At 45.4% G+C, this 117,343-nt stretch overlaps 2 protein-coding genes across 4 annotated transcripts; one reads left to right on the top strand and one right to left on the bottom strand.

The window, feature by feature from the left end:
- The first annotated feature begins 9,965 nt into the window (after positions 1-9,965).
- vps8 (VPS8 subunit of CORVET complex) lies at positions 9,966-99,100 on the top strand. Of its 3 annotated transcripts, XM_075482297.1 has the most exons (43): positions 9,966-10,074; positions 14,023-14,091; positions 15,509-15,639; positions 18,253-18,349; positions 18,488-18,520; positions 19,026-19,080; positions 24,619-24,743; positions 26,249-26,335; positions 28,057-28,124; positions 28,274-28,427; positions 31,774-31,833; positions 36,029-36,136; positions 36,368-36,448; positions 38,189-38,359; positions 38,712-38,786; positions 39,492-39,527; positions 40,257-40,347; positions 40,882-40,928; positions 41,132-41,221; positions 42,241-42,287; positions 42,438-42,660; positions 43,827-43,916; positions 64,815-64,866; positions 64,951-64,993; positions 65,162-65,234; positions 67,762-67,881; positions 68,770-68,841; positions 70,936-71,055; positions 71,539-71,595; positions 71,954-72,036; positions 82,374-82,458; positions 82,613-82,711; positions 85,118-85,207; positions 85,297-85,343; positions 85,432-85,576; positions 87,235-87,324; positions 87,621-87,794; positions 87,888-87,969; positions 90,206-90,288; positions 92,619-92,699; positions 93,397-93,566; positions 95,925-96,093; positions 97,133-99,100. In XM_075482297.1, exons 1-43 carry the CDS (start codon positions 10,003-10,005, stop codon positions 97,256-97,258), a joined length of 4,071 nt encoding a protein of 1,356 aa, XP_075338412.1. In that variant the 5' UTR covers positions 9,966-10,002; the 3' UTR covers positions 97,259-99,100. The 3 variants fall into 3 exon arrangements, with proteins under 3 accessions (XP_075338412.1, XP_075338420.1, XP_075338428.1); XM_075482305.1 differs by lacking the exon at positions 14,023-14,091; XM_075482313.1 differs by lacking the exons at positions 9,966-10,074; positions 14,023-14,091; positions 15,509-15,639 and adding an exon at positions 15,669-15,833.
- Positions 99,101-102,018: 2,918 nt separating this feature from the next.
- chchd1 (coiled-coil-helix-coiled-coil-helix domain containing 1) lies at positions 102,019-112,986 on the bottom strand. The gene is made up of 3 exons (XM_075482288.1): positions 112,522-112,986; positions 107,194-107,312; positions 102,019-102,255 (listed from the first exon to the last, which is right to left on the bottom strand). The coding sequence occupies exons 1-3, from the start codon at positions 112,658-112,660 to the stop codon at positions 102,145-102,147; spliced, it is 369 nt and encodes a 122-aa protein (XP_075338403.1). The 5' UTR covers positions 112,661-112,986; the 3' UTR covers positions 102,019-102,144.
- Positions 112,987-117,343: the final 4,357 nt, after the last annotated feature.

The following is a 117,343-nucleotide window of genomic DNA, read 5'->3' as shown; positions in this document are numbered from 1 at the left end:
CAATGGACATATCAGTGATCAGTTTTGATTGATAATAAACATAGAATGAATACACGACCATCAAACCGATTAATCACAGTTTCGTCTCAAGTACAATACATAAAATTATGGATTATCACACAACAAAAGTAATAAAAAGCAATGTAATGCAGCTCTTCCAGTCCCGTCCCATCACCTGTACTCTGGTGTCGTCTGCTCCTGGCCGAACATCCGTCCGGCTGGGTCTGGAACTGCTAAGCTAACTCTGGGAGGAGAGGTCGCCAGTACGTCACTCCCAATCAAAGAGATCTTCAGCATCTCTTCTCCCTATCATACTAACCGTGGTTCCACCCTCGAGGAAAGAATCATGTGAACCGTCCGTTGGTAACCTTCATTCGTTGGCCCGCTCTCCCATGCGTTGGTCCTCAGACCTGGTCTCGCATGGTCATCTGTCTCCTGGTCTGTTCCATACTCCGTTTGAACATCACTTGCAGCAACCACCTCCTCAGAATGGGTATAATGCAACACACCAATAGGGCAACCATTATGAATATTGACAATATAGCTAATCCCGCCTTCACTGCCATCGCTCCCCACTCTCCCAAAATCCCATCCAGACCAGCCCACCACCCGTCACTACCACCAGCATTACCCTTCAGCTCCTCTTTCAGCTCCCTGATCTTCTTCATGGCCGTTGTAAACGTACCATCAGCTGCAGTGTTCCCGGGTATAAATGTACAACATTTTTCCCCAACCATCTGGCAAACGCCACCTTTCTCCGCTAATATCCAATCCAAAGCCTGTCTGTTCTGCCAAGCCATCCTACTCGTCTCATGTAGTTGTTCTCCAAAGGCTCCAAGCCCTTCACTCGTGTAGTTAAGAATTCTCTGTTGGTTGTAGTATATGTAATTAATCCACTCCACATTTTTGTTAATTGTGATCCACGGCAAAATAGACTCAAATCCAGCTGCAACCTCACTGCGTGCTTTGAACTCAAAAGGAATCCCTCTCGGCTGCCCTATTGCATCCAAGTAAACGTGCTTATCCATGATGTAGTCACCACTAGATCTTTTAATTCTCCCTTTTTCCACATCCAACCCCAGTAACTCGTTTACCTTGTCATACACTAACACAACCGAAGTCTTCATCCTCACAAGTGCACACAGGCCTACCCACCTGTTGGGTAACACGTTTAACAAAACGTCCTCTCCACACATCCAATAACTATCCGCTATTGGGTGTGTCTGATCCCCAAACAGGTAGAGAGTCGGAATTGTCATTTCTATATCCTCACATTTTTGATCCAAAGGAACTGGATTTTCATACCACACAGGTTTCCTGATAAATATCGGTTTCATATTTGCGTGTGGAAACCAAGATAAAACCCATGTGACGTTGCATTTAACGGTAGTGTTACCTACGTGAGTTCCACTGTCATTAGTAAATCCACCACTCGTGAAGCATTCAAACTCACCATCGTAATCTACTCTATAATCAGTCGGAGGCCCATCCTGTGTTGTACTAAGATTAAATTCAGCACAGGACGACTCCAATTTGTGGCCCCTCCCTTTTTTGAAAAAGTCCTGTAATTTATTTGCCCCAAACATCAATCTGCACTTAATCCCACACATAGGAAGCTCAAACAATAACCATTTATCCTTCTGAGGTGTAAACCTACCTTCTCTGCATTCCCGTTGCTGGACCACTGCACAGTCCCTGAAGGTGTGTGGCTCTGCAACAACAACAGGCAATGCCCCCGGAGCGTCTGCGCATATGAGGCACTCCGTCGCCGTTAGTTCTCTCGTAGTGTACCATGCCCATCTATACCACATATTCTGTGCTGCCTTCCCCCACAAACCATCTTCCACACTTACACTGTTTTCCTGTCTCTTCCTGTGCATGTACCCTCCATATGTTCTTGGATTAACATGATTCTTCCGTCCTGTAGTGCTAATGGTATCAAGTCCCCCTAGATTTTCCCGTGAAATCTTTCTATTCTTACCACCATAGTGAACAACTCCTTTCTGGCCCGAGGACACCCTGCTCTTCCCAGATTGTCCCTTCGTTGTAGCGTCCGGAGGCGGTGATTTGGTCGTCTCCTCCACCGGACCCATGATCCACACTTCCTCACCATCCTTTATTCCAACGTACTTAAATTCAAGCTTAACATCTGCCTTTTCATGAGTAGCTCTAGTGTGTAATGCTGGCAAAGTTTGTGGCGTGGCATGGCCTGAGTGGGTGTGTATTGTTGCATCATACTCATCTGACCCAGGCTGGCTACTTCCCCTGCGCGGTGTCTTCCTCACTGGACCCCTTCCCACCTCTCTTGGATGCGGGATCCCGTCCCACACCTCCAGGCCTTGCTCTCCTGAGCCCATGCCGTCGGCCCACACCCACACCTGGATGCTCATCAGTGTCAGAAATCTTAACATCTTCCTTTTGTTCATTCTTCCCCTCGGACTTAACTCCGTCTGTGCCTTTAACCCGAACCTTAGTGCAGTGATTCAAATGGTACCATGTGTTGCTACCTTCCACTTGAACTGCTGTTGGCGTTGCTCGCACCACTGCGTACGGTCCTTCTCGTCTTGGCTCATGCCACTTCCTTCGGAATACTTTGATGTACACCTGGTCGCCCGGCACCACTGGTCTCTCAACCGGCTGTTCGAGACTCACGCCTCTGGACTTTTCCCGTAGATAGATTGTTCTGTGGATTGCAGTCAGCTGCCTCATGTAAGCTTTCAACTCTGTTTGCAGCTGCTCAAGTGGGGGCCCTTTAAATGGCCCTCTCAACTGAGGCGCCGGCATGGGTCGACCCGTTAGCATTTCATGCGGTGTTAGGTGCGTGACTCTATGAGTCTGCATACGATAGCTCATTAGTGCAAGCGGCAAAGCATCTACCCAGTTTAGTTTAGTTGAAGCACAGATTTTATTCAATTTCACTTTCAAAGTTCCATTGATTCTCTCAACCATCCCTTGACTTTGTGGGTGATAAACGGCCCCACAGCGCTGCTTGATTCGCAGCTGCTGCAGAATGCCTTTCGCAACCTTCTGAACAAACGCTGAGCCGTTATCTGAGCTAATCTCTGCTGGAATGCCAAACCGAGGAATCACCTCTCTTACCAAAAACTTCACGACCGTCTCTGCTCCCAAATCCTTGGATGGAGTTGCTTCGACCCACCGGCTGAAACGGTCAATCACCACTAGCATGTACCTTTTCCCTTGTACTGTTTTAATCATGTCCACATAGTCTATGACCAATGACTTAAAGGGTCCTTCTGGCACCGGAATGTGTCCCACTGGTGTCTTCACACCCTTTCGCACATTGTTCTGTGCACAGATTTCACATTGACCCAACACTTCATCAACCATTGCATGCATGTATGGTGACCAATAACCTTGTTGTTTTACCTTTTTCACTACCTCTGCCCTGGCACAGTGATACACACTGTGAACATCAGAGATCAGCATTGTCAGCAGAGCCACTGGTGCCACCAGGAGACCATCATGTGATCTCCACAATCCCTTCTCGTTCTTCGTGGCGCCTCTCCGCGTCCAGACATTGTGCTCCCCCACCCCTGCTTCCTGTTGCATTAGAATGATGTCCTCTGGCGTAACATCTGGCTCCAGTGACACCATTGGTGCCAAAACAGCCACCTGGCAACCTGATGCTACTTTCGCTGCTTCATCAGCCGCGTTATTACCTTTACTGACCATTTCGTTACCTTTCCGATGTGCCTGGCACTTTATCACTGCCAGTTTCGAGGGGAGCATCATGGCTGCAATCAGCTCCCTCACTTGGACCTCGTGCCGCACTGGACTCCCGTCTGCCCTTCTGAACCCTCTCTGCTTCCAAACTGCTCCAAACAAATAGCAAATACCATGAGCATATGCAGAATCTGTGTACACATTTGCAACCTTACCCTTCGCCAGTCGACATGCTTCCGTTAATGCCTTCAGTTCAGCCAACTGTGCCGAACATGGCTGTTCACACTTCTCAGCCTTCACCGTCACAAAGTCTCCGCCTTCCTGCTTCACAACTGCAAAACCTGCATGATTACCCAAATGATCTCTGAAACATGAACCATCCACAAAGTAGGTGACATCAGCCCGCCCAAGCGGAGTTGCTTCTAAATCAGGTCTCAATTTGGTATATCTCATAGTTTCTGCTACACACTCATGTGGTTCTCCTTCAAACTCGAGTGGAATGACATCCGCCGGATTCAATGTAGTACACTTCTGTATTCTCACATCCGGATATGTCAACAGATGCATAAACTGCAAACACCTTGCCTGAGTCACAACATACTTTCCCTGATTTATTAGTTCTGAGATGTTATGGTGTGTCATGATGTTGACTGGATACCCCATTGTTATTGTGGATGCTTTCTCATAAGCATACTGCACTGCGGCCAACCCTTGATAACACGGTGGCCAGCCTTGTACAACATTATCCAACTTTGTACTGTAATAAGCAATGGCTTGTTTTCTGCGACCACTACACGTTTCCTGCATCAGCACTGCAGAAGCGTACATGTTGTGTCTGTTCGAGACATATAAGAAAAATGGCTTCTCATAGTCTGGTATTGCCAGTGTTGGTGCTTTTTGCAAATCCTGTTTCAAACTTTCGAAGGCTAACTTAGCCTCGCTGGTCCACTCCAGTGGTGCTTTCAACCTTTGGTCTTTGGATTGTTTCATGATCCCTCTCAAGGGAGCGCATTTAATTGCATAATCTTCTATCCAATCTGCACTGAAACCTGTCATCCCCAAAAAGATCATCATTTCCTCAATTGTTTTTGGACATGGTGCCTTACTTACTCCCTCCAAGTGTGTTGGGGAAATAGCAATCGTTCCCTGCGAGATTACCCTCCCCAGATAATCTACTTTAGGTTGACAATACTGCAGTTTTGATTTAGAAACTTTGTACCCTCCCTCTGCCAGCCTCTCAAGGATCTTCATAGAGTCCTGATGACACGCCTCAAGTGTTGGTGAGCATAGCAAGAGATCATCGACATAGCGTAGTAGGGTACCGTTCAATGCGAGGCCCTCTAGGTCCTGTCCAAGGACCTGGTTAAACACATGAGGGCTGTGTTTAAACCCTTGAGGAAGTCTGGTGTAAGTGTACTTCTTACCTCTGTATGTGAATGCGAACAAATACTGGGATTCCTCGGATAGAGGAATGCTGAAAAATGCAGAACATAAATCGATTACTGTGAAAGATTTTGCATCAGGAGGCACGTTGGTGAGGAGTGTGTATGGATTTGGCACCTCTGCTGGCCAATCTTCCACAATCGCGTTTATCATGCGCAAGTCATGTGCTAACCTGTATTTAGATTTGTCTGCCTTCAGTACTGGAAATATTGGAGTATTACACGCACTGACTGTCTCAACCAACACTCCTTTTCCTACAAAACCTTCTACTGTCCCACTTACCCCCTCCTCTGCTTCTGGCTTGAGTGGATACTGAGGACGATTAGGAAGTTTGACATTAGGTCTTAACTCTACTTTCACTGGGTTAGCAGATTTCACCAAACCAACATCGGCCTCATTCTTAGACCACACTTGGTTTGGGACATGAGCTATCATTTCTTTCAACAGATCACTCTCAACCCTTTCTGTCTCACTTTGCTTTGCTGTCTGGACTGATTGGTTCACCAATGCCATAACAGCCTGCGGTTTCGCCAATGCTGATACGCTGCATAGGATTTTAATCATCGTGGCATCCTGTGATTGGAAAATTAACGGATTCTCTGTTCGCTCCCACTTTACTCCTAACGCTGTTTTCATCATGGGCCCCACATCCTTTGCTTTGTAATTCTCATTCACCAACAAAGTAACATGTGGAGCAGATTCTGGCACATTGTACCATTTTGAAATAAATGCATTTGATTCCACATTCATGGCTGCCCCTTGTTTTCCAATGATAATGTATTGAGTTGTCAAATTTATCTCAGAGTGTTCCGTTTGTTTGTCCCACGGCTCTTCGAACTCTCCACTTTTTGAAACATCATAATACATTGTACAATGATAATCGAGCGTGGGTTTCCTTGCTTTAGGGCACTGGACTTGAATGTATTTTTCCCATTTGTTCCAAGCCACTGTTACTGGCTCAGAAATGTCTCCCAACCAATAGATTCTTGCTGTGTCTGCCTGTGTCGACTCTGGAAACTCCAGACCTCTTTTATCCAAGATTATGCCTTGCGGTGAACACCAAATCTTAATTTTTAGTTTGCATAGGGCATCCCTCCCCAACAAGTTAAGGGGAGTCTGATGAGATACCCCGATTGGCATCCTGATTTCATTTTCCCCTGTGGAGATACGCACGGGGGCGGTCATTTGTACTAGCTGCTTAATTCCCGAGAATCCTATTGTCTCAATAAATTTATTTGACATGGGGAGGTGTGTGGCATAATGTTGACTTACACAAGTGTAGGTGGCTCCAGTGTCCACCAACATTGTAGTTGGCTCATCCTCAATTAGAACCTGCAGCATCGGTTCTTCATCAGCTCCCACCATTACGACTGGAAACTGACCCTCCCCTCTAGGACTCTGTGGGCACCCCTAATAACCAAAGTTTGGACTCACCCATGGGCCTGCCGGGCCACTTGATCCACCCCGCGGGGACTGGCCGTGGTCCTGCCGCACATTCTGGTTTCCTGGTGCTCGCGGACATCTGTCAGCAAAGTGTCCCAACTCGCCGCAGGCCCAACATGCCCCCGAGGATCTTCGTCTTACGGCTGTGCCTCTCCTGTACCCTCGGTAAGGTCGAGGCTGGCTTTGTCCTCCTGCACGTGGTGTGTATGGTGGTTGCGTGTAGGCCTGAGGTGTGACGGGTTGAAAGGGTGCAGAGGGTGCAGAGGGTGCAGAGGGTGCAAAGGGTGGAGGTACCTGTTCAGTGGTCCCCGGTGTCATCAGGGCCTGGCCTCCCACCTTTGGTCCTTCCAGCTGCATCTGTGTGAGTTTCCTCTGCAAGTTCTCATCCTGCTCCTTCCGTTTCCGTTCACTTTGCCTGTATTTGTCAATAGCATGCACAACATTATCCCGGAATGCCGCATGTGTCATTGATTTCAACTCTACCACATCCTCCAGCCTCGCTCGCACTGAGTCGGGCATGGCTTCTAGGATAGAAGATCACGTCGGGGTCACCATTATGTTGTGGAGAAAATAGGGCCGAGTACACTGTCGGTCAGCCGTCCATTGGGGAATTTATTGAACAAACCGTCACAGCAAATATGCATACAGAATGTACAAAATGTCCACCGTCTTCATACTGTGAACCAACTTTATACTGGTTTAATCATAACATGCATGCGTCATCCGGACTCAATCTCTTTCTGCGACGCCGAGCGTCTGCCCTAAATGTAAACAGCCCATACTACCTTTTACCCATATTCATATGAGCCGAGCACAAGATGTAACTAGGCCAGATGTCATGAGGATGTCATGACATCCTTCTCCCACAAACCCGGGCCTGAACCTTTGACCTCGACTCATCTACCGTCCCGGAAAACCTGACCTGTCTTCTGTCTGAAACCCACCCTGATCTCCAGCCACGGTAATTCTGACCTGCCTTCTGCCTTGCGACTAAGAATTTGGATTTACCTGAACTGTGCTGCTGCCCTGCCTGTTCTTTCCTGTTGTGTGTGTGACACCCCCCCCCCCCCCCCCCCCCCCCCCCCCGACCCAGAGGGCTCGGACCCTCCACCACCGGCGCCACAGGACTCTTCTCAGCCACTGGGGAACGCACACACACAGGCCCCGGATTCAACCTCCCAACTTCCTCTCCCCCTGAACCCTAAAATAAACTGTGATGAGTGACGCATCTGGGTCTCTCGTCTGTCTTTCTGACAGTTACATGACATGCAGACACTTGGAACTTTTGCTCAGAATACAGGTAAGACACAGATCCCTTTGTGCACATGTGTGTAAGACACACACGTGTCATTTAGATGGCAGTGGAATGCTTTCCTGGGTCCATGCCTGTGATTGTCTGCCAGAAGTCCTCTACAGGGACTGGTTCAGTCCTCCTCTTGTGGCAGGAAAGAACGTTACACTGAAAAAGGAGTCGGACTTTTCTGGTGGAGGGTATTATGGGCTGCTGGTGAAGAGAGTCAGCAGTTATGAAACCACCTCCTGCCATGCCTTCAGAGAGGTGGGGACAGGAGAAGACCCCAGGGAGAAGACCCCAGGGAGAAGACCCCAGAGAGAAGACCCCGGGAGAAAAAGGCCTGACCCCAACACTCTATGAATGAATGAATGGCGATTAATAAGAGAGCTGCTAAACTATTTCCATTGTTTTTAGAACAAGGACAAAAATCTACTGTTTAATGACCTTAATGCAACACTGTGGCTTCTTCCACATTTACAGCATGTTAGCTGCTCCCCTTTCCCCCAGTGGTCATACTCATGGTCTTTCCCGCACACCTTTTTCTCCGTGTGTGCAAAGCTCTCACCGCAGAAACAATAGGTTTCAGAGTGTGTCATGTAATGCAGCATAGCTCTCTTAGAAAGACTAGGTCAAGGTCACGTTTATTTCTATGGCACATTAAAACAACCGGAGTATACCAAAGTGCTCTACACAAATATACAGAAAAGTACCAACAAAAAAAAGATCATAAAATAAGAATAAAATTACCAGAACATAAGAACAGTCATATAAATACATAGTATGCAAAACCATCATCCATAACACAACACAGGAATCAGCAGGAAAGATCGAGTCTGGCTCACAGCAGGACCAAGAGGACCAAAGGCCAAGAGGACCAAAGGCCAAGAGGACCAAAGGCCAAGAGGACCAAAGGCCAAGAGGACCAAAGGCCAAGAGGACCAAAGGCCAAGAGGACCAGTTTCTAAGGACGACTTGAATGACCTGGCAGGACAATCCTCCTCATCCAGTACACTTTCTCCTGTGTCTCTAGGGACGTTTATCTTTCTGAAGAACTTGGGCATGACAGTTTTCATGATGATGACTAAAGTTTGTGGCCTTATGTGGCATTCATGGAACACGGTAGTTGCCCAAGGCTAGCTTAGCATCGTCATGCTTGGCTGTGTTGTTGCTTTGGGCAGGTTTCCTGGGAGCCGGGCCGGAGTCCGTAGTCCGGAGTCTGTCACACCTGCTTCATCTGGCCTCATCAGGAAGCCTCTGTGGGACCTGCAGGAGCAACCGGTCTTTGTGGGAGTTGGGCTGACTCCAGTGCCCCCTCATGTTCTCTCACCTTGCCTTCGCTTCTCCGGTGCTCCTCTCCATGGTCCTGGTTTTTTTCTCCTGGTTTTATTCTCCTGGTTTTATTCTCCGGTTTTATATTCTCCTGGTTTTATTCTCCTGGTTTTATTCTCCTGTTTTTATTGTCCTGTTTTTTATTGTCCTGTTTTTTATTCTCCTGTTTTTATTCTCCTGGTTTTATTCTCCTGGTTTTTATTCTCCTGTTTTTATTCTCTTGGTTTTTTTCTCCTGTTTTTATTCTCCTGGTTTTTTTTCTACTGGTTTTATTCTCCTGGTTTTATTCTCCTGGTTTTTATTCTCTTGGTTTTTATTCTCCTGTTTTTTATTCTCCTGTTTTTATTCTCTTGGTTTTTTTCTCCTGTTTTTATTCTCCTGGTTTTATTCTCCTGGTTTTATTCTCCTGGTTTTATTCTCCGGTTTTATATTCTCCTGGTTTTATTCTCTTGGTTTTATTCTCCTGGTTTTATTCTCCTGGTTTTTATTCTCCTGGTTTTTATTCTCCTGGTTTTATTCTCCTGGTTTTATTCTCCTGTTTTTTATTCTCTTGGTTTTATTCTCTTGGTTTTATTCTCCTGGTTTTATTCTCCTGGTTCCGGAGCAGAGGACGGGGTTTCATGGAATATAAACTAAAGTGGGAGAGGTGAGAGCAGAACTGACTGATCCACCGTGTTGACGGTCCACACTCCACACCAGCTGGTGGCGCTAAAACACCAATTCGCTGCTTGCCAACGGCTAATAAAACTCAAGAAGAAGAATTCTCCGCAGAAGAAGAAGAACCGGATTCTGTCCATGTAAACAGAGAAATGTCGCAGTCTCCTGATACCCGGAGTCTTCTCTCTGCTTCTTCCCAGCTCAACCTGATGGAAGTGGAGTCGGTAAGCCCACCCGCAGCCGTGCCCGCGCGTGTGTGTGTGTGTGTGTGTGTGTGTGTGTGTGAGAGAGAGAGAGAGTGTGAGAGGGGGGTTATCAACTGAATAATGCAGGTAATCCAGTTCAGAAATACACCATCTGAACTCGATGGAAAGTAGAATTAATAACGACAGGACACGTGGTGGAGAGATTCGGACTGCTCATGTACCCCGAACGACCACACGCGCGGGTCAGGGTTAAGCCTGATTCTTAAAGGGGAACTCCGGGGCATTTGAAGCGTGTTTCCATTGCTAGAGGTTGTCAAATACTGCTAGTAGGACACAGAGAGGTCCAGATCTGTGCTCCCTGTGTGGAGATCGCTCTGTCCGCACAGCATGTCATGCGAGGCTAATACGTGGTGGCTAAGGGGCAAGCGCTAACCCTTCCACGTAAAACAACAACTTGCACACTGCAGAAACGTCACACCACTTTATAAACCATCCGACAATAAAGTCACAAGCCTTACCATCAAAACCATATGCATGGTTCTCACATTACTGGCATGGGGACGTTACAAAACAACTTTATAAACAGCATGTCACTCACCGGCTGGTTGTAGGCTCGCGCATGTGAAAGCCCAAAAGAGTCGATGGACGATAATCACATATACAAAGCAATTATCTTCTCTAGAAAAACTGCGTTCAAGTATTTAAAACATTACAACAATATTACTGGGCATGTATTGTTGTAACGTTTTAAATACTTGAACGCAGTTTTTCTAGAGAAGATAATTGTTTTGTATATGGGATTATTCTCCATCGACTCTTTTGGGCTTTCACATGCGCGAGCCTACAACCAGCCGGTGAGTTATATGCTGTTTATAAAGTTGTTTTGTAACGTCCCCATGCCAGTAATGTGAGAACCATGCATATGGTTTTGATGGTAAGGCTTGTGACTTTATTGTCGGATGGGTTATAAAGTGGTGTGACGTTTCTGCAGTGTGCAAGTTGTTGTTTTACTTGGAAGGGTTAGCGCTTGCCCCTTAGCCACCACGTATTAGCCTCGCATGACAGGGTGTGCGGACAGAGCGATCTCCACACAGGGAGCGCAGATACGCATCTCTCTGTGTCCTACTGGCAGTATTTGACAACCTCTAGCAATGGAAACACGCTTCAAATGCCCCGGAGTTCCGCTTTAAGGCTGATTCTTACTCGGCGCAACCTCGCTCATACTAGCTGGTCGCAAATGGCGCAAACGGTCACGTGTCCCAAAATTCCGCCACGCCCCCCGTCGCAAGCTAGAAAATCCTCGCTCGGCGCAAGGGCGCGCACACAACTTTTTTTCTGACTTCGCGCGCGCTCAACCGGAAACAGCTGACCAAGAGAAAGGAAAAATGAACACTGCAGAGACCGCGGTGACCGAGAGGGTGCGCCTCTACAAACATCTGTACGACACGTCTATGAAGTTACACTGGGACAACGTTTGACAAAGTTCGTCTTGTTGCAAAGGACGAACATTCCACCTTCTCTTCTGTTTTTGCCGCAGCCGCTTAGCTCTGAGATACATATACAGTTCTACACCCAGAGTAAATTCATTCCGCATCAGATGTGCCAGCCTCTGCTGACGGGACACCACAGGTGGCATTGTGTATGCTTTCTTCGTATGCTTTTCAGCTTGTTTCCTCAACAGTGACGCCCGCTGGTCTGGAGAGAACTGCAAATGTGACGCATACTCGGCGCAAACTGCGCTTATGAGCTGAAGGAACTGTGAAGGGGCTGGCGCTTTCGATGACGTCATTAATGGTTCTCGAGCCAGAACAGTTGCGCGTTTGCGCCGAGTAAGAATCAGCCTTTAAGCCTTACTCGGCGCAACCGCGCAACTGTTCTGGCTCGAGAACCATTAATGACGTCATCGAAAGCGCCAGCCCCTTCACAGTTCCTTCAGCTCATAAGCGCAGTTTGCGCCGAGTAAAGGCGGTAGCATGGTTGCCGCGTCTGTCACGGCGGTGTCGCACCGTGACGTCAAAATGACGTTTCAGGCCTGGCGCTTCCCTTGAACAGACGGCGCAGCGCGTTGTCGTGCACCAGTCGATTTTTGTAACTTGGCGGCGCCGAGCACAACGAACCGGATGGACCAATGTGAGACCAGGCTCAGTCAGGAGGTGCGTTTGTACAGACAGCTGTAAGAAACTGCAGTGAAACAGCACAGGGAGCACGTAAACTCCCCAAACTGATGCACAGAGATTGGCAGAACTTTGGGGAAAGAGGGAGAGTTCTGTAAGAATGTGTGGAAGAAGCTACGGGACAGATACGTGAAGGCAAAGAAGAGGGCAGAGACTCTGTTGATGCCGGGGGCTTCAAACCTTCACCTCTTTTAACTGAATTAAAAAATTAAAATGATCCGAAAACTGCAGCAGTATCATTAATTACAGTATTCTTGCTCTTGACAGCGGCATTGTTTTCTTCTCCACTTTCCTGGTTGTAGAGTAGCGGTAACCTTCACCTGGCAGCGCCACCTCTGTGACGGAGAAAATTGCAACTACTGGCGCGCAACGACTTGCGCCACTATAAAGGGTCCTATGGCGGGCACGAACTCGTGACGTCATCAACACCGCTCGCGCGAGCAGACGCGGCAACCATGCTAGAGCCTTAAAACCATCGCAATATGATAAAAAATGCTCCAGAAAACATCTCATACCCCACCTTTAAACAAAGACAAAACAGAGGGCACCGTCTTTGGAGGCAAAGAAGAACAGTTCAAATCTGAGCTCAGCTTCAGTCTGTGGCGTTAAAAACTACAAACCAAGCTGGAAGTCTCCGCGTGACACGCCGCCGGGCCACGCAAACGGCTGACTCTGAAAACTTGAGTCCTGAGCATCTCATGTCATAAAATGAGTTTTTTTTAAACTTGTTATCTTCACAGGGTTTGTGTCAGGTGTTTCAGTTTTATCTCGAAGTTATTTCATGTGTTTGTGTCATTTCTTCCTTTGGCTCTTTTCTGATGCAGCTGCTTAACAGATGACACAGACTGTAGTTTTTTCTGTATCCTGGGAGATTCTTAGCCTTTCATTTTCACGTGTACTGGTGAAAAAGGTTTTTAGAAATGGAACAATCTGATGATCAGTGTTAAAAAGGCAGATTAGGAGTGTGATTTAACTGGCCATAAAAGCAACATCCTGATATAGGTTCATCTGAAATATTAGGAGTATATGATTAAAATGAGTGGGCGCCATGGTGGTGTGGCAGTTAGCGCCGTCGCCTCACAGCAGAGGGTTCCTGCTTTAAATCCCAGCCGGGGCCTTTTGCATGTTCTCCCCGGGCATGCGTGGGTTCTCCCCGGGTCCTCCGGCTTCCTCCCACCGTCCAAAAACATGCATGTTTGTGTGATTGGTGTCTCTAGATTGTCCTTGGGAGTGAGTGTGAGCATGTGTCTCTGTGTGGCCCTGTGATGTACGGGTGACCCGTTCAGGGTGACCCCGCCTCTCACCCAATGACCGCTGGGATGGGCTCCAGCCCCCCGCAGCCCTGAGTTGGAATACGCGGGTATAGAAGATGGATGTTTAAAGCAAAGTAACGTTCTGTACAAATGTAATGTCTGCTGCACATCTAACCCTCATCCTAAATGCAGACCAAAAGCAGCACTGCTCCACCTTATTTCCACCAAATGTAAAATGATTGCCGTTCCACAGATTATAAATGCTATAGAGTTGATCTGTTTGATAGAATGTTGAAGCCTATACTAATGATTTCCACTAAAAAGCCAAGGTCTCAGCCACACCAGTGTTCACCTTTCTAAGCCTGGATTCCACTTTGTAAGTTTGGGAAAATAGAACTTCCCTCTCAGTCTGTTGGTGCACTAGGTTGCACAGCAGCTCTTCACAACTTTTCAACAGTGATCACAAGCAGCCCATCAGACATGACACAACAAATGCTGCTCCCTAATCCTGTGTGTTTCTGTTCCACATCTGTTCTTAGATTGACGATAAGGAGTTTGACATTCCTCAAGTGGATACACCTCCCACGCTGGAAAGCATCCTTAGTCAGGTCAAGCACAAAGTTTTCATCTTTTCCAACTTGTACTTTGAATCAGACACTGTTGCATTAAATGGGGTGTTAAAGGGATATTCTGTGACAGCCAGCACAAATCAACTGTCTCAATTCTTTTTCTGAAGTGGGGTTGTGTGAAGTTCTTGTGAGCAGTCCGTGTTAACTGCAGTAAGCGGCGCTCCGAGCGCTCAGAACAGGGCCACAGAGGAGCAGAAATTCAGCATCTGAAACAGCCCGAACCTCAAAACCTTCATGGCACTTAAAGCAAATGCTCCTTTGGATTTGACATTGTTTACCTTTGCATCAGATGGAGTTAAGATCCACAATATGGTGTCTGCTTGAACTACACTGAACTAACCAAGATGCTCTCTGACTGCCGTCTGCTGCAGCTGAGACTCTGACCACTCACAAGTTCTTCACACAGGACCACGTAGAGAACAAAATGAAGGCAAGCAGGACAGAAAGCCTGTGCACAATGCCAGGTGACAGCAGAGGAAGGGTTAGAATTGTAGTGATTCTGAAGCTGTGATGATACTGGGATGCCACCATGTGTGGACACACATATGTACCAACATGAAAGTCCCCTGACCATCCCATGGCCTACAGAGACACTGCTAACTGTGCATGCTCACATCAAAGATTCACAATTCTGAATCCCAGCGAAGCAAGCGTGCATGCCTTCTGTCTGTGGGAGGAAGCTGTAGGAGCCAGAGACCATCCTGCTGAGAGGCAACAGCTAATCCCCACATCACTGTGCTGGCCTGAGTTTCCAGCTGTAAATATGAAGCTTTCATTTAGATTAAAGGCCTTATTTGATTATTGCATAGTTTATTAAAGCTGCGGTCGGCAACTTTTTTTTAGTCATATTAGCTTGAACTGTCATGGGATTCTGGAAGTAGAATATTAAATAGGCTGTTTAGGAAAAATAACGAAATCTGTAGCTCCCTCTGAAGCCTGTAATCATGCTTACAAAAACCGAGCGCTCCCGGCTGTTTTTAACCAATCAAGTTAGGGTGGAGGAATCCTACCTGTCAATCACAGCTTGTGCACACGCTGCTGAGCGTGATTCTGCCCCAGCTTGTGTGCGCTCACACTGGTGTGAACTCACGTGCACAACCTCGTCCACAGAGGGGGAGGGGTTTGGGGGGCGATTCGGAGCTTGGTAGAGGTTGGGGGAGGGACCTGAAAGTTGTATCAGTTCGAATTTTCCGACTTTAGACTCGGAATTTTGAAAACCTGCCGACTGCAGCTTTAAGTGGTTTGCAAGATTAGCCAAACGCTGCTGAGGAAGTATTTGTGGTCAGCAGCTGCCAGGCACTGTTGAATATGTGGTCAAACCCCCCAGCTCCAGGTGAGCTTTCCTTTCTTGCGTACACTGCTGCTGACTTGTGTGCGTTTCATTGCTGTGTTGCAGATGGAGGATGAGGAGGATCCATTTGTTTTGGAGGACACTTGCATACTAAACACAGACAACATGGATGCTCATTCCTGCGACACCTCCTCCCTGGCCAGCTCTGACAGCGGAGACCCAGCATATCTCAAACGGCATGAACGCACACAGACAGATCCGCACCTCACACCATAAGAATGCACATGCATGGCTCTTAAAGCCCTTTTCAGACATGCAGTGTGGGATATTTGATCGATAGGTAAAGTGACAGCATGGGACCTAAAACTTGTGATCACTCCCTCGGCTGTCAGGAGTTAGTACTCTCATCAGACACATCAGCACTCATCAGGTCAGAGAACCGTAACAGTGAGTGGTTTTCAGTCCCAGGTACAGTATGTGTGAGCAACTTGGTCTGGCCCTCATTTCTCAATACATTTCCATAAAAGCAGGAAACAGCTGCAGAGAAACACTGAAACATGTTCCAACATGAACATAAACCCAGAATCTGAGGCAGAACCAGAGTTAGTTCAGTTCTGAGCAGCTTTAAAGTGAATATCTGCAGATGTTTCCATGGTAACAGCTGCAGAGATTCACTGAAACATGTTCCAACATGAACATAAACCCAGAATCTGAGGCAGAACCAGAGTTAGTTCAGTTCTGAGCAGCTTTAAAGTGAATATCTGCAGATGTTTCCATGGTAACAGCTGCAGCGATTCACTGAAACATGTTCCAACATGAACATAAACCCAGAATCTGAGGCAGAACCAGAGTTAGTTCAGTTCTGAGCAGCTTTAAAGTGAATATTTGGTCTGAGCTCCTTTCTCCTCCAACACAGCCTGAAGCCTCTCAGACGAGCTTTCTGTCCTTTCTTTAAGGAGTCTTCAGGAATAGTTCTCCAGGCTTCTTGAAGGACATCCCAAAGCTCTTCTTTGGATGTGGGCTGCCTTTTGTTCTGTTCTCTGCCAACATGATCCCACACTGCTTCAGTAATGTTGAGCTCCGGGCTCTGGGGAGGATTCATCCCTCCATCAGACCTGCTGCCACTGATTTTCAGCCCACTTCTTGTGTCCTTTGGCACAGCTCAGCCTTTTCTCCCTGTTTCCCTTCCTTAAGAACGGCTTCTTGACAGCCACCCTTCCATGGAGCCCATTTCTGATGAGGCTTGGGCCAACAGCAGATGGATCAGCTGAAGGTCCAGATGCATCTCTCAGCTCCTGTGTCAGGTCTTTGCTGGATTTTTTCCTCTTTCTTAAGGACATCACTGTCAGATCCTGTTCACCTGTTGTAGATAGTTCTTTAGGCCTGACACTTCTTCTTCTGTCCTCTACTTGTCCAGTTTCCTCAAATGTTTTAAGGACACACTGCACACCATGCTGCAGAAATCCTGTTTTCTGTCTGTCAAACTGTAACAACGGGTGGGTAGGCAGGACACGGATGCAGACTCAGAAACTGGGATTTATTCACAAGAAACAAAGTTAAACAAAAGGCGCGGCTGAGCCGGATGACAAAAACTTAAACTGTGGGACAAAAACATGACTATGGAAAAACAAAACAAGGAACATTACTGGGAATAACACTTAAATACACTTAACTTTACGTGAAGACGTAGCGTGGCATGAAGATCAGGTAAGGATATCAAACAGTGACAGGGGAGCCTGGAAACTAAATCAAATCAAATTTATTTATATAGCACATTTCATATATAAAACAATTCAAAGTGCTTTACATAAAATAAAAGCATTGCAGCAGGGAGTGGAAGAAGCATTAAAATACATAAAAGAATATAAAGAGAAACAAATAAAATAATAAAAATGAATTTAAAAACAAGCAACAGTCCAGATAAGTTCAAAGATATCGTGCAGGTTTCATGCATAGACACATGAGAACAGAAATGTCTTTAACCTGGATTTAAAAATGTCTCCATTTGGTGAAAGTTTAATCTCCACTGGCAGTTTGTTCCACTTGTTTGCAGCATAACAGCTAAATGCTGCTTCTCCATGTTTAGTCTGGACTCTGGACTGGACCAGCTGACCTGAGTCCTTGGATCTAAGAGCTCTGCTGGCTTTATATTCTCTGTACATATCACAGATGTAAAGCAGGCTTTTTAAATAGGGAACAGGGAGTGATTGGTGACCGTGTGCTGCTGGGGACAATGACAAACAGGTGACATGAGTGAAGCTGATGAACTGAGAGGGAAAAACAATGGCAAAACCTAACTAAACATGAAAAACCAAGACATGAAACAACCTAAAACCTGATAAAACATGGGGAAAATCCCACGGCCGTGACACAGACTGTGTTATCTTTGCTGTTTTTCACACATGCAGCTAAAGGAATGGGAACAAATGATGTGTCTCTGTGACAGGCTGCTGGGAACAAAGTGCCTAAAGATCCAGTTTAAAATGGCTTCTTTGCTAAGTTGGACACAACACTGGTTCATCCCTTGAGTTAGGAGCCTTTTTCCTGCCTGAATGGTTCATAGCTCAGAGTTAAGTGGCTTAACAAGGAAAAAACACATTCCTCTGAAGATGCTCAGGTTTACTTGCTCTGTCGCTGATTGGCTCATCCAGCCAGTATCTACTTTCACCTGGGGCCTGGCCGGGGGCAAACCCAGGTTCTAATTGTAAAATAGTTCTATTGAAAGGTGGCCACCAACCACATGAAACAAATGCCTCTTATTGTTTGCATGTTTCTTTTTGCTACTGTGTCTGTTTGATGGGTGCCTTGTTTTGACCTGTTTGATGTGTCTTTGTGTGGATCTCCTGCAGAAAGAGGAAGACCCTGGATCTGAATGCAGCAGTTCATGGCTCAGTTCTGCGACTCAGCCAGCTGAAGGGCATCTCTGCACAGATCGTTGCTGCTGCTGTAAGTCTCAGAACTCCCAACCCTTCCCCTCATGAAACATGTACATAACATGCACACTTCACACACAACTCTGGTTGCCAAAGTACAGAAATGCACACAGAAAAGACCAAAAACATTTCAACTTGTGTCTTTCCTCAGGACAAAGTGGATGCTGGACTGCCTACTGCAATAGTAAGTATTAGTTCTCAACGACCAGAGGCAACAGTGAATAGTTTGTGGGTAAATTCATGGACTTTTGGCTCAACAGTAAAAGATGAACAAACAGGAAGGGGGAGGGAGACGATGCTTAGTTAATTCTATGAATTGCCAGTTCTTTTGACGTTTTTTACAAGGTTTTCAAATCAGTCAAGTTATTTTTTAGCAAATTTTAAATTGAACTGAAATGGCATCATGATGGAGAAACGGCAAGAAAATGTGGGAGTATGCACATCTCTAGAAGTTATGTGAGCTTCTTAAAATCTTGTGAAGTGAGGATGCAGCATGAATGGAAAGCCCTCGGTATGTGTTTTCATGCCTCCACCACCCCCTCTGCTGATTTTCCTAAGCATCTTTTTTTGTGTGTGTGTGTGTGTGTGTGTGTGTGTGTGTGCGTGTGTGTGTGCGTGCGTGCGTGTGTGTGCGTGTGTGTGCGTGCGTGCGTGCGTGCGTGTGTGTGTGTGTGTGTGCGTGCGTGCAGACGATGGCAGGTGTAATCGCGGTGGGAACATCTCACGGTCTGGCTCTGGTCTTTGGTGAGTCTAATGGGCCCCGCCCTCCGTCTGCATTTGCATGCTTGCAGTGATATTAAGAATGTGTTCATTTCAAACTTTTTATAATGCTCATACAGCTTTAAACAAATCTAATAACTGACCAATTCCATTTTTCTGGTGTATTTCCCTTCATATTTAAAATGTTTTAAATGTATTACTGTTTTTCACAAGCTTATACAGTTTCCTGAGGTTTTCATGAAATGTCTGTGACTTGCTTTGGTAAAAAAAAAACAGAGACAGCTCAGCAACTCCTTTATTTTCTTTTCATGGTGTGCAGTGAACCACTGGATCTTAATATTATTAATATTATTCATTCTTTATTTTAACCAGCAAGTGTCTCATGGAGATGAAAGATTTATTTTGCACGTGCCTTGGTAGGCCTTTATTCTTAATTCTCATTGTTGATAGTTTGACTTTTTTCTGTCTATATTGAGACTGATAGTATTGAATAACCCTGAGACCACATTGATGTGCCATGAGAGAGCATACAGCAAATAACCTGAGAGCTCAGATCAGACAACAAACTGAAGCCTGATTTATGGTCGGTGACGCAAGACACAACGCAAGCCCTTGCGCGGTTGCAAGCCCCCCCTTGCGTGCTTGCGTGTGTCACCTCAATTTTCTAAACTTCACGCAAGAAGCAAGAGCAAGCCACTATCTACATCACATCTGGCGGCGTCTTCATCTTCCGGTTTCATCCCCTAATAAAAGACCGCTGTTTTCAAACGCCAAGGTAGAAAGCGAAGACGAAGAAGAAGCATGAATCCACTCGAAGAGAGACTTGCCGAAGAGGTCCTGGCGGTGAATTTCCTTTCATCGTAGTAGGCTTGTCATTGAAAAAACCCGCTGCTCCACCTACTGTCCTGGCGGTGAATCGCCACGCAGCACACGCAACCGCCGACAAAGCAAAATGAAGCATAAACGTCTCGAGCCATTAACGCAAGCGCAAGATGCAAGCGCAAGGGCAGTTAAAAGAAGTATAACTCAGCTTTCTGTTAAAAAGAAAAGCTTTTTTCTGTCACCCCTGCTGGCCGGTTAATGGCATTGTTCAGGACTCGTGTCATAGTTCCTCGACGATGCATCTTCTCCTTAAACTCTGCAGTTCTCTGTGTTTAGTCAAACTGCTGCTTATGTAGCTAATATTTCACCAATGTTTGGCTTTGTAATGGCTATAACTGTGCTGTACTGATGGTGCATTCAGTGACCAATCCTAATCAGAATTTAGTAAGTAAAGAGCATTATGAACTCATTTGATTCCAGAGTTAAGTGAACTCATGCCGTTTTAAAGCATAAGATGCTACTTTTAATGTTTTGTGCCTGTTAAAGAGATTTAGGGAGGCACAGTACCACATGGGGACATCATATTAGGGTAAATAGGGTAAGATGGAGCTCCTGCTGATACTGTTATTGAAGTGTCACACAGAATCTTCTCTGCTTAAGACAATACCACCACATGAGAACTAGATTGGATTAGATTCAACTTTAATGTCATTGCACAGGTACAGGCAACGGAATGCTCTGTGAGATGGCTGATGGGAGTCTTACCTGATGCCGCGTGCTCTCCTGAGACAACATTTCTTATATATGTCCTCAGTTGCAGGACGTGAGGCTCCAGCAGCGCGCTAAGTAGCATTCACCACCTTCTGCAGCACCTTTCTGTCTGCGACAGAGCAGTTCCCATACTACACTGTAATACAGTTGGTAAGGGTGCTCTCCATGGTGCAGCGGCAGAAGTTCTCGAGGATGTCTGAGGAGAGGTGGTTCTTCCTCAGAATCCTCAGGAAGAAGAGCTGCTGGTGAGCTTAACCAGGTTGGAGCAGTTTGTGTCACGGCTTGAGCGCAAGCCACCAAGAATACGGACTCAACTGCAGACTGTGTAAGATTCTACAGGAGGAGGGAGAGGGTTAGAGTGATCCTCCGTAATGGTGGGAGAAATATCCAAAAGGAGTAAATAATCCCTACTTAGGAGCAGAACGAAGTCTGTCAATGAGGGGAGGACGCTGGCTGTGTTGGTTTGGGATCCAAGTCGGTGGCCGGAGGAGCAGGCAGGTTGATGGTAAAGGCTGGCAGGGATATCCGGGATGAAAGGCGAGGCAGGTACCAGGAAACCAGAGGAGAAAGGAGTCCTAAGAGACACTTGGAGAATAATTTGTACAATGACTTGGAAAAGGCCGATTTACCTCAAAAGATTGTGAGACGATCTGGCGAAGACTGGTTGCTCCCGCAGCTCCTATAAGGACGTCTCTATGAGTGCTGATGAGGAACAGGGGTAGTGGCAGGAGCCACTCAGGCTCTCAGGAAAACCTGCTCAGCCCGCCCAAGACTCTAAACTAAAACAACAACAGCAGCCAAGCATGATGGTGACAGTTTGTTGTCCAGGAGAGATCCTGTGACATGTGGGTCCCCAGGAATTTGAAGTTGGACACACGCTCCACCACCACCACACCTTTGAGATGGATGGGCTCGTGTGTGTCGCCTTTCCTCCTGAGGTCCAGTGCTGGGAGGGGGAGGCAGGAGATGTGCCAGGACCAGCTGCTCGAAGCACTTTGGGATGAAGGGAGTGAGTGCTGCTGGGTGGCCATTGAGACATGTTGGAGTGGATTGTTTCCGTACTGGCATGGTAGAGGTGGTCTTAAAACAGGTCGGCACAACAGCCCAGGCCAGGGACAGATTGAATAACCCCATCGGGACCCCCGCCAACTCCACCAGATCATGGAAGGATAAGCCCTTGCATGTCATGTAATACATGAATGAATACAAGATTGAAGGAGGGGATGATTTTGAGAAGTCCCATCATTGGTTAGAAAAGGCTGGTTTGAAAGATGGCATGGAGGCACTAATCATGGCTGCACAAGAACAGATGCTGTGTACCAGAGCAAGAGAGGCTGGGGTCTACTCCAGGTGCAGGCTGTGCATTCAGCAGTGTTTCGAGTTTGAAGTTGGTTTGGTCAGTAACACAAGCCAACTCTTGAGATGAACTTAAATTAAGTTAACATAAATATCAAAACGGAAAAAGTTGCATGAAAAATACTTTAGTGTGGAGCAGAAATCACTTTGTTTACTATGTAACATCAAGTACAGCAGCAGAGGTTGACATGTGCAAAGAAGACAAAGAACGTGGAACACGATTAACAAAAAGACGAAGGAGACGAAAACTTCTCTAATTTTAAATCAACTGTTTTCCTCAGCTCTGGGGGTGTGATTTGTGCAGGTGAGGTGGGCTTAGGCTCCCATTTAAGCCAATGAGATGACTGAAAACTGTATGGCCTTCCAGTTCAAAGTTTAGTTCTAGTGTTAAAAATACATTGTTTCTACATGCTCTAGTCTCTCTAAACACTTATTTGTTCAGAGGGGTCTGAAAGATACATTAGTAATATGCAGACCAAGGCTAACAACAGTTATCACAAGTCTGGATATCCGCCTGAAACGGACCATAGAGACCATATGAAATGATACGGACAGTTATGTTTGTGGATAAGCTGTGACGCAAACTATCTAGTGTTAAATGTATAAAGTAAACCAGATAAACTGAAAAAGTATCAATTACTGATTTCGGATACGGATACGGATTGATAAATTGGGTCAAAGTTACCGTTCAGATCTCTCATTAACTTATTATTCTACATTAAATACTCTGTGACAGTGATCACCAGATGGCAACGTGGCTCCATGGAAAATTGACTCATTTTTCTAACTTCCTAATCCTATATTGTACGGTCTGGTAAGTTGTGTCAAAATGAAGCTTGGATCTCAATAAAAACCTTAAATGACCCGTACAAAGATAATAAGCATATTCATTTTCAATTCATTTTTATTTATATAGCGCCAAATACAACAACAATATTAACGTAGTGTCAGTAATAAACCTGAGGAGAAAGGTCCCTTTTGCTTTCTTTTTGCGCTCCTCTCAGGGGTAGGGAAGGTCCGCCTCTTGTCACCTTGTTGTCCCATTTAGAGGAAATGCAGTGTCAAGGAATCCATAATTTACCCTTTTTTTTGAGGGGGGAGAAACATTTGGTCCATCCTAAACCCACACCCCTCTTTATATTTCAGTTGGCTCTTTGTAAATTCAAGCTGATAGGATTTAACTCAAAAGTCTCTTGGCCTGGTTAGCACCAGGGTGTTAATGTCCTCACAGATACGTTTATGGCAGGGGGGGGTCTGAAGGATAGAGCAGTACTCAAACCATCTCAGAGAAGTGAGGTGGCGTTTATCCTTTCTCAGGCTGCTCAAGTTCCAAATCCACATATGAATCTTGGGTGTCTCTCAGTGCAGGGTTTTGTTGAATCTCCACTGCGACAAATATTTGTTATTTGTACAGTGAGGTTATTCTGAGTACTGGGCTGTGAAAGCCAAACTGGGAGAGTGGCTCCAACAGGTGTCAGGAACAACATCTGGGATCTCTGTCCAGAAGAGTGCAGTTAAGAACAGCTAAGATGCTGTTAGAACCTTGGCTTGCCTCTGGTAGACCACCTGAGTGCAGTTAGGAACAGCTAAGATGCTGTTAGAACCTTGGCTTGCCTCTGGTAGACCACCTGAGTGCAGTTAGGAATAGCTAAGATGCTGTTAGAACCTTGGCTTGCCTCTGGTAGACCACCTGAGTGCAGTTAGGAACAGCTAAGATGCTGTTAGAACCTTGGCTTGCCTCTGGTAGACCACCTGAGCTCGACAGCCCTCTTGGCACACTGCTTACCCAATAGGGAGTGAAAGTAAATGCCCCTAAATTGTCCCTAAATTGTAACACTTCTGTTCTTTTTGTAGTTGTTTCTGTTTCTGTCATAATACCTGGCAATGCTGGTTATTGTGTTGACTGTGTTTGAGATGGTTGTGTTCTCCAAATTGACCATTAGATGTCAGTTATTAAATGTTTGCATTACATCAGCCCGACACATCCAGAAGAGCTTTTTCTTGAGAAATGGGGAAAAACTGGGCAAAGGTTTCTGACACGTGGTCATTTTTCTGAAAATGGCGATTGCTATAAATGGCTCCCTTCATATTTTTTCTATTCTTGTTAGTGCAGCAATATGACTTATATATGATCTATAACCTTCAGTACAAGGAGAGTATGACTACGGAAAATAACACCACATGAAATGGTTTTGCTGGTTCCCACAGACGAACTGAATTAGTAAGTGGTCTTTGGTTTAGATTTAGATTTCAGCAGAATTGACTTATGTCTCTTTATACTGCTGACATAACGATGGCCGGGCAGGAAAAGGTATGACCATTCCTGTTCAGTTATGCTTTTATTTTCTTCATTATGTTTCTACATGGCTGAAGCTTCATTGTCTTTCTGCACTTTAGTGTGTTCCATTTATTTCAGAGCATGCGCTGTGCTTTTCTTTTTGTTTTTTACTAATTGCAGTTTAAGTTCTTTATTCATTTATTTATTATCATTTCTTCACTTGGTTCCAGTGTGTATTGTTTCTGATTGTTTGATTCTGTTATTGGATTGTTGAACTTTAGGTTCTTATAGCACAACTCTTTTTCTGAAAAAGTTTTTCCCATTTTCTTCTTCAGACACCAACCAGGCTTTGCGGCTCTGTCTGGGTTCCAAGACAACCGGAGCAGAGTTTGGAGCGGTTTCTGCCCTTAGCATCAACCATGATTGCTCACGACTCCTCTGTGGGTTTGCCAAAGGACAGGTAAATATTACAGATAAAATGACTGCTCTTTTGAGTCGGTGTGTATTTGAGTTTTTAAATTCAAAAGGGTGGAAAAAGGTTAGTCCACTCAGGGGAATCTTTTGTTCCATTTGTCTCGCCCTCAAAATAACTAGTAATCACCAATGGGAAATTTTGAAATGCTGACAGTTACTCAGGGATGTGAAAGACGGTACTGGAATGTGTCATGTTGATGTTTTGCCTTGTAGGGCATGGAAGGGTGTAACCAGCAAACAAGATGGCCTGTAAAAACTGGGATGTCTAGTGTGGGAATAATCAGAAGAGCTTGAATAAGAGCATCTGCACTTCTTGTTGTTGCCCTTATTCAAGCTCTCATGATTTCCTTGACCTGGATGACTGAGATCCTGTGGGATTAGATGCAAATAAATAGGCAATTTGAATAATTCTGTGGATGAACAGAAAATTAACTGTGAGTCCTAAAGTGACAACAGCACCTGTTCTTAGCTAGCTTTAACCACAGTGTTGGAATTGACAAATAAAGTTGAGTGTGTTAGCCTGATTCTTTCATTGGAAGCCCAAGAACACGCTGGAGAAATCTTAAGCTAAACAAAGTATGTATTAGTGGTGGGGGCTCTCCTTCGTCTTCTCCACATTAACAGAGAGATTGTTGTCTCTGCACCACGCAGCCAGTTGGCTCACCTCGCCCCTGTAGTTTGACTCGTCGTTGTTGTTGATGAGCCCCACCACAGTAGTGCCATCCGCTAACTTGATGCAGAGGTTGCTGCTGTGTTGGTGTGCAGTCGTGGGTCAGCAGGGTGAAGAGTAGGGGGCTGAGCATGCATCCTTGGGGGGCCCCTATGTTCAGTGTGATGGTGCAGGATGCGTTGCTGCCGACCCGGACAGCCAGTGGTCTTCCGGTCAGGAAGTCCAGCAACCAGTTGCAAAGTGAGATGTTCAGTCCTAGACAGTTTACTTTTAGCTTTACTGGCTCTGTCTCCTTCCATAATGAAGAGCTGTACTACTGCGTTAAAGGACTTGAATCTGTGGAAATAATCCGAGTCAAAGGGAGAGTGTTCAGTCTGCCCGCCATCTTCTCTATGGGCCAACCAGAAGTCCCACCTTGTCGATGTTGAGGTTTACTCTGTAGTATGCCAGTAAGGGTTGCAACATTTGTTTTCATTTAACCTGGCAAGCAGTCTCTGTCGTGTATCTTCTTCATATTTAATCTTGTGTGCTTTCTGAAAGCCATTGCTGTTATTGGGAAGTTGGTTGTAATTCCTGTCAAATACAATAATACACTATAATTTTTACCTATGGGAAAACTTATTACAATATATATATATATATATATATATATGTTTTGTATTATTTATTTATCAATACTTATTACAATATTGAAGATTTGTTAAGTTTTAAAATAGATATGATAAGGCCATAACATGACAATGTGGCACTGATGATATTGAACAAAAAATGTAATAGTTTTATCTCACAGTTTTTATATTTATGTTTGGTTCCATGAATAGATTACAATGTGGGATCTTGCCAACGGGAAGCTTCTTAGGACTATCACTGATGCCCATCCTCCCGGAACAGCTATACTGCATGTTAAGGTAAGTCATCCTCGCATACTGAGTGTCATATCCCTCTCTGTCCACAGGTTTCTTTAAGATCTGTCAGATGTTGAGTCGTTTGCCAAACAATCCAGCTGTAAATATCAGCCTGACCTTATGAATACCCTTCTTAGTCAGTAATCACTAAAAGCTTTATATGTGGGGAAGAATTTCAATTCTATTTGGAATTTATCATTTAGCTAATCAGGGGAGCCACAATTAGGGATATAATGCTGTTACAAAGATGAAAGAAGGCAGTCCTAGAAACCTGTTTTATATGTGAGTCAAAGGACAGATCCTGGTCAGAAATAACTCCAAGGTTCCTTACTGTATGACCAGAAGCCAAGGAAATACCATCTAGAGTAACTATATAGCTGGACAGTTTTTCCCTGAAGCGCTCAGGTCCAAAGATAACGACTTCAGTTTTATCTGAATTTAGAAGCAGACAGTTCTGAGTCATCCAGGTCTTTATGTCTTTAAGACATGCTTGTAGTCTGACCAACCTATTGGGTTCATCTGGTTTTATAGATAAGTACAGCTGAGTATCATCAGCATAGCAATGGAAATTTATGCCATGCTGTCTAATAATGTTACCTAATGGAAGCATGTATAAAGTAAAAAGAATCGGTCCAAGCACAGAACCCTGGGGAACTCCATGACTTACTCTGGTGTGTGAGGAAGATTCTTCATTTACAAGAACAAACTGAAATCTATCAGATAAATATGACTTAAACCAGCCTAATGCAGTTCCTTTAATCCCAATAACATGTTCAAGTTTCTTTGAATGCAGGCAGTAAAGGATAATGGTAACTCAATGCTGTGTGAACAAAAGATGCTGCCGAGGCAGGAATAGCAAAACTCCAAACTGAAAACTAACATGTAACAAAACACCTTAGAAAACACAAGATGGATGGACTGGCTGACTGATTAATAGGGGGGAGCTACGAAGACACATAACTGACTGACTGACTGACTGACTGAGCAAAGATGGGAAAATGTCAATCTGGCACTGAACACTGAAAACCATGAAACATATATACTAGGATGGATGATTAGGTGAGTGGATGCAGGTGAATAACAAGAACAGGGAATAAATGGCAGCAGTGGACATCTGGGAGACATAGGTAACAAACAGTAAACCAGTGTGAGAAACTGACCACAGCAAAGACTAAAAGCTAAACAGAATCCTGAAGAACTTAAGCGAATACTAGCTAAATTAAGGCAAATATCATCAGCAAATCTGGGGTGGCTCAACAAAACCATAAAAGCTATAAACCATAACCATAGAAGCATAAAGTTCTGAGTCATCCAGGTCTTTATGTCTTTAAGACATGCTTGTAGTCTGACCAACCTATTGGGTTTATCTGGTTTCATAGATAAGTACAACTGAGTATCATCAGCATAGAAATGGAAATGTATGCCATGCTGTCTATACATGCTTCCATTAGGCAACATTATTAAAGTGAAACAAATCGGTTGTTTTATTTAATTCAGTTTTTTTGGAATTATAGAGAATAAGGTTTTTTTTATTTAATACTCAATACAATGTTTATGTAAAGTTCATTCATAAAAATGAACAAACAATTAACAGACAATAGATACCAAAAGTAAGAGACTGAGCAACAGTGTAAAATAAATGCTGACACAAGAGTTTGGAACCATACCTGGACAATTCCACCCTATTTCTGTCCCCTTTTCTTTCCGTCTTTTTGTCTCTGTAGTTCACAGATGACCCAACTCTAGCAGTGTGCAACGACAGTGGAGGATCTGTATTTGAACTGGCTTTTAGGTAAATTGCTCTGCTGACCAACCAATGAGGCATCCATAAAGTTGACAGGAGTGTTAACCTAATTTATCCATCTTGGCTCAATTGTACATGCATTTTGAAAAGGAAAGTCTACCTTCTTTTAGTTGGTGATTTGTTACTTTTGTTTCCAGGAGGGTGATGGGGATGCGGTCATGTGACTCTCGATGTCTATTCAGTGGTTCTAAGGGGGAGGTGTGCTGTATTGAACCTTTGCGGACTCCTCCAGACTTTAGAGATCATCCCATCACACATTTTTCTCTTCTGGCTATGGCTTCTCTTACCAAGGTACACAAACACACACATTTCCAAATAGCTGGAACTGCTTGATAAAGATCATTCAGATAAGTGGGGGGTTAATCTGGTAAAACATCTTGTAGTCTCTAGCCCCCTGCCACTGGCCAGCTGTGAAGCATGAACGTGCTACAACTCATGAACACAAGAGAAACAAATCGTTGTGAAGAATACAACAATCCAACCTTACTGAAATCTTGTAACTTTGCTTAAGAGTTAACCAAAGACTCTTTTCAGAGTTTTGGTTGGAACTCATCTGAAAATGGAACAAGACTGGCAGGGAGAACATCTGGGCTTTTAAGATCATTAAGATCAGATTTATTGTCATGATACAGAGAAATACACGAAATTACTCCTCAGTATTTACCCCATCCAGGTTGGCACCTGTTGAACACACACTCTTTTCATGCAGCAGCAAACGGTAAGCATGCATAAATCGAGTTGAAGCACGCATAAACCCAGTTGAAGCACACATAAACCCAGTTAAAGCACGCATAAACCCAGTTAAAGCACACATAAACCCAGTTAAAGCACACATAAACCCAGTTAAAGCACACATAAACCCAGTTAAAGCACGCATAAACCCAGTTAAAGCACACATAAACCCAGTTAAAGCACGCAGAAACCCAGTTAAAGCACGCATAAACCCAGTTAAAGCACACATAAACCCAGTTAAAGCACGCAGAAACCCAGTTAAAGCACGCATAAACCCAGTTAAAGCACACATAAACCCAGTTAAAGCACACATAAACCCAGTTGAAGCACGCATAAACCGAGTTCATGTAGACACCTTAATCGGACAAGAAATTGGATCGGATCGGATTAAGACTCCGAGATAACTGGGTTGAAAGTCACTCTAAACCTGCTTGTAGACGCTGAAGCACGTGGTGAATCAGACTTTGCGTTCTGCGCATGCTCCAGATGTTTTCCCGGGGTCGTGACCCGGAAGTCAAAGGAGACGATATTCCTGTTGTTATCGCCGTCAGAAAGAAAGAAACAACGCGATGGAGAATGCTCCGTTGGGCATCGAGTTTGTGCAACAAGCAGCTCATCACAGACCAAATGTAGAGGGACGTAGCTTCATCTTGCTCTGCGTTCTCCATCTTTCTCTAATGCCTGAGTTTGTTGTTGTTGTTGGTGGTGAAGAGGTCAACAGGAAGTGGCTCTATTAGCAATAGTTGAAATGGGTACAGCTCAGTGTTAATTTCGTCAGCTTTTTTTAATTTAGTCTTAGTCTTAGTCACAATGTCGAAGATCAATTTTAGTCTTAGTCAAATTTTAGTCATTTTAGTCAACACTGTACATAATAGAACTTCTCCACACACGGCGGCATGATCAATCATTATCATGCAGGTTGTTTTGTTGTCCTTCGCGTTGTAAACGAAATGGCTCCATACATCCAGGCGTTGTTTTCGCCCAGCTCCAAGCCGAGCCCGACGCCATGACTGGACTGCAAAGTTGAACTAGCTACGGTTGAGCCGCGCGAGGCACTGTGGGACAGGCGCCGTGCAGGGACAAACAGGGCAACAGCGTGTAATCTTCTATGAAGTTCAAGTGTAGTGAAGACACTGGGCTAAATTATATCAGGCGTTAGTTCAGGGGTTAACACAAAGTTCACACCCGGGTGCCGGCCAGAACACCAACTTAAGGCCAATCAGACTTCCAGAGGGTCCAAAGGAAGAGGCAGGTTAATGATGGTTCAGGTGATTTATTTCCCTTTTGTTGCAGGCAATAAGGTAATGTGTGTGGTTTCCTATCAAAAGAACAATAACAAATACCCAAATGAATAAAGAATAAGCTCTTTCTCTCTAATAAAGGAGTACTGAAATTACTACATCTCCATTTGCCTCTAATTCCCACTATCACAGTCCTAAACACACTTCACCTGACTTATTATTATTAAACACATAAACAACATCACATGGTAACATTACGTAACACTCACTGAAAACATCACACTGAGTCGGAGCGGTAACAACAGACACGTGACGTGATGTACACTCAATCAGAGGCAGGTGAGCTAAATGCTACAACTAGCATACACATGGCGAGTTACACATCAAAGCAACAGAAGCTACGGCTGCAGCAACCTGAATACATTACATAAACAATATATACAGCCATACTCACATTTCATTTACGCACACACCACTTGCCGGGACATTAATCAACAGTTCGATCTTCCCTCTGTCGACTCATCAGAGCACACACCTGTTCTAACCGAGCACTGACAGTTACGCTACATGACCAGCAGGGGGCCGCTCCGCTCTGAACTGACCAACACAATACATCAATAAACGTAACAAATCTCAACTTTGGAGCCTTTTCTACATCAAGAAACACTTATATTAACAATTACAAATTACAAATTAATTATAAACTATTACATTGTTTAATGTCCATTCGTCCATGGCATGTAAATTTCGTCTTGTCTTAGTCTCGTTAACGAAAATCATTTTATATTCTCGTCATGTTTTTATTTTCTGGAAGCATTTTTGTGCGTCATCGTCTCGTCATCGTCACGGGAAAAAGGGGCGTTAACGAAATATTTTCGTCATCGTCCTGGTTGACGAAATTAACACTGGTACAGCTAAAGTTGTTCTGGCACAGGACAGAGGAAGCACAGCCGTATAATTTTGGGCGTGGAGTATGGAAATTTACTATCCTCGTGCACGTGCACTTAAATACGCACGGGTGGGATTCATCATTTACGCAGGTCGTTTACACACTTTTTCCGAAGTTAAGAGCGTTTGTTGAATCTGACGTGGCGTGTTCGTACGAGACCTTCGTATGAAAAAAGTGAGAGAAATTTAGAATAAAAATACGAAAATGTTCTTGCACGAGGCCCAATGACTCCAAGCAAACTGCTAAAGCAACACTCGGTGGTTTAAGGGGAAATGTTCACTTTTGTTGAATGTTTTAGTCAAAGCCCAGACCTCAATCAAACTGAGAATCTGTGGCATGACGTACAGCAGAACATATCAAACCTGAAGGTTACTATGAAAAATGAACAGAAATTCCAGTGGTTAGATGTGGCAAGCTCACAGAGACGAACCCTGAGAGACTTACAGCTGGAACTGCTGCAAAAGGGGGCCCTACAAAGTACTGATTTTTGGGGGGTGAATACATATGCACACACCTTTTTTTCCACCTCAAAATAAGTTCTCCTGGCAATTTGGACCAGACTATGGTGCAAAAGAAAACTTTTTTTAAAAGAAGGGGGGGAGGGGGGGGTATACTTTTGCAAACCACTGTAGATTACAACTGTTGTTGGTGTTGTTGGAGACTAAATCATGACTGAAAAGAAAGTTTATTTTTGCTTTTTGGTTTTCTCAATCAGATTCTGGTCATTGGCCTCAAGCCCACACTCAACGTCTGGATGACTTTTCCCTACACCAAGGTTTGACTTTCTATTTGTTTGTCCTTTTTTTGTAAATGAAAGCATTTGGACATTTGGATAGATCAATACTGAATTGAAAAGATTAATTCTGTGTTAGCTCCGCATTCTGTATGAAGAATATCTGTTGTTGTGTATTTCTAAATGCATATCAAGTCATCTGAAAATGAAAGGAACTATCAAAACGTGCAGCGTTGTGGTATTTACAAATGCCAGGAACAGAGTTATGATCAAAATAGTTACTAGTTTATTGAACTTGTCCTGTGTTGTAGAAATGAAATCTCCTTTCTCAGAGGAGATGGGTAACATTAGACTGGAGCCTCCAACACTTGTCTTCTGAGCTTTTTTTCAACCAAAGACCTTATAAGTGAGTGTTTCCAACGCCAAGGTTTGAGAATGAGGAAAAAAAACTATGTGAAGATAAAGAAATCATTATTTAATGGATGTTACTGATGTTGTTTGTGGGATCTTTTGGAGTCACTCTCTCAAATGAAAGAAAGCTGCTCCTGAGACATATTTAATATTTGAATTAGAAAATGAATGAAAAAGTAGAAAATTACAGGTCTACCAAGATTTTATGTAGACTTTAATGTTTATAAGACAAGCTTGCAGCTTCAGTGACTGACTGGGTTTCCTCAGGTTTCATAGATAAATACAGCAGGGTGTCATCAGTATAATAGTTTAGATGTACATCATGTTTCATGATCATATTTCCCAAAAGGATCATGAATAGAAATTGGTCTCAAATCAGAACCCTGTGGAACACCAGAACTAACGGAAGATACATCATGTACCTGTACATTACAACCCCAACTCTGTTAGGGACAGCAGGTGGTAATATTAAAGATACTCAGATGTAAAGATGTTTTTTTTTGTATAAATTTTTTTTTAACAGTGGACATAAAACAGGGAAATTATGGCTGGAAGGTGCTCCTCAAACAAACGAATTATCAAAACAAATTAGACTTACTTAAGTTGTTGAGCACTTGGAAAACAAAGAAAAAAACAAAATATCTCTCCAACTGCTCATTCTAACCAAGCCAAAATACCAGAGAGAAATGCCTCCCAATCCTGGCATAGTCCAGGAGAACACTAAGGGTACAAGGTGCAACAAACACCTCGCCCAGCCTAGGGAAGGTAATTTAAACATCAAAATGGGCCAACCACACAATACTAATAGGGGATGTCTGAAGTATCAAAAGCTCTGAGCCAAGGACAAGCTGTTCTCTAAATCCCAGTTGCTACCAAATTAAGGTTTGAGGAGCTTTTAAAACTGGAGGCAGGTGACAGCAGTGGTCGTGGTTGGTGAAGGCCGGGACCCCGTCCAGGCAGCCAGGCAGCCCGTCTTAATGTGTTGCAAGACAGTAGAGAGGGCCAATCCTTGTCGTGCACCGAAACACCAAACTTTATATAAAAAAGAAGGGTGATCATTTTTACACCAGAGGCCCTGGGCAGTAACACTGTACAAACTGAAATCTATCAGATAAGTACGAGTTAAACTAGTCTATAGGAGTACCCTTGATCCTGAGGACCCGTCTTTATAATAAAATGTTGTGGTCAATGGTATCAACTGTGGCGCTAAGATCTAACACAACCACCACAGAGACAGGACTGTGGTTAGAGTCCATAAGAAGGTCATTTGTAAATTTATGTAATGCAATTTCAATACAGTGGTAAATTCTAAATCTAGACTCACTTTTCTTTCTTTTTAATTATATCTTTATTTGGAACAGACAGAAGAGTACATCCATATGGCATCAACAATAGAGCAGAGATAAATGCCATTCGAGTTTTTTGTTTTAAATACAGAAAATGTGCAACATCAGTCATCAGGGTCCATAAGTCCAAAGAAGGTACAGTCACAAATCGGGTAACGGACCCTGTTTGATCTTTGCAGATCCCACTTTCCTGTAATAACATAAACTGCGTGACATTGGTATTAGAGTCGCATTAGTGGGCTAAGCTTGCAAAGTACCAAGCAGTCACTGCAGGACCAGCAGTTATGACCAGCAGTAAGAACATAACATGTGTAAATCATGTGACTTTATGAATGAAGGATATCAACCTGTTATTGCAATGTCCCTTTAACAACTTTGAAATAATAAGTGAAAGTATTATGAACAAACTATAGACTATAGAAGGGTTAACACATAGCTTGGATTTTCAAACAGTAATTCCTGCACCCCACACACTTTAAAACCCTCAGAATCTTAGCTTTACTGTTCGATGAGTCAGCAATTTACACCATTCACTGATTGCAACAGGAACTTTTATCAGGGTAGCATCCTAATGAAAATACTGTCCTTTACTATGCTGACGTTTAAAACATCCCAACACACACTCAGGATAGAGCAGGGGCTCTTCTAGTCGAGGCGCTGTTAAATGATTAACCAGAACTTAAACATTAGAAGTTCTGTTGTAGGCAGAAGGCTGGACCCTCTCAGTGCTGTGGTGGAACAACGGATGAGGAGGAAATTAGATTCTGTTTTGGAGAACAATAAACATCCTCTCCACAGCATCCTGCAGGACAGAGGAGCAGCTGCAGTGAGAGGCTGCAGGACTGAGAGCTTCAGGAGGTCCTTTGTCCCCACAGCCAGAAGGCTTTATAACAGTGACTGCTGGCATGTTCTTCTCAAATGTATTTATTTATTTATTTATTTATTTTTTACGATTATTATTGTTCTAATATACAATCATTGTAAATATTTAAAAAAAACTTTTTTTAGCTACTTGACTAATTTGAATAAAGTATTTTTCTATTCTATTCTATTTCTATGATTAAAAAACTGTCCACAGTCCAAAGGACTGCCCCCTGTTGTTGTCTGCACCGTCATGTGATTTGCACTCTGCATCCTGTGACAGCTGACGGTGGGAATTAAACCAGCATATTTTACCACATGACAGAATGTTTCTATGTATTGATGTAAACACAACGCCAATATAGTTCAAGAGATAGTTGGTCTCACTGCCATTTCTAAGGTGTATCCTCAGTGCAAATTTAGAAAAAAATGTCACTTGCTTCTCTCAAGGCGTTTCATTACTATCACCTTCACTTGTATGCAGATGATACCATTTTATATTGTACTGATGAATCTGTCATCTAGCAATGAAAAAATTACAGCAATCATTCAAGAGACTCTAAGTTGTGCAAATGTATGTGAATAAAATATGTTTATGTTGTTTTCAGAAGTGAAGAGTGCAGTAACTCTTACTTAACTCCAACTAACATAGATAGATAGATAGATAGATAGATAGATGACTTTATTCATTCCCGAAGGGAAATTAGTTCGTCATCCAGGGATTGGGATGGGATAAGGGATGCATTTTTGTGAGAGCTGCAGAATATAAATTAAAGGTTAATCAATAAATTCACATTCAAATATTATGAGGACAATCTGATAAAGAATCTAACTTTTTCTAATGTAGTAACAGATCTACTTCCCATGTTTTGTGAGAACAGAATTATTGAAGCGGTGATGCTGCTGCTTCCACTCTCAGCCTCCTGTAGTCTGGCTTTCATTCTGTACATTTCTGTGCATCTTTAATGAAACAGTAGGATGTTCCTCTCTGGCTCAGAGACACCAGAAACATTCTCAACTGTTCATCTGTGAAGCCCTCATTGGAAAGTTACCTTCAGGTCTCTACTGACTTTGGAAAATCTACTTGTAACTTTAATGCTCCCATCCTGTGGAACTCCTTGCAGAGCACATGGAAAATCAATGATTTGATTACCGAAACACTTTCAATGAATCATTTGGCTGCTGTCTTTATGCTGTCTATATGAATATTTTTGCAATTTTCATCAAATCTTTTCTCTTGATAAATTGATTGTGTGTCCTTTTGTTTTGCATTCTTTTCTTAATTTTTTACAGTGCACTTTTATAGTAATTATTGAATGTTACATGTGGTTTGGTATTAAATATATTACTTTCTTTGTGTTTGAGGACCAGCCATCAGGGATTTTCCAGTTTAGATAAGAGGAATGAAAAAAAGAGTATTGGAATGTAATCGGTCAGTTCCGATGTGGATTCCTGTTCTCTCCGCTGATCTGAAGAAAGGTGTCGGCGTAGAGCAGATTTCCCCTCTGCACAGTGAACACTTCCTGCTTGGCAGTGCCATATGTCAGCTCCATGATCACTGTTGTGCTGCACGTTTTAAGAGAAGTGCATTTCTAATGTGATGTGTTCTCCTTGAACAGTCGGATCCATCCAGTGTCCCTCAGCTGGCCTGGCACTTTGTTCCTGTTCAGAAAATGGTCAACCCCATCCTGGCATTCTGTAAAGGAGACACAGTCCACTTCCTCCTGGTATCTGCTCAACTCCTTCTTATCCTGTTAATGCAACGTGTACCATAGACTCCATGCCTTTTTAAATTGTATTTAATAATCTATCTGCTGGGGTCGGTTTTTATCTTAGCATTACCTTTTTTATCTTGCATACTGTGGATATGGATTTAGGTAAATGTTCTATTTCTGCCATGTCTGCGTGCTGACATGTTTTTTTTAGGGAGCTGATCTTCCTCTATCTGATTTGTTCAGGTTAAGAAGGAAGAGATGGGCACCATCCATGTCATCAAACAAAGACAGCTCCACCTCAGCTGTGACATCATTAGCCTAAATGTAAGTACCCAACTGTGTCCATTTGGTCAGTTTTTTTAAAGCATCTCTGTCACTCACACATGCAGAGCTTCCGGAAAGTATTCCCAGCGTTTTGTTACAGCCTTCTTCCCAAATAGTTCAATGAATCTTTTACTCTTAGTATTCTACACACAATACCCCCAAATGACAAAGTGAAACATGTCTGTTTCAAAGTTTTGCAAATTTAGTCAAAATCAAACCAAAAGATAAAACATTTACAGAAGTATTGACAGCGCTTGGCATGACCATCAAAGTGAGCTCAGGCGCACCCTGTTTCCACTGATCACCCTTCAGAGGTTTCTACAAGCTGATCGCAGTCCAGCTGATTGGTCATGATTTGGAAAAGCACACACTGTTCTATGAAAGGTCCCATAGTTGACAGTGCATGTCAGAGCACAAACCAAGAAAATCAAGTCCAAGGAATTGTCTGCCGACCTCGGATCGTATCGATGCGCAGATCTGGGGAAGGTCCCACTGAGCACAGTGGCCTCCATCATCAGTAAATGGAAGAAGTTTGGAACCACCAGGACTCTTCCTAGGGCTGGCCCCACGTCCACTCTGAGCGATCGTGGTAGAAGGGTCTTAGTCAGGGAGGTGACCAAGAACCAGATGGTCCTTCTGACAGAGCTCCAGCATTGCTCTGTGGAGGGAGGAGAACCATTTCTGCAGCACTCCACCGATCAGGCCTGTATGGCAGGGTGGCCAGACGGAGGCCACTCCTCAGTAAAATCCCATGCCAGCCCACCTGGAGTTTGCCAAAAGGCCCCTGAAAGACTGTCAGATCATGAGAAATAAAATTCTCTGATCTGATGAAACAAAGATTGAACTCTTTGGCCTGAATGCCAAGTGTTATGTGTGGAGGAAAGCAGGCACTGCTCATCAGCTGGCTAATGCCATCCCTACAGGGAAGCATGGTGGTGGCAGCATCATGCTGTGTTTGTTTTTCAGCAGCAGGAACTGGGAGACTAGTCAGGGTCAAGGGAAAGATACACAGAGACATCCTTTCTGATGACCTGCTTCAGAGCGCTCTGGACCTCGGACTGGGGCGAAGGTCCATCTTCCAACTGAACAACGGCCCTGAGCACACAGCCAAGATAACAAAGCAGCGGATGTCCTCCAGTGGCCCAACCAGAGCCCAGATGGGGGCCAAGCTCCAAGCATCATGCTGCTTCAACAAAGCGTTGAGCAGATGCTGTGAATACTTCTGCAAATGTTCTATTTTTGTCTTTATTTTGAATAAATTTGCAAAAGTTTCAAACAAACTTGTTTCCCTTTGTCTTTATGGGGTATTGAGTGCAGAATGTTTGAGGTAAAAGATGAATTTAATGGCTGTAACACAGGATACTGTGGAAAAACATAAACCTGAACGATATCAATAGTGTAGGTATGTTTATTTGGATATCAAGGTGTGTCAGATTGTTTCTGTATATTGTTGACATGTTGTCCACATAAATAAACCCATGTTGTCCACATAAATAAACCCATTTGTGAATGCAGACGTAATAAAGCATAAAAAGCTTCTTTCTGGAGTGTTGTCAGCAGGAATCGCCCTCTCCACTGGTCTTGACTGCAACAACTTGAAGAAGACCTGTAACATTTGGATATGATATGAGAGAGAAGTGAAGGCAGCAGTGAGCGCCCGTGCTGCTAACCAGTTGGGTTCTCTTGAAATGTGGGCTGATGTCGGGGAAATGATGTGGAGCCGTCTGTGTGTCTCTGCAGTGGATTAACAGCCGGACTCTGGTCCTGGTGGACAGCCACGAGAAGCTGCAGGTTGTGGACCGACCCACTCAGGAGGTTTTGGAGACTCTGGACTTGGAGCAGGTGCAACTGGTCTATAACAGCCGACATTTCAAATCACTGGCCACCGGAGGAAACGTCTCTCAGGCTCTGGTGAGGAATGAGGAGGTGGAGGATGAAAAGTCATGTGTTTGTGGTCAAAGATGAGACCCAGTTCAAGATGAATACTGAATGCAGCGGTACTGCAGGATTTGAAAGGGAAGAGGTTAGTGATCATTGATGATGATGTCATTCTGACCATGTCTTCAGTGACTTGTGATAGTCCTTCTGAGGTGAACAGAGGGGCACTTTTAAAGCAGTGCAACCCAGAGAAACCTCAGCTTGAGCAGAAACGTCGGGTTGTGTCAGTCTGGGCTCACCACAGGAAGTGAACTTGTTCTGATTCTGTTTCTGACAGGACCCGTGTGTGTGTGTGTGTGTGTGTGTGTGTGTGTGTGTGTTTCAGGCTTTAGTTGGAGAGAAGGCCTGCTACCAGTCTGTATCGAGCTACGCTGGACAGATGGTGTGTTTGGGCACTAAGGTACTGTTTGATCGGTGCTTGATCAGAAAGTATTTTGTTGGATAAATTCCATCAGGAAACAAAGGGTGTGTTTTAGCCTCCAAAAAGCTTTCCCCCGCCTGGGTTTTTTACTAACTGATGTAAAATGTAAAAGGGGATCAGATCTGAGTTCCTGGTTCCACTGCAGAAAGAGAGGATTAAAGTGTCTCAGCTAACACAGCTGCAACATGTGAGGCCTCAAAGCCACACACACAGCCAAAAAGCTATTTTTTTCTTTTTTTTTTGGGGGGGGGGGGCTTATTTGAAAGTAGGTAGGCAGGACAGGGGGCCGTAAGAGTGCAGGAGAGGGGCCCAAGCTGGCGGCAGTGAGAAAGCACAGACAGTGTAAATGCTTTTTCCTTATCCATGACACACACAGCAGCACAATCACTTATTTAGTGTCCTATTTGCAGTGGTCTTTGATGTAAAGATCATCCATCTCATTTATGTGAAGGCAGAACTGATGTCTGGGTATTTGTGAAAAACCGCACCGAAGTCTTGATTCAAAGTTTACACTCAGTGTTACTGCTGTTCCATTTTCCACATTAACCAGTCTGATGTTTTCCATGTGAAAAGAAATCTGTCAACTTGTGTTTTATAACCAACACTCCTTTTAAGTAGCAACAATTTGTGTGAAAGTTAGTCTTTGTCTCATTCTTTATCATCATTGTGTGCTTTGCTTTGCAGTCAGCTCACATTATGGCTCTGAGGAACTGGAAAGAGGTATGTGTGATGATGCTTTTCATATGCATGAGAGAGAACCTGAGTCTGAAGCTGTAGATCTGTACAAATGAGCCATTCTGAAGAAACCATTTAGTGTTGCAGGGTTATCTTCTGCTGCATGGAAGATCATGGTTTGTGCAAGACCCTGAGGCCCACTTTGCCTCCCAGCTGCTGATTGGTGCTCATCTGTATAGGGTACATGCAACACAAAGTAAAATGCATTAATGTCAACATACAGATAATCTCATTTCCCTTCATGAAATAAAAGCATTTTTTTCTTTTCATATTTATTGTTGCTGGCTGTGGCCTATAGTCATATTCAGCTAAATGTGCTCAAAAATTCAGTTTTCAGGATGAAAACAATAGTCAGTGTTTGTGGAAAAAACAGCATTCTGCAGTCTACTTCTTCTTCTTTATTCTTTCACTAACTGTGTAGCTGCTGAATTCATTTATTTTTTTCTCATATAGCTAACAAATAAATAAATAAAAGCAGGACAACAAACGCGACTATATTCTTATGGGGCAGCCAAAGTGAAAGCAGGTTCATCTCAGTCCCAGTAGGCCTGGGATGTGCATCTGTGGTCCTGTAGATGCAGACTTTGTTTAATGATGAGATTAAAGTGCTGTAAAGTAGAGCATGTAGAGGGACTGTACAGTTCCTGTCAGCCAGCAGCCAGCTGATCCGCTCTGCTTGATCCGTCTTCCTGCTGCTCTGTGCTCCCCGTCCAGCGGATCGACTGCTTGCTGAGGCAGGAGCACTTTGTGGAGGCTCTCTCCTTGGCCTGGTCCTTCCATGAGGGAGCTGCTAAGGCTGTGGTCGGTGCGTATATTCATCATCACACCTGTATGTGTTAAAGGAGTTCTGATGGCTTGGCAGTGGCCTGGTCCAAGCCGAGTATGTTGGCTGCATCAACAGTGGAGCCATCTCTATGGCAACTGCTGACACTGTAGACCAAAAATGTAACTCCAGTTTTCTCCAGTGTTTTCTTTGTCCCTTATAATGAGAAATGAAACTCATGAGCTCCACAGACAGCCACACAGGTCCTCCTAAACAGATGGAAACATGTATATACCAGCTTTCACTGTACTTATTGTTTTTGGTTTGATTCACTGCTCAATGTTTTCTGATGTTTTGTTGTTGTTTTTCTTTTTCTAACTTTTTGACTTGGTACGATAAGAAAAACGTCCAAATAAATGCGCTTGGATCATAAAGCTTCTCAGTAGACAGATGGCAGGTTGGAGTGAATATTTAGGAATACTTTTAATTCTGTTCCTGTCATTATATTGTATCCTTCATCATACCATTGTTTAAAATCACAAAACTGTAAAGAATGTCTGATGTGTCTGTTTCCAGGCCTGCATGGAGATGTGCTGAAAAGGAAGGGAGTGGTCAGTGACAAGGTAAGAAAAGAGATGCTGTTCCTGATCATCACTGCATTTCATCACGACTTCCACTGCACTGGACCTCTTTAATTCAGTTTTTTTTTTTTTTTACTGTAAATGTAGTTTGAATGCTTTTTTGTGTGATGGAAAGCACTGTGGATCCTTGTCTGGTAGAATCTACCCTGACATTTTCAACCATAAAGCACTCTCTCTGTGTACAGATGGTAGAGATCCTTCTCCAGTTTTCAGAGTTTGCTTTGAAAAAGTGTCCTGAACAAGGCAAGATCCAAGTGATGGAGCAACACTTCCAGGTAATGTTAACATGCACACCCCTTCCAGATGACCACAGGGTCAGCTCAGCTCTATAATACCAGCAGCTGGGCTTCTACACAAGTATCTAAAGGAATATGCAGAGTTCTGTCTTAAATCCAGTGATGATCCTGAAGTCCCACTGAAGAAACAAATAGTTGTTTTAGGATAAGTGAGTGCGTTGTATTTGAGTCTATGGTACACGTCTCTTCTTCCTGAGACGCTCAGGTCCTTCAGTGTCTGCAGTGACATAATGTGCATGTTTTATCACACTATCACTGAGAGTGCACTGTTCTATGCTGCTGTCTGCTGGGGGAGTTGCACTACAGACACAAACTGTAGGTGCCTGGACAAACTGGTGAAAAAGGCTGGTTCTGTTGTAGGCTCTCAGTGCTGTGGTGGAGAAACGGATGAGGAGGAAGTTAGATTCTGTTTTGGAGAACAATAAACATCCTCTCCACAGCATCCTGCAGGACAGAGGAGCAGCTGCAGTGAGAGGCTGCAGGACTGAGAGCTTCAGGAGGTCCTTTGTCCCCACAGCCAGAAGGCTTTTTAACAGGGACTGCTGACATGTTTTTCTCACATTGATTTATTGATTTATTTAGTCATTTATTATTATTATTATTATTATTATTGTTGTTGTTAATATACAATCATTGTAAATATTTATATATTTTTTTTATATAAAATTTTAAAGCTACTGGACTAATTTGAATTTCCCCCATTTGGGGGGATTTTCTATTTTCTATTTTCTGTTCTCACACAAGCAGCCAAAATGAGTGAGGAGCATCAGTTTGTTCCCAAACAGCAGCACCACAGGCTGCATGGTGTTCTTTCTCTCTCCAAAGTTAAAGAACTCTCTTCTGAATGTCTGTCTGACTTGATCTGTGGGTTGCTTTGACATATTCATATTGTTGTTGTGGTTTTTTTAGGGAAATCTACTTTGATTTGTTGACGTAAATATTTAGCAACTCCTGTGCTTCCACTCCACTCTAACCCCTTATCTCTGTGCTTTATTCAGGATGTGGTTCCAGTCCTGGTGGATTACTGCCTCCTCCTGCAGAGGGTGTAAGTGTGTGTGTGTGTGTGTGTGTGTGTGTGTGACACATGTAGCTGTCAGTGGTTTAATGCTGCTGAGTGTGGGGGGGTACACACACACACACACACACACACACATGTGGCTGTAGATTCCTTTATTTCCTTTCTCTTGTCTCCCAGTGACCTGCTGTTCACTCAGCTCTATGCCCGGCTGCTTGAGAACACAGTTGCTAAGGGCGTCTTCCTGGAGTCGCTGGAGTCCTGTATCATCGCCAACCGCCTCGGCCACCTCCCCACTCCCATCATGAAGGACCTGCTCGCCCATTACCATGACAGCGGCATGATGGACAGCCTCGAGAGATGCATTGTCCATCTGGATGTGACCAGCCTGGACATACAGCAGGTGTGTGTGTGTGTGTGTGTGAGCATCAGATGGTATATTAAATGTTTTCTGCTTTGAAAAGAATGACACCTGTAACTGAACATACGTGTGGAACTTATTTCACATTTGTACATAGCCCAAGTTCTCTCTCTGAGGTGCATTTTCAGATCTTTGTGTCTCCATGTTCTTCCAGTTTGGTTTATACTGTGGAAGATCCCAACATGCATTTGATTTAGAGAGTTTTCACACTATTTCAAGGTTTCCGCGACACATTTTCTGCCTCAGGCTAATCTAACTGGACCCATTTTTAGTCTCCAGTGAAACATTCTTCTGGAATAGTTGTATGTAGTTGTTATGTAATATCTCTTGTGTATGCTCAGGACCACTGACCACACGCACCAATATAGCCGGGTTCTGTTCTCCAGATTGTTAGTTTGGGACTACTCTTTTTTCTTCTGTCATGGGAAAACGCACCCCCCTCTTTATTTTGTCCCAGGACATGATCAGAACCACCTGGTCCTGAGCAGCTCCTAAAAGGAGCGGCCTCCAACCTCCGGTGAACACCAACACAGAAGCAGAGCTGCTCGATCACCATCTATCAAATGCTGCTGAATAACTGTACTGATCCATGATCAACGGATTTGATTTATTTTACTGGAACTGTTTGTCAGAACTTCTTTCCAACAGGAAATGAAGTGAGCTCAACCTTTTCTGTAGCACAGCTTCAGTGTGGACGTAAGAATGTGAATAAAACACAAAGGCCTGAATACTGTGGTTTTGAGGTGGACAATTTGAAAGGATGTGAAAGCTTTGTGACTGTAAGTCATTTCAAAGAATGTGCATTGTGAGGGTGAGACCTTCCATCATATTCCTGTTCATGCAAACCTCTCAGGCTTCAGCAAATCTCTTCACCCCTTTCACCCTGAACAGGAAAACCAGCCGTTCTGCATTCAGCTAATGTCTAACCTTTGAGCTTTTCAGATGGAGCCGTGAGCTGCTGATTCTGGCTCTGGTGTTGCATGTTGTGTCTGTTTGTGTTCCACCCACAGCTCCCAGCTGCAGTCAGCCTGGATCAGTGAGGACTTTCAGGAAAAGAGCCTTTCATTGTCCACTGATGTGTTCCTAACACTCCTGTGTGTGTGTGTGTGTGTGTGTGTGTGTGTGTGTGTGTGTGTGTGTGTGTGAAGGTGGTTCAGGTCTGTTGGCACAACCAGCTCTATGATGCAATGATCTACGTGTTCAACCGGGGCATGAATGACTACATCACTCCAATGGAGGTAAGTCCTGCTGGCAGCCTGTGTTTCATCCTGTGGTTGTTAGAGCATCGGTATGTTCCCTGTTGGAGCATCGGTATGTTCCCTGTTGGAGCAGGGGTATGTTCCTTTTAGAGCAGGTGTATGTTCCCTGTTAGAGGAGGGGTATGTTCCCTATTAAAGCAGGGGTATGTTCCCTGTTGGAGCAGGGGTATGTTCCCTTTTGGAGCAGGGGTATGTTCCCTGTTGGAGCAGGGGTATGTTCCCTATTGGAGCAGGGGTATGGTCCCTGTTAGAGCAGTTGTATGTTCCCTGTTGGAGCAGGGGTATGTTCCCGGTTGGAGCAGGGATATGTTCCTTTTAGAGCAGGTGTATGTTCCCTGTTGGAGCAGGGGTATGTTCCTGTTGGAGCAGGTGTATGGTCCCTGTTAGAGCAGGTGTATGTTCCCTGTTGGAGCAGGGGTATGTTCCCTGTTAGAGCAGGTGTATGTTCCCGGATGGAGCAGGGGTATGTTCCCTGTTGGAGCAGGGGTATGTTCCCTGTTAGAGGATGGGTATGTTCCCTGTTAGAGCAGGTGTATGTTCCCTGTTAGAGCAGGTGTATGTTCCCTGTTGAAGCAGGGGTATGTTCCCTGTTGGAGCAGGGGTATGTTCCCTGTTAGAGCAGGTGTATGTTGCTTGTTAGAGCAGGTGTATATTCCCTGTTGGAGCAGGGGTATGTTCCCTGTTAGAGCAGGTGTATGTTGCTTGTTAGAGCAGGGGTATGTTCCCTGTTGGAGCAGGGGTTATGTTCCTTTTAGAGCAGGTGTATGTTCCCTGTTAAAGCAGTGGTATGTTTCCTGTTGGAGCAGGGGTATGTTCCTTTTAGAGCAGGTGTATGTTCCCTGTTAGAGCAGGTGTATGTTCCCTGTTGGAGCAGGGGTATGTTCCTTTTAGAGCAGGTGTATGTTCCCTGTTAGAGCAGGTGTATGTTCCCTGTTGGAGCAGGGGTATGTTCCTTTTAGAGCAGGTGTATGTTCCCTTTTGGAGCAGGGGTGTTCCCTGTTGGAGCAAGGGTATGTTCCCTGTTAAAGCAGGGGTATGTTCCCTGTTAGAGCAGGTGTATGTTCCCTGTTAGAGCAGGTGTATGTTCCCTGTTGGAGCAGGGGTATGTTCCCTGTTGGAGCAGGGGTATGTTCCCTGTTAGAGCAGGTGTTTGTTCCCTTTTGGAGCAGGGGTGTTCCGTGTTGGAGCAGGGGTATGTTCCCTGTTGGAGCAGGGGTGTTCCCTGTTAGAGCAGGGGTATGTTCCCTGTTAGAGCAGGTGTATGTTCCCTGTTAGAGCAGGTGTATGTTCCCTGTTGGAGCAGGGGTATGTTCCCTGTTGGAGCAGGGGTATGTTCCTTTTAGAGCAGGTGTATGTTCCCTTTTGGAGCAGGGGTGTTCCCTGTTGGAGCAAGGGTATGTTCCCTGTTAGAGCAGGGGCATGTTCCCTGTTAGAGCAGGTGTATGTTCCCTGTTAGAGCAGGTGTATGTTGCTTGTTAGAGCAGGGGTATGTTCCCTGTTGGAGCAGGGGTTATGTTCCTTTTAGAGCAGGTGTATGTTCCCTTTTAAAGCAGTGGTATGTTCCCTGTTGGAGCAGGGGTATGTTCCTTTTAGAGCAGGTGTATGTTCCCTGTTAGAGCAGGTGTATGTTCCCTGTTGGAGCAGGGGTATGTTCCTTTTAGAGCAGGTGTATGTTCCCTTTTGGAGCAGGGGTGTTCCCTGTTGGAGCAAGGGTATGTTCCCTGTTAAAGCAGGGGTATGTTCCCTGTTAGAGCATATTGCAGCGGCCTCCTGGCTGCATCAGCTGGAGTCGCTTTGACGGGAGTATCCAGTTAAGTTCTGACGCGCGTTCTTATTTCTCAGTGCTCGAATTTATTTTCTTTCGGGTCTCTTTACGTTACAGATCTTCTTGTTTTCTTCTCAAACTCAATTAACACTGTTCAGCATGTTTACACGACATCTACACGGTCAAAAAACTGTTTCCCTTCCAACACCCGTCATCACAAATCCAATTCATCAGTGAGCCACCTGTGCTCCGGTTAGATAGGCGAGAGTCGGGAGGAGAAACCAATCAGAGCCCACTATAGCCCAAGCACCAGTGCCGCTCCCAAATGCATAGTACATTTACTAGATATTGCTAAATTAATAATTATCAATAAGCAGACAAATCTAAATAACTAAATATCACCATAAAGTGAGAAAAATAGAAAATGGCTCCAACATCCCGGCCCCTAATTGTCTACACTATCTGACAATTACAGTAATTAACATGGAGCCATCAAGTATAATTCAGGAGGTTAAGGGTATACGTAGAGTCCATTAAGCATATATGCAAACTCATCATCGTCCATATCTGCAGAAAAATCAAAGTCATTTTTAATTTTAATTTTTTTAAGGCAAGATTATCAAAAGGATATGTCCTTCAAAAGGTCGTCGTAAAAAGGCAAAAAAAGACTCAAAATTGTAATGTTCAAAAGGCAGAAAAAACAAAAATGATCTTCAAAAAATATATAATCCTCAAAAAGGCAAAAATCTGGAAAATCTCAAAGAGCAGACAGGTCAGGCCTCCAGAAGAAGGCACAGTTTTGTGATGGGTCTCTCTAGGACGTTGCTTGCTGTTCGTATCTTGACCCGTCGGACGTGTCCCCTGCTGTCTGAGATGACCTCTGTTATTCTTCCCTTTGGCCATGAGTTTCGTGGTGATGTCTCATCCATGATTAAGACTATGTCACCTGGCTTGAGGTTCCTCTTCACCATGTGCCATTTCTGTCTTTCTTGCATTAGGGGAAGGTACTCTTTTACCCAGCGCTTCCAGAACAGGTCAGCTAAGTACTGGACCTGTCTCCATCTTCTTTTAGCATAGCAGTCATCCTTTGTAAACGCTCCTGGTGGCAGCAGGGGTTTTCCCTTTAGTTGGAGCAGATGGTTTGGTGTGAGAGATTCTGGGTCACTCACATCGTTGGAAACTACAGTGATGGGTCGATCGTTCAGGATAGTGTCTACTTCGCAGAGAACCGTCTGCAGGCTCTCATCATCCAACACTTGCTGCCTAACGATGGAGTAAAGGACTCTTTTGATGGTTCTGATGAGTCTCTCCCATGCTCCACCATGGTGCGGCCCGAACGGAGGATTGAAAGACCATTTGATCCCCTCATATGATAGGCCTCGTTGGATCTTTCTATGATTCAGAAGCGCAAGGGAGTCTCGCAGCTCGCGTTCTGCGGCTACAAAGTTTGTGCCGTTATCAGACATCATCTCCTTGACCTGGCCCCTTCTACACATGAAGCGTCGGATGGCAGCAATGCAAGAGTCAGTGTCCAAGGAATGTGCAAGTTCCAGGTGGACAGCTCTGCTTACAAGGCAGGTGAACAAGACTCCGTACCTTTTCACAGTCGCTCTACCTCGCTTCGCCTCTATAGGGCCAAAGTAGTCAACTCCGACGTAGGTGAATGGAGGGTGGTCTGGTAAGGTGCGGTTTAATGGCAGGTCTGCCATCTTCTGTGCGGCAGGTGGAGTGTGCCAGCAACGGCAGAAGACACATTCCCCTATGGTACGTCTTGTAGCTGCATTGGCTTGGAGTATCCAGAATCTTTGGCGGAGTTTGGCCAGGGTCTGATTCCGTCCACCATGACCTGTTGAGATGTGAGCATGTCTGATGAGCAGTTTGGTTACATGGCAGGCTTTAGGTAGAATTGCAGGGTGTATGAACTCTTCCGGCATTGCGGTCTTGCTCAATCTCCCACCCACTCGTAACACTCCGTCAACAAGGATGGGGTCAAGTTTGCACAGTCTGCTGCCCTTCTTAACAGGCGTCTTCCCTTTCTCCAGTATTGAGATCTCTGAGAAGTGATGCCTCTGAACATATTGGAGCAGACTCTTTTCAGCACGTGCAAGATCCTCAACTGACAGATTTTGGTAGGTAAGTATGCTTTTCCTGTTGTCGTATGTCTGTTGGCCGGAGAGTGTCATGTCTCTTCTTCCCTTGATCAACTGTTTTAGAAAGTCTTTGAACTGGAGCATCCTTGCAGTAGCTCTCTTCAGGTGGTTCCAGGAGGAGAAGTGCTGTATGAATTTGATGACTGGATCACACATTTCATCTGCTGCTGTACTGAGGACTGCAACAGTCTTCTTAATTTCCAGGTCATCATCAGAAAGTGACAGTGTTGTCTCAGGAAGTTTCGGCCAAGAGTGTTGAGGCTGCTTTAGAAAGTCTGGCCCATTCAGCCATCGTTCACACTTCAGGAAGGACTCAATGGTCATGCCACGTGAGGCGTCGTCAGCGGGGTTTAGACTGCTGCTTACATAGCGCCACTGAGACTTTTCTGAGAGGTCTCTGATGGTGGTCACTCTGTTGGCTACGTATGTCTGAAAGCGACTGGTGTCATTCAGGATGTATTTTATGACTGCAGTGCTGTCTGTCCAATAGACTGGTGCCTCTAGCGTCAGTTCTAACTCTCTCTCCAACATGTTGTTGATTCGCACTGCCAGGACCGCTGCTGCCAGTTCTAGTCTGGGGATGGTGACAGGCTTCAGTGGTGCTACTCTTCCTTTACCCATCATAAATGCCACATGGGTGAGACCTGTGGAGTCTGCAAGTCTCAAGTAGCTCACTGTGCCGTACCCTACCTCGCTGGCATCACAGAGGTGGTGTAGCTGTGCTTGGTACACGTTGGCAAAGTCCTTGGGTCTGTAACATCTGCTGATGTTTAGGTCTTCCAGCTGGCCCAGTGCTCCAACCCAGGTCTCCCATCTTTTGGCGAAGGAGGCTGGAATCTCTGAGTCCCAGCCAAGGTTGGATCTGCAAAGCTCTTGAATGATTCTCTTGGCTGGGAGAATCATAGGTGTCAGGAAGCCAAGGGGGTCATACAGGGAGTTGACAATGGAGAGGATCCCTCTGCGTGTATACGGCTGGTTCTTTGGTGATATCTCGAAACATAGGGTGTCTGAGCTGATGTTCCACTGGATACCGAGAGCGCGCTCTAGAGGTGTCTCACTCTTCTCCAGCTTGACGTCTTTGATCTCTTTGGAGGCCCTGTCTTCCTTTGGAATTGAGGCAAGGACGGATTGGCTGCTGCTCACCCACTTGGTCAACCTGAACCCTCCTGTTGCACATGTGGCCCTCAGGTTACTAACCAGGCTTATTGCCTGCTCTTCAGAATCCACTGACCCGAGGAGATCATCTACATAAAAGTTCCTCCTTATGGTCCGCAACACCTCTGGATTCATCACGCCCTCGCTGTCCTTCGCAGTTCTCTTTAGGGCATAATTGGCACAGCTGGGTGACGAGACTGCACCGAAGAGATGTACCACCATCCTGTACTCGGCAAGGGGCTGATGTACGTCGCCATCGGGCCACCACAGGAACCGCAAGAAGTCCACGTCGTTGCTGTGAACTCTCACTTGGTGGAACATGCCCTCGATGTCAGCCATCATGGCCACGTGCTCCTGTCTAAACCTGAGGATGACCCCCAGGAGAGTGTTTGTCAGGTCAGGGCCTTGGAGTAGCTGGAGGTTCAAGGAGTTACCCTGAAATGAGGCAGAGCAGTCAAACACCACTCTGATCCTTTTCTTTTTCTTATGGTACACTGCATGGTGTGGTATGTACCACACTCTGCCATCAGACCTGGACAGTTGACCATCTGGCACCTTCTCAGCATATCCATTGTCGAGCATGGCAACCATGAATGTGGTGTAGTCGGTGCGAAAGTTGTCATTGTTTTTGAGCTTTCTCTGTAGGGTAGCAGCTCGCAGCTCAGCGACGGGTTTATTATTTGGCATGACAGGATTCTCATCACGGAAAGGTAGCCTCATTTCGTAATGTCCGTCTTTCTTTGTGGTGAATTCATCTGCAATTTTTAGGAATCTCTTGTCCTCGAAAGAAAGCTCCGCCTGCTCTTGGCATGTTCTCTCTGGGAAGTCTTGATTGTACTGCTTGATGAGAAGCTCCTCCAATCTTGCCACGGAAATCCTGTTTGAGGAGACACATTGACGGCTATGTTCATCTGTAGGTGCACCACCATTCAACGGACCATTGATTAGCCATCCTAAGCGGGTCTTCACAGCGTAAGGCCCATCGTCTTGGCTGTGTATGACACTCCAAGGCTCCAGTGCCCATGGGGCATTGGCTCCGATCAACAGACCGATATCTGCATTGATGGCGGGGAGTTGAACATCTTTCAAGTAAGGCCACCTTTGTATGTCCGTTTCTTTTGTTATGTTTCCGTGGCTAACTGGTATTCTGTCCTGTGTGAAAACTTCAGGCAGTTGTATGAAGTCAGACTCATTGCAGCTGCTGACCTCTAACCCTGTTACGCGCTGGGTCCTTATGACCCTTTCTTGGCCCATAGTGCGTAGCAGGATTTCGGTGCCTTTGCCCTGCACATGCAAATCCTCCATGAGCTTTTGGGTGCAGAACGATGCAGAGCTTCCTGGGTCTAGAAATGCATAGGTAAGTATGGTTTTGTTGCTTTTGGTGGATTTAATTTTTACAGGTATTATGGCAAGCTTGCAATCAGAAACCCCGGCCCCAGTCTCTGTAGGTGTGGTGTCTGGGGTGTTGTTGACGGTACATGCTGACTGTGTCACTGGGCTTGAGTTGGTGGCGTGTGGTAGCGAGTGTGGTTTGACAGATCCTTCAATGTGCAGGATAGTGGGATGTCTTTTCCTACATATCTGACATGTCAGGCGCCTGGTGCATCCACTGCTTATATGGCCTCTGGTGAGACAGGCGAAGCACATTCCATTTTTCCTCAGAAATTCGACCTTTTCCTTGTGCTGTTGTAGCGCCATCTGGTGACATGATTCCATTGTGTGGTCTCCTTTGCAGAAGGAACATGGTCTTTGATGTGCCATTTGTGAACGCTTCTGTGAGAGGCTCTCAGATGTGCTTTCATATGTGCTTCCTCCTCTTTGAGTCGCTGCGGGCGCCACTGCGACGAAGGTGGTTGCGAAGCTTTTCTTTGGTGGGGGTCGGTTTTGCACAGTTGTTTTTACTGCTCTACTGACTGAGTCCTGAATGGTTCCGAAGACTGGGTCCAGCAGTACCTTCGCTTGCTTTTCAAGAAATTCCACAATATTATGGAATCTGGCCCGGCAATTTGTCCGTCCCTGTATCTCACATGCTTTGCTTCTCCATCGTTCCCTCAGCTTGTAGGGCAATTTTGACAAAATCAACTGTAGGTTGGAGGGTGTGTCAAGTTCAGACATGTCTGGCAGGCTGCTAATAATATTGCAGCAGCTTCTTAAGTATAATGCATAACTGTAGAGTTCTTTACCATCTTCGGGCTTTATAGCTTTCCAATTTAAAGCTTTCTGAATGTAAGCAGTGCTGAGGCGATAAGGGTCGCCGAAATGTTCATTAAGAAGTCGCCTTGCCTCTGCATATCCTGATTGAGCATCCATATGTAGACAGCTTTGGACCAGTTCTTTAGGTTGGCCAGATGTGTACTGTTCAAGAAAAAACAGTCGTTCTTGGTCATTAGCAGTCATTTGTTCAATACGGTTCTTGAATGCATGAATAAAAGGCAAGTAGCTAATGAGATCTCCATTGAATGTTGGCAGTTCCCTGGTGGGAAGAGAAGTTTGTTTTTGGTGCTGAATTATCAGACTGGCAAGCTCACTTTGAGCATTCACAGGATTGCTTGGACGGTTTGGTTGTGCCAGCTGACTGTCATTTGGCTGTACTGGCGCTGTCCTTGGTGCTGATGTTTGTGTTGTTCTTTGTCCGGGCGCTGTCCTTGGTGCTGGTGTTGGCGATGGTATTGGTGTTTGTGTTGTTGTTTGTCCAGTTGTTGATACTGTTTCAGTAGGCATGTTAATTGTTTGGCTTATTGTTGGTTTTATGCGTGGTTTGGCTTCCTCCTTCATGATCCTCTGCAGGGGTGTTTTGGGAATTGCCCCAAGGCCTGTGAATTCAACAGGGAATTCAACAGGTGACTTAATAGGTGATTGTTCTGCCATCACAACTGATTTATCCGGGTATCCCTCGGCATAGGCGTTCATTGCATCACCTTGCAGCGGCTGTAAAATGTCATGCGAATATTGCAGCTGTTCACCTGATGCCATTTCAAAACTCTCATAAACTTGTAACTTTGCATCAGCTTCTGACAATTTTATGTCAAGATCAAGCTGCTCCATTTTTCTTTGAAGTTGCTCCTTTTCCTGTTGGAGCTCATGTTGTAATTTCATGCCGCGCGACTTTGCTTCAAGCGCTGCTTTCTCTGCAGCCGCCTTTGCGCGCAGGGATGAGACTGCCGACACCTTCGTTGTTTTTGACCCAGCCTTTGACCCAGTTTTAGAGACGCTGTCTTCTGGGTTAATTTCCGGTTGTTTCTCGAATTCGAACTTTCCTCTTTTCCATTCATCCATCTCATTACAGAAACTGTCAAACACTGCCATTTTAGGCTCGTACCATTCGGTCTGATCTTTTTCCTTTTCTTCCTCAATCATAAACGCTTGAACAGATATATGCACGTCATAGAATTCATTCATCGCTCTTCGTAATTCATCCAGTCTTTCATTAACAGTTTCATCATCTGCATGAGCTTCCACCAAAGTCCTTATTTGATTCATTTTCTTTGTACATACTCCTAGTTTTCCTCTGCGACTCTTAGTCAGAGCCTGCAAACTTTGATCAGCCATGATTGCTTTCAATTAAGTGTTTGTATTTACACTTCACAATAAATCACGCTTCAGTATTTGTTTGCAGTCACTTCCGCGATCAGTAAACAGTATTTCACAGTCTATGTTCAGTATTTCAAGTCCATTTGTTTAGAAAACATGAATCACTTTCGTATTGTTTGTTTAAGCAGTTCCTTTGTCTTCGTTACAAACACTTGTCAAGCGCTTCTTGAAATAAACTGTTACTCACGGACCGGAGAGTCTAGAAGCATGCCATGATCCTTCCTTTGCTTTGTCCTTAAAATCCGAATTTTCAAAGCCGACAATCCTTATTCCTTCAAGTTTAATCCACAGGGAGTTTTTTGACTTATTGCAGCGGCCTCCTGGCTGCATCAGCTGGAGTCGCTTTGACGGGAGTATCCAGTTAAGTTCTGACGCGCGTTCTTATTTCTCAGTGCTCGAATTTATTTTCTTTCGGGTCTCTTTACGTTACAGATCTTCTTGTTTTCTTCTCAAACTCAATTAACACTGTTCAGCATGTTTACACGACATCTACACGGTCAAAAAACTGTTTCCCTTCCAACACCCGTCATCACAAATCCAATTCATCAGTGAGCCACCTGTGCTCCGGTTAGATAGGCGAGAGTCGGGAGGAGAAACCAATCAGAGCCCACTACAGCCCAAGCACCAGTGCCGCTCCCAAATGCATAGTACATTTACTAGATATTGCTAAATTAATAATTATCAATAAGCAGACAAATCTAAATAACTAAATATCACCATAAAGTGAGAAAAATAGAAAATGGCTCCAACAGAGCAGGTGTATGTTCCCTGTTAGAGCAGGTGTATGTTCCCTGTTGGAGCAGGGGTATGTTCCCTGTTAGAGCAGGTGTATGTTCCCTTTTTGAGCAGGGGTGTTCCGTGTTGGAGCAGGTGTATGTTCCCTGTTGGAGCAGGGGTATGTTCCTTTTAGAGCAGGTGTATGTTCCCTTTTGGAGCAGGGGTGTTCCCTGTTGGAGCAAGGGTATGTTCCCTGTTAGAGCAGGGGTATGTTCCCTGTTAGAGCAGGTGTATGTTCCCTGTTAGAGCAGGTGTATGTTCCCTGTTGGAGCAGGGGTATGTTCCCTGTTGGAGCAGGGGTATGTTCCTTTTAGAGCAGGTGTATGTTCCCTTTTGGAGCAGGGGTGTTCCCTGTTGGAGCAAGGGTATGTTCCCTGTTAGAGCAGGGGCATGTTCCCTGTTAGAGCAGGTGTATGTTCCCTGTTAGAGCAGGGGTATGTTCCCTGTTAGAGCAGGTGTATGTTGCTTGTTAGAGCAGGGGTATGTTCCCTGTTGGAGCAGGGGTTATGTTCCTTTTAGAGCAGGTGTATGTTCCCTTTTAAAGCAGTGGTATGTTCCCTGTTGGAGCAGGGGTATGTTCCTTTTAGAGCAGGTGTATGTTCCCTGTTAGAGCAGGTGTATGTTCCCTGTTGGAGCAGGGGTATGTTCCTTTTAGAGCAGGTGTATGTTCCCTTTTGGAGCAGGGGTGTTCCCTGTTGGAGCAAGGGTATGTTCCCTGTTAAAGCAGGGGTATGTTCCCTGTTAGAGCAGGTGTATGTTCCCTGTTAGAGCAGGTGTATGTTCCCTGTTGGAGCAGGGGTATGTTCCCTGTTGGAGCAGGGGTATGTTCCCTGTTAGAGCAGGGGTATGTTCCCTGTTAGAGCAGGTGTATGTTCCCTGTTAGAGCAGGTGTATGTTCCCTGTTAGAGCAGGTGTATGTTCCCTGTTAGAGCAGGTGTATGTTCCCTTTTGGAGCAGGGGTGTTCCCTGTTGGAGCAAGGGTATGTTCCCTGTTAGAGCAGGGGTATGTTCCCTGTTAGAGCAGGTGTATGTTCCCTGTTAGAGCAGGTGTATCTTCCCTGTTGGAGCAGGGGTATGTTCCCTGTTGGAGAAGGGGTATGTTCCCTTTTGGAGCAGGGGTGTTCCCTGTTGGAGCAAGGGTATGTTCCCTGTTAGAGCAGGGGCATGTTCCCTGTTAGAGCAGGGGCATGTTCCCTGTTAGAGCAGGGGTATGTTCCCTGTTAGAGCAGGTGTATGTTGCTTGTTAGAGCAGGGGTATGTTCCCTGTTGGAGCAGGGGTTATGTTCCTTTTAGAGCAGGTGTATGTTCCCTGTTAAAGCTGTGGTATGTTCCCTGTTGGAGCAGGGGTGTTCCCTGTTGGAGCAAGGGTATGTTCCCTGTTAGAGCAGGGGTATGTTCCCTGTTAGAGCAGGTGTATGTTCCCTGTTAGAGCAGGTGTATGTTCCCTGTTAGAGCAGGTGTATGTTCCCTGTTGGAGCAGGGGTATGTTCCCTGTTGGAGCAGGGGTATGTTCCTTTTAGAGCAGGTGTATGTTCCCTTTTGGAGCAGGGGTGTTCCCTGTTGGAGCAAGGGTATGTTCCCTGTTAGAGCAGGGGTATGTTCCCTGTTAGAGCAGGGGTATGTTCCCTGTTAGAGCAGGGGTATGTTCCCTGTTAGAGCAGGGGTATGTTCCTTGTTAGAGCAGGGGTATGTTCCCTTTTGGAGCAGGGGTATGTTCCTTGTTAGAGCAGGGGTATGTTCCCTGTTGGAGCAGGGGTATGTTCCTTTTAGAGCAGGTGTATGTTCCCTGTTAGAGGAGGGGTATGTTCCCTATTGGAGCAGGGGTATGGTCCCTGTTAGAGCAGGTGTATGTTCCCGGTTGGAGCAGGGGTATGTTCCTTTTAGAGCAGGTGTATGTTCCCTGTTGGAGCAGGGGTATGTTCCTGTTGGAGCAGGTGTATGGTCCCTGTTAGAGCAGGTGTATGTTCCCTGTTGGAGATGGGGTATGTTCCTTTTAGAGCAGGTGTATGTTCCCGGATGGAGCAGGGGTATGTTCCCTGTTGGAGCAGGGGTATGGTCCCTGTTAGAGCAGGTGTATGTTCCCTGTTGGAGCAGGGGTATGTTCCTTTTAGAGCAGGTGTATGTTCCCGGATGGAGCAGGGGTATGTTCCCTGTTGGAGCAGGGGTATGTTCCCTGTTAGAGCATGGATATGTTTCCTGTTAGAGCAGGTGTATGTTCCCTGTTAGAGCAGGTGTATGTTCCCTGTTGGAGCAGGGGTATGTTCCTTGTTAGAGCAGGGCTATGTTCCCTGTTGGAGCAGGGGTATGTTCCTTTTAGAGCAGGTGTATGTTCCCGGTTGGAGCAGGGATATGTTCCCTGTTGGAGCAGGGGTATGTTCCTTTTAGAGCAGGTGTATGTTCCCTTTTGGAGCAGGGGTGTTCCCTGTTGGAGCAAGGGTATGTTCCCTGTTAGAGCAGGGGTATGTTCCTTTTAGAGCAGGTGTATGTTCCCTTTTGGAGCAGGGGTGTTCCCTGTTGGAGCAAGGGTATGTTCCCTGTTGGAGCAGGGGCATGTTCCCTGTTAGAGCAGGTGTATGTTCCCTGTTAGAGCAGGGCTATGTTCCCTGTTAGAGCAGGTGTATGTTGCTTGTTAGAGCAGGGGTATGTTCCCTGTTGGAGCAGGGGTTATGTTCCTTTTAGAGCAGGTGTATGTTCCCTGTTAAAGCAGTGGTATGTTCCCTGTTGGAGCAGGGGTATGTTCCTTTTAGAGCAGGGATATGTTCCTTTTAGAGCAGGTGTATGTTCCCTTTTGGAGCAGGGGTGTTCCCTGTTGGAGCAGGGGTATGTTCCCTGTTAGAGCAGGTGTATGTTCCCTGTTGGAGCAGGGGTATGTTCCCTGTTGGAGCAGGTGTATGTTCCCTTTTGGAGCAGGGGTGTTCCCTGTTGGAGCAAGGGTATGTTCCCTGTTAGAACAGGTGTATGTTCCCTGTTAAAGCAGTGGTATGTTCCTTGTTAGAGCAGGGGTATGTTCCCTGTTAGAGCAGGGGTATGTTCCCTGTTGGAGCAGGGGTATGTTCCTTTTAGAGCAGGTGTATGTTCCCTGTTGGAGCAGGGGTATGTTCCTTTTAGAGCAGGGGTATGGTCCCTGTTAGAGCAGGTGTATGTTCCCTGTTGGAGCAGGGGTATGTTCCCTGTTGGAGCAGGGGTATGTTCCTTTTAGAGCAGGTGTATGTTCCCTTTAGGAGCAGGGGTGTTCCCTGTTGGAGCAAGGGTATGTTCCCTGTTAGAGCAGGGGTATGTTCCCTGTTAGAGCAGGTGTATGTTCCCTGTTAGAGCAGGTGTATGTTCCCTGTTGGAGCAGGGGTATGTTCCTTGTTAGAACAGGGCTATGTTCCCTGTTGGAGCAGGGGTATGTTCCTTTTAGAGCAGGTGTATGTTCCTGGTTGGAGCAGGGATATGTTCCCTGTTGGAGCAGGGGTATGTTCCTTTTAGAGCAGGTGTATGTTCCCTGTTGGAGCAGGGGTATGTTCCTTGTTAGAGCAGGGGTATGTTCCCTGTTGGAGCAGGGGTATGTTCCTTGTTAGAGCAGGTGTATGTTCCCTGTTAAAGCAGGTGTATGTTCCCTGTTGGAGCAGGGGTATGTTCCCTGTTAGAGCAGGTGTATGTTCCCTTTTGGAGCAGGGGTGTTCCCTGTTGGAGCAAGGGTATGTTCCCTGTTAGAGCAGGGGTATGTTCCCTGTTAGAGCAGGTGTATGTTCCCTGTTAGAGCAGGTGTATGTTCCCTGTTGGAGCAGGGGTATGTTCCCTGTTGGAGCAGGGGTATGTTCTTTTTAGAGCAGGGGTATGTTCCTTGTTAGAGCAGGTGTATGTTCCCTGTTAAAGCAGGTGTATGTTCCCTGTTGGAGCAGGGGTATGTTCCCTGTTAGAGCAGGTGTATGTTCCCTTTTGGAGCAGGGGTGTTCCCTGTTGGAGCAAGGGTATGTTCCCTGTTAGAGCAGGGGTATGTTCCCTGTTAGAGCAGGTGTATGTTCCCTGTTAGAGCAGGTGTATGTTCCCTGTTGGAGCAGGGGTATGTTCCCTGTTGGAGCAGGGGTATGTTCCTTTTAGAGCAGGTGTATGTTCCCTTTTGGAGCAGGGGTGTTCCCTGTTGGAGCAAGGGTATGTTCCCTGTTAGAGCAGGGGTATGTTCCCTGTTAGAGCAGGTGTATGTTCCCGGTTGGAGCAGGGGTATGTTCCTTTTAGAGCAGGTGTATGTTCCCTGTTGGAGCAGGGGTATGTTCCTGTTGGAGCAGGTGTATGGTCCCTGTTAGAGCAGGTGTATGTTCCCTGTTGGAGCAGGGGTATGTTCCTTTTAGAGCAGGTGTATGTTCCCGGATGGAGCAGGGGTATGTTCCCTGTTGGAGCAGGGGTATGGTCCCTGTTAGAGCAGGTGTATGTTCCCTGTTGGAGCAGGGGTATGTTCCTTTTAGAGCAGGTGTATGTTCCCGGATGGAGCAGGGGTATGTTCCCTGTTCGAGCAGGGGTATGTTCCCTGTTAGAGCATGGGTATGTTTCCTGTTAGAGCAGGTGTATGTTCCCTGTTAGAGCAGGTGTATGTTCCCTGTTGGAGCAGGGGTATGTTCCTTGTTAGAGCAGGGCTATGTTCCCTGTTGGAGCAGGGGTATGTTCCTTTTAGAGCAGGTGTATGTTCCCGGTTGGAGCAGGGATATGTTCCCTGTTGGAGCAGGGGTATGTTCCTTTTAGAGCAGGTGTATGTTCCCTTTTGGAGCAGGGGTGTTCCCTGTTGGAGCAAGGGTATGTTCCCTGTTAGAGCAGGGGTATGTTCCTTTTAGAGCAGGTGTATGTTCCCTTTTGGAGCAGGGGTGTTCCCTGTTGGAGCAAGGGTATGTTCCCTGTTAGAGCAGGGGCATGTTCCCTGTTAGAGCAGGTGTATGTTCCCTGTTAGAGCAGGGCTATGTTCCCTGTTAGAGCAGGTGTATGTTGCTTGTTAGAGCAGGGGTATTTTCCCTGTTGGAGCAGGGGTTATGTTCCTTTTAGAGCAGGTGTATGTTCCCTGTTAAAGCAGTGGTATGTTCCCTGTTGGAGCAGGGGTATGTTCCTTTTAGAGCAGGTGTATGTTCCCTGTTAGAGCAGGTGTATGTTCCCTGTTGGAGCAGGGGTATGTTCCTTTTAGAGCAGGTGTATGTTCCCTTTTGGAGCAGGGGTGTTCCCTGTTGGAGCAGGGGTATGTTCCCTGTTAGAGCAGGTGTATGTTCCCTGTTGGAGCAGGGGTATGTTCCCTGTTGGAGCAGGTGTATGTTCCCTTTTGGAGCAGGGGTGTTCCCTGTTGGAGCAAGGGTATGTTCCCTGTTAGAACAGGTGTATGTTCCCTGTTAAAGCAGTGGTATGTTCCCTGTTAGAGCAGGGGTATGTTCCCTGTTAGAGCAGGGGTATGTTCCCTGTTGGAGCAGGGGTATGTTCCTTTTAGAGCAGGTGTATGTTCCCTGTTGGAGCAGGGGTATGTTCCTTTTAGAGCAGGGGTATGGTCCCTGTTAGAGCAGGTGTATGTTCCCTGTTGGAGCAGGGGTATGTTCCCTGTTGGAGCAGGGGTATGTTCCTTTTAGAGCAGGTGTATGTTCCCTTTAGGAGCAGGGGTGTTCCCTGTTGGAGCAAGGGTATGTTCCCTGTTAGAGCAGGGGTATGTTCCCTGTTAGAGCAGGTGTATGTTCCCTGTTAGAGCAGGTGTATGTTCCCTGTTGGAGCAGGGGTATGTTCCTTGTTAGAACAGGGCTATGTTCCCTGTTGGAGCAGGGGTATGTTCCTTTTAGAGCAGGTGTATGTTCCTGGTTGGAGCAGGGATATGTTCCCTGTTGGAGCAGGGGTATGTTCCTTTTAGAGCAGGTGTATGTTCCCTGTTGGAGCAGGGGTATGTTCCTTGTTAGAGCAGGGGTATGTTCCCTGTTGGAGCAGGGGTATGTTCCTTGTTAGAGCAGGTGTATGTTCCCTGTTAAAGCAGGTGTATGTTCCCTGTTGGAGCAGGGGTATGTTCCCTGTTAGAGCAGGTGTATGTTCCCTTTTGGAGCAGGGGTGTTCCCTGTTGGAGCAAGGGTATGTTCCCTGTTAGAGCAGGGGTATGTTCCCTGTTAGAGCAGGTGTATGTTCCCTGTTAGAGCAGGTGTATGTTCCCTGTTGGAGCAGGGGTATGTTCCCTGTTGGAGCAGGGGTATGTTCTTTTTAGAGCAGGGGTATGTTCCTTGTTAGAGCAGGTGTATGTTCCCTGTTAAAGCAGGTGTATGTTCCCTGTTGGAGCAGGGGTATGTTCCCTGTTAGAGCAGGTGTATGTTCCCTTTTGGAGCAGGGGTGTTCCCTGTTGGAGCAAGGGTATGTTCCCTGTTAGAGCAGGGGTATGTTCCCTGTTAGAGCAGGTGTATGTTCCCTGTTAAAGCAGTGGTATGTTCCCTGTTAGAGCAGGGGTATGTTCCCTGTTAGAGCAGGGGTATGTTCCCTGTTAGAGCAGGGGTATGGTCCCTGTTGGAGCAGGGGTATGTTCCTTTTAGAGCAGGTGTATGTTCCCTGTTGGAGCAGGGGTATGTTCCTTTTAGAGCAGGGGTATGGTCCCTGTTAGAGCAGGTGTATGTTCCCTGTTGGAGCATAGGTATGTTCCCTGTTGGAGCAGGGGTATGTTCCTTTTAGAGCAGGTGTATGTTCCCTTTAGGAGCAGGGGTGTTCCCTGTTGGAGCAAGGGTATGTTCCCTGTTAGAGCAGGGGTATGTTCCCTGTTAGAGCAGGTGTATGTTCCCTGTTAGAGCAGGTGTATGTTCCCTGTTGGAGCAGGGGTATGTTCCTTGTTAGAACAGGGCTATGTTCCCTGTTGGAGCAGGGGTATGTTCCTTTTAGAGCAGGTGTATGTTCCTGGTTGGAGCAGGGATATGTTCCCTGTTGGAGCAGGGGTATGTTCCTTTTAGAGCAGGTGTATGTTCCCTGTTGGAGCAGGGGTATGTTCCTTTTAGAGCAGGTGTATGTTCCCTGTTGGAGCAGGGGTATGTTCCTTGTTAGAGCAGGGGTATGTTCCCTGTTGGAGCAGGGGTATGTTCCTTGTTAGAGCAGGTGTATGTTCCCTGTTAAAGCAGGTGTATGTTCCCTGTTGGAGCAGGGGTATGTTCCCTGTTAGAGTAGGTGTATGTTCCCTTTTGGAGCAGGGGTGTTCCCTGTTGGAGCAAGGGTATGTTCCCTGTTAGAGCAGGGGTATGTTCCCTGTTAGAGCAGGTGTATGTTCCCTGTTGGAGCAGGGGTATGTTCCCTGTTGGAGCAGGGGTATGTTCCTTTTAGAGCAGGTGTATGTTCCCTTTTGGAGCAGGGGTGTTCCCTGTTGGAGCAAGGTTATGTTCCCTGTTAGAGCAGGGGTATGTTCCCTGTTAGAGCAGGTGTATGTTCCCTGTTAGAGCAGGTGTATGTTCCCTGTTGGAGCAGGGGTATGTTCCTTTTAGAGCAGGTGTATGTTCCCTTTTGGAGCAGGGGTGTTCCCTGTTGGAGCAAGGGTATGTTCCCTGTTAGAGCAGGGGCATGTTCCCTGTTAGAGCAGGTGTATGTTCCCTGTTAGAGCAGGGGTATGTTCCCTGTTAGAGCAGGTGTATGTTGCTTGTTAGAGCAGGGGTATGTTCCCTGTTGGAGCAGGGGTTATGTTCCTTTTAGAGCAGGTGTATGTTCCCTGTTAAAGCTGTGGTATGTTCCCTGTTGGAGCAGGGGTATGTTCCTTTTAGAGCAGGTGTATGTTCCCTGTTAGAGCAGGTGTATGTTCCCTGTTGGAGCAGGGGTATGTTCCTTTTAGAGCAGGTGTATGTTCCCTTTTGGAGCAGGGGTGTTCCCTGTTGGAGCAAGGGTATGTTCCCTGTTAGAGCAGGGGTATGTTGCTTGTTAGAGCAGGTGTATGTTCCCTGTTGGAGCAGGGGTATGTTCCCTGTTGGAGCAGGGGTATGTTCCTTGTTAGAGCAGGGGTATGTTCCCTGTTGGAGCAGGGGTATGTTCCTTTTAGAGCAGGTGTATATTCCCTGTTAGAGGAGGGGTATGTTCCCTATTAAAGCAGGGGTATGTTCCCTGTTAGAGCAGGGGTATGTTCCCTGTTAGAGCAGGGGTATGTTCCTTGTTAGAGCAGGGGTATGTTCCCTGTTGGAGCAGGGGTATGTTCCTTGTTAGAGCAGGGGTATGTTCCCTGTTGGAGCAGGGGTATGTTCCTTTTAGAGCAGGTGTATGTTCCCGGTTGGAGCAGGGTTATGTTCCCTGTTGGAGCAGGGGTATGTTCCTTTTAGAGCAGGTGTATGTTCCCTGTTGGAGCAGGGGTATGTTCCTTTTAGAGCAGGTGTATGTTCCCTTTAGGAGCAGGGGTGTTCCCTGTTGGAGCAAGGGTATGTTCCCTGTTAGAGCAGGGGTATGTTCCCTGTTAGAGCAGGTGTATGTTCCCTGTTAGAGCAGGTGTATGTTCCCTGTTGGAGCAGGGGTATGTTCCCTGTTGGAGCAGGGGTATGTTCCCTGTTGGAGTAGGGGTATGTTCCCTGTTGGAGTAGGGGTATGTTCCCTGTTAGAGTAGGGGTATGTTCCCTGTTAGAGCAGGTGTATGTTCCCTGTTAGAGCAGGTGTATGTTCCCTGTTGGAGCAGGGGTATGTTCCTTGTTAGAGCAGGGGTATGTTCCCTGTTGGAGCAGGGGTATGTTCCCTGTTGGAGCAGGGGTATGTTCCCTGTTAGAGCAGGTGTATGTTGCTTGTTAGAGCAGGTGTATGTTCCCTGTTAAAGCAGGGGTATGTTCCCTGTTGGAGCAGGGGTATGTTCCTTGTTAGAGCAGGGGTATGTTCCCTGTTGGAGCAGGGGTATGTTTCTTTTAGAGCAGGTTTATATTCCCTGTTAGAGGAGGGGTATGTTCCCTATTAAAGCAGGGGTATGTTCCCTGTTAGAGCAGGGGTATGTTCCCTGTTACAGCAGGGGTATGTTCCTTGTTAGAGCAGGGGTATGTTCCCTGTTGGAGCAGGGGTATGTTCCTTGTTAGAGCAGGGGTATGTTCCCTTTTGGAGCAGGGGTATGTTCCTTTTAGAGCAGGTGTATGTTCCCTGTTAGAGGAGGGGTATGTTCCCTATGAAAGCAGGGGTATGTTCCCTGTTGGAGCAGGGGTATGTTCCCTGTTGGAACAGGTGTATGTTCCCTGTTAGAGGAGGGGTATGTTCCCTATGAAAGCAGGGGTATGTTCCCTGTTGGAACAGGTGTATGTTCCCTGTTGGAGCAGGGGTATGTTCCTTGTTAGAGCAGGGGTTTGTTCCCTGATGGAGCAGGGGTATGTTCCCTGTTGGAGCAGGTGTATGTTCCCTGTTAGAGCAGATGTATGTTCCCTGTTGGAGCAGGGGTATGTTCCTTTTAGAGCAGGTTTATGTTCCCGGTTGGAGCAGGGGTATGTTCCCTGTTGGAGCAGGGGTATGTTCCTTTTAGAGCAGGTGTATGTTCCCTGTTGGAGCAGGGGTATGTTCCTTTTAGAGCAGGGGTATGTTCCCTGTTAGAGCAGGGGTATGTTCCTTGTTAGAGCAGGGGTATGTTCCCTGTTGGAGCAGGGGTATGTTCCTTGTTAGAGCAGGGGTATGTTCCCTGTTAGAGCAGGGGTATGTTCCTTGTTAGAGCAGGTGTATGTTCCCTGTTGGAGCAGGGGTATGTTCCCTGTTAGAGCAGGTGTATGTTTCTTGTTAGAGCAGGGGTATGTTCCCTGTTGGAGCAGGGGTATGTTCCTTGTTAGAGCAGGGGTATGTTCCCTGTTGGAGCAGGGGTATGTTCCTTTTAGAGCAGGTGTATGTTCCCTGTTAAAGCAGTGGTATGTTCCCTGTTGGAGCAGGGGTATGTTCCCTATTAGAGCAGGTGTATGTTCCCTGTTAGAGCAGGGGTATGTTCCCTGTTGGAGCAGGGGTATGTTCCCTGTTGGAGCAGGGGTATGTTCCCTATTAAAGCAGGGGTATGTTCCCTGTTGGAGCAGGGGTATGTTCCCTGTTGGAGCAGGGGTATGTTCACTGTTAGAGCAGGGGTATGTTCCTTGTTAGAGCAGGGGTATGTTCCTTTTAGAGCAGGTGTATGTTCCCTGTTAGAGCAGGGGTATGTTCCCTATTAAAGCAGGGGTATGTTCCCTGTTGGAGCAGGGGTATGTTCCCTGTTAGAGCAGGGGTATGTTCCCTCTTGGAGCAGGGGTATGTTCCCTGTTGGAGCAGGGGTATGTTCCCTGTTAGAGCAGGGGTATTTTCCCTGTTAGATCAGGTGTATGTTGCTTGTTAGAGCAGGTGTATGTTCCCTGTTGGAGCAGGGGTATGTTCCCTGTTAGAGCAGTTGTATGTTCCCTGTTGGAGCAGGGGTATGTTCCCTGTTGGAGCAGTGGTATGTTCCCTGTTAGAGCAGATGTATGTTCCCTGTTGGAGCAGGGGTATGTTCCTTTTAGAGCAGGTGTATGTTCCCGGTTGGAGCAGGGGTATGTTCCCTGTTGGAGCAGGGGTATGTTCCTTTTAGAGCAGGGGTATGGTCCCTGTTAGAGCAGGTGTATGATCCCTGTTGGAGCAGGGGTATGTTCCCTGTTAGAGCAGGTGTATGTTCTCGGTTGGAGCAGGGGTATGTTCCCGGTTGGAGCAGGGGTATGTTCCCTGTTGGAGCAGGGGTATGTTCCCTGTTGGAGCAGGGGTATGTTCCTTTTAGAGCAGGGGTATGGTCCCTGTTAGAGCAGGTGTATGATCCCTGTTGGAGCAGGGGTATGTTCCCTGTTAGAGCAGGTGTATGTTCTCGGTTGGAGCAGGGGTATGTTCCCGGTTGGAGCAGGGGTATGTTCCCTGTTGGAGCAGGGGTATGTTCCCGGTTGGAGCAGGGGTATGTTCCCTGTTAGAGCAGGTGTATGTTCCCTGTTAAAGCAGGTGTATGTTCCCTGTTGGAGCAGGGGTATGTTCCCTGTTAGAGCAGGGGTATGTTCCCTGTTGGAGCAGTGGTATGTTCCCTATTAGATTAGGGGTATGTTCCCTGAGCTCTTCATAGAGTAATTCAGCGTTCTGCTGGACTTTAAAGGAAATATGTAAAAGTGCAACCCTTTGACCTTTCTCTGCTGAGGGAGCTATTTTCAGCCACTAAGTGCAGGATCATTGAAAGGTTTGGATTCACAGGCTCATTCCAAACCTTGACAGGAAAGGTTTGTTAGTCATCTTGTAAATATACAGACAAACGAAGGAATAAATCAATAAATGTGAGGTGAAGATTGAGTTTGTAAGATGATGTGGGTTGCTCTGAAATTGTGGATTTTGTTGGCTCAGTGATTTATTTTGAGGGCCCATTTTGAACTGAACTCTTGTAGCTCATCAATCTGAATGATTATATTGCAGCTCAGTAAGACTTAGATTGTTTTCTAATTCTATGTTTTTTCACATCTTTTTGATTTCGACTGTGTGATGTATCCATCCGTTTTGTCTGCTTTTGTATTTCAGAAACTCTTTGCAGTGATTGGCCCTACAGTTAGGGAAGGAAGGAGCATAACGGGTGAGGCTTGAAACCAAGAAACCAATGTTTGAGCACGATATTATGTATTTAGGGTATTAAACTGCATGTTTTCCTCTCGCTCAGATGAGGGTGTGGTGATGGGGAACAAACTGCTGGTGTACATAAGGTAAATCCCACAGATGTGCATTTATTGCTCAGTCCAGTGATGCATGCAGCTGCTGTGCTGAAGCTGTGGTTTCTGCCTATAAAAGTACAGATAAAATGCAAGCTGTAATTATTGCACACACTCCTTATTTGCTGCTGTGTGTCTGCATGCATGTGTTTTTGCATGTAGCTGCTGTCTTGCAGGGAGGGCATATCCACTGGGAGACATCCCTGAAGACCTGGTGCTTCAAGTTAAGAACCAGGTATGTACATATGCTTGATTTGATTTTATCACATGGTGTGTTATACTTGTTATACACCACTATATCATTTGGATTTGTGCTCATGGGTAAGCTGAACTGTATTATAGTGTATATATAGTGTTTCTGTGTGTGTATTTCAGCACTCGGCACGATTAATGCCTTCTGTGAGACAGCTCTCTGCCCTCATGAGTAATTTAAGAGTGCTCTATGTCTGTATTGTGTTCTATGGGAATGTATATATACGGCTAGAAATATTCCTCAGTGGCTTCTTAATTTTGTATGAATCCGTACACGAGGAAGGCTTCATTAATTAGATATCTATCCTAGTTTATGAATTTTGAAGTTATTGCTATTAACATGAAGGAGGCTTACAGGGCAGTGTCTCTTCCACCACTGGGTAGATCTGATCACAGCATGGTCTATCTACAGCCCACATACAGACCGTGTGTCTAAAGCCCTATTCGGACGGGACTAGTTCAATGGGGGGACGTATGGTAATGTTGGTTAACCAGACGACGCCAGGGAGAAGAAATGACCAATTCGGACGGGACAAGAAATCCCTGTAATATTCATCTAACATGGGAGGAGTTTTCTTGAATATAAAGCATTCTCCTCCAAAATTATTGTATACAAACGCAGAAGACTTTTTTGTTTGTTTACCTGAATGATAAGTATTACTAAAACGTATTGTACAGTATAACAGAACAGAAGATTTATTCATTTTTGACCTTAATGTAAAGTACTGTTCACCAAAAGTTTTGCTCAGGATACTTATTTTACCTGAATGTAAAGTATAGTTTAAAAAAAGGATTGCACAACGAAATTTAAGTGTCATTTTCTATTTTACACCTAATTGTTTCTCTCTTTAAAAAGATGTGACGATATATTCCGTACTTATTACCGAAGGTCGCATTCGCACGGGATTAGTATTACCTATGGTAGATACTCCGGACCGTTTCACAGGAGGTAGAATTCTCGGCAAAGTTTACCGACATACTCCGCTATCTTTACTGACTTGGCGCGTTCGGACGGGACTAGATTTCCCGGTTATTATTACTTTACCCCAGGTCCCCCCATTAAACTAGTCCCGTCCGAATAGGGCTAAAGACTCATCTCACTGCAACTGCAGGACAGAGGTTCAGGAGGTCCTTTGTCCCCACAGAAATTTAACAGTGACTGATTACTATTGCTCTAATTTACAATCTGTCACGGATGGTTATATGTGGACCCAAGGGATGCACAGAGCCGAAGTGGGGAAAAAATAAAAGGATTTATTTTAGTCCACGAATTTAACCAAAAGAGACTCTACAAAAAGGGTAGAGCTTAGGCTGGGTGTTGGAGCAGAGGCGTGGAAGGAGCAGAGCAGGCCCAGGCAGTCGTGCTGAGGAGAAAGAGAATACAGTTCAATTTGACCAAATGGTACTCGAGGACACACGCATTGCTCAACGAACTTCTACCATAGGTAGGTGAATAATCCAGCATCGGTGTGTCGACCAGAAACTCCTTAAGAAGGGTTGTTGATTGCGTCGATCAGGAACAGGTGTGCCTCGTGAAGCTCCAAACAGGCATGTCAGCTCTGCCTCCCACATGCACACCCTCTGCAGGCAGAAGAGAGAAGGGAAAAAGAAACCCAGAAACAAACAAAGAAAACAACCAAAACAGGGCACAAGCCAGAATCAAAACCGGAGTATGACACAATCATTGTAAATATTTAAAAAATGTTGAGCTCCTTGACTAATTTGAATTTCCCCCACTGGGGATGAATGAAGTATTTTTCTATTCTGTTCTTTTCATGGATAAAGGTAGCTTTGACGCTTCTCTTATATCTTATTATTTTCATTATTTTTATTGTCATATTATTTTTTATGCAGATACATGTGTAGATGAGGAGTGATGAGTTGTCTTCTGTGTAAACTGATGGCCATGCATGCAGAACGAAAGTTACGTGTGTAACTACGGTTCTATGAATCCTGGATGACCGCCAGAGGCGGTGCTTTCAAGCACTGAATGATACATCTCTGCTGCTTCCTCTCAGTAAAGTGAGTAGGTGCTGGATTCCTCGTGACTTTTCTGGTATTAGTCATCCAGTGCTTGAAAGCACCGCCTCTGGCGGTCAGTAAGGATGAAATAGAACGAAAGTTACGTGTGTAACTACGGTTCTATGAATCCTGGATGACCGCCAGAGCGTTCTGTCACTCAGAATCCTCGTATACTCGCGAGAAGATTCTGTAGGGACTGACCTGCTGATGTTGCCGGAAGATATAGGCTCTCCGGGGTCAGCAGGGGGTCACGAGTGACGTTGTTGGTATAAACACTCGACCTGCGCATGCGCGAGATGTATCATTCAGTGCTTGAAAGCACCGCCTCTGGCGGTCAGTAAGGATGAAATAGAAAAGGTGCTTATCCCTCAGCTTTCTGGGTGGCCCTGTGTGTGGCTGAGCTGCAAACAGGCGGTGGTCAGGAATGATTGGAAACAGACATTTCTGTGTTCATGGAATTTGCTCTTGTTTGTGTTTGCATGTGTCAGGTGTTTGAGTTCCTGATCCGGCTCCATTCAGGCGACTCATCGGAGGAGGAGGACGTTTTCCCTTTTATTCAAACACTCCTCCACTTTGACACCCGGGAATTTCTCAATGTGCTTGCCATGGTGAGAGTATTTTCACTCTTGTCATATAGTACACATTCATGACTGCTAAGAATTTATATAATAATTGTCTATTAATCTGAATCTGTTGTATTTGAATACAAAGCTCACCTTCAGGGAAAGGGATTGTTGGCTTTTTGATGTGTCACACCAAATGCCCAGCTCCCAGCCGCTTGCTTTGGCCTGAACTCCAGTTTCCCCCTGTGCCTGTTAGCCGTTTATGTTGGCTCAGTCCAGCCATGAGATGCATTCTGTACATGAAATAACGTGTTGGTCTGCGCAGTCTTTCCAGTCCAGCGTAGTCCAACATCAGTGCACAAACTTTTTATTTGATCGACTTCTTTTCAATATTCTGCTTTAATGACACCACAAACCTGATGAGAACTGTGCTGCGTTGAGCTGGAAGAGCTATATTGAGGAACAGCAATTTGAGGAGAAAAACATTCTTCAACTGCACCTTTAATCCATGTTAAAGTGCACGGTGTACCTTTCTGCTCATGCTTGAGCAGAACCGGGTAGAAACGTTGGTGTGAAACCCTGCAGGTGAAGCTGGGAAAGTTCTGACTGTGAATAAGAATAATAGTTTTTATGGAATTCTGATTGATTTATTTATTTTATTCAGTATTTCAGTAAGAATGTGTTTGATGAGGATTCTCCTGGTTCTCCCTGTATATGCCTTGGTGGGAGAACTGTGCGCCTCTCACTTTAAAGATGATGCGCCATGTATCCAGATACATTAAGTAAGGTTTACACGATTCAGGAAGTACAGATTTTTATACAGAATAATTGCTGTATCATTATCGTTTTTCTTCTTAAATGACGTATGTGTCAGCCGTCACTTTTATAGTTTTGTTTTCTATAAATTAAGATGTGATTATTTCTTCCCTCCAGACATTTGATGACTTTAAAAATGACAAGCAGGCTCTTGAGTACCAGCAGAGGATAGTGGACATCTTACTTCAGGTAACATCACAACAATCATTTGGCATGCTGTTGGGTTATTTTCTTGAATCTAATCTTTTCTATTATAACACACATTAACATGAATAACAATATGAACAAGCAATTTGATACCAGGTCTTGTTTTGTATTGCGCGGGGGGGGTCAGAAACAGTAGATTAGAAATATTCAACTCAAACAATTGTGGCTTTCAAATGCATTTTTAAAAAAAAGAGGAGAGGAAGGGAACGGAAAGGAAGAGATCTCGTTTTCAGTGCATCATGGGAGGAACTATGACCTCTGCTGTTAGATGTCATCAGAAGCGTTAGAAGCCAAGGAAATGCCGTCTACAGTTAACTCCATTTTTCCAAAGTATATGGGACCCTAAACAATAACTTTAGTTTTATCTCAATGTGGAAGCAGAGCATCAAAAGTCATCCAGGGCTATGTGTCTTAAAGGGATAGTTCGCCTCTTCTGACATGAAGCTGTGTAACATCCCATATCAGCAACATCATTTCTGAACATCTTCTTACCCCCTGCTGTGTCCTGTGAGCAGAGTTCCAGCCTCGTTTTGGTGTTGATGAAGGTAGTTCCGGCTAGTTGGCTGGGGTTTAAAAAATAAAGCGTCTTGCTTCTCAAAACAATATGCGTTCAACAGAGTAATACATTTGCATCACAAAATGGTTCACCCAGATAAAGTCAGGCCTCCCAATCTCTTGGCCCTATTTTCTCTCCCTTCGTATCACTGCCTGCTGCCGCCTGCCGACAGCCGCGCCTGTTACGGTGTTTGCTGCTCGGTCTGCACTTCGGTCTGCACGGTCTGCTATCCCTTTAAGACATGTCTGTAGTTTAGTGTCCTGATTGATCTCAATATGCGTTCGCATATTGTGTTGGCTGGCATTAGGGGGGTGACTCTGGGACGCCAGTGGTCATTGTCTAGCCTCCTGGAGGTGTCGTGGGCCCAACTAGACGAAACACTGATGGAAGGAGGTTCCCACCTGATGACCCCAATGACATGTTGGTCAGCACTGCTCACTGATCTATATAATAGGGAGTGTAGGGAATTATTCAATGAGTCTGGTCCTTTATTTTATTTAAATTTTTAATTTCTTTAGCACAAGTTTCTTGTGTTTATATTGAATCCTAAATTGTCTTTGTTTTCTAAATTGTCTTCCCATCTGTCTAGGTACCTAACTTATCGCATTTACTCTGGCACTAGTTTTGCTCTTAGCTGTTTGGTTTTGGAAGGAAATGCACTTATGATTTCTTGTGACCTGAAGTTCTTTTGCCTACCGATGTTGAACGCACTTATTGTAAGTCACTTTGGTTAAAAGCGTCTGCAGAATGACCGTAATGTGATGTAATGTGATGTAATGTAATCTCGTCTAAACTCAGCTGAGTAACACATTAATGGTATCAGCCAAACCCAGTCCATCACTGGATTTCCAGCTTTAGTTTAGTTGTGTTTTGTGTAGGAAACTGAAAAATGACACAAATGGCTCTTATTTTCAAACCCAGCTAAATATATAAGAGCAAAATAAAACATTTGAGGATTCAGTGGCTTTCTTGTGGGATGAATAAAGTATCTAAGTGACTCACATTTCCTTGTTACTGTGGAGATAAACTGAAAGTTGTGCAAACAGCAGTGCCCACTGTCCAAAAGTAAAACTCTTGTGCTTCCTTTCTCAGTCCATATTTATAGGAGTGTCTGTTTTTGTGATTGGTCCACTCAGGCTTTGCGCCAGGGTTTATGCTCCGCCTCTTCATGAACATGTGGGAGGGCTGGGTCATATTTATAGGCTACACTGGTATTTTATCCAAATTATGCCAAATGTCCAGCTATCACAAGCACTTTAAGTCAAAGTAATGAATAGAATGATTTGAATTGTTTAAAGACTATAATCAATGTAAAACACTCTCAGTTCTTTGGAAGGAACTTTTTCTTTTCATTGTTTTTTTTTAAAAATGATTCTTACATTTTTCAAAATGTTTAATTTTTTTTTTTTTTTTTTTTTATACCAAATGCCACAATTTTCCTCCCTCACTGGGTTAAAACCTGTATCCAGGGAGGTTATATTTTCTACTCTGATTATTAATATGCATTTCTTCTATTCAAGGTAATGGTGGACAACCCAGACTTTACTCCATCCCAGGTTGGCGGGCTCTTCACCTTTTTGGCTCGCCAGTTGGCCAAGCCAAACAACACCCTGTTTGTGAACAGGAAGCTCTTTGATCAGGTAACCCAGCAGCCCAAGAACTCCATCAAACATGGTGATATACTGATACCTGAGTATACTGAGCATGTTACGGTACCGTGACCAAAGCCCGTCCAATCAACACCAACAAAAATCACAACTCTGAGGCAAAAGCACCCAGAAATCATCATGATAATTCATTTTACTATGCTTCCATGCAACAAATGAACACATGTCGGGGCTTCTGCCTGCTGCAGAGCAACAGCAGATCGGCCTGAACTCATCTGGGGTTCATACTCTGGGACGTTGGTCACAGGGAGAGATCCTCTCCATTCCTCTGTTCCAGATGTTTGGTGGCCTACAGAAGAGGTTGTAGAAGGAGCCAGGACAGCATACTTGTTAGATTTCACAGTGCTGTATTCCACCTCAGCTCCAGCCCATAGTTCAGCACAGTGGAAGTGATCAGGAAGTCTCCGCTTCTCTGGAAATGTGTGATGCTTAAAGGAGCTTTACTCTGTCTTTCAGGTGCTGGAGTTCCTGTGCTGCCCAGACGATGATTCTCGACACACTGAAAGACAGCAGGTTGAAGTATAGAGATCCTGGGCTTACAGCATCATTCAGGGGTTCTTTATTCATCTTTAAGGGATCTGAACAAAAAGTATCAATCATGTGAACAACAGGAATATTATGGCTGCAACCAGGAAAGCCTGGTTCCACAGATAAATGATCAACTATAAATGTTTATGATGAGAACGACAAATGGAAATCTATCAAAATGATTAGCGTTTAGATTCAGCTGGAATTCAATGACAACAGAAATTAGATTAGATAGAAATTATGCCATAGAAAAATCCGATTTTTCTCCCATTAAATGTATTCAAACTCAGAACAAGAAGAGGAAGAATGTTCCAGCGGGATGACTCTTTGTTCCTGTTGGCAGGTTCTGCTGGAGCTGCTGCAGGTCGGGGGTGTGGTCCAGTTTAATGAAGAAAGGCTGCTTACTTTAGCAGAGAAAGCCAAGTTGTGAGTAGCTGCCTAAAGACTGAAGCAAATCACATTTGAATGGGATTTCTTTTTGATGTTTTCTGGTTGCTTCAGCTTATTTCTGCTGAAGGTGCTTCTACAAGCTGTGGCTTTATGGGTTTTTCACACACTCCGACACAGTGTAATATGTCATGTGTTCATTTTAACACCTGCTGAGGATTTTTATTGTGTTCTGATCAGAGGTGGGTAGAGTACAAAGTATATTGGGATACTATATGTTTGGGGACACTGTGACGGCTGGCTTTGGCACCTCGTCTTCAAAGCTTAGTTCAACCGTCAGAAATCTGGGAGTGACCTTTGACAGTCACCTGAGGTTGGACAAACAAATGAACAATGTCGTCAGGACTAGTTTTTTCCAGTTACGTCTCCTGGCCAAAGTTAAAATGTTTTTAAGTCGTCATGACCTTGAGAAAGCCATGCACCTACTTATTTAGGATTGCTTTTAATAGCCAGTAGTATGATGACACTTTTATCTTATTTTATCTTATTCGATTTTGTTGTATTTTATTGCTTTCACTGTTCTTTTATTGTTTTTATTTGTTTTTACTTATTCTTCTCTTTATTTATTACCTGCTCTAAAGCATTTTGGTACATCGTAAGGATTGTCTGTAAAGGGCTGTAGAAATAAAATACATTTACATTTACATTTTATACATTTTACATAGTAAAAGTACTGTTACTTCAGAATAATATGACTCAAGTAAAAGTAAAAAATAGTCATCCAAATAATTACTTGAGTAAGAGTAAAAAAGTGCTTGGTGAAAAAACTACTCAAGTACTGAGTAACTGTTGAGTAACGTCTGATTTATTTGTTAACACAAGCATTCAATCAGATAGACAAAAATACTAAATAATCATCTTTAGGCAAATTAGAGTTCATCCAGTTGATAAAATAAATTAAAATGAATTAATTAATTACAAAATAGCTTAAATTAAAATAATCCAGGTAAATTCAAGTACTTCAATAAAAAATAAGAGACTTAGGAAATGTTTAAAACATATGTAACCCATATGTAACCTAAAAAACAAACATTCACCTATCCATGGGGAAAAAAAAAAAAACTTAGATGTTGAGTTTCTGCTGAAATGTGCGTTTGTTTTGGTTGACACAGAAGACACATATTGTAGCTGCTGTTTCTCACTCTTTGTAAGGTAAACATGCTTTCAGTATGAGGCCTCGTCTGCGTCTTCATTTCCCACCGTTGGTTCTGACATTTTTCATCTGTTTCTTTGTTTGTTCGCTACGACTGCTAATGCTAAAGCTAACCCGTCCCGGCGCTGAGATTGAGTACGGTCACGTGACCAGACTGCACGGCTACGTCTGATTGGTGGAACACAGTCAGGTGGTAGAGCCTTTGGCGGAAGTCTCTCTCTCTGTCAGAATAAAACATTAAAATGAGGCGTACGCGGGGGGATAAAAATAATGAGGCGTAGAATACCAAAGAGGTAAGAAGAAAAGTAACCAGCTCATTGTAGCCTAATGTAGCGGAGTAAGAGGACTATTCTGCTCTCCTTGCGTGTGTCTAACACAATTTAGCAGTAAGCTAACTCCAGTTGAATGAACACGTGAGTCAGGTTGTAGCTTCCTTAGCTCCACTTTAATTTGATGAACCACGTACATGTTTTAACATGGAGTAAAACTGTAGGACACAAATAAAATAGCTCCTGTTAGTTTAGCATCATTATAAAAAGTCAAACAGAAAATCAGAATGCCATGTTTACTTTAAACAAACTAATATGAACCCATAGGCATCCTATTGTAATCAAACTTCACATTTACTGTAAAGATTCTCCACAAATAAAGCTTAAATAAATTCTACTCCTGAATATTAAATCAAAACTTACAGACGGTGGTGTCGATGGCATAAACAGAAGGCAGATTGCAGTGGATGAACTTCTTCACATGTGGCTGACTGAAAACTAAAGAAGATTGCACACTTCCTGTTTCATACCAGAGCTGACCTTCAAAATAAAGGTCTGAATAGACCGAGACTAAATTAACATTAAACACCTATCTTACAACAAATTAAGGGGCAGAACACTCCCCGCCTGGTATCTGTTAAGATGCCACATATCAATACTCAAACCATAAACTTATAAACTTGTCAGTCCTCATTCTTCAGAAGCATAACAACTTCTGTAACAGGCCTTAGAAACTTTTTGGCAGCTCCATCCTTGATGACCTTGACCTCAATCCTGCGGACCTTGCCATCACTGCCTGGGAAAGTGTCTGTTATGAGAGCCATGGGCCAATCATTGCGGCATGTACGATCATCCTTCAGCAAAACAACGTCACCCTTTTTAATGTTGGGACTTGACCCTTGCCATTTGTGGCGAAGTTGTAGTGTGTGCAGGTATTCACGTTTCCAACGATTCCAGAATTCCTCAGCCAATCTTTGAACTTGGCGCCACTGTTGCTTATACAGGTCCTTCTCAGTGAATATCCCTGGAGGAGGTGAAACACTCTGCTTCTGAGTGAGAAGCATTGTTGGAGTAAGTATCTGTGGAACATCTGGATCTGAGGATACGGAAACTAGAGGTCTTGAGTTGATGATGGCTGTTACTTCTGCCATCAGAGTGCACAGGACTTCATGAGAAAAGCTGGAGGAGGGAGTACGCATCAACATTGAGTCCAAGATTCTCCTTGCGATTCCAACCATGCGTTCCCACACACCGCCCATGTGTGAAGAGTGAGGTGGGTTGAAACGCCACGTGCATCCTTGATTGTTTGTGTACCTCTGGACTTCTGATTCTGTCATCACCTTATGGAACTCCAGCTCTCTGCAAGCACCAATGAAATTGGTCCCACAGTCTGAGTGTAGCTGTTTCGAAGGACCACGGATTGCAAAGAATCTTCTTAAGGCATTGATGAATGAAGAAGTGTCTAAGGAATCAATGACTTCTATGTGGACCGCACGTGTGCTCATGCACAGGATCTTGCTGTCTCGGCTTGAGCACCGTATAGGCATCAAAGGTACAGCCCTGAAACTCTTCCAGTCGTACCTGGCCGACAGGACCTTTTCTGTCCAGCTCGGAGACTTTGTCTCTTCTGTTGCCCCCCTAACCTGCGGGGTCCCTCAACGCTCCATACTAGGTCCCATCCTGTTTCTGTTAGACATCCTACCCTTAGGGGAAATCCTGATCAGACATAACATCTCCTTCCACTGCTTTGCTGATGACGTTCAGCTATATCTCCCCCTAAAGGCTGATGGGCAGGCCGCGATCCATTCTTTAGTTGACTGTCTGGCAGACATTAAGTCATGGATGAGTGCCAACTTCCTCAACCTAAACGAGCAGAAGACTGAGATTATTGTCTTTGGCAATCCTCCCCCGGCTTTCTCCACCGATGCCCTGGGCCCTCTCGCCTCGAACATCAGGCCTTCTGTCAGAAATCTGGGCGTTATTTTCGACAGTGCCTTCAAATTCAATAAACAGGTTAGTGCAGTGGTTAGGAAAAGCTTTTTCCATCTAAGAACCATATCTTGAGAGAACTATCCATGCCTTCATCTCTTGCCAACTGGACTACTGCAATGCCCTTTACACTGGCATCGACAAATCCCAAATCCACCGTCTGCAGCTGGTTCAAAACTCTGCTGCCCGTCTCCTCACCCGCACTAAAAAACGTGAACACATCACCCCGGTCCTTGCATCACTCCACTGGCTCCCTATTCACTTCCGTATCAATTTCAAACTGCTACTCATAGTCCACAAATCCCTCCATGGCTTGGCCCCCTCATATCTGTCCGACCTCCTCCACCGTCACATCCCCACTAGAGCACTTCGTTCAGCCGACCAACTTCTTCTGGAAGGGCCTAGGTCCAGGCTAAAATCAAAAGGAGACAGAGCCTTTGCCATAGTGGCCCCCACTCTCTGGAACCGTCTCCCCCTCCACATCCGCGCAGCCGATTCGGTAGATAGTTTTAAATCCCTGATAAAAACCCACCTTTTTAAACTGGCCTTTGGTTAGGGTCCTCCCTTGTTTTTAAACACTTGTATAAAGTGTCCCCTGGTTGCCTTATTAAATGTTTTTCTTTTCCTTTTTCATATTTTAAATCTCCACCAGTCACTGTTCTCTAGCACTTTTTATCTATTATTTGATATTTTCTTTTGTTTCTTTTTCTTTTCCTCCATGCATTTTTTAGCTCTTTTTTTGACTGTAAAGCACTTTGGTGCGGCTCTGCCACTTGTAAATGTGCTATAAAAATAAACATTTACTTACTTACTTATTATGCAAGTGAAGAGTACAGCCCAGCACTTACTCTGAGCCATGCCTCCTCTTGTGCGGCTAGCTGTCACAATCCAGGGACCGAAAACATCTAGACCAGTGTAGGTAAAAGGTGGTGAAGTTCTCAGTCGTTCTTGCGGGAGATCTGACATCTTTTGCTTCTCTCTTTTTTTGCGGAGCTTTCGACAGATGACACATGAATGAATAACAGTGCTTCTGCAGCGCTTGCCACCAACTAGCCATATGCCAGCAGCTCGAATGGCGCCTTCAGTGAATGTCCGACCTTGATGCTCAACCTGCTCATGGTAGTGTCTGATGAACAACGTGGACACATGGTGTTTTCCTGAAAGAATGACTGGATGCTTTTCTTTGTCGCTTACATCAGCAAGTTTAAGCCTGCCTCCAATCCTTAGTAGGCCTTCAGAATCTACAGTCGGATTTAGCTTAGTCAGTGGGCTTCTTTTGGAAACATCATCTCCCTTTGAAAGAGCATCTAATTCTTCAGGGAAGGAGGCTCGCTGTACAGCAAGAATAATTACTGTTGTGGCTTTCGACAACTGATCAGTGGTAAAAGGCTTTGGACACCAGTGGCAACCATTGCATCCTGTGGTCCTTCTGCCCTTCTTGAAGGAATTAACTACATGAACGAGTGTTGCAACTGCTCTTCGTAAGGACTTCCAGGAAGAGAATTTTGTAGACCTCTCAGGATCTAGTTGGTTGACCTTCTGGCTTGTGACACAGCTTGTTACTTGTGATCGGATTTCTACGTCAGAATCTGGATTGATGAGCTCAAAGGTCTCTTGCTGCTCAATGGTTGTCTGTGATTTGCATAAGAATGCTGGACCTGTGAGCCAGCTGGTTCCAGTGAGCTTTGAAGCTTGGACTGACCTTGAAGCATGGTCAGCTGGGTTATGCTCCGTAGGCACATACTTCCATTGATTTGGTTCTGTAGACTGCCGGATTCTCTGAACCCTGTTGTGGACATACACATAAAAGCGTTTTGACTGATTATGAATATAGCCCAGCACCACTTTACTGTCGCAGTAGAAGGTAACAGCATCAACTTGAATGTCAATCTCTTGAACGATGAGTTCGGCCATTTCTACGGCTAGCACTGCCGCACAGAGTTCTAATCTGGGTATGGTTGGTTCAGTTGGTGGTGCGAGTCTCGCTTTTCCAAAGACAAACCCCACATGTATCTGGCCATTTTCATCTGTAGTCTTCAGGTATACTATGGCACCAATAGCGTTGGTCGAGGCATCTGAGAAAACACATAACTCCTTCCGACTGGCATTGGAGCAAGAAGTAATGGTATAAGCTCGAGGGATGTGAAGATGTTGCAATTCCTGTAGCGAATCTCTCCATGTCTCCCAAACTTCAGATTTGTCTTGAGGGAGTGGGATGTCCCAGTCAGTTCCATCCTGGGTGAGCTCCCTCAGCAACAACTTGCCTTGAATGGTCACAGGAGCAACAAAGCCGAGAGGATCAAAAAGACTGTTTATGGTGGAAAGGACACCACGTCTTGTAAATGACTTGTCATTGATGGAGACTTGGAAGGTGAATATATCCCTTTTGACATCCCAACTCAATCCGAGGCTTCGCTGTGTTGGTACTGCGTCTCCATCCAAGTAGAGATCTTTAATATCCTTAGCATGATCTTCAGCTGGAAAAGCTCTTAAGACTTCAATGCTGTTGGATGCGATCTAGTGAAGTCTCAAGTTTGACTCCGAAAGAGATGCCTGGGTTTTCTGTAACAGACGAATTGCCTCTTCTTCTGTTAGTGTGGAAACAAGACCGTCATCTACATAGAACTCCTGCTCTACGAAGTGTCTGGTGTCTGACCCATACTGCTGCTCTCCCTTCATTGCTGCTCTCCTGAGACAATATGTCGCCAAAGCTGGAGAAGGGCTGTTGCCAAATACGTGAACCCTCATCCTGTACTCGATAATGTCCTTACTGGGGTCGTTATCTCTGTACCAGAGGAAGCGTAAAGGCTCTAGCATGGTTGCCGCGTCTGCTCGCGCGAGCGGTGTTGATGACGTCACGAGTTCGTGCCCGCCATAGGACCCTATATAGTCGCGCAAGTCGTTGCGCGCCAGTAGTTGCAATTTTCTCCGTCACAGAGGTGGCGCTGCTACGTGAAGGTTACCTCTACTCTACAACCACGAAAGTGGAGAAGAAAACAATGCCGCTGTCAAGAGCAAGAATACTGTAATTAATGATACTGCTGCAGTTTTCGGATCATTTTAATTTTTTAATTCAGTTAATAGAGGTGAAGGTTTGAAGCCCCTGGCATCAACAGAGTCTCTGCCCTCTTCTTTGCCTTCACGTATCTGTCCCGTAGCTTCTTCCACACATTCTTACAGAACTCTCCCTCTTTCCCCAAAGTTCTGCCCATCTCTGTGCACCAGTTTGGGGAGTTTACGTGGTCCCTGTGCTGTTTCACTGCAGTTCCGTACAGCTGCCTGTACAAACGCACCTCCTCACTGAGCCTGGTCTCACATCGGTCCATCCGGTTCGTTGTGCTCGGCGCCGCCAAGTTACAAAAATCGACTGGTGCACGACAGCGCGCTGCGCCGTCTTTTCCAGGGAAGCGCCAGGCCTGAAACGTCATTTTGACGTCATGGTCCACCACCGCCGTGACAGACGCGGCAACCATGCTACCGCCTTAAGTAGTTCCGGTGATCTTCTCTTACAACAAAACAATGAAACATCTGTTGTCGGCCATGACTGCTACTCGCTCTCTTCTGAAACGAATGAGAACTCCCAAAAGACTGTTATTCAAGTCTCGTCCGCTGAGTAGCACATTGTTTAGGGAGATGCCATTGTATTGAGCACTTGAGTCAAAGACAACCCTGATTTGGTCAGGTTTTCTCGGATGATAGACCCCAAACATTGGCAAGTACCAGCACTCTTTTCCTTTTGGTAATGGGGATGCTGGCTCCGCGTGATTGTCAAATATCTTTTGCATAAAGGCAATAAACTGGTCTTTCATTTTTGGCTTACGCTCCAATGTGCGCTGTAGTGAAGAGAGGCGGTTCATTGCTTGCTCACGAAACTGATTCCATCATTCACTGCCTCAATTTGGTAGCCATTTGCTCTCCTGCCAGAGGTTGATGCTAAGCCAGCACAAGTCTTCAGGGTGTAGGGGTATGAGCCTGCTTTGATTTTAAATAAGTTGAAAAACTCTGACCTGGCCAGAGATTTGTTGCTCTGGTCATCAATCATACCATACATTTTGATAGCTCGTTGTGGGTGCTCTTTTGGGTAGACCTTGACTAGACATATCTTTGAACAGGATTTTGACTTGAAGCGGTCTCCACAAACTTCAGTGCACAGAGGACTTACGACTGATCCTGGTGTAGTGTCCTCCTTCTCAGACTCCCCGCCGTCATCTTTCACAGGACTTGAAGTCTTGACGAACCATTGTGGTGGACCAGGGTGAAGAGCTGTGATGTGCTTGTCAGTGTCGCATTCATCACATTTCAGTGTAACTTTGCAGTCACGGGCGAGATGAGTAGTGGACGAACAGCATTTAAAACAGATTCCTTGATCCCTCAAGTAAGCCTTGCGTTCTTCGATGGTTTTTAGCCTGAAGCCACGGCACTTCTTTAAGGGGTGAGGTTTGTTGTGGATCGGGCAATGCTTGGCCACATCATCTTTAAGCTGTGCTTCATTTTGTATAACTCCATAGGAGATTTTGGTCTTGTGCACTGAGACTGGGGTTCTGAAATTTATGTGACGTGAGTTTGGATTTTCTGTCACAGAGCTGCTTCCAAAAAAGGCAAAGCTGGGATCGTTTCTTGTTTTGGCTTGGTAGCAAATGAAGAAGGTGAAAAAGGAGAAGGGGGGGTAACCAACCTTATAGTCCTCTTTATACTTTGACCCTTGAGTGATCCATTTTTCTTGCAGGTTGTATGGCAACTTTTCCAGAATGGGTTTAATGCCACGAGCAGTGTCCAAGTATGCCAAGCCGGGTAAGTAGCCATCCTTTTTTGCTAAGAGTAGCTCCATTAGTAGATCCCCAAGCTCTCTTAACTTGCGATTATCTTTGTTTGTGATTTTAGGAAAGTTGTCCAATTTCTTGAAGAGAGCACTTTCTATGACTTCTGGAGCACCATAATATTCATCCAGTCTTTCTCAGGTCATTTTAAGTGCAATGTTTGGGTTGTCAATATGAACTGCTCTTAGGCGTTTGACATATCCAGAAGACTCCTTACCAAGCCATTTTGAGATTAAATCCAACTGTTCACTGGCAGTGAGATCCAAATCCTTGATGGTGTTTGAGAAGGCAGATTTCCATACTCTATATGACTCTGGACGATCATCAAAGTGCGATAAACCAGTGCTCACAAGCTCTTTGCGTGCCAAGTATTTTGCCATGTTCATCATTACTGAAGACTCTGGTGGGTGCATGTGTGAGGTGTCAGAATACTGTGGAAAAGTTAACTTGGCATTTGGCTGAAGCGTATTTCAATTTGTTTCTTGTAACTGTGCTTCATTTTGAACTTGAAAGTGGTCTTCTCTAGATAGCTGGGCTGGTGTAGTCGAGATGTGAGCAGTCCGATATGGATTAGATGCTTCTGAACTTGATTGTGGCTGGAATGGTGGGGGCCAGCAGTCTTTCACAATGTACTCGTCTTTATTAGTGTACTTAGTTGGTGGTTGCAAAGTATTCTCAATGGGGTACTCTGATATCAGGGACATATGGACGGATTCAGTGCATTGGTTAAGCTGCATAGTTTGGTTTTTGATGTAGTCACTTACACGCTCATGTGTCTTCTGTACCACATGCGGGAGGCTTTTCCAACTATGGTGTTCTTCAGTCTCTAATTCTGCTGCTGCTTCCAAAACCTCAGCTTGGGCAATAGCAGCTGCAGCTTCTTTTTCAAGATTCAGTGCTTCAAGGTTGGCTTCTAGTCTTGCTTTATCAACTTTTATGCTGATCTCTCTCTGGGCGAATGAAACACGAGCCGCTTCTGCTTTGGCCCTAGCGCGTGCTGCTGCAGCACTGACTGATGATGCACTTGAGCATTTTGAACTTGAACCACTTTTACTGCTTTTAACTGACACTCCATCTTGAGGAGATATCAGGTCTTTCTGTCTTGCACCTTCGGGGTGTGCTTCATCTATATCTGTTGATGTAGCTGCTTTACTGCTGTTCAGCCAGCTGCAAATCGTCTTTTTACTATTCTGCTCTCCTTGCGTGTGTCTAACACAATTTAGCAGTAAGCTAACTCCAGTTGAATGAACACGTGAGTCAGGTTGTAGCTTCCTTAGCTCCACTTTAATTTGATGAACCACGTACACGTTTTAACATGGAGTAAAACTGTAGGACAGAAATAAAATGGCTCCTTTTAGTTTAGAATCATTATAAAAAGTCAAACAGAAAATCAGAATGCCATGTTTACTTTAAACAAACTAATATGAACCCATAGGCATCATATTGTAATCAAACTTCACATTTACTGTAAAGATTCTCCACAAATAAAGCTTAAATAAATTCTACTCCTGAATATTAAATCAAAACTTACAGACGGTGGTGTCGATGGCATAAACAGAAGGCAGATTGCAGTGGATGAACTTCTTCACATGTGGCTGACTGAAAACTAAAGAAGATTGCACACTTCCTGTTTCATACCAGAGCTGACCTTCAAAATAAAGGTCTGAATAGACCGAGACTAAATTAACATTAAACACCTATCTTACAACAAATTAAGGGGCAGAACAAGGACAGTTTCTGCTGTACAAATCTACTCAAGTAAAAGCAAAAAGTATAGAGATTTAAAACTACTCCCAAAAGTATAATGTTTTCAAAAACTTACTCAAGTAAATGTAATTCGTTACTACCCACCTCTGGTTCTGATACATAAAACCTTCTCATTGAAAGAGGATGGACTGTTTTTCACAATATTTTCATAAACTAATCAGCCATAAGATTCTGACCATTCTGACCATGTTGTCCAAATGAAACACTGAGCTGAGACTGTGCTTACCTGAGCTGCTTGTGCAGGGATAAAAAGTACATCATGACGGGTAATCCCAGAGCGTGTTGTCATCTACTGCCTTTCTGTCTCATTCTGCCTTCCAGCTACCAAATCTGTGAGTTTCTTTACGAGAACAAACATCTGTATGAGAGGATCATTGACTGCTACCTGAGAGACCCCCTCCGAAAGGTATGGTGATGTTCTGATTTGCCAAAGGCTGTGCTTGATATGTGTGCATCCACACATTAATTATGACTGACAGGAGCAGCGGTCGGTCTCAGACAGACGCAGGCCGGGTGCGAGGCTCAGACCACTGATGTGTGCGTGTGTGTTTGTGTGTTAGTGGGAGATCTTCACCTACATCCACAATCTTCTGTCCATGCCTGGCTACACTGATGAGGAGAAACAAAAAGTCAAGATCAAAGTACTGCAACATGTACAGGTCAGTGCATTCCTCCACAGACACCCGGCTCCTGCTGCTCATCTCCGCCGCTCATCGTGAGGAGGTGAGGGAGGCAGGAAGCTGTGTCCCTCAGCCCCACCTCCAGGAGGCGCCAACAGGCTGGAAGGGACAGCTGAACATGTCCAGGACTCAGGGGGCGTCTGCCTCGTGTCCTGAATGCTCTTTTGTTGTTGTTGATTTAGGGAATTCTACAGAGCGTCTGGGAGCTGCTCTCAGATGTGCACTGGTCACGGTGACACAACTACCTGTACACATGTTCGGGTTAGGGTGCTTCCCAAGATGAAGGAAGGATCTTTAACAGATCCACATCTTCAAATCCTACCAAAGGACTGTTCCACTGTAAAGGCTCCTTCAAAACACCCACAATCCTTTGTACAAGTCCAAGATGCTGCAGACAAAAGAATGATCTATATCAGCACTGTGTGCATATGTGTTGTAATATGTTCCAGCAAAGTACAGCAAAGTACAAGCTGCCCAGATAAAGGTCTGTTGGGCAGGTAGATAACAGCCTCGGGTGTAACTGACAGCCGGAGCGTTACCACAACATCTGGCTCTTATTAGGACTGTTCCATCATGTTTTTTTAAGAAAAACTAGCTCGAGCTGTTTTCCACTCTGAAAGGGAGGTGACTTGGAATGACCCCTCCTATGAACATACAAGTTCACCCTGTTCACTGTGAGAAAACCCCCACCCCTTTGGTGGAGCCAGGTGGCCCTTCTGTCTCCTCTCAGGTGGCCCTTCTGTCTCCTCTCAGGTGGCCCTTCTGTCTCCTCTCAGGTGGCCCTTCTGTCTCCTCTCAGGTGGCCCTTCAGTCTCCTCTCAGGTGGCCCTTCTGTCTCCTCTCAGGTGGCCCTTCAGTCTCCTCTCAGGTGGCCCTTCAGTCTCCTCTCAGGTGGCCCTTCAGTCTCCTCTCAGGTGGCCCTTCAGTCTCCTCTCAGGTGGCCCTTCTGTCTCCTCTCAGGTGGCCCTTCAGCCTCCTCCTGGGTCTTTATCTTTAGCTCGTAGACTCCAGGATCTCTTGTGCAGTTTGAGCCAGAAAGCGGTGGAGTGGTTGGGTCATGTTCAAACTTGATCAGCTTGTCTCTTCTTTGGGTATTCTCTTCTTTGGGTATTCTCTTCTTTGGGTATTCTCTTCTTTGGGTAATCTCTTCTTTGGGTATTCACTTCTTTGGGTATTCTCTTCTTTGGGTATTCTCTTCTTTGGGTAATCTCTTCTTTGGGTATTCACTTCTTTGGGTATTCACTTCTTTGGGTATTCTCTTCTTTGGGTATTCTCTTCTTTGGGTATTCTCTTCTTTGGGTATTCTCTTCTTTGGGTATTCTCTTCTTTGGGTATTCACTTCTTTGGGTAATCTCTTCTTTGGGTATTCTCTTCTTTGGGTATTCTCTTCTTTGGGTATTCTCTTCTTTGGGTATTCACTTCTTTGGGTATTCACTTCTTTGGGTATTCACTTCTTTGGGTATTCTCTTCTTTGGGTATTCTCTTCTTTGGGTATTCTCTTCTTTGGGTATTCACTTCTTTGGGTAATCTCTTCTTTGGGTATTCACTTCTTTGGGTATTCTCTTCTTTGGGTATTCTCTTCTTTGGGTATTCACTTCTTTGGGTATTCACTTCTTTGGGTAATCTCTTCTTTGGGTATTCTCTTCTTTGGGTATTCTCTTCTTTGGGTATTCTCTTCTTTGGGTATTCACTTCTTTGGGTAATCTCTTCTTTGGGTATTCTCTTCTTTGGGTAATCTCTTTGGATATTCACTTCTTTGGGTATTCACTTCTTTGGGTAATCTCTTCTTTGGGTATTCACTTCTTTGGGTAATCTCTTCTTTGGGTATTCTCTTCTTTGGATATTCACTTCTTTGGGTATTCACTTCTTTGGGTAATCTCTTCTTTGGGTATTCACTTCTTTGGGTATTCACTTCTTTGGGTAATCTCTTCTTTGGGTATTCACTTCTTTGGGTATTCTCTTTGGGTATTCTCTTCTTTGGGTATTCACTTCTTTGGGTTTTCTTTTTGGGTATTCTCTTCTTTGGGTATTCACTTCTTTGGGTAATCTCTTCTTTGGGTATTCACTTCTTTGGGTATTCTCTTCTTTGGGTATTCTCTTCTTTGGGTATTCACTTCTTTGGGTAATCTCTTCTTTGGGTAATCTCTTCTTTGGGTATTCACTTCTTTGGGTATTCTCTTTGGGTAATCGCTTCTTTGGGTATTCACTTCTTTGGGTATTCTCTTCTTTGGGTAATCTGTTCTTTGGGTATTCTCTTCTTTGGGTATTCACTTCTTTGGGTATTCTCTTCTTTGGGTATTCTCTTCTTTGGGTATTCTCTTCTTTGCACGCAGACTTTCTCTGATTGTGTTTGCTTGAATATGAAACTGTTTCACATTTCCACAGGAGCTGGTGAGCCTAGACCCCAGCAAATCTGCTGACCTCGTGATGTGTCACTTTGCAGACGAGGTGCAGGCGATCCTCTCTGAGCTTCAGGTAGGGTTGGGCTATAAAGTTGTTCTTATGACAGTTGTTTGCATAAAGGTTAAGAGATGTTAAAGATGCCTCTGTGTGTGTCTTTGCAGGATGAGCAGCTGCTTTTCCGGTTCCTCAGCTGCCTGTTGGAGCCTCGGTATGGTGTTCCAGCAGAATCTCTTACCTGTCCTCCTGGTTCCATTCATGCGTTTCATCCTCATTGTTTCCTGTTTGCTGTTTTTCAGGGAAGGACCTCCTTCTGGGTCCACCCTGCCTCTGGAACGGGACCTCCACGAGCTTCTGCTGGACTTATCGTGCCGCTTCGACCCCCAGCAGCTCCTGACCTTCCTCCGTACCTCCCAGCACTACAGACTGGAGGAGGCCATACAGGTGATATCTGTGGTAGCCATGCATTAGGTCCTGGGAGAATGATTGCTGTGAAACTATCTGAACATCTACTCAATCCTTTAATGGTGGATTATGTAACTTTGGTCGTAGGAAATTTTCCCAGCAAGGCTTTACCAGACACAGAGAATGATTCCATTCATATTTAAGATCTTTTTTATGAATTGTTTGTTTTTTCCAGCCTACAGGGTGATAGATCAGTGTATCTGCAACATAATGCACATTGTATATAATGCAGTGTCATGTGTTGAAGACACTGGAGAACATTTTGAATGGCTGCAAACGTCTAAGAGTTTGGTATGAAGTTGGTTCAAACTGAGCAAACATTTTCATATGAGAAGAACCTCTTTCCATGTTAGTGTGGAACAGAACTGGGGAGCTAACTGAGAGCTAACTAGGGAGCTAACTGTTGAGCTAACTGGGGAGCTAACTGAGGAGCAGAACTGAGGAGCTAACTGAGGAGCTAACTGAGGAGCTAACTGGGGAGCTAACTGGGGAGCTAACTGAGGAGCTAACTGAGGAGCTAACTTTGGAGCAGAACTAACTGAGGAGCAGAACTGGGGAGCTAACTGGGGAGCTAACTGGGGAGCTAACTGGAAAGCTAACTGGGGAGCTAACTGGAGAGCTAACTGGGGAGCTAACTGAGGCTTCATCTGTGAGTCAGAGACCATAAGGTCAGAACTCGTGTTTCAGTCTCCGACCAATGAGCACGCTGCTGCTGGAATGTTGTGTACTTCCTGTTAGCCATGATACAGAGCAGAGGGAGAGGTGATCAGATTCTTTCCATCAATTTAAACCTGCATGTTGACGAGTTCAACAACAGAGCCAAGCAAAGCGAGCGGGTCAGAACCAGAGAGTCAGTCAGTAACAATTCTGCTAACTTTGCATCTGTCTGTCATCAGCTCAGCTTTTTTTTAAGGAACCCCTAACCCCTTTTTCAGTTGAATTTCAAATGTTTTAAACACGTTTAGACAAAGTTCACCTTCATATACCCAGTGGTGTGTGTCTATGTGTATATGGCCTGTTATGAGCTGATATGGATATGGATGCAGGTTTGCAGAGGTATCACAGCCATGCTTGGTACATAAGATCATGGGAAATACAAGTAATAAAGTACAGAGCAAATCACTGAAGCATAAGTTAATACAACACACATAAAAAACCCAAGCAATCATTAGAAAAAATCCCATGTAAAAGAGTGCAAAGAAATGAATACATTCCAATTTCTAAGGATCACTAACTTCACAGTGTAGTTGAGTTTTTCTTTAAAAAAAAAACAAACAAAGTTAAACTAGAACCAAATAAATGTACATTTTCATGAACTATGACACACTGTTTGAAGGATGCTAAATGATGTTTTCATTGAGAGTGCAACATGAATATTCATGTTAAATGGCATCAAATTCCACTGTTTCTTTGTAGAAAAAATGAATTCTCCCAGACTTTTATCACCTAACTACATAAATACTGAATCATCTTCTGAGGAAGAGATATATCTGCCTGTCCTGTCCTCCTCGCCTTGTCTCTACATTGTGCATATCTGAGTATTTTCAGTGGTAGCCCGTATGGGTGCACGTGCTCAGCCCTTTGCTCAAGCTCAATCTTCTCTCAGCCATCCTGACTGTCCATGATCGTGTCTCCAGATAACGGAGAAGCACGGCTGCAATGAGGCTACAGCCTACCTGCTGGAGAAGAAGGGAGATGTTCAGGGAGCCTTTGCTGGCCTGTTACAGGTAGCTACAAAACACCATCCTCTATTACATTGATTAACTAATTATTCCTCATTTTCCACATTGGCACAGAGATTAAAGAGCTATTCAGTAGCAGATGCAGTTAACTGTATTATACTGATGTACACATGAGTCAGTGGGAATTGTTTTAAGATGGGAAAGTTAAAGCACAGATTTAGTTCTGAATAATGAATTCATATAGAATAAATGCACATTTAGATCCTTTGATTCAGAAAGTAAACATAAAAGCTCTGCTCTGTGTGTCCTCTGTGTGTCTCCTCTGTGTGTCCTCTGTGAAGACTCTGAAGGAAAGACTGCGTCTGCTCACTGAGAGTGAGCGTCAAGTCGGAGGACGAGCTGAGGAAGAGGAGGCAGACGGGGAACCTGTGCTGATGAGAGTGAAGGATTCACTGAATAACATCATTGCTTTCTGTCATCGCTGCTGTCAGAACCTTGACCAGCAGCACATCAAAGTGGGTTCAGTGTGTGTGTGTGTGTGTGTGTGTGTGTGTCACAGTGGGAGGCTTACTAATGAACTAACTAACTAATGTTTTTTCTTTGCACAGGTTTTATGTTTTCCACTTCTGGACACCTTGATGGCTTCTCAGAAAGAAGTGAAGGGGCTCAATGCAAAAAACACGTCTGAGGGTGAATAACTGTTTGTGACTGTGCTTATGTGAAACACACACACAATCCATCCATCCATCTATCCATCCATCATCTTCCGCTTCTCCGGGGGTCGGGTTCTACTCCGAGCCCCTCCCGGGTGACCGAGCTTCTCACCCTATCTCTAAGGGAGAGCCCAGACACCCTGCGGAGGAAACTCATTTCGGCCGCTTGTATTCGCGATCTCGTTCTTTCGGTCACTACCCACAGCTCGTGACCATAGGTGAGGGTAGGAACATAGATTGACCGGTAAATCGAGAGCTTCGCCTTCTGGCTCAGCTCCTTCTTCACCACGACAGGCCGGTGCAGAGCTCGCATCACTGCAGACGCCGCACCGATCCGCCTGTCAATCTCCTGCTCCATTCATCCCTCACTCGTGAACAAGACCCAGAGATACTTGAACTCCTCCACTTGGGGGGAAGGATCTCATTCCCGACCCGGAGAGGGCATTCCACCCTTTTCCGGCCGAGGACCATGGTCTCGGATTTGGAGGTGCTGATTCACCCCCGGGGCCTTGCCACCGAGGAGTTTTTTGACCACCTCGGCAACCTCAGCCCCAGAAAGTGGAGGCCCCACGTCCGAGCTCCCCAACTCTGCTTCCTCATCGGAAGGCGTGTCGGTAGGATTGAGGAGGCCCTCAAAGTATTCCCCCCACCGACTCACGACATCCCTAGTTGAGGTCAGCAGAGCCCCGCCCTCACCATACACGGTGTTGACGGTGCAACGCTTCCCCCCCCCCCCCCCCCCCCCTGAGCCGCCGGATGGTGGACCAGAAACTCTTCGAGGCCGTCCGGAAATCATTCTCCATGGCCTCCCCGAACTCCTCCCAAGCCAGAGTTTTTGCCTCAGCAACCGCCAAGGCCGCGTTCCGCTTGGCCTGTCGGTACCCATCAGCTGCTTCCAGAGTCCCACTGGCCAAAAAGGGCCGATAGGACTCCTTCTTCAGCTTGACGGCTTCCCTCACCACTGGCGTCCACCAGCGGGTTCGGGGATTGCCGCCACGACAGGCACCGACCACCTTACGGCCACAGCTCCGGTCGGCCGCCTCAACAATGGAGGCACGGAACATGGCCCATTCGGGCTCAATGTCCCCCACCTCTCCCGGGACATGGTTGAAGCTCTGCCGGAGGTGGGAGTTGAAACTCCTCCTTACAGGGGATTCTGCCAGCTGTTCCCAACAGACCCTCACAATACGTTTGGGCCTGCCAGGTCTGGCCGGCTTCCTCCCCCACCAGCGGAGCCAACTCACCACCAGGTGGTGATCAGTTGACAGCTCCGCCCCTCTCTTCACCCGAGTGTCCAGGACATACGGCCGCAAGTCCGACGATACGACCACAAAGTCGATCATCGAGCTGCGGCCTAGGGTGTCCTGGTGCCAAGTGCACATATGGACACCCTTATGCCTGAACATGGTGTTCGTTATGGACAATCCGTGACGAGCACAGAAGTCCAACAACAAAACACCACTCTGATTCAGATCGGGGGGGCCGTTCCTCCCAATCACGCCCCTCCAGGTCTCACTGTCATTGCCCACGTGAGCATTGAAGTCCCCCAGCAGGACGAGGGTGCCTCCTGGAGGAGCACTCTCCAGTGCCTCCTCCAGGGACTCCAAAAAGGGTGGGTACTCTGAACTGCTGTTCGGTGCATAAGCACAAACAACAGTCAGGACCCGTCCCCCCACCCTAAGGCGGAGGGAGGCTACCCTCTCGTCCACCGGGGTAAACTCCAATGTACAGGCGCACAGCCAGGGGGCAATAAGTATGCCCACACCTGCTCTACGCCTCTCACCACGGGCAACTCCAGAGTGGAAGAGAGTCCAACCCCTCTCGAGGAGGCTGGTTCCGGAGCCCAAGCCATGCGTCGAGGTGAGTCCGACTATATCTAGCCGGAACCGCTCAGCCTCCCGCACCAGCTCAGGCTCCTTCCCCAGCAGAGAGGTGACGTTCCACGTCCCAAGAGCCAGCTTCAGTAGCCGAGGATCAGACCGCCAAGGTCTCCGCCTTCGGCTGCCGCCCAGCTCACAAGGCACCCGACCCCCTTGGCCCCTCCCATGGGTGGTGAGCCCGTCAGAAGGGCACAAATCCTTTTTACATAACTGTGCTGTGAATTCTGGGCATGGCCTCCCCTGGTCTGAAGAAGCGAGAGTCTATTGCACATTTTGATCAGAATGCTTGGAGCGTTCTTATTAAGATGTCAGATGTTTCTGATGTTTCTGTAGGGCTGAAGGAGATGACACTGGAGGTTCTCAACTGTATGAGCAGCTTTATCTCCCTGCCTGCCATCATTCAACACATACTGCAGGTCTGTAAGCAACAAAACTAACTTTAAACCATACAGGTGCAGACTTTCTCAAAAATTCAATGTTTGGTTAAAAAAATGTCAGTGAAAAATCTCAAAAGAGACCTAATACACAGAATATGATGCGAGCTACAGCTCACTCCCACTATGGTGTGGTGCATTCTGGAGTTGGGTTCATAGGTAAAAGGCCTACTGTAATGGATTAGCCAACTATGCCATCCAGCTGTAGATCTGACAGTTGGCGAGTTCCACTGTCATCATGGAAGTACATCTTTACTAGATGGCAGAAATGATCTGGAACCAGAGCACCCCCAGCAGGTGAGAGGAAGCTGCACAAATGAGTAATGATGCTAACTTTGTCCACCAAAAGATTTCATGGCAGCAGTGTTCTGATTCTGGATGTGAGGGCTCGGTTTGGCTCAAACAAACTCTGCCCAGCCCCCGGACCACTACCCCAGGGCCACTCCCCCAGACCACTACCCCAGGGCCACTCCCCCAGACCACTCCCCCAGACCACTCCCCCAGACCACTCCCCCAGGGCCACTCCCCCAGACCACTCCCCCAGACCACTACCCCAGGGCCACTACCCCAGACCACTCCCCCAGACCACTCCCCCAGGGCCACTCTCCCAGACCACTACCCCAGACCACTCCCCCAGACAACTACCCCAGGGCCACTCCCCCAGACCACTCCCCCAGGGCCACTCCCCCAGACCACTCCCCCAGACCACTACCCCAGGGCCACTACCCCAGACCACTACCCCAGGGCCACTCCCCCAGACCACTACCCCAGACCACTATCCCAGGGCCACTCCCCCAGACTACTACCCCAGACCACTACCCCAGGGCCACTCCCCCAGACCACTACCCCAGGGCCACTCCCCCAGACCGCTACCCCAGGGCCACTCCCCCAGACCACTCCCCCGGACCACTACCCCAGGGCCACTACCCCAGACCACTCCCCCAGACCACTCCCCCAGACCACTACCCCAGGGCCACTACTCCAGAACACTCCCCCAGACCACTCCCCCAGGGCCACTCCCCCAGACCACTACCCCAGACCACTACCCCAGGGCCACTCCCCCAGACCGCTACCCCAGGGCCACTACCCCAGGGCCACTCCCCCAGACCACTACCCCAGACCACTACCCCAGGGCCACTCCCCCAGACCACTACCCCAGGGCCACTACTCCAGAACACTCCCCCAGACCACTCCCCCAGGGCCACTCCCCCAGACCACTACCCCAGGGCCACTCCCCCAGACCACTACCCCAGACCACTACCCCATGGCCACTCCCCCAGACCACTCCCCCAGACCACTCCCCCAGACCACTACCCCAGGGCCACTCCCCCAGACCACTACCCCAGACCACTACCCCAGACCACTACCCCAGACCACTACCCCATGGCCACTCCCCCAGACCACTACCCCAGGGCCACTACCCCAGGGCCACTCCCCCAGACCACTACCCCAGACCACTACCCCAGACCACTACCCCATGGCCACTCCCCCAGACCGCTACCCCAGGGCCACTCCCCCAGACCACTACCCCAGGGCCACTCCCCCAGACCACTACCCCAGGGCCACTACTCCAGAACACTCCCCCAGACCACTCCCCCAGGGCCACTCCCCCAGACCACTACCCCAGGGCCACTACCCCAGACCACTACCCCATGGCCACTCCCCCAGACCACTACCCCAGACCACTACCCCAGGGCCACTCCCCCAGGGCCACTCCCCCAGACCACTACCCCAGACCACTACCCCAGACCACTACCCCATGGCCACTCCCCCAGACCACTACCCCAGACCACTACCCCAGGGCCACTCCCCCAGACCACTCCCCCAGACCACTACCCCAGGGCCACTCCCCCAGACCACTCCCCCGGGCCACTCCCCCAGACCACTCCCCCGGACCACTACCCCTGACCACTCCCCTGAACTCACAAGTGGGGACAAATTGTTTTATAAAGTGGACAAACATTTTTCTAAGATGTTCCCATTTACTATTTCCGAAAGTCATTATGCTGCAGAGCCTAATTATTCCTTTTTAATATATCTTTAGATTTTCTATTATTTCTAATGATCTATCTAAGATGGAAAATATGTGGCAGACCAACCAACTCTTTTTGGGAGCAGTGGAACTCTGGATATTTTCCAGAGTCCAAGCTGCAGGCCACATGTCTGCACACCCTCATGTTAAGGAAACAAGGGAGATGAATTCACTGAATGCTGCTTTGCAAAGAAGCTATGAATGTCTTTAATGAATGGATATTATTTGGAGTTGTGCTGCTGTGGTAAGGTGTTCTTCTGTCTGCCTGCTTGTGTGTTAGGACCCAGTTTATGGGAAAGGGAAGTTGGCAGAGATCCAGGGCCTCATCCTGGGCATGCTGGACACCTTTAACTATGAACAGGTAAAGCAGCGTGGATGTGCATGTGTTGTATGTGTGCTAACCTGGGAAATTAGAATCATTTGGGACATAATCTTTGCACATGGGCCTTTGACTTTAGACTTCTCAGAGATGTAACTGTGGGATGCACCATGATGGTAGTTATTTCTGCATGTTGTCTGCATGTTCAACTCAATGTAAGATTGAAATGAAAGGTAAAGCCTATATTTAATTGGACCTACCTTGGTCTCATGTAAGATTCTGTATATTGGTGCACTTGATACAGCTCACTTATTTATATGCCAGTTCTCGTCTATAACACTTAAACCTAATTCACCAATTCCCTCGTAGGAAGCAAAAAAAACTCCTCTTAAAGAAAGAAACTGAATCATTGAGGGTGACCATCAGTCTCAGGTTGGAGCTTCAGAGAGAATTATTAACAATTGTAAATAAGTGTCCAATGACGGTCATTCATATTCCTTTAAACTATTCATAAATGACTTCTAAATGTGATAAAAATCAATAATAAGGGGCACCAGCACATCAAGAATACCAAGAAGTAAACAGTAGGTACTCAGATGGTGCAAGTCGGCCCATTATTCCCATTCTGAGCTGCCTGGTGCAGGAGTTTAACAGGTGGAATGGTGCTCAAAGCTGTTTGGGGAGGTGCTGTATGCTGATGCTGATGATGTAAAATCATATGAAAAAAAATCTCTTTCAGACTTTACTTGAAACAACCACTAATCTGCTGAACCATGATCTGCACTGGTCTTTGGCCCACCTACGCTCTGCTGTCACCAGGGGTCTCCACCCCCGACAGGACCACTGCAACATCTGCCTGCAGCACTACAAAAGGAGGCAGGAGTCGTCCGAGGAGATCATTGTGTTCAGGTAGCACAGGCCTGAGCCTTTCTGCTTCTCTTTGGGGACATCCTGCTGCTCACATGTCCCACCTGGTGGCTTTAAGTGTAAACTCTGTTCATCCATCCTTCTGCAACCATCAGGCGAAAGGTGGGGTACAGTCAGTCCGTCACAGAGAAAAGCAATCAGGCCCCCTCCCAGTTCAGAATGCCCACCACTGTTCAGCGTGTGCAGTCCGCAGCTCACTTCAGATGCAGTGTGCTGAATTAGATCCATTCTCTAACTACTGGGCTGGACTGGAGTTATGGCTCCATCCATCCATTTACTGGCCTGTTCCAACACAAATAAGAAGAACCACAGTGTGTAGGAGCTGCATCTATGGAAAAGTTCATTTTTTATGAAAAACTATTTAATTCAGTCTGTAAAATGCTTTACTATATTATGTTCTATTTGTATTCCTTTATCATAAACCCATTTTAAATGGGAGAACAGCCATATTGCCTCCATAAAAGGCCTGACAAAGAAGAGTATTCTTCAAAGTAGGACAAAGACGAAGGAAGTGGAGGAATCAGCTGCTGGACAGGCTGTTTGTGGTTATTAACTCGTATTTATGGTAGTTATTACATTATGCAAGGCCAGACAAAAGCATGTAAACTGACCACACTGAGGCGAAAGCATGATGAGATGAAGCAGTTTCAGGATGGGCTGAAAGCCAGAGGAAGCACAGCGGTGAAGAACAACGCCTCTTTGGAGGGATGCCACTGGGCTTTGGGTCCCACTGACAGGTCATGTAAGCTGTGCTACAGATGAGAGGTGGACATTTCAGATGGTGGCTGTCTCCTGGTTGACCACATTTATCACACACTGCTACTTCAGCAGCAGACATCCTCGTTATTATTTTTATGAACATCAGGTAGCACTTAACTCCTCCTTAAATCCTGTGTTAGTCCTGATCAGCCTCATTTCTCTCAGACTTCCTGTAATCTTTAAAGTCCTGATCAGCAGTTCTGCAGCTTCCTGAAGCTCTCAGAGTTTCTCTTTGGATATTTTCTGCTTCTTCCCTCATTTTCAGTCCAGTCCTCGTACCTGAGCATCTTCAGAGGAATGTGTTTGTTCTTTGTTCAGCCACTTAACTCTGAGCTATGAACCATTCAGGCAGGAAAAAGGCTCCTAACTCAAGGGATGAACCAGTGTTGTGTCCAACTTAGCAAAGAAGCCATTTTAAACTGGATCTTTAGGCACTTTGTTCCCAGCAGCCTGTCACAGAGACACATCATTTGTTCCCATTTCTTTAGCTGCATGTGTGAAAAACAGCAAAGATAACACAGTGTGACAGACAGAAAACAGGATTTCTGCTGCAACAAGGTGATTCCCAAAGAGCTGTTAGCTGAAAACTTGGCATATCTCAGCATGGTGTGCAGTGTGTCCTTAAAACATTTGAGGAAACTGGACAAGTGGAGGACAGAAGAAGAAGTGTCAGGCCTAAAGAACTATCTACAACAGGTGAACAGGATCTGACAGTGATGTCCTTAAGAAAGAGGAAAAAAATCCAGCAAAGACCTGACACAGGAGCTGAGAGATGCATCTGGACCTTCAGCTGATCCATCTGCTGTTGGCACAAGCCTCATCAGAAATGGGCTCCATGGAAGGGTGGCTGTCAAGAAGCCGTTCTTAAGGAAGGGAAACAGGGAGAAAAGGCTGAGCTGTGCCAAAGGACACAAGAAGTGGGCTGAAAATCAGTGGCAGCAGGTCTGATGGAGGGATGAATCCTCCCCAGAGCCCGGAGCTCAACATTACTGAAGCAGTGTGGGATCATGTTGGCAGAGAACAGAACAAAAGGCAGCCCACATCCAAAGAAGAGCTTTGGGATGTCCTTCAAGAAGCCTGGAGAACTATTCCTGAAGACTCCTTAAAGAAAGGACAGAAAGCTCGTCTGAGAGGGTTCAGGCTGTGTTGGAGGAGAAAGGAGCTCAGAGCAGATATTCACTTTAAAGCTGCTCAGAACTGAACTCAGAATGAGGGCTGGATCAGGATATCTGTACATTTCTGTACTTTGTTGCCAACCACTGGCTCATAGACATTATGAATGAGTGTCATGATGAAGCTTTAAGACAGACTGCTCTGTTTTTATAAATAAACCTGTAAGTTTCTTTAGTCTTCACTGGCCACTGGGCTTCTTACTATAGCTTGTGGGCAAGTCAAAGTTTTCATTCAGCCTGCCACCCTGATGGGCTGTTACATGTCACACTTCAGCTTGTACGTTCTTTTATTTAGTCAGTATTTCCATGGACTTTTGCTATTTCCTGAAACATTTAATTGCATTTTTATTTCCTATATTTTTCAACATCAAAACTGAATAACGTGACTGAGAGATGTGTGTTTTTCCAGCTGTGGCCACCTGTATCACCTGCCGTGCCTGCAGCAGAAAGACTGTGGGTGGGGCTTTGCTTCAGAGCTGCAGCAGCAGTGGAGGTGCTACAAGTGTTCCTCCAGTCATGGAAGAAGGGCCGGTCCTTCCACCAAAGCAGACCGAGGCTGCAGCGCATCCCTGGCTAAGGTTTGTCCGTTTGCACTGAGAAAACAACTTTTTACACCCAACTTACTGTCACCCAGTTCCATGATAAATACAATTGAGCTGGATAATACTATGTGGATCCCAAAAAAGGAAATTGGATTGTTGTTGTATAAATGACAAGGTACAAATGTACAATGTACAAAAAGCAGGCATTGTGTGGGGCTACTGCAGTGAGCAGGGATGAGCTCCCGTAGATCTGGAGATTCTCAGTCATTCAGGCCGGTAATCTGAATGGTTGCACCAGGTCAAACGATACATTTTCCAAAAAAGTCCAGAAAATTTCCATTGGAACTTTAGTTTGAAATATTCCTCCACACTTTAAATGGCACAGCTGGCATTTTTCTGTTGAATCAGGCAACAAAAAAAACATGTAAAAAACACTAATGTAATGCACAGATATATAGATAGTTAACTGAAGAAATGGAATGTTCTTCAAAATACTTTACAACTAAGATATAAAAAAAGAATTGGAATGGTTCCAGAAAACTGTGCAGCAGGAGGCAGAAGGAACAGCATCACGTCTCAGGTAGCTAGCAGGTAGCCTCTGATGAAAGGGTGCTAACTAGTTTTCATTCATCCAGTTTACCAGTTAGCTAGCTACTGTATGAAAATGTTTTGATCTAATAGATCATTTAAGAACTAATAAAGCTAATCAAAAGAGGATTGTAGAAATCATGTGTGCATTTGATGGAGTAATGCACAACGGATGTAGGCGTGGCCTAAACAGGAAGTGGTGTGCCTGTGATTGAGGAATAGCTTTGATACTCAACTGTGTTTGCAACAGATCGGATTGTTTTAGCCACGATGAAGCACACTCATGCTGGAACATTGAGTGTTATGATTATATTAATTAAAAATCCCAAATGAGCTGGAAATGAATGTGTCATGTGACAGCATAACGTAGAGCCATGCTGTTCCCCTTCACTGCAGATATTACTATCCACCTTCTTCCATTCAGACATTGAATGGAACTGTGAGAGGCTTTCTAATGTTTTTCTTTCCATCTCTATTTGTCTTGCAGCTGTCCATCCTTTCAGAAGTGTCCCACTGTCAAAGCAGTGAAAAGACCAGGTTTCTGATCCCACCCCAACCAGAGACTGAGAGTTTACTCCTCAAACTTTCCCCCCCACCTCTGTTTGAAGAATAGCACATTGACGGGTCGGAGATGTCCCTTTCCCTCAAGCTGCTGGCACCTGAACTTTAAATGTCTGTCCCTGAGCATTCTACATCGGTACAGAAAGCATTTCCTGTCTGACTTGGTCATATAGTTGAAACCAAAGAAGCTAAATTTGAATGAATTTTCTTGCTTTTAAAAGTACACCCTTCTTTTAGAATGATACATTAAGTTAACTGTTCTTTCTCACTTATGTCCACATGACTAATTACAAGAAAATTCATAAGTACAAACCATTGTTCAAGCAGTTTCATGGCACACGAGAGTGCTTCAGAATATGCCATCAGAGACTCCGGGGGCGGGGCGGGGCGGGGGGGGCAGCCTTCTGTTTACCGGTTTGATCCTGAGTGTCAAGACACTGAGCCTCTCCGATGTGCTCATGTGTCTGATGGGGAAAGAGGGGAGGAAAGGGAAGAGAAAGCTCTGGGGAATAAGTGCTGAATGGGTGAGAAAGTTTTCCCATGAGGCAGGATTCCCACGCACACTGAGCTGTAACGTTCAGCCAGAGGCAGGCCTGCTGTTAGGAACTGGAGCAACAATCTGACACACCATCAGTCAGGACATTTGATCGGGTGATATCTAATCCCACAGCACGCTACACGAGCAAAGCAAAGGAGCCAGAGTTTAATTTGGCATGGCGAGACATCATTCCTTTCCAAGTGGATCAGCAGTGAGACCACTGGCACATGAAACGTGTGCATGTGAATCCTGCCTGAGTGTGAAAAACAGCTTTATGTTAGACAACACCCTCCCATAGGACTCTTCCAACTTGGTGAGCTTGATTTCTTGTAATTAGTCATGTGGACAGAAGTGAAAAAGAGCAGTTAACTTCATCCGTCTGCTCTCCGGTCCGCCTCATTACTCCCTCCAAGGAAGCTGCAAACGGACAGGCCATTGTAAGGAAGGGGCAGTTATTGAGAGGGTCCCTGGAAGTAAAAAAAAATAGCTAACTTTGTCAAAATTCAGTTCAATTCAATAATACTTTATTAATCCCTGCAGTGGCCTTATGTTGCTGCAGTGTAAATAATTATTAAATATGTTGTTACAGCTAGACAATAAAATAAAATAGAATAAAATTATAATCAGCTGATAAACATGTAGAAAGATGAAGTGTAGCAGAGAGGAAGGTGTGGTAGAAACCTTCAGAGGTCTCCATCAATGGGTTGGGCTGTTTCTGTAGCTTAGCAACAGCGTCAGCAGGTAACTCAGGTGAACTCTGTCAGCAGACAACATGGACAGAAGCTCACAGCCAGCTGTTCAACATCTGGGCTGCAGAGACGCTCCTTCTCATTGCCAGGTCCAGGATTACAGCATCTGTTGTTAACCAGCTCTGTGATCCTCCTCCTTTCCTGTTACCGCTCTGTCTGCAGTCTCTGTCTGCCCGGATAGTCTTAACCCCTTAACGCCTGAATTTATATAGCTGTATATAAAAAAAATGTTTTGTGTGTGTTTTAGCCTTTAAGTAGATGGTAAATAATGCTGAGATTATTAATTTCACTTTTGCACAAAAAATAAATAGACTTAGACTTTCTTTTATTGTCATTGCACAAAAAACACAAGTGAGTTTTGACAACGAAATGTCGTTCCTCGACTACCGGTCAACATCGCTAGATATCCAAGCTATACAGACTGTACAATATAAAACGGTGTGGAAGTGCTGTGTGCCAGCACTCGGAATAAAGAATATAAAAAAAATATATAAATAAATAAAAATGCACAAAGTGCAAAAGTGTTACTAAAATATTGCACTCAGCCTAAGGGAAATTCCACAGACAGAAGTGTGTAAGGTACAGTGCGAGTAATTGTCCATGTCAATGGGGGGGGGGGGGGGGGGGGTTGTTGTTATGTGGGGGAGATGGATGGATGTGCGTTGAGCAGTCTTATGGCCAGGGGGAAGAAGCTGTTCTTCAATCTGGTTGTCCTGCAGAAGATGCTTCGGAACCTTCTGCCGGACGCCAGCAGGGAGAATAGTCCATGGTTGGGGTGGGTGGGGTCTGTGAGGATCTGGTGAGCTCTGGACAGGCAGTGCCTGTCTGCTATGTCTTTGATGGGTGTGAGCTGAGTCCCGATGACCTTCTCCCCTGTCCTCACCACCCTCTGCAGAGACTTCCAGTCGGAGGCCTTACAGCTCCCAGACCAGAGGGAGATGCAGCTGGTCAGCAGGCTCTCAATTGTCCCTTTGTAGAAGGTCTGGAGGATGGGGGGAGGGAGGGAAGCTCTCCTCATCCTACGCAGGAAGTGCAGGCGCTGTTGTCCCTTCTTCACCAGTGATGTGATGTGGGGTGACCAGCTGAGGTTGTCTGTGATGTGCACCCCCAGAAACTTGGTGCTGCTGACGACCTCCACAGCTGAGTCGTTGATGAGGAGTGGTGAGTGGCTGGGTCTGGATCTCCTGAAGTCAACGATGATCTCCTTGGTCTTGTTGACGTTCAGAATCAGGTTGTTCCCTCTGCACCGGTCCACCAGATGACTCACCTCCTCCCTGTAGGCCACCTCGTTGTTGTCCCAGATGAGGCCCACTACTGTAGTGTCGTCTGCGTACTTCAGGATGTGGTTGGATCTGAAGCGTGGACGACAGTCGTGGGTCATCAGGGTGAACAGCAGGGGGCCCAGGACGCAGCCCTGAGGGGTACCAGTGTTCAGGGTGATGACACTGGAGGTGTTGTTTCCCACTCTGACAGACTGGGTTCTGTCAGTGAGGAAGTCCAGCAGCCAGTTGCACAGCGGGGTGTTCAGTCCCAAGGGGCCCAATTTGCATACCAGGTCCTGGGGGATTATCGTGTTGAATGCTGAGCTGAAGTCCAGACACAGCATCCGCACGTGGGTGTTCTTCTGCTCCAGGTGCTCCAGGCTCAGGTGTAGAGCAGTGGAGACTGCATCCTCAGCACAGCGCTTGGGCTGGTATGCAAACTGGAACGGGTCGAGTGATGGGGGGAGTGTGGAATGAGTATGGTATTTGGTATGTTATAAGTTTGCGACAACAGGCATCCTGGTCAATTTGGAGTCAACGGTTACTCCGGCTACGGTTTGTAGCATATATGCGACAATAGGCGTTAAGGGGTTAAAGCTGAGTAAAACCCAATGTTCCCCTTAAAACTTTTAGTGGTGTGTGAGTTCATACTATATATGCGTCTGTTTGAAAAAGTGAAACACATGTAAATTGCTTTGTAGAAGCTGGACAGTTAAAAAAGGTGCTATATGAGATCAGAGCATAAGGAGGGAGCCCCTCCCTGCTGCTGTGGGCTGAGGGAACACCCTGGATGGGTCATCCGTCCATCACAGCAAAAATGAAATAAAAAGAATAATTAAAGTTAGATAAACAGTGGGAAGTGTGGCAGAGAATTTCCAGAGATGCCCATTATTGTGTTGGACTGACATATCCACTCTTGACAGGGAGGTACTGATAGTATTGGAGAAACGGAGAGGTTTGGTCTGGAGACACCCCCCTCCCTTTTAGACTACGCTTTGGAGGTCTTGTCCCATCTTTGACAGAAATGATTCTGGACTTGTTTTTTTTTTTTTCTAAGGCCACGGCTGTGGGGACGTCACCAAAGTGCATGTGAAGAGGCTGATGGGACTTTAAATGGAAACTAAAATGTGTATAATTAGCTATGATTAGTCCTCTATCATCCTCTCCTGGCTGCTTTCAGTCACCTGTTTTACCAGAATATAAAGCAGACTGCCTAACAATAACCAGCTTTTACTCATCTTTTATGTTTCCAAAAGCCTGGAGAGGATGTGACACAGCTGTAAATAAAAGCCTTAAGGCGTACAGAGTTCTGTAGCGTCCTCCCTTCTGCAAGGCGCTACAGAACTCTGTACGCCAAAACAACAAGACACAGGAACAGTTTCTTCCCTCAGGCTGTCTCTGTGTTAAACAGCTAAAACCGGACTTCAGTGTTTCATCCTTGCACCAATTTGCACTTCTGATTTAATCTTGTTCTATGTCTTTTTTTTTTGTCTATTTTTTTGTAATTGTTGCACTAAAGAGAGTGAGGTGTAACCGGAGTCAAATTCCTCGTGTGTGTCCACATACCTGGCAATAAAAAGCGATTCTGATTCTGATTCTGATGATTAGTCCTCTATCATCCTCTCCTGGCTGCTTTCAGTCACCTGTTTTACCAGAATATAAAGCAGACTGCCTAACAATAACCAGCTTTTACTCATCTTTTATGTTTCCAAAAGCCTGGAGAGGATGTGACACAGCTGTAAATAAAAGCCTTCATGCCTGAACACACAGCGTCTTATAGAAAGGGGACACACACGTGCTGTTGCTGTGCATCATAGATGCCATCATAGACTGTTTAAGGAGGTGGACTTTTGTACGAGCATTTAAAAGTGTGTTAACTAAAGATATGAAATACTGTGTCCAGCTCTGTCTTTGTGTATTTAAGTGGCCTCAAACCAAAGCGTCTGAACCTCTTCCAGCTGAGGTTGGTCCCTGCATCAGAGGCCAGCATCAGAACACCCTTAGATCAGAAGAACTGTGGAAAGTGTCTCAGTGCGTGTTTTCAGTTCACTGAAATGAATACAGTTCAGCAACTCACGCAGAAAATAAAAGCATATATTTTGCAACGAGCATCGAATAATATTATAAAACCTCAGATGGAACAACAACCTGAAACATTTCATTTTAAGGTCTACATTAGTTTTGTTTTGCGTAATAAATTCACCTCCCATATGTCAGAGATGCACTTTATATCAGGGGTAATATCAAGAAGACACACCATGACTGAACTACTGCCACAGGTGTGGCACCACACATTTAATGTAGATATAGTATTATACAGATAGTCTTATGATGAGGACAAAAGCCTGGGTCACTGTGCATGTAACCGGTGTGCATCAGGGTCGGTGTCCTAGATCTCCGTGCGCAGGTTGGGGTATCTCCTCAGCAGGGTTATGGCTTGTTTGGGAGGCATACGCCCTCCATAGCTGTTGCTCTGTTCAGACTGATTCTTCATAGCTGCCTGTGAAGGACAAAGAGTATCTGTTACCAATCATTTGAAGGAAACCTCTGCACTTAGGTAAACCACTGGAGCAAGATGGTCATGTGACAGTCAACTGGTTTGAGAGCTGGTCTGCAGGAAGTGCTGAGCTCTTTGCTCTTCAACAGTACTGTTCCTTAATCAGGAATACTGCTTCTACAGCAGTATCACCTCTTTAGAATAGGATAGAATAAATGCATACCAATCTATTACATAAAGCAAAAGCCTCATACATCAAGCTCCAGAGCCACTTCAATTCAAACGACCCAAAGAGCATGTGGAGGGGCATCAGGCGCATCAGGCGCATCACAGACTACAAGAGGGACGCACAGTGCCCTGAAGACCCGGCGCTCCCTGACACCTTGAATGCCTTTTTTTGCCTACTTTGAAGCCTCCAACACCACCACTCCCTCCCGGCTCCCCCCCTCCTCAGATGAGCCCCCTGTCATCACCATAACAACAGCAGAGGGTCAACCCGAGGAAAGCCTCGGGCCCTGATGGAACCCCAGGCAGGACTGTGCCGACCAGCTGTCTGAGGTCCGAGCGGACATCTTTAACACCTCGTTGTCCCAGGCCAGAGTTCCATCATGCCTGTGCCAAAGACCCCGGCAGTGTCCAGCCTCAACGACTATCGCCCCATTGCACTGACTCCTGTTACAATCAAGTGCTTTGAGAGATTAGCAATGAAACCCCTAAAACAGCGCGTATACTTCCTGAGGAAGCTGAGGAGGGCCGGATTGGATCCTGCTGTCCTCCAGGCCTGCTAGCGCTGTGTTGCTAACATCCTGCCTCCCTGTGTGGTATGCCAGCTGCAGAGGGTGCAGCCCTCTCCATCCTCCATGATCCCACTCATCCTGCACACCAGCTGTTCACCCCCATGCCTTCTGGAAGGAGGCTGCGCAGCATCCCAGCTCGGACATGAAAAACAGCTTCTACCCGGAGGCTGTCAGACTGCTGAGCTGCTCCGCCCATCTTCCAAACATTTTACTTCCCCCTACAGCACACTAAAAATGCTAATTGCTGCTCTGTTCTGCTCACTCTGGTACTATTTTTTTTGCTATGCTCACACCTGCTGCTGCCGTGCGTTGTGTAATCTTGCCTTTAGTTTTATTTATTTAGGTTAATTACGTCTTATATTTATTATGGCTGGGCAAGGATTAAAATGTTTAATCTAATTAATCACATGATTTCCCTGATTAATCACAATTAATCGCATTTGTACGCAGAATCCAAAAGTAGTGTATAGCTTTTAGCATTTAGTTTTATTTTAAATGTGCTGCCATATGAATGAAAGTGCCATAACATTTGTTGTGCAAACACACTTTTAACATCAGCATCTTTCTGTAGTTTTTATGTAGAAGCCTCGCTCCACTGTCTGTTTCCTTGAATGACTTGCTGCTATCAGTTGTGTGTTTTGCCTTTAAGTGATATTTTAGACTGGAACTACTACGCTGAGAAGACAATTCAACTTGGCAGTGTTTACAGATGACTTTGGTTCTGTCGACTCCGCCGTCTGGAAGAACTTTAAAATGAAAACGGCCGAGTAAAAGTTCCGTACCCTTCTCCATGTTTGGTGGATCCGCCGATTACTTTCTTTTCCTGTTCCACAGCAGACAGCAGCAGACTTTTACAAAATAAAATAAATAATAAAATCTGCGCTAATGCGCGATAAAATATTTACCTGCATTAAATGATTAACGAGTTAACGCGACAATAACAAGTTAACTCGCCCAGCCATAATATTTATATAAATATATTAGTGGTGGGCCGTTATCGGCGTTAACGTGCTGCGATAATTTGAGTCTTATCGGGCGATATAAAAAATATCGCCGTTAATCTATTCTCAAAGTTGGGTTGGGAACTGGGTCAAAATAGGTAAGCAAACTGTGATGACTTTTACCTTGATATTTTAGCTCGGGTGTGGGCTGATGTACTTTGTCTGCCGTTAGGTGTGATTAAAACAGAAGAACGCCACTTTGCAGAAGCCTGTGCTAGGCAGTTTATGGAGGTCGCTTATCTGTGGGGGATAGTTGACAAAATCTGCCCTGTTGGAACAGACAGCGCTCCTAATGTGGTGGCCGCAGGGAGGATACTGCGCGTGTGGCGCAACAGAGACGCACTGCACACAACGCTATCTCAACAGCAGCACCACCTGGCCCTCCCAACAAGTGCTGAATATGAGAAGTTGGCGAAGCTAGAGAAACTGCTGGAGCCATGCATGTGAATAAGCTGGTCTGCCTCTGCCCTAATGTTGCGACCTCCGCTACCTGGTAGCAGAGGTCGCTGACTCGCTGGAGAAGCTTCGCTTGAGAATTTGCTTTGGTAGCTTTGGTAGCTCGTGACGTCACATTTAGAATGTTCAATTCTTAAAGGCCCCGCGGCTGTGCAGCACCCCCGCGGAAAAGAACAAAGGAGGAAAGAGAGGGCAGGAACACGAATAAACGTGTTGTTATTTACAATTTTTTATACAAGATATACATCACTTTTACAAATTATGTAAAACTACATTAGGTACACCTGAGAAGAGCAGGAATAGCAGAGGCAGCTGTGAAAATAAACTAAATTCGAAATAAAATCCGAAATAAATCTGAAATAAAACTTAATTGCAGTGAGAAAGGCATGCGTGGGGTTACTACACTATTGTACTGAAGCACTCGACACGGCAATTGCAACAGTCTCAGGATTAAACGACTATTGTTTGGATAGGAACCAAAGTTTACACGTCTGTTTCCGTGAACACCGCGGATTGTCGGACCCCTGAATGAGCCATTTTAATCTAGATTAATTTCAAGATTTCAGTGAGATTAATCTAGATTAAAACCACTAAAATATATATATTAGGGCTGTAAAGTCCTAGTCGACTGGTCGATTTATTGGTCTATACGTTCTGGGTCGACCAAATTTCTGATTGGTCGATTTTTTTTGCAGTGTTAATTTCATCAGGAGGAAAGTACTAAGTGCTAATGGGGGTGTTTTCAGAGCACCCCTGTTTCACAGATAACAGCCTGTCTTCAGAGAACACCCCCCTTGTTTTAGCCCAATGCACTAGAGACGGGTCGATTGAAGAACGTCCGGTGGTTTGCTGAATATTTATTTTTATTTGGAGCGTTTCATCTACAGTGAGTCCTCCTCTGCCATCCAAGTCAAAAGCCCTATTCGGACGGGACTAGTTTAATGGGGGGACCTGGGGTAAAGTAATAATAACCGGGAAATCTAGTCCCGTCCGAACGCGCCATGTCAGTAAAGATAGCGGAGTATGTCGGTAAACTTTGCCGAGAATTCTACCTCCTGTGAAACGGTCCGGAGTATCTCCCATAGGTAATACTAATCCCGTGTGAATGCAACCTTCGGTAATAAGTACGGAATATGTTGTCACATCCTTTTAAAGAGAGAAACAATTAGGTGTGTCTGTTTGCAAACATGGAGGTTCTGGATGAAGCGCTGCTTGCAAGCACGCATGGTCGGCGCCATGTCTGTTTACAGATGGGGTTTACGGAAGTGAAATGAAGATGTGCATAGCATCCAGGATGTGACGGTTGTGCGTAACCAACAACTCCTCCCATGTTAGATGAATAGTACAGGGATTTCTTGTCCCGTCCGAATTGGTCATTTCTTCTCCCTGGCGTCGTCTGGTTAACCAACATCACCATACGTCCCCCCATTGAACTAGTCCCGTCCGAATAGGGCTAAAGACATCGGCAGGTGGCAGCATTTTACCACAATAGATGGCAGGAAAAAAGTCGAATGCAAAATATGCAAACAACAGTTTGCAAATCACAGCTGGACTACAAACATGGCGTATCATCTAAAAACGGTAATGTTTCAATATTGTAGGCTATTAATATATTAAACATATGTCATTATTTTAATCTAATAATCGTTTAATAACTGCAGACGCACTCGCCCGCAACAACAGCAGCATCCCGCAGCATTTTATGCTAACTGAGGAACTGCTGCGGTTTTGAATGACAATAAAACTGTCTGAGTTTGAGAACATTATATTCCTTCATTGAACCAATGCAGCATCTGCCTTATCCAAAAGGAAACAATGAAAAAGTGTTCAATGTGGAGGTGAAGTCAAAGCAGGCTTACATCGTTCCTCTCATTGTCCTGTCATTTAAGATCTGAATAGATTTTGTCTGAATTTATGAATACTTACACACTTTCTATTTGCCAATAGGACTGATTATCTATTGCCCACTCAAAATAGCCCTTTTGAACTACAATTACACTGGGATGGTCATGATACTAGAATTTCACACACACTTGATTACAGAACACTTCAGGCTGCTTCATGACACTACTTTTTGCTTTTTTGCTCTTTGTTGAATCGAATGCTTTCACATGTCCAAAGATTGTAACTGGTACAGTGTGTTTCCATGGTAACTGTTAGTGATAGCTGCTAAATAGTGGGGCCGAATGACAAAACATGAGCAATAAACCGTTTTGTTTCACAACAGAGACTGGAAGACAGCAGTCAGATAACATTTGGAACCTGTTTCCACAGCTCTGACTGCTGTCTAACTACGACGGTGGGTATCAGCAGGACCCTTGTTTCACTGACTGAACAGGGGGGCTTGCTGCTGTAGCAGTTTGTGCTGCGTGACAACAGCACTGGTGTTCAAATCAATCGTGTTTAACAGTGCTGACTACAGTTCCAAAAGAAATGGCTGCGGAAACTTCTTTTGATCATTTGGGATTTGATCATTTATCCTAGGAGTTGAGTCTCAGCTGCTGGCTCAGAGGCACATATACTGCCAACCCTCTTTCTGCATCCCAAAAGGAACATCAAGAACATCAGATCTGCCTCCAAATAGCACAGGGAAAGGGTTAGACATTCTGGGACACTTTTCTTCATGTTTTACCTTTGGAAAGAGAACTCATCTACTTTCAAATGAATATGTAAAAGTATACACATACCTGCGCTGTCTCTACACACGTGTAGAAGCTGCTGATCTCACTGGAGCACAGACCATCCACAAAGTTGTTCTGTTTCCAGCAGGCCATCAGGACGGACATCTCAGTGATACAGGTGGCCTCTGTGGGGGCAAAGCTTCATGTTCATCCCCAGCTCACATTCAATCACACTTTAAGGAAATAATTAAAAGGATGCTATCACATTGCAGGAGAAGAAAAAATACCACAACAATTTCCAGAATTTTTAAAGAAAGTGACCTAGAATTCCACCAGAACACAGAAGACTAGTGGCAGCATATAAGTGTTGGTGCTGGCCATCCTCATCATGCACCTCCATCACTGAAAGCTGCTGCTCACTGTGCGAGGGCCTCAGGAAAACAGTGTGAACAGCCAATCAAAACTCAGGAAGATACAACTACTGGAACTGTTACAAAAACACATTATTTACTCACTGCTGCTGGATCAGGGGTTCACTTAGTTTCTCACTCACTGCTGCTGGATCAGGGGTTCACTTAGTTTCTCACTCACTGCTGCTACCGGCTGCTGGATCAGGGGTTCACTTAGTTTCTCACTGCTGCTACCAGCTGCTGGATCAGGGGTTCACTTAGTTTCTCACACACTGCTGCTGGATCAGGGGTTCACTTAGTTTCTCACTCACTGCTGCTGGATCAGGGGTTCACTTAGTTTCTCACTCACTGCTGCTGGATCAGGGGTTCACTTAGTTTCTCACTCACTGCTGCTGGATCAGGGGTTCACTTAGTTTCTCACTCACTGCTGCTACCAGCTGCTGGATCAGGGGTTCACTTAGTTTCTCACTCACTGCTGCTACCAGCTGCTGGATCAGGGGTTCACTTAGTTTCTCACTGCTGCTACCAGCTGCTGGATCAGGGGTTCACTTAGTTTCTCACTCACTGCTGCTACCGGCTGCTGGATCAGGGGTTCACTTAGTTTCTCACTCACTGCTGCTACCTGCTGCTGGATCAGGGGTTCACTTAGTTTATCACTCACTTCTGCTACCAGCTGCTGGGTCAGGGGTTCACTTAGTTTCTCACTCACTGCTGCTACCTGCTGCTGGATCAGGGGTTCACTTAGTTTATCACTCACTTCTGCTACCAGCTGCTGGGTCAGGGGTTCACTTTGTTTCTATCTGCTGCTACCAGCTGCTGGATCAGGGGTTCACTTTGTTTCTATCTGCTGCTACCAGCTGCTGGATCAGGGGTTCACTTTGTTTCTATCTGCTGCTACCAGCTGCTGGATCAGGGGTTCACTTAGTTTCTCACTGCTGCTACCAGCTGCTGGATCAGGGGTTCACTTAGTTTCTCACTGCTGCTACCAGCTGCTGGATCAGGGGTTCACTTAGTTTCTCACTCATTGCTGCTACCAGCTGCTGGATCAGGGGTTCACTTAGTTTCTCACTCACTGCTGCTACCAGCTGCTGGATCAGGGGTTCACTTAATTTCTCACTCACTGCTACTACCAGCTGCTGGATCAGGGGTTCACTTAGTGTATCACACACTGCTGCTATCAGCTGCTGGATCAGGGGTTCACTTAGTTTCTCACTCACTGCTGCTACCAGCTGCTGGATCAGGGGTTCACTTAGTTTCTCACTGCTGCTACCTGCTGCTGGATCAGGGGTTCACTTAGTTTCTCACTCATTGCTGCTACCAGCTGCTGGATCAGGGGTTCACTTAGTTTATCACTCACTGCTGCTACCAGCTGCTGGGTCAGGGGTTCACTTAGTTTCTCACTGCTGCTACCAGCTGCTGGATCAGGGGTTCACTTAGTTTCTCACTCACTGCTGCTACCAGCTGCTGGATCAGGGGTTCACTTAGTTTCTCACTGCTGCTACCTGCTGCTGGATCAGGGGTTCACTTAGTTTCTCACTCACTGCTGCTACCAGCTGCTGGATCAGGGGTTCACTTAGTTTCTCACTGCTGCTACCAGCTGCTGGATCAGGGGTTCACTTAGTTTCTCACTGCTGCTACCTGCTGCTGGATCAGGGGTTCACTTAGTTTCTATCTGCTGCTACCAGCTGCTGGATCAGGGGTTCACTTAGTTTCTCACTGCTGCTACCAGCTGCTGGATCAGGGGTTCACTTAGTTTCTCACTCACTGCTGCTACCAGCTGCTGGATCAGGGGTTCACTTAGTTTCTCACTCACTGCTGCTACCAGCTGCTGGATCAGGGGTTCACTTAGTTTCTCACTGCTGCTACCAGCTGCTGGATCAGGGGTTCACTTAGTTTCTCACTGCTGCTACCTGCTGCTGGATCAGGGGTTCACTTAGTTTCTATCTGCTGCTACCAGCTGCTGGATCAGGGGTTCACTTAGTTTCTATCTGCTGCTACCAGCTGCTGGATCAGGGGTTCACTTAAGGCTCTAGCATGGTTGCTGCGTCTGCTCGTGCGAGCGGTGTTGATGACGTCACGAGTTCGTGCCCGCCATAGGACCCTATATAGTGGCACAAGTCGTTGCGCGCCAGTAGTTGCAATTTTCTCCGTCACAGAGGTGGCGCTGCTACGTGAAGGTTACCTCTACTCTACAACCACGAAAGTGGAGAAGAAAACAATGCCGCTGTCAAGAGCAAGAATACTGTAATTAATGATACTGCTGCAGTTTTCGGATCATTTTAATTTTTTAATTCAGTTAAAAGAGGTGAAGGTTTGAAGCCCCTGGCATCAACAGAGTCTCTGCCCTCTTCTTTGCCTTCACGTATCTGTCCCGTAGCTTCTTCCACACATTCTTACAGAACTCTCCCTCTTTCCCCAAAGTTCTGCCCATCTCTGTGCACCAGTTTGGGGAGTTTACGTGCTCCCTGTGCTGTTTCACTGCAGTTTCGTACAGCTGTCTGTACAAACGCACCTCCTGACTGAGCCGGTCTCACAACAGTCCATCCGGTTCGTTGTGCTCGGCGCCGCCAAGTTACAAAAATCGACTGGTGCACGACAACGCGCTGCGCCGTCTTTTCAAGGGAAGCGCCAGGCCTGATATGTCATTTTGACGTCACGGTGCGACACCGCCGTGACAGACGCGGCAACCATGCTACCGCCTTTAGTGTATCACACACTGCTGCTATCAGCTGCTGGATCAGGGGTTCACTTAGTTTCTCACTGCTGCTACCTGCTGCTGGATAAGGGGTTCACTTAGTTTCTCACTGCTGCTACCTGCTGCTGGATCAGGGGTTCACTTAGTTTCTCACTGCTGCTACCAGCTGCTGGATCAGGGGTTCACTTAGTTTCTCACTCACTGCTCCTGTGCTTGGTCTCAGCTTTGGTTCCATAAATCATGACTCATGTCACGTGGTGCTGTTACTGAGGGTGCCGGTCTCTAAAGCCGCTTTCGGACAGACCGTTCTAAGAAAGCAGTTATCAGAACTACCCTCCTCGAATTTCGTTCTGATAACTATCCTTCCCCAGCGGAACTGTTTCAGTCTGCATTCGCACATGAGTCGGGACCTGATAAGGCGGTAGCATGGTTGCCGCGTCTGTCACGGCGGTGGTGGACCGTGACGTCAAAATGACGTTTCAGGCCTGGCGCTTCCCTTGAAAAGACGGCGCAGCGCGTTGTCGTGCACCAGTCGATTTTTGTAACTTGGCGGCGCCGAGCACAACGAACCGGATGGACCGATGTGAGACCAGGCTCAGTGAGGAGGTGCGTTTGTACAGGCAGCTGTACGACACTGCAGTGAAACAGCACAGGGAGCACGTAAACTCCCCAAACTGGTGCACAGAGATTGGCAGAACTTTGGGGAAAGAGGGAGAGTTCTGTAAGAATGTGTGGAAGAAGCTACGGGACAGATACGTGAAGGCAAAGAAGAGGGCAGAGACTCTGTTGATGCCGGGGGCTTCAAACCTTCACCTCTTTTAACTGAATTAAAAAATTAAAATGATCCGAAAACTGCAGCAGTATCCTTAATTACAGTATTCTTGCTCTTGACAGCGGCATTGTTTTCTTCTCCACTTTCATGGTTGTAGAGTAGAGGTAACCTTCACGTAGCAGCGCCACCTCTGTGACGGAGAAAATTGCAACTACTGGCGCGCAACGACTTGCGCCACTATATAGGGTCCTATGGCGGGCACGAACTTGTGACGTCATCGACACCGCTCGCACGAGCAGACGCGGCAACCATGCTAGAGCCTATAGGGACTGATGCGCCGCGCGCAGCCGTCTGCTTCAGTGACGTGTTAGCCGTTTAGCGCTACATTCAAACACAAAACAAAACGGTAAAAGTAAGGAGAGTAGAAAAAACCACCACCAAGAAGCTAATATGGAGAGCGGGGAGGCCACCGTGTTTATGGTCTGCATGATGGTGATATTAATCATGGACAATCACATCAGGCGTCTAATATCGAGGCTGGAAAAGCTCACAGAGAGTCAGGAGATACTTTTTCATTTCATGAAGGAAGAAAGGAGAGCAGAGCGCTGCAGACAAATGAGACCAGTGTAAGTTTAACTTATTAAACACCCGCCGGGAAACATTTTAGCCGTGATAGCATGGCATGGGGCGTAGCTACCGACCACCAAACACCTCTGTCAGATTAGTTCTATAGAACTATGAAAAGACCCGACCTCGGAGAAGGAGCTAAATAGTTATTGAGAATGAGGAGTTGTCGTCATAGTACAGAGCCCCGCCCCTGTCCGCCATGTTGGCAGAATGCTAGCGAGAAAACGCCATTCTCTCCGTTAGTTTACATTGTACGCGTGTGTTTTTAAATCAGTTAGTGTTAACATTACGAAATTGCAAGAACATGCCTGGAAATCAATGCTGTGTGAAGAACTGTTCCAGTACCTCACACAATACGTTTGGGAAACATAGGAACAACGAAATTCGTTATTTTAGGTTTCCTAAATGGATGGTGATATTAATCATGGACAATCACATCAGGCGTCTAATATCGAGACTGGAAAAGCTCACAGAGAGAGTCAGGAGACGATACTTTTTTATTTCATGAAGGAAGAAAGGAGAGCAGCGCTGCAGACAAATGAGACCAGTGTAAGTTTAACTTATTAAACACCCGCCGGTTGTGTCTGTGTCTATGAGGAAACATTTCAGCCGTGATAGCATGACAAGCGGTGTAGCCACCCGACCACCACACACCTCCGTTAGATTAGTTCTATAAGAACCATGAAAAGACCCGACCTCGGAGAAGGAGCTAAATAGTTATAGGAACTAAGGGAGAAAGCCCCGAGTTCCTGTATGTCCGAACACGGGAGAAAACGGCCCCGCGGATTAAAAAGTCATTAGAACTGCCAATGGTTCCTACAGTCCGAAAGCGGCTTAAGATGCCGCCGATACAAAAAGTATTACATTTAAAACATGTTGCGCATTCTTACCTCCTTTCTTGAGCTTGCGGTTGGCTACGGTATCTTTCAGAGCCAGCGTCCTGTTGGGTTTGAGCACCGTTTTCCCGTTGTGTCTGCTGAGCAGCCTGCTGACCTTCTCCTGGAACATGGCGCCTCCCTGCGCTGCCATCTCTCTGCCGACCCTCCGGCTGCGGGCTGCGGGCTGCGAGCTGCTCCTGGGACCCTCAGCTCAAAGGAAATCCCACCGAGAAGAGACACCGGTTGTTTGGTGCCCTCAGGACGCTTATGAGCGTAGTCTTACGACTTGCCGTAAAATGATTCGATGTCGTAAATTCAGGCTTCTTTTTCCTCTTCCTCGTTTCCTCGCTATGGCGTGTGGTGTTACCGCTGTGATATTCTGTTAACGGAATATGAACGGAGACACGGGCTGTGACCAAACTTGTTTTTTTTAACTTCCTGTTCTTCTTCTACGAACACACTCAGCAGGTTCAATACACAAACACTGGTGACAGACTCCCCCTACTGGTCGGATTCATATATGCAACATACATCACAACCGCCACCTTCTGCATCCCGTGATCTACCATCGCTCCCGTGATGACGTAACTGAAACCCAGCTATTGTGGCTCGCGCGGCAGACTTCCAATAATATCTCATACATCCTCTATTTTCACTTATCTATCATATTCTACATAAAGCCCACGTTTTTCTGAGCAGATTTAACAGTACCTTGACCCCCAAATACTCAGTAATCCCCTCAGAATGTCTGCTTCAATGGATTTTCTTTTCAGAGCCTCCACACCATGGATGTAATATATTAACATGCTCCACACCGACATGATTTTCTTTTAAACAAACTTTATTGAAAAGTCAGACTTTACAATTATTGAAAATACATAGCATTAATATACTACAATACAAAGCCAGGGGTCACATAATACAAAACAGTGATAAATGATTACATAAAAATGTTCTATAAAATGCATAGTTCAGTGGTTTTGATGGCTTTTCTATTCATAGAGTTTGGGATTGTTGACGTATTTTTGAGCTCCTTCTCAAAAATGAAAAAAAGATGGTTTGTGATTTGAGAATTTGGATTTGTGTATATGGTATTTGGCAAGTAAAATAAGCAGATTGATGATAATGTAATTCAAACAAATAATGACAAATATGACAATAAAAACAAATAAACAAATTGATGTAATATTGGTCTTTGTTGTTTGCAGGATAGGAGAAGAGCCCAAACAGGACATTTGCATATGTGAGAGAGAAATCAGATCAAATATTCTGGGAAATGAAAACACAGAAATCTTGCCAGAAAACATGTGAAAAAGGACAAGACCAGAACAAATGGCAAAGATCTTCTTCAGATTGTGTATTCCTTTGGTGGCATGGGAACACCGTACTTATTCAGAAGTTCAGAGTAGGACATTAAAACACCATTTAAGACAATCCCTACATAGATCAGTGAGCAGTGCTGACCAACATGTCATTGGGGTCATCAGGTGGGAACCTCCTTTCATCAGTGTTTCGTCTCGTTGGGCCCACGACACCTCCAGGAGGCTAGACAGTGATCACTGGCGTCCCAGAGTCACCCCCCTAATGCCATCCATCACTGCTCCTCACACCACAACAACCATCTTTTTTCTTTTTTTCCACAACCACAAGCTACCTCAGCCTCTCACCAACTGCCCACCAGTCACAGCGGGGTGGGGATGCAAACCCTGGTTCGGGTAGGGGGTAGAAATAGAAGAGGTAAAGAATTGAAAAGCTGTTTGACTAAATAGAATCCATGGTCAAACCAGTTCTCCAGAAACAAAGATTTCTGTTTGTATAATATATCTCTGTTATTCCATATGTAGTATCTGTGAGGAGAGAAATTGTGCCTGTAAATTAGAGACCAAGAAAGAAGTAGATGTTTATGGAAATTAGATTTTTTTCAATTTAAGGCCACCAAGTTTTGAAAAGAAGAAATTTGGGATAAAATTCCAGGTTGAAGATGGGTTTCTAAGAAATTGTTTTATCCAATTTATTTTGAAAGTACTATTTAGGGTTGAAAAATCAAGAAAGTTCAGACCACCAGGACTGACTTCCTAATATAATTAATCCCATTTCTCTATACTAATAGTAATCAATCTGATCGAGTGGCTATGACATGTGGAGTTCCTCAGGGGTCAGTTCTTGGACCCCTTCTGTTCACCCTATATATGCTGCCTCTGGGTCAAATTCTGAAGAACTCTAAAGTCAACTACCACAGCTATGCAGATGACACACAGATATATCTCGCACTGTCTCCAGATGACTGCAGTCCTATAGAGTCATTGTGCGACTGCTTAGAGCAAGTCAAAAAGTGGATGAACCAAAACTGAGGTCATTGTGTTTGGCAACAAAGAGAAGAGGTTTGCTGTCAGTAAACATCTTGAGTCACTGTCTCTAGTAACTAAAGACCAAGTCCGGAACCTCGGCGTGCTGATAGACTCAGACCTGACCTTCAACAATCATATCAAATCAGTCACCAAATCAGCCTTTTATCAACTTAAGAACATATCCAGAATGAAGGGTTTCATGTCCCAAACAGATCAGGAGAAGCTGATTCATGCTTTCATCTCCAGCAGACTTGACTACTGTAACGGTCTTCTGACTGGACTCCCCCAAAAGAGTCTCAAACAGCTGCAGCTCATTCAGAACGCTGCAGCCCGAGTTTTAACCAGAACAAAGAGATCACATCACATCACCCCAGTTCTCAAGTCTTTACATTGGCTCCCGGTCAGATACAGAATAGATTTTAAAGTTCTGCTGCTCGTCTACAAATCACGGAATGGTTTAGGTCCAGAATACATGAATGACATGCTGGTAGAGTATAAACCCAGCAGAGCTCTGAGATCTACTGACTCAGGTCAGATAGTGGAGCCCAGAGTTCAAACTGGACCCGGTGAAGCAGCTTTTAGCTGTTATGCTGCACACAACTGGAACAAACTACCAGCAGAACTGAAATCAGCCCCAACTGTAAGCACTTTTAAATCCAGGTTAAAAACATTTCTCTTTCGGTGTGCGTATGGTTGAGTTTATATCTTTCTTTTTCCCCTCTTCTTTGATTGCTTTTAACTGTGTTTTTCATTTTTATTCTATTTTTTTTCTCTTTAAATTGCTGCTTTATGCTGCTTTATGCTGTTCTTTTAATTGCCTTGTCTTTATGTAAAGCACATTGAGTTGCCTGTGGTATGAAATGCGCTGTATAAATAAAGATGCCTTGCCTTGCCTTGCCTATAAAAAATTATACAGCATATTATCGATGGAATCAGCGGTGTGTTTATTCACATCAAGAGACGGGGCAGTATAGGTCAAACGAGAAATGCCCTCTGCTTTGGTTAACAAGGTTCTTCCTCTAATCCACAAGTCTCTTTGAAGCCATGAGTGAAGTTTTTTCTGTACCTTTCCCATAATGGGGTTGAAATTCAAAGAACATCTAGTATTTTGGTTCTTGTTGATCGTTATGCCAAGATAGGTTAGAGAATCCTTCACAGGGATATTAGAAGTGGAGGATGCATTACAATTTTTGAGGGCTAACAGTTCGCACTTACTGACGTTTAAGCAGAGTCCAGAGGCATTAGAAAAAGATTTAATTATATCAATGGCTACTGAAACCTGTGAAGCATCCTTTAAAAATAAAGTCGTATCATCAGCTCGTTGACTAATTATGATTTCTCTTTCAGCTATAGTGATACCTTTTAGGTGGTTGAGTTGAATATAATTTGAAAGTAGTTGAGTGCAGATGAGAAATAAGTAATCTGGGAGACGTGCCTGCATGTAGTTTAATTGAACAATAAGGATTTCTATACATGGTCTTAATGGCTGCACAAAAGTAAGGGCCAAAACCAAGAAAGCAGCTGTTTGTGGCCATTCTCCACACCGGCTCCCGGGACGATCTGTTGGTGAAGCGGATAATGGTTGTTCTTGGTTTCTTCAGCTTGTCGTTAAAGCGACCCAGAAGATAAACAATGTCAATATCTTCTTTGATCTTGGCCAGATTCTCTCCAACAACGGCACAGCAAATGTTGGCAACTTTGGTTTTAATGTTCTCTTGTTTGTTTACAGTGAAGCCTCAAGTTCCATCTGCCTCGTTGATTCTCATTTCAACCTCTGTGAGCTTCTGGTTGTTGTTTTCACATGCGATGTTCACCACCTTCATGTCAGCTTTCAGGGTTTCTACCTCCGCAAATACAAAGTCAATAGATTTCTTCAGTGCTTCGATGCTTACAGTGTTATGGTTGACCAAGCTTTCCAGATTGTCAGCACGCTCGTTGATTAGACCGGCAACGTTATTTTGTAATTGACTGAGTGTTAAAGGGATAGTTCGCCTCTTTTGACATGAAGCTGTATGACATCCCATATTAGCAATATCATTTATGAACATTGACTTACCCCCTGCTGCGTGTCCTGTGACACTTCTCAAAACAACATTTTTGCTTCTCAAAACAATATGCGTTCAAAAGAATAATACATTTGCATCACAAAATCGTTCTCCAGGAAAAAGTCAGACCTCACAATCGCTTGGCCACGCAGTACCATTATTATTATGTTTTATGCTCTTATTTCTCATGTAAGGTGACCTTGGGTGACCTGAAAGGCGCCTCCAAATAAAATTTATTATTATTATTATTATTATTATTATTATTATTATTATATTTGGCCCACTTGCTATTGAAGTTGAATAGCCCTGAGCTACAGCATCTTCACTACCTGGAGGCACATGTATTTATACTTTACAAACCTAGCTCACAGTGATGTATTCATGTAGAACAAACTCTTTGTAGGACTTCAGACATGTTCTATATGGCATTCCATTGTTTTT

The sequence above is a fragment of the Odontesthes bonariensis genome, chromosome 2 (genome assembly GCF_027942865.1).
Source record: "Odontesthes bonariensis isolate fOdoBon6 chromosome 2, fOdoBon6.hap1, whole genome shotgun sequence".
NCBI lineage: Eukaryota > Metazoa > Chordata > Actinopteri > Atheriniformes > Atherinopsidae > Odontesthes > Odontesthes bonariensis.
Note: the sequence above shows the minus strand (reverse complement) of the source record. Positions and strands in the feature narration are given on the sequence as shown.

Coding starts and splice junctions, on each gene's coding strand:
- chchd1 (XM_075482288.1), bottom strand. CDS start 112,660: ATGGCAGCGCAGGGAGGCGCCATGTTCCAGGAGAAGGTCAGCAGGCTG. Junction 107,313..112,521: donor CCGCAAGCTCAAGAAAGGAG/GTAAGAATGCGC, acceptor TTGCCCCCACAG/AGGCCACCTGTATCACTGAG. Junction 102,256..107,193: donor CGTGTGTAGAGACAGCGCAG/GTATGTGTATAC, acceptor TGTCCTTCACAG/GCAGCTATGAAGAATCAGTC.
- vps8 (XM_075482297.1), top strand. CDS start 10,003: ATGTCGCAGTCTCCTGATACCCGGAGTCTTCTCTCTGCTTCTTCCCAG. Junction 10,075..14,022: donor ACCTGATGGAAGTGGAGTCG/GTAAGCCCACCC, acceptor ATCTGTTCTTAG/ATTGACGATAAGGAGTTTGA. Junction 85,208..85,296: donor CGATCCTCTCTGAGCTTCAG/GTAGGGTTGGGC, acceptor GTGTCTTTGCAG/GATGAGCAGCTGCTTTTCCG.